Here is a 121,995-nt window from a genome sequence, read left to right as displayed (position 1 = left end):
GATATTTTTGAATAGCAGCATTTTGTACAGGTCCCCTTGAAGGATACTCCTGGTAAGTTCATGTGTCGATTTTATACCCTTCTTACAGTATTCCAAGGAGAAGCAGAGATAATGGCCACATCCAATCTCAAGCCTGTCTAAAACCCTGCTGGAGGTGGTAGCCAAGCCCTTGGCTCAGAGAGCTAACAGTCGGAATAAGGAGAAGCATCTGATTAGATAAATCTGAGATCAAAAGTGAAGTGTCCCTGCAGGAAGGTAAGAGGATTAGCATCTTGGACGCACACAGCTTTTGGAAAGACAAGCCCTTTGAAATCCACAAAATCACCTGTGTTCTTCAGATAGGCACTCAGAGTGACTTCTGAAGGGATTAGACCCTGTCTGCAGTGCTTGCTTCACAGAGATGCATCATCATACTTGATGAATGTTTATCGAATGTCCCCTGGGAGAGTGACATTGTCATTATCTGTTTCTAAGGCTCTGGATAACCTTGTTTTGACTTGTGCTTTCTCCTCCTGTAAAGATGTGGCTATTGCTGAGGATTTCATACTTCTTTTATTTTTTTTTAAATTAAATGCAATTTTATTAAGGATTTCAAATTACATATGTCAAATTTCTAGAATGGAATAGAACCATTTTGAAACTGGAGAGATGGCATAGATGAACACTGATATCCCTTGAAACTCCAACTTTATTTAAAAAAACAATTCCTCTGCAAACCATATTCCCCCTTATATAACAAGACGAAATAGTATCTACCTCTTCACTTTGGCAACAGCTATTTCCTAAAGGAATGAAAAAAAAGAAAGTAGTGATCTTGCACTTCTTTTATTTTTAGTTGGTTTTTAAAGAGTGAGAAGAGGTAGCTGACTCCATGTTCTGTCTACGCAGTCTTGCAAAACCACAGCTGAGGATATTAAATAATATTCTGACTTGGAGAAACTGCCACTCAAAGTGAAGGTGTTTTCTTCGCTAGACTTGCTACAGGTTGGAAGGGAAACGACCCTTCAACAGTGGCAAATGACACAGCCATCATGTCTGCAAGTCCAGAATGATTGATAGATTTCACCTCATCTATTCCCTCATCTCACGCAGGTTGGAGACCAGTTTCATTATTACTACTTTCTCGAAGAAGAAATAAAATTATTTGCCAGCATGCTCAATGTGATGCATTGCTAAAACGAACGAAGTAACCCCTTTAGATTTCTCTTAATGTATCTCTCCATTTTCCTTCCAAAGGCCATTTGTTTATTAAGACCTGCCCAGTGAAGAGACTTGCAATGCATATGTCAAACATCAATTTAAAATGATTCTTCAGGTACGATGCCAGAAACTAATAGCCCCCCTTCACATTGCCTCTGTGATCTCCGGCATGTCCTTCCAAGCACCCTCCTCCTTTCCCCCTCCCTGCCCACGTGCATGCTGAATAGCAAGGGTTTCTGGCTGGACTTATTGTTTGGGTCAAGTTCAGAGAGTGTTCTTGTGTTTCTTTCATCATCTAATAAAGATGGGGGGGGGCGGAGGTCAGGGGAAGTACGTCTTGGAGATGAAGGGCAAATTGAGATCTTTGATTCAAAGACTGTGGCTCCATCACTTTCTCTTACATTGAAATGGTATTCATCCCACACTTCCTACTGCAAATCACTCTGGTACGACGTGACAATGCAGCAGATACACAAGGACTTTTCCCACATCACACTACAAACACAGACACCCTCTCCGGGGAACCTAAGAGAAACTTTTGGGCTTCCACTTCCCCTCATTTGTTTGAAGGATCAAGAGAACACAGTTCCATTTTCAACAAAAATTAAAAAGGAAAATCATGAAAAGAGCCAACCTCCTTTTTTTTCTCTCTTAATATATTGTTGCATCCAGGGAAGAGGAAACAGTGAGCGCCACTGATACTGGGTCCCCAGAGACCCTGTAAGGGTCACTCCCCAGCTCTCAGATGAGCTCCTCTTACTCTGCTTGCAGAGCAAGTTCCTAATGGGACTGAAAGTTACTCTTGGCTCAGGGCTGCTGTGCAAAAATGAAATGCCATGGTGCTTCAGGGAACCAGGCTGCGTTCGCACCTGGGTTTTTACAAGGAGGACAGTGTTTACCTTTAAGGCTTTGGAGATTTGGATAAGGAGATTTGAAAAACCGTGTTCCTGCCACCCTCCATAGGCCTGTAAGAACTGTGTGTTCCTTAAGGGTGGGGACAGACTCCTGCCACACATTTTTGTTTTTTATTTCTTCTTAAGGTACTGTCTCTGGTGCCGTGGACCAATTCACTTTGGGACGCAAAATATGACAACATCTCGTTTATTCTGCAGTGTTGCAAAATAATGTGTGCACTGGATAAAGTTTTCCAGGTAACTGGACTGTCACCCTTTGAGAATTGAATAGTTTAAAATGAAAATGGATTTGGACTACATTTAGCTAGTAAATACAGTAGAGAGGATGAACTGTTCTTTGACTGTGCAAGTCCATTATCATGAACATGTATTATTTTACTGGCTGGATCAGAGATGTCCCCAGGGCCTGGGGAGATGAAAAGGACTCTTTGAGCCTCACCTTACAGTGTTGGAGTTCTAGCCTCCTTCCCTTGGTTCACTGAGTTCTAACTCTGTGTCCCTTTCTCTTCACTGCTGCCATTTCTTCCCAGGATCCGTGTAATAAGGTTCACTGTCTTTTTCAGTCTCAACTATTTTCTTTTTCGCCAATCATAACCCAGAACAAAATTGAGAGAAACCAGGTGGACTTACTTTTACGTATATTACTTGGCAAACATGCTCTTGCAATAGAGTAAAGAGCATGGGTTTTATGACAGCTATAAAAATCTAATTCATCCTTTCTGTCATTTTGTGAGGAGATGGACTTTATATCAAGTGGCATTCTATTTTGTACTTAGAAAAATATGTGTTTATCTTGTTATTAAAATTAAAATTTGCTTTAAGCAGAACAAGTCGATGGGACCTCCAAAACAGATTTGGAACCATCCATTTCTAACTTCCTCTTTGCTACCTTTTAAATCCAGGCCAGTATTATCTTCTCCTCTTACACAGACGTAGAGAATGGACTCGAGGACACGGGGAGGGGGAAGGGTAAGCTGGGACGAAGTGAGAGAGTGGCATGGACATATATACACTACCAAATGTAAAACAGATAGCTAGTGGGAAGCAGCTGCATAGCACAGGGAGATCAGCTAGGTGGTTTGTGACCACCTAGAGGGGTGGGATAGGGAGGTTGGGAGGGAGGGAGACGCAAGAGGGAAGAGATATGGGAACATATGCATATGTATAACTGATTCACTTTGTTATAAAGCAGAAACTAACACACCATTGTAAAGCAATTATACTCCAATAAAGATTTAAAAAAAAAAAGAGGGAGGGGATATGGGGATATATGTATAGCTGATTCACTTTGTTATAAAGCAGAAACGAACACACCATTGTAAAGCAATTATACCCCAATAAAGATGTTAAGAAAAAACAGAATTAAATGTAAGACCTGAAACCATGAAACTTCTAGAAGAAAACATAGGAATAAAGCTCTTTGACATGGGCAAAAAAACCCTGCCTCTTAATGGTCTCCCAGCATCATCCTGGCTTCCTTCCAACCCACCCTTCACACGATAGTCAGAATGAGCTTTGGAAAATGTAAATCTCATTATTTCACCCCCATGCTCAGTGGCTTTCCGTGTCAGCCTCACCTTGCATCACCCTCCCTCACCTGCTGTGTTCTCCACACTGTCCTTCTTTCCTTGGCCCTGTCCCCTTAAATCACAGACCTTTGCAGATGCTGTCTGCTCTGCCTGAAATGCTCTTCCCTTTGTTTTCTCCATGGCTGGGTCTTTCCATCCTTCAGGTCTCAAATTAAACGTCACTCCCTGACCACTCTAATTAAAGTAGATATTCACTATTATTGTCTATCTAGAGTAGAGGTGTGTGGATATGGGAGTGAACACAAAGTATGAAAATCTTTGTATCACATGCTAACACCCATCAGATAGCATCCACCATGGATGAACATTAAATAGTGAGGCAGACAAGTGACCTTGCCAGTTGACTTCAGCCCTCTGTCAACAGCCACTCCAGTGCTGTAACAAAGAGCATATGAATGAAGTGGCCACAGTGGCAGAGATGGAGGCTACACATGAGCACAACAGCATGAATTGCATTTACCAAGGCTGATCTATTGCTGAATATCCAACATACCAGCAATGAAGACTGATGCTGAGCTTGCAATATGGCACCATTGCTCAAGAAGACCAATTAGTCACTTGGTGAGAAGTTGACTATATTGAGTCCCTTTTGACTTGAAGAGCCAGTCATTCTTTGCCTCAGGAATAGATGCATAGTACTTCAGATGTAGGTTTGCCCTTTCTGCTGGTAGGACCTCAGCCAGCACTACTATGCAAAGGGTAGGGTTATGGAGTGTTTGTTCTATTGGCACAGAATCCTATATACTATCACATCAAACCATAGAATTCACATTACAGTAAATGAGGTGAGAGACGGCCCTATGACCACAGGATCTATTGGTCATAACACATACACCACACCCAGAAGTGGTTAGCTCCCTAGAGCTCCTTAGAGCTCTTCTTGGAGGAAATACTCCACAAGGATGGGGTGTCATCCTCCAGTGCATGCACTGAATCAAAGACTTTTATATGGTCCTATGTCCTCAACAGGAAGAATGCCTGGGTCCAGGGATGAAGGGTGGAAGTAGGATTGGCCCTACCTCCCTTCACTCATAGTGACAAGCTGGGAGAGTTGGTATTTCTCGTCCCTGTGACACTGAGCTCTGCAGGGTTAGCAATTCTCCCCCTCAAAGAGGGTACACTTCCACCTGGGGCATAGCAAGAGAACCATTGAATGATAAGCCATGTCTGTTGCCGGGGCACTTTTTATTCCTTGTTTCCAGGGACCAGCAGATGAGGAAAGGAGTCACCATCTTGGCAGAGGTAAACCACCTGATCATCAGGAGAGAGTAAAGCTGTTGTTACACAAGGGGTCAGGGAAGAATGCATGCGGAACCTGCTTAGGGTTCTTTTGGCACCTCCTTCCCCACCTGTGACTGTAAATGAACAGGTACAGCAACTCCATTCTGAGAAGGACATCTGTCTTAGTCTGTTTGGGCACAGACTGAGTGGCTTACACAACAAACGTTGATTACTCACAGTTCTGGAGGTTGGGAAGTCCAAGATCAGGTGCCAGCAGCTCCTGTGTCTGGTGAGGATGCTCCTCCTAGTTTGCAGATAGCCACCTTCTTGCTGTGTCCTTACAATGTAGAGAGAGAAGACTCTGATCTTAGCACTGATCCCATCATGGGGGTCCCATCCTCATGAATTTATCTAAACCTAATTATCTTCCAAGAGTCTTACCTCCAAATACCATCTCACTAGGGGTTAAGGCTTAAGGGGCAGGGGGGTTGGGGAGGACAAAGCCATTCAGTCCAGGGCAACATGATGACCAAGGCTCAGACCCTTTGGAGATGAGGGTCTGGGTCAAGCCACCTGGAAAGCCACTGAGCCTGGCAGAGAGGGATCTAGACAGGTAATGGAGGAAGGAGAAAATGAACATCAGTGTGTCTCCTAGACTAATTGCAGCGATGGGGCTGAAGTTTATCCACTACTCTCCCTTTTCTTAGTTTTCCCCCAGGGAGAGAGGCCCACTGGAATCCTGGAGGAGATATTCTGTGAGTGGATGCGAAGAAGTGGATTGGAGTGATGCAAGAGGTGGGCTGCAGCAGACGCAGAGATGAGTGACCCAGTCTCTCTTCAAAGACGGCCTTGTGCTGAGCTGTGGGGAATGCAGTCAGCAGAGGCCTCCAGCCAGCAGCTCCCTGACCCCCTCAGGGTCTGTCCCTGCTGCAGGGTCACACCTTCCTGAGGTCACGCTCTTCCTGGGCAGCTCATATCTGGTGACTGAGCAAGGCAGGTGCGCAAAGGCCTGGACGTCTCTGCCCAGTGTGGCACAGCTCTGATGGGCAGACCTTGCCCCGGAGCTGCCCACCACGTTCGGTGAGGCTCGGTCAGGCATGCATTACAGTCTGGATTCTCTTTGCTCAATCTTCTTTCCTCCCCCTTCTTTTCACTGGTACTCATCCCTAATAGACATCTTACACCCAAATCTGTCTCAGCATCTACTTCCAGAGAACCCAACCTGCTACAGGCTATATGCTTGGAGGGCAAAGGAGGAACTTGCTAACTAAGTAATTTGGAGCAAGTCATTTCACTCTCCTGACCCTCCATTTCCTCATCAGTAAAATGGAGATAATAACCTTTGCATCTCAGGGTTGCACGAGGCTTAAATGAGATCGAGTGTATAAGTCACCTGGCACAGTGCTTGGCAAATAACAGCATATAATGTTTAAAAGGGAAGCTTCCTGAGAAATGGACAGCTTCCCATGCTGACACAGCTTTGTGAGTGCTGTGTTAGAGAGAGAGAGCTGAGTGTTCAGTTTTCTGGCCAATTCACTGATGGTAATAATAATGGCTAAGTCTTACAAGGCATACACTGTGAGCCAGGCACAGGAGTGTCTTCATATATTAACTCATTTAACCCACAAAACAATCTGGTGAGAACGTGCTGTTCCGGGCCCCATTTTACAGATGAGGAGACTGAGGCGCAGAGAGATGCTCACAAACTCGTCTCAGGTCCCAAAGACTGCAAGTGAGAGAGCTGGGCTTTGAATCCAGGAACCTGGCACCAGAATCTGTGCTCTTGCCCACAAGAACATATATTGTACAAAGAACTTGACGCAGAATAAAGCAATCCTGCCTCTAACCTCCCACTTCTCCATGACACCCTTCCAGAACGAATTTTTCTGAATAGGAGAGAAGAGGATGAGGAAGATGTCACCTGCCTGCTGCTGAGCTGAAGTTTATTAATCCTTTTTGAAGCCTTGAGGGAGGGAGACATCACCCGTGTCTCCCTGGGGCCAAGACACCCACTAGTAGGAACTGCTCTGGCAGATCATCTGAGGGCAGGAGTAAGACATTGACAGTGGCAGCTTCCTTGCAAAATTTCAGGTATTCACAAATAATTAACTCAGTTTTTTCAGCACGTCTTTATTTGCTTAAATTAACAAAATATAGGTTACATGCTATTTTCAGGTAAACTGCTTTTTCACTGAAGCAGAAAGCAATATTCACAACTTGGGTTGCTACACACTTTGAGTTTTATTTTTAAATAGCAAGCCAGAATTCTGTACAAAATCAACATTTGGTGTAATGTTGTCCAAATATGTGAAGGATTTAAAATGTTAGCTCTGTTACATTTTGTTCCAGCAAAGCAGACAAAGATCATAATTCAAAACACGATGTTAATATTTTATTAAATGCCCTCAGGGCTTAATAAATACAGTATGCACATTGGGCTGTCTCATGTAACTACTCATATACAAATATACCAGTTACCCTTCTGGGGTCATGGAAAGTCAGCCTCAGTCTCATGGCCGGTCGGTAGTCAAATTTTTAAAAAGAGAGAATGAGTTGAAAGGCAACAAGAGGGGGTAATCATAGGCCGGAATAAGAAGGATAAAAGAAAAATATGCCAGTTGGCTGGGTCAGTTGGTTGGTTCAAAGACAGTGGTCGAAAGCCTGGAAAGCATTTGGTAGTGACCTATTTTCAGAGTGTCACAATGTGATGGATTTCATGCTATCCTGGTCCTGGGATTGCTGATGACCTTGGATGGTTTCCTCCCTTAATTCTCTTGACGATGGCCTCATGGCTTCTCTTTCAGACTTGCATTCTGGTTAATTAGCTCTAGGCAAGGTTGGCCAACGCTTCCCTTAGCTCTGCACTTAATGCATAGGGTGCCCATATAATTTATCACCCAAACTGGAACACTTTTGAGAGTTAAGGTGACACTCTTAGTAACTACCTGGGGACAACAGGTATAAGTCCGGGATGTCCCAGGCCAACCAGGATGTTGGTCACATACAAAACCAAGGTTTAAGCCTTGGTTCTCAGAAGGTCAGTGCATAGGAACCAGTGGGTTATATCTAATTAAGTCTCTCATATCCAGAGTCAAGAATGAAAAACAGGCTTTAGAATACATTCCATAACAATTTTTTATGACTTTTCCTAGACCCTTTTCTCTTCCTCCAAATGAAATTTTACTTGGAAGGCTAACACATGAAACAGATGGAATCTGAGCCACTCTGAGTGAAGTGGGGATATGGGTTGAGAATTTTCCCTCCCCTGGCAGCTCTAGAAGGGCCTAAGAGGGACCGCTTGCTTCTCAGCACACGATGTGGAGACCAGCATTCGAGACCATACTCGTTCCATCTCAACATTAACTTGTTCCTCAAACACTCTCACATGATTCGTTCTGGGTGGAAAAGTCTACAGCTTGCTCTTCTAGATTTTCTAGTTCCTATTCCAGCTCCACACACCCAGAGCAAACTGGAAATCTGCAGCCTTTGTAGCAGGTCCTCAACACCTTGCTGCTGAAAGAATGAATATGTAACAGGACCCTAGGAGGAGGCCTCACAGAACACTCTGCCAGCCTCTGAGTTATGTCATCAGAGGCACAGATGAGCTGTATTACTAATAATGGATGGAAGGCAAATTGCCCCTGTGAAGATCTGGATGGATTCTTGGCCCAGAGTTGTGCTGGTAACCGCAGAAAACCACACTCTTCTCTTCACCATCCCCTTTGCAGGTGCTCTGACCTTGGGGCATAGATGGCAGTAGCCAACCCAAGCAGCTTTGGCACGTTGTAGTGGTGGTGAGGCTGGACGAAGGAGGCTTAAGCAAGGCAGCGGGAGGAATGCATCAGGGATTGACAAAGCACACGTGTGACTGATGAGAACTAGATGAGGCTGACGGGGAAGCACCTGGGCCAAGAGAAAAAGCCAGCATCCCACAGGCAGAGATGGGCCAGGTCGTCTAAAGAAATGTACTGGTAACTTTGGGGGGAGAAGAAGCAAATAAAAAACAGTACCTAGCTCTACAAATACGAGTTGAAACTACCAAGGGACAGTTTTTACATAAACACAGACACAGTACCAGAGGGTCACTGCTTATGGTCAGTCACACATATGTGACATCCTGCCAGCACTGCTTTATTTGTCAGATGCCGGTGCCTAAGGGAAGCCTACAGGCGGGGCTCAACCCACCCTTTACAGTCACTACCACTCACTGGACTCACGATTCACACATCTAGGAAGAAATAATTAGTCACTATAGGCTGGCTATGTATTTTTAAACATTAAGTGACCATAAGCAACACAGGCATCATTTCTAGTACAAACAGTGTGTGTTTATACAGTGTGTGTGTGTGTGTGTGTGTGTGTGTGTGTTTCCTCTCGTGAGGCTCTTACAGAACAGGTAAGAAGGCCTAAGTTAGCAGTATGATTTCAAGGTCTCCTGCTTTCTATCTTAATGAGTCTAAAGCCAGAAGCTGAAATATTTATGGAGTCCCTGGGAGGGGGTCTTGGGAGCCACTCTTTTAGCCTAGTCAATCTTTCTCAACCCTGGCTGCACGTAAGAGTCATCTGGGGCAACTTGGAAAATAACCAGTGCTAGAGCTCCACTCTAGACCAATTAAATCAGGACCTCAGGGGGTCAGGCCCCAGCACTGGTATTTTTTAAAAGGCTCCCTGAGATGATTCTAATGTTCAGGTAGCATTGAGAATACAGCCCAGAAACTCCTTTACTAGTGATTAGCCTATGGTTATTCTAATACTCTAAATAAGTTAGAGCTTAAATTTCAGGAAGAATTCCTCCCCCCAGCTCCAGCACTGAGGAGAAATCCACTGCTCGTGGGGTGACAACTCTTCCTGCAGCTGCTTTATGGGGCATGAAGCCTCGAGCAAGGTCTCCAGGAGGGAGCTCTGCTCAGGACATGGGGTTAGCCTGCAGACGCTGAGCACTGTCGGGCTATCTGAAAATATGCTCCAGATGCCACATCTGATGAAGGCAGCAGAAGCCAAACGAGGCAGACCCAGGCAGGAATCTAAGTATTGCTGGCTTTTCCTTAGTCAAAACTATTCTTATTCTCTTGAAATGTTATCTTATATCTGCAGCAACTACCTGAGAACGTCCTCTTCAATAACTCACCCTCCTGTGTCATTTCTGGCGTTTTTTGATTATTTAATAAAGCAAATTTTAAAATATATACAACTACTAATATTTTCATCTATCTGGAAAAATATTATACCTTTTACACATTCAACTAAAGAGTCATTAATAAGGTAACATGTCAAGCACCATATTTTTGCAACTAGAAAGAAATTTACCATATTAATCAATGGAAAATATAATTTCTAAAAGCACCTCAGCATCAGCTTACAGTTAGTTGTCTAGAAGAATATGTACAGTTTATTACACTGGAGATCTACGAAATAACACTGAAGAAGACCTTGCATGTGTGTTAAAAATCAAGGGCCCAATGAATGACCTGAGAAGCATTTACACGAGTGAGGACGTCCCTGCTCATTTAGTCTGAGCCATTTGTAAAGATTCGCGCCCTTCTCCGGTCTCCAGCAAATGAGAGCTCATGCGGAAAGCTGTACTTGCACAGCCTAGTGCTCATTTTCCAAGTATAATTTTTAAACCGTCCACTTAGATCCCTAAAAGCACTGCTTGGTTTTCCATTTTCCTCTCCAGTAATTCTTTTAAACTCTCATCTCTGTGCTTGAAGTACAAGTAATCAGAAAAGGAGGGGCCCCGCCGAGCGCTTTGCAGGGCCCGAAGGAGGCCGGGACACTCGTCTCTGCGGGCAAACTCTCTCTCCCGGCCGCCCTCGGGGCCAGGGCTGGCCCGCCTCTTCGGCTGGAGGTCCCCTTGCGGCGCGTCCTCCCCCGCCTGCGCCTCCGCCCTGGGGCCCGGCTCGGCCTTGTTGGACAGGTCCTGGGGCGCGCAGAGCAGCGGGCTGCGGGGACCGAGGCCCGGGCTGTCCCGCTCCGCCTCGCAGCAGTTGTCGTCGTCGTCCTCCTCGTGGCAGGAGCTGCCCCTGGCGCTCTCCGCGTCCGGCTGGAAGGCCGGCTTGGCCCGGCGCCTCTGGGACAGGTCGAAGGGTTCCTCCTGCTCCAGGCTCCTCAGGCCCCCCGCCGTCTGTGCCCCGGCAACTCTCCCCCTTCCAAAACCTGCCGGAGCAAAGGCACGTTCAGGCCCCTGGAAACGTTCAGGTCGCTGGGCGGAACCCAGGGCCGGTTAGTGTAGCTTGCTTTTTGCATTTGAAAAATAGAGAAATCCCCAGGAAGGCTGTAGAGAGATGGGCCTTGTTACAGATGGAGTCTACATCGGTATGACTCCTTTCAGGGGAATTTGGCAACGTGCAAGAAAAGCTTTAAAAATAAGCACACCTTTGACTTAGCAGTTACACTACTGAGAATTGAAACTATGAAAATAGTCTGGCAGATGCACAAAATGTATATGTAAGGATGCTCATCACCATGCTTTTAATAGTGAGACTGTGAAAGTAATTATCAATTTAACGATAGAGGTTTGTTTAAATAAATAATAGTACCTCCATACAATGAAGGTATTATGTGTGTAGAAGGTACTTCTATGTGTAGAAGATGTAGAGACCTATTACTGATCATAAAAGGTATTCTCTATATACTTTAAGTAAAACAAATATATATTTATCATATATATTACTTAGCATATATATTAATAGTGTAGATTCTATTTTATATATCAAAAAATATCTGGAAGGACATATGCCAAAATCTCAAAAATGATTAACTGTGAGGTGATTTTTACATTTTCCTTTTCACTTCGAATATATTTCTTTTTATTTTAACAGTGAGCACATATTTTACCATAAGAAAAAAAATAAAACAATAATAAAGATATTTTCAACTTGAAAAAACCCCCAGATATTCCATTTGGGACCAAGGGGGCCACCCCATAACTGGGCCCCCTAAGCATAGACAGAGTCGGTAGGGAGGGTGCAGGAAGGTCCTCTGAGGAGCTCAAAAGCCCTTGTGTCCCACCACAAGGGTCCTTGCTGTTGGGCACAGTGATGTAAGAGGGTCTCATTTTTAGTTTCAGTTTGAAGGCCCTTGTAGGGATGGACTTTTCAGCAGCCAACAGGCATGTGGTAGGGCTCCACCTGATTTGATCTTGGAGGTACCTGCCCGTGGTAAGCCAGCAGCCAGGCCCTGAGGACCAGGCGGGGAAGACTGAAGAGAGGGATAGGAGGGAGGGGGCTGGGGTGCGGCCAGACCCTGCTGCACGGGGGGAAGCAGGCTTCTGGGGTGGGGACGCACAAAGGAAGCAGAGGTCCAATGCTGCCTGCTTTATGGTGTGGTCAGGCGATGAAGCTGTCTGTAGCTTTAATCTTGTCAGGGGCACAGGGAGGATCTTTTTAATCTGGGTCTTGATTTTTCTTTTTTTTTTTTACATCTTTATTGGAGTATAATTGCTTTACAATGGTGTGTTAGTTTGGGTTTTGATTTTTGAGCCATTTCAAAACCTAGAGTGAAGAAATGCTAACACCTTTTGTAGTTGAAAACATTAAAATTGTTGAAAGTCTGTTAAAAACTTTCAAAGCAACTCTCTGATATATGGTGATGCTCTTGATTTTTCCAGAAGAATGATAGTCTTTAGTTGCCTGTTAGGATATGAGTATCCATATGGGGTTAAGTCCTGGTGACCAAGTCAGGCTTTCAGATGGAGGACTGTCTCCTCATCACCTTCTATGTCTCTAGCCCTGGTGACTGAGCATACTTCACCTATTCTGGAAAAATCCAGGCCTAGCTTGGGAAGTAGCTCAGGCAACTAGAGATGCAAAGAATGATTCAGAAAAAGAACATTCTCAGGGAAATAAAGTGTTTTTGTTTTTTAACCAGAATTTTTTCAGGGCTTTTGTACAAACTCCAGGCCTTGTTTTATGATGATCACAGTTTCCTCTCAACCAGGAGTCACCATAAACTCAGTGGGTGTTTGAGAAATCTGAAAGCTACCATCATTTTGTTTCATGCTGGGTGTGCACGCGTGCATCCTATTCATGAATACGGGTGCCTAGTTGACCACCTCTTTTGTAAAGGGGTGGGAGAAGCAGCAAACATGAACAAACCCCCCCGTGTTTTTACCCAGTGCAGTAAGCACTGGCTTGAGCCAGAAATTCTTGAGTTAGAATCTCAGTTCTGCCTTCAGACTTGCTGTTTGACCTTGAGCAGTTTATGTAACACCTCTTGGCCTTAGTCTCCATTTACATAAAATGAGAATAACACAGTCTACTTTGTGGAATATAGGGGATGAGCAATAAAATCTAAGTGCATCACCCTGTGCTGGGATCATATGTGAATCAGAACATGTCAGCCAGTTAACATGATATTGTAAGTTACATATATGTGTGTCTTCTCTCCCCACACACAGACCTCCCAGAGGGCGAATGAAGATGGTCTCATTCCCCTCGTATCTGCCATGGCATATAGCATACTGCATTGGACAGAGAGCAGTTACTGCCCATTTATTGAAGGACAACCTACTGAACCCAGTACACGTGGAATATAAACTCTTCACTGCTAAGGAAGGGACGGAGAAGATGAAGGAGGCAGGAACTTTCATCAGTTCAGTTAGGGCTCAGCTAGGGAGACTCACTGCTCTGCCTATGGGCCAATCAGCCCTACCAAGCACGAAAACTGAGTTTCTGGTTGTGAACAGATAGACGAGACCTAGCCTGCTACAGACACACTTCTGCTGACAGCAGAACTTGCAGACCTGTCCCTTAACAGCAGTGCGATAAAGAGGATACAATAAGGCTTTAGAGTCAGAAAGGTCTGTGTTCATATTCTCGGTCTGCTACTTTTCAGTTGAGCAAGTTAATATTTCAAAGCCTCATAACAGAAGTTCCTCCAGCCTGGAGTTACTATAAAGATTCACAGAGACCAAGCACCTGCTGCAGGGTCTGGAACAAAGCACGAATAGTGGAACCGACTGGCATCATTATGATATTCTAATCTACCCCCTAAAATTCACTTTTACTTACTACCTTCAGATACCAGCTTTACGTGTGTTATGGCAACACTGCCAACCTGCTCCTGCTACTCTGCTGTGGTCTTGAGAATTATGCTCCCTTTTATGACGGTAAGAATAACCCCCCAAAGCAAAGCTCCCTAAAGACAAGTTCAGCTCCCATTTGTTCCTCACTGGCCTGGAAGGGTGATTACCTTGAGAATGGAGGCCCCGCTCCATGACCCCATGCTTCACTTTCATGTGGCGTGTCAGGTTCCCCTTCAGGGTGAACTTGCTGGGGCAGTAGAGGCACTTGAAGGGTTTGCTGTCAGAGTGCAGGTGCATGTGGCCCATTAGGTTGTGCATCCGGTTGAATTCCTTCCCACACAGCTGTGAAGACAGTGATGAAGAGAACACAGGTTACTCAAAGGCAGGGACCCTGCCCAGGTGACCACACCCAGGGCCTGTGTGAGGATGGATGTGTTGCTACTTTGTTTGGATCTTGGCATTTTTAAGTTGCTTCCAAAGAAACTGTCCCCATGGAAGTCAAGGAGGGGCTGGATTGAGCCCAGGCTCAGAGGTAGAACAGGTAGGGATGGATTCATGAGATTTTGCTCCTGTTGTATTGGGATTTTTAAACTCAAGGTAAAAATTGCAAAGCTATTAAAGCTTCTTTTGAACGCAACCTTTTGGAAAGGAGAAAAGCTGCTCTGAAACAATTGCTCAAAGTGTGCTTCACTTGAATGATAAGGATACGATGACTTGTTTAATATTTATGGAGTGTTTACAATACGGAAGGCGCTGTCCCAAGTCTGCCATGGACTATCTCATTTAACCCACATCAGTCCTATGAGATGGGTGCTGTTCTCATCCCTATTTTACAGATGGACAAACTGAGGGATTAAGAGTAAAGACTGGCCAAGGCTCACAGCTGGAGCTGGGATAATAAACTCAGGTCCTCGGACACCAGAGGCCACACCATCAATCACCACATCATACTGTGTACCCCCAATATAACTCTTCTGTTAGACTATATCAGGCAATGCTTTTCTAATTTTTAAATTTGCTAACTTTGGGGATGGATTTCAGAGTTAAAAGGAAGGAGTGTGTCTTTTCTCTGGGTAGAGATCTGAAGTACTAAAAATATCATCCTAGGTATACAAAAAGCAAACATACTTTATTCACTTTTTTAAAATTTCTATTTCCATCAAATTGCAAATACATCATGGACCACAGCACTTCTCCAGCTCCTTTGGGAAGAAAAGAACTGCCTTTTCAAAGGCAATGTGTGCAGATGCAGATGGTATAAGACAGAAGCAGTTGTTCTGGGGTGCTTTCCTTGCTTTTCTTGTCCCCAAGCTTCAGCAGAGCAGGGTTTGGAAGCTCCAGCCCTTCCTTGACTGTGCTGTGAGGAATGCAAAGAAGGGTTCTGTGTCTGTGCTGGGACCAGAGCATTAAGGGAGGAACATTCTCCTTCCCTTTTCCCTTCCCACCCTCAGAGGCCCATGTCATGAGGGTAGTGAGATGAAGCAAGAGGTGCCCAGAGAGAGGATGCGGGGTACGGCATCCTCCAAAGCTGACACCAGTCTTCCTTTCTCACCCAGAGATGTTTTCGGGGCCATTGTGGAGGTTCTGGGTTGAACTTTTATTAATGAAGACAGTGTTTTCTTCAGGTGGCTATGGAGGTGAGAGCTGAGCTGGCCTTGGAAGAATGGGTACACCTAACAACTGTGACCTTGGGAGATTAGCCTAAAAGAATGCGGGGCAGTAAGAGGAAGCCATCCTGGGATTACAGATTTGTCACAGATAATCCATGCATGGATAATAAACGGCTGGTTCTGTATTTTTAAATGATTCCTATTTGGGGGTTTTACGTACTTTTTCCCTTTTTACTTCCTTACTAGCGAGAATGAACTCAGCATACTGGTACCCCACACTCAGTATTCAGAGCACCCCTCACCACATTCATTTGGAAAAGGTGACCCAAGAGGGGAAAAGCTGAGAGAGTGGGTCTAATTTAGGGGAAAGTATGGATACTTGCTTTCTCTTTATTCTCAACCGAGACAATTTATAAAGATATATCAGCCTGTGGCTCAGTTTTGCCCGTGTGTGAGAGTTCTGGTAGGGTTCTCTTTATTAGCTTAGTTATTCCAGTTCTCCATCCTGGCTAAGAAAAAAAAAATGTGTATCTAGAGCTTCTACATTAGGTATTTCCAGTCATGGGTCATTCTAGGAAAGATATATCTCATTTGGTTCATGGGACAGTTCTGATGATTTGGAGCAATGCTGCTGCTGGACTTGCTGAGCTGAACAGTCCTTCATTAGACTGCAGCGTCTCTGACGGCTCTGCCTGCCTTTTGGTTATAATCCCTGCCTAGCACCAGGCTCGACACATGATAGTTCCTTAGTAAGTCTCTGTTGAGTGAGTGAAGGGGTGAGGCACGTCACAGCAGAAGATCTGAAAACAGCAAGAGCCATGGGTAGTTAAGCACAAGACATGTAGGTGGAGGGGAGATAGAGGTTGGCTGGTCAATTAGGCCACTGCACTAGTCCAAGCCTGGATGGGCCTCATGGTCCTACAGGCCAGACGGAGAGAAGTGAAGGAAGAAATGGGCGCCTTTTTCCTTCAGTGACTTCCATGGAGGGTGATATCCCACTTTTAGTTATCATCTGTGGCTGCTGAGGTATTAGACGCTGGATTGGTCTGACTGGGTTGTATAAAGGAGATGAAATTTTAGCCTAGCCTTGAGGAATGTGTGGAGCGCCTTTTGTTTCGGTTTTGACACGAGAATAAGGTCTCCTCGTTAAATACTTTCAGACGCTTCACTCAACCTTAAACCACAGGCACAGCAACTATGACTGTTGGGATAATGATCCACTGCTTGTGGCTGCTGCGACTGCTGTAACTTTGGGGTTAGAGCAGATCCTGTGATTCACCCGCCTGAGGTCGCAGCTCCCTTCCCCCGTCACCCTACCTCCACCCAAGACACATGTGCACACATAAAGAGGGCTACTGCTGGGTATTTTCCAGATGCTTCCTCAGCCTCAGAAATGCAACCTTTTATGATCATTATAGCTGAGTGTGTGTCTTCTACTCTAATGCTTTTCTGGATCAATTCATTCAGTACTGAACGTCTTGGGACATTTTAGTGGTATATGGGGACATTAGGACGTGTTATCATTTTAGTAAGTGATACTGTCTCCTGAAGTCAAGGCCTACAGCCTCAGGGAAGAAGATCCACTGTGGAACATGGCTGGTCAGCTATATTATCTGATGTGTGATTGGTAAAGAAGACTAATTTTGTTGCTGTTGATAAAATTTAATGTGTATATACCGGAGTTACCCTTCATGGTTTATGATTGCCTGCTGGTAGCCAATGGAGAGCTTTCCCAGGGCTAAGCAATAATGTGTCAACTCTGAAAGATGTTTAGGGCACTAAAAGGTGTCCCAGGTAGTATTCAGAAACATAAGAACTACCTTCCTCTTCCCTGAGGCCAACCCCAGTGGCAAGCACAGGGCTACACGCATAGTTACACTTAATGGATATCTAAGTATATGGTTAGGAAATAAACAACCAAGTCAGAAAAAATACCACTTCCTTACGCAAAACTTCCACAAAGCAGCCGTCACCAACTCTCTCTTGTGCCCCCTTTAAAGCTATACACATTAGTTTGAAAACCAAAATCCTCAGTGGCAGAAGGATAGAAACAATTAACTCAGGACCTGAAGTACTTGGACACCACTCACATCTCAGCGGTTGGTACCCTTAGCTTCTTCCTCTCAGCCTCTGACCCCTCCACAAAGCCCTTCGGCCCTTATCCAGAACACCTGGCCCCTTCATCCTTCTCAGAGGATTGTCCTCACATAACTATACACAAACGTATGGATATATTTTGTGTCTGTGAAATTTGGAGAGGTCTCTCAGTCACCATCAGTGAAGAGAGGCCACAGAAGGAGGACTGAGGCAAATAAAGACGGCACCCTCAGGTGGGGTTAGAGTGTGAGCTCTAAGCAGAATCCTTGTAGTAGAGGAGAGGAGTAGACGGGAAGGAAGAAAAGTTGGGAGGGAGCATCAAAACTCTAGTTTCTTCTCCTGGGAAAAGCAGTCATCTACAAGGCCCCCGTTAATCATGAGACATGAGGCTAAGAGCTTGCCCAAGTCAAGGCTTGCTGAATCACCTGCTGCCAAGGTCTGTGGAGATTAAAGGCAGGGTGGGTATTGGTACAGGAAGCTGCTGGAGTGATAAGGAGTCAGATTTCATCTTGCAGGTGGTCATCTCAACCAGTCCAGCCCTTTTGAACTCTCAGTTGCTCTAATGAGCAGTATTAGTGTGCTTCTGACATTAAATATCAGTTTTTCCACCAATACCCACTTTTCTTTTTTTTTTTTTTTTTCTTTGTGCGGTACGCGGGCCTCTCACAGCTGCGGTCTCTCCCTTTGCGGAGCACAGGCTCCGGACGCACAGGCTCAGCGGCCACGGCTCACGGGCACAGCCGCTCCGCGGCATGTGGGATCTTCCCGGACCGGGGCACGAACCCGTGTCCCATGCATCGGCAGGCGGACTCTCAACCACTGCACCACCAGGGAAGCCCCACCGATACCCACTTTTATACCTACTTTTAAAGAGAGAGGTGGAAGTCTGTTGCTTACTTCCCTGGTGGCACAGTGGTTAAGAATATGCCTGCCAATGCAGGGGACATGGGATTGACCCCTGGTCCGGGAAGATCCCACATGCCGCGGAGCAACTAAGCCCATGTGCCACAACTACTGAGACTGTGCTCTAGAGCCCGTGAGCCACAACTACTGAGCCCACGAGCCACAACTACTGAGCCCGTGCGCCACAACTACTGAAGCCCCTGCGCCTAGAGCCTGCGCTCCGCAACAAGAGAAGCCACCACAATGAGAAGCCCGCGTACCACAACGAAGAGTAGCCCCTGCTCACTGCAACTAAAGAAAGCCCACACACAGCAACAAAGACCCAATGCAGCCAAAAATAAATAAATAAATAGAGAGAGAGAGATTGACCTCAAAATGTAATAGAAAATTGGAACAAATGTTTTGAACTGTCCTTTAAAAATGGGTTGCATGGATCATTAGGCTTTGAGATGGCAAACAGAGAGGCGGTGGTGAAACCCCAGAGGGATACAGAACTTGCTCCATTTTCTCTTCTGTAAAATGTTGATGATAATCTTAGTTAAAGCATGAAGGCTTTTTTTTTTTAGATAAATTTATTTATTTATTTATTTATTTATTTATTTTTGGCTGCATTGGGTCTTTGTTGCTGCACACGGGCTTTCTCTAGTTTCAGTGAGAGGGGGCTACTCTTCGTTGCGGTGCGCGGGCTTCTCACTGCAGTGGCTTCTCTTGTCGTGGAGCATGGGCTCTAGGCACGCAGGCTTCAGTAGTTGTGGCTCGTGGGCTCTAGAGCGCAGGCTCAGTAGTTGTGGCGCATGGGCTTAGTTGCTCCGCGGCATGTGGGATCTTCCTGGACCAGAGATAGAACCCGTGTCCCCTGCATTGGCAGGCGGATTCTTAACCACTGAGCCACCAGGGAAGCCCCTCCTATGAAAGTTTTTGATTCAGGTAAAGGGATTGGCAAATAGTAAGAGCTCAATAAATATTAGCTCTTGTTACTATCATCATGTACATTTTACATTCTAGAAATGGTAAGTTCTTTGTGGATAAGGGTACTGTCTTTTTAAACCAAATTATGTGGAAGGAATATTAAGGAAGGACCTCAATATTAAGGTATTGAGTAAATACCTGCCAGGTTACTTGAGGCATAAAGAGAAACGTAAGCAGGTGTGGCTGAGGCAGCCCTGGGAATGTGGATGGAAAGAGAAGATTCACCCTAGATTGCAGGCTTTGGGGAGTCTATAATCTGGCTCTCTGATCCTCCGTCAGCCCTTTAAACAGCTGGCAGAGGTCCTGTCCCCTTATCTTCATAGAAGCTCCTAATTCTGGCCTCCTGACGCCCCTTCCCTCCCGGGTCCAGGCAACTTCCTGTGAGTCCCAGAGACAGCGCTGACAGCCAGAGTCCCAGAGAAGTCGCTGTGCACAGAGGCAGAGTGATGGCCGTGGGCAACCACTGGGCTGGGGCCAGAGGCCCACAGAGCCAAAAAGAGGCACGCTACTGAGACTGCGATGCACCAGGAAGCCTGTGTTTCCCTATTCTGGGAGGAAAGGTCAAAGAGCTGCAGCCTGCAGCTTCGGAGAATGGCCTCCGCTCAACTGCCCTTCCCTCACATCCTTCTCTCTCTCTCTCTCTCTCTCTTTTAATAAGAAGGGTGTTCCTTTCCTCAAAGGGAGAGAGAGGGAGGGAGGGAGAGAGAGACTGTAAACTGTCCAAAAGGACCGTGAGAAAACAGGAAGCTTTGAAAAGTACAAGAGAAAGCAAGATGAAATCTATTTGCAGGCAGGCCCCTGGGGACATGCGGGGCATTGTTAAGCAGGCAGTTCATACAGCTATATCCTTCCTTCTGCTGAGGAGGGCTTTGCTGCCAAAAGGCTGCTATCTGGTCACTGCCTTAACCCCCTCAATGCCAGCCTGAAAACCCTGATCCCAAGCACTGGGCCCCTACAAGTCCCCACTGGGTTTCTCCCCTGATGGAGCATCCAAGAGCTGGAGGGGGAGATGGAGCCAATTTGGCGGAGGCGGTGGGGACCCTTTTCAGGGAGACCTCATCCTTTTCTATCTGTTCTTGTCTCAGCCTTCAGCCCTCTGCTTTGGGCCAGGCTGCAGATGACCTGGTGATTCATAACATAGGCAGCTCCCGGCTTCACCCATCTCAAAGGAGAATTTGTCCCGGAAATTCTGGATGACTGCTTTTCCTGGACAGGTTTCCCAAAGACAGCAGCTGGTTCTTTGCTATTATGGAGTGTGGCTGCTACGAGGATAGCATCCAAATCAACCCCTGCGTGCTTACGCAGAATCTGGGAAGCATATTTCTGAAACATGGCTTAAGTCTACAGGCACAGGTCTCTGGAGAAACTCCAGCTGGCTCCAAGAAGCAAGGAGTCCAGAAGTCGAGCCAATAGCAAAAGAACCCAGAAGGGCAGTAATTTTTTTATAAGGAAAAAAAACCCCAGAAACCTTTCCTCCTCGAATTTTCCATCCTATTGTTAATGCCTAATCCCGCAGTAAACGAATGTTTCTGTTTGCTGTGGACAGCTGTTTCCACTGAGCCAGGGCCAGAGAGAACCAGTTCATGTGGCCACAGCGGGAGGGATTTATGTTAGGAAGAATTTTTAGTGCTGAGAATCCCAGGAAATTAGAATCTGTTACTTAAAGACTCTCCCTTTTTTTTTTTTGGCAAGTTTTGGGGTAAAGGAGATGGAGTCAACTCTTGGAATATGGCTGGAGCCAGGTCTGCCTCTTTTTTCCAGCCATGTCAGTCACATAAATGGAATAACCCTTCCCTGTTACCGCAATACGGCTCGGGTTTAGTTGTCTGGGCTCGTTCTCCAGCATCACCATGTAGCCAGCCATCCACTCCTCTCTGAGGGCTGTGAATTGCACGGTGATGAGCAAATGGCCTTCTGTTCCTCTCCCAACTCTCAGACCCCAGCAACCCCTACCCAGGGCCAGATTTCCAAGAATACAGCACAACATGAGTAAGAAGCAAAGTCCACAGGACACCATCTGGAGATGGCCTATCCCACAGTGGGATCTGGAGCTAGTTTATAAATACACAGGGCCCCATTACATAATCTGTAAATTCAGACATGCTCTGAAATTCCTTTGAAATGAAGAAGGGCGATGCTATGAAGAGGACACCAAGCAGGTGGCACTTTGCAGGGAGATGGGGACAAAGAGAGGAAGAACCTGGCAGTATGTTCTGGCACTCGCCAGGGGACAGAGGCTCCCGATCGAGGTGACTGACACCTGTTCTTATTTCAGGAATGTCTAAGAATGGAGAAGGGCCACCTAAGTTTGACAAACATATACTTTAACATCCAGTTCTTTTTGTTCAAATGATACGTACTGCCTTCTAGGCAGCCTCCGACCTGCTGCGGTCTCCTGAGAGAACCTGCTCATCAGGAAGAAGTGACCTTTGCAGATGACCAGTCCAATTCCTGTGCCAGGCCCGACTCCCACTGGAGAGTTAAACTGTATTCTATCACAGCTGTCATTTCATGCTACAAGCCCCTCTCTTATGGGGTTTGATGGCGTGACCGGATATCTGGAGCCTTATCCACCCTCAAGGAGACGTCAGATTGAGTTTCTGAACTGTATAGTTGACCAGCAGACACCCTTTGAACCATGTGTGGTGTGCTATCATTGGGGTGCAGGGAGGCCTGGCATCATTGGGCCCATCATGTCCCATCATGTCCCGTCTGTATGCACTGGTACCAGAGAGGACACTCTAAATCCTCAAGGACCACTTGGTCCAAGATCCTCCAGGCCCCTCTGAGGCCCTTGAGGTAGAGAAACAGAACTGCCTCTGTGCCCCCAAATCACACACAGCTGGCAAGCCCTTTTCCTGCATTGGCTCTGCCCTGACGTATCCCTCTGTTTCAGAGATGTTTTCTGCCTGGTTTAACCACTACGGCTGGCCCGGAATTGGTGAGGTGGAGGAGGGAGCTGGCTGGTCTGGATGGACGTGGATTTTGGGGGGACTACGAACTATGCAATGGCTCCTGAGTATTTTAACGATTTTATGTGCCCCACCACCAGCTGATAAAAATACAGTTCATGCTCGAAGCCCAAGAGTAAACTCAACACAAGGAATGAAGAGGGGCGATGAGCCGCTGATAGCACCTCTACTATAGGAAACAGTAAACCCCCGGCAGGCGGGAACAGCTCTGTTAAAAGTGAAGTGTTCAAGGGACTCAGCGAGGCGGAAGGGAAACCAAAGGCGTGTCTAAAGGGAGACAGAAGAGCTGGTCTGTGGAGTCCACAGGGTCCCGCAGCCAGGCCTGGCTGGACGGGTGTGTGGCCTGTGTGGTCACACGAGGCCCTGAACTCAGAAGTGTCCCGGGTTTGGTGTTACGCTCTGCTTTCATCGTCTTAAAATTCTGAATAGCATCTGAACAAGGGGGCCCCGTGTTCATTTTCCACCAGGCCCTGCGAATTACGTACACCATCCTGCATGCAGCTTCCTCCCCCTTCAGCTCAGATCACTCAAGATGGACATAAATTGACTTTCAAACCACTGGGAACTTGAAGGAAAGGAGGGGAAACACAAGTGGGTGGCAGGAAAAGGGCTGGAGGGAGACCCCTCCCTCCCCCACCTCCGGAGAATGCCCACACAGGTCTAGGGAAGCTCTGGCTCCTGACCCCTCTCACCCCGTCCAGGAGTGGCCAGCACAGGAAAGAAGTCAGCTTCACAGGGGGTTCCTTCAAGTGGGGGGACATGCTGCTGAGGGGTTAAGGCAGGAACAGCCCCTGGAAGCGGGGAACCCTACTCCAGAAACAGGGATTGACAAAGAATATCATTGGGACGCCATCAGACACGCAGGACAGAGAGAAGGCAAATCCATTTCAAACAGAAAGGCTCTAACGATACCTGAACGTGGTGATTTCCCTCTGCTTCCCCCTCAGCCCTCTCCCCGGGACTGAGGTGTCACTTGCCAGTACCTTCTTTGAATTAAACTGCCCAATTCTGAGCAAGATTCCTTCTCATCTTAGAAGTGGAGAAGAGAAACAATGGGGGGAGGGGAGCCAGCCTGGGAAGCCTGAGCATTTCTGCGTCATACCGGTCAGTGCCTTGGGCTTTACCAATCTCCAGCTCACACTTTACCTTAGCGCATGAAATAAAAACCCTACCAAGTTAATGGGACGCAGAGATTGTAACGAAGATGCTCCATCATATCCAGGAATAAATGAGAAGCACCTCAGCTGACCTTGCACACAGTTGTTCCTCGGCCCACACAAGCATCTCTGAGGTCACCTGAGGGGCTAGCCTTGGAATCTCTTCCATCCCCTCCGGGAGACCTGCCCTCAAATGACAGTGCTCAGTCCAAGTGTGAGGAGGGCAGGATCGGGGGGGAGTGGGAAGGGAAGGGGACAGGGCTGGAAGCTTCTCTGACTCCTCTCTGTGTCCTACTCACTGGCTTGTATGGGGAAGAGGGCTACACCTGACGGCTGCCTTCTAGAGCACCAGCTCTCACACCGCCTTCAGCCTTTAACGACCTCATTCCCCAGATGGGCCTTCCACCCTCGGCGCTCCCTGCACTGGCTGTCTCCACGCCCTGTGCACCGATTCCACAGCGAGGCACGCAGGGCAGCTCCTAGGGCTCAGCTGAGCACAGCTGCGGTGGAGAGAGGCACAGAGCAGCAGACAGGCCTGGGCTTGGCCGCAGACCTGCTCTGAGCTGCAGAGGTCCCTCTGATGAGACTGAGTAGAAGGTTCCCTGGAGATTCTTCCTGCGCATCTGCACAGCCCTCTGAGCCCTCCCTCTCCGTGCTCCTCCCGGGCAGCCGCCCACCTTGCATTTGAAGGGCTTCACATCCGAGTGGACGATCATGTGCGCCTTGAGGGTCTGTTTCTGCACGAAACTCTTGTAGCACAGGTGACACTGGTAGGCGCGGATGTTGGTGTGGATTAGCACGTGTCTCTTCATGTTGGCCAGCAGAGTGAACTCGCGCCCGCAGATCCCACATTTGTGCTCCTTCACGCCCTGGAAGGGGGCAAGATGCAAAAGAACCGTGGGTAGCAGGTAGCAGACTTTCATCAGGACAGTAGCCTTTGCTTTGCTCTCTGCCACATAAATCCACGAAGGATTTGGTGAAAGATGTTGAGTTCCAAATGGTGTGCCTGTAGCCTTGTTAAACTACTATTTTCTTGAAAAGTGTTGATTACATCATCCTTTTTTTTTCTTCTAAAAACCATAAACTAGCCAGACTGTTAGAGGAAAAGAAAGCTACTGCTTTTGTTGTTCCTGCTGCTGCTGGGGTTAATTCTATGGTAACAGTTCTCAGGGATTAATAAGATTTTGGTAAGAGCACCATGGAATGAATGGTATGTGAAATGAGTCTAATCCGGCTTTCATGATAATGAAAAAACAAAACCCCGTAAACTGATAATATCATTTCCCATATGAAAACCAATGTTCTCTTGAGTTCTCATTAATGGATTTGAAATCCAAGAAGAACTCACATCCACACTTCAAAAAATTACAACTCGATAATCGCCTCTTGAGATGGTCCCCTGGGCTCCCACGGGCCACAGTGGCCTCTGTGTGATTTGGCTATGGAGCCTCCAAGCCGGCTTCTGTCCGATATAGAGCAATTTGGCAGAGGACAGCTTTCTGAATTAGAAAAGGGGAAAGGAGAAGATTTTCTAGTTCCCTTGCTGTTTGTGAAGTGTTTTAATACTTAAGCATCAATGCCGTCAACTGAAAGCATTTCTAGAGACTCACGACGTGAGTAGAGCCTTACCTAATCCTGACTAACCAGTGCTTCTCTGAAACGGCAGTTGCAAGAAATCTTGACCCAGACTGACTTTTTGGAAGGACCCAGAACCATGGTACTAAAACTAGATTATTACAGGTTTAGAACAAGTCATTTAGCTAACGACTGTATCTTATAAAACCCATATGGCCTGATATTCATAGTGACCTGAGGCAGGAGGGGTTCCAAGGTTCCCTCTGCCTATATTTTCATTTCTTTAATTTGGGACATGGTAAGAGAGTACCACGCCTCAGTTGAGGTGAGCCCATGGCACTAAGGGGTGAGTTTGGGTCTCTGCCCAGCTGTTTACTGGCTGCATAACCTTAGATGAGTCCCGCAGCCTTTCCTGGTGAAGGCTTCCTCATCTCAAGTTGAAGTGCTGGGACATGAGAACCCGGGGGCTCTTTCTAACTGCAATACTGTCTAGTCTAGATGATTGCAGATGAGTATGGATTTATGCTAATGAAGAGATCTAAATTTTAATGTCCTCCTAAGAAGATGAATTTTTAAAATGTGTTGCATATTCAAACAGTGAGTTTAAAAGTATTAAATTAATAAAAACTATTTTCTTGATGGGTTTAAAATTTACTTCAGCATCTTTCTTCTCAAGATTGTCCCTATACTTGGTTATGATCTACTTAGTACCTACTTATCACTGTTTTTGGAATTCTCTAAAGAGAATTCTGTGAACAAAGTAAAATTCACATGTGGGCTGGCCTAGACCTCAAGTAAATGAGAGACTGGACACAGCTTTAGGAACAAAGGAAGCTGCTGTGTCTTTAATAAGATCAATGATATCTCAGAGAGGGGACCTGCGGAGCTGCTGGGTGAAGGGAAAGAGGGAGTAGTCTTGATATTGTGTTCAAGAGATCAGGTGCTAGAGACAGAGATGCTGGGTGACTTCCCCATGGCTTGGTGTCTTCACCTGCAAATCTGGAGTAACGATACCCATAGGTAGCTCTTACAGTTGTTGAAGAGGATTAACTGAGAAGTAGAATACCTGGCACTTAGCAAGTGCTCAGTAAATGCTACCTCTCACTGTTTGCTGACTCCTTTAATTAAAAGGCATTTTGCTTCCTAATTCAGACAAGACCTATTTCAGATACCAGGCTGTTTTCTCCATTTTGAGTTCACTGTCTACCATCTTACAGAATTTTTACATGTTCTAAAATGCATTTCTGATTCCTCTTCCACACATGTAGGAGTCCCTGAAATTAGCACATGGCCCCCCTGGTGGCTGACTCTCAATTCAGGCTCCTTGTTGATGGCTCCTGCACTAGGCAGGCACCTCCTCTCTGGATGCATCTAAGGTGCCTTTTGCAGGGCAGCTGTTTGTGCAGAGCCCACAAGGCAGTCATGCATTTTGTCCATATTTGGTCCTAACCTATCAAATGAAACCCACAGTGCCAGAGCAGAAATATTATCTTGGCTGAGCAAAGTCCTCCACTGACCTTTCAGAATGAAAGAATGTTTTAGAAACTCTGGCTTGCTAGAAGTCTCTTCTGCCAAGAAAACCACTTGAGGTCAAGGGTGTGAGAGTAGAGTTTAGTGGGGCAAACTTCCCCTCTTGGAAGCTCAAAGCAGACCCAAGTTAGCTTAGCTGGGTAAGATTTCAGGAACGCACTGGGGCCTTGTTTTAGTTCATCCTGAATGACTCCAGGGCTTTGTCTGCAAACTAGGCTGAACTTAGACATGCGGGCCTGTATTTCTCCTTGAAGACCTGAGGCTGGGGAAGGTAAAACCAAACCCAACAGAGAAGAATGCTCTCTCATGCCTCCTATAATACAAACCACAGAGCACTGCCACCAACTAGGCAGAAGCTCAATGGGGGAAGCACAGACCCGGCTGGACCCAGGCCAGGGTCTGCTCCCCTCAAAGCCACCTGCAAATGAAACAGTTGAGGGAGAAAATAAAGCAAAAGGTAGCCACAGCTTTAGCAGAAAAAGACCGAGAGAATTTTCTAGAGTTTTCTAGAAGGCTCCGATTAGTGTATCCCAGGCACAAAGCTGGTCTTGGGTAGATAGGGACTGATGCACCCTCATGCTAGCACCCCGGATGAAGTTTCCAGAAATAAAATTTTAGGGATTCTGGGAGGCGAACAAGCAACAGCCCAAGCACCAGCTGCTTCCTTCATCCTTCCGCACCCTCCTCTCCAAACTGCATTCTTTCTTTCTAGGACCGCCTGAGACTCCAGAAGTCGAGATGGGAAAGGGCTTGATGGCTAGTCTCCTCATTCTCCCCCATTTCAAGGTGAGGAAGAAGAACGTCTGGGCTCAGGTAAGGGACGCCTCCTGCCCAGGGTTACACGTGTCAGGGGTGGGAAGCAGCGCAGGTCTCCTGGGCCCTCGGCCCGGGACTCGCTCCTCTCCCCTGGGGCCCCGCAGTACCTTGTGTGTGAGGGAGTGCTGCTTGAGGTGGTGGGGCTGCACGAACTCCATGCCGCACTCGGAGCAGATGTAGGGCCGGATGTCCTTGTGCTTCATCATGTGGTTCTGCAGCTGACTCGGGTACTGAAAGGTCTTGTCGCATTCGGAGCAGCTGTACTGGATGGGGCCGCGGTGCGTGGTGAGGTGCCTCTTCAGCTGGGCCAGGGTGGGGAAGTCGAGGCCGCACTCCACGCAGATGTTCTCCCGCCCGCTGGCGTGCTTGGCCTCGTGGGCCTTGAGCTCGCTGGGGTAGGCGAAGCCCCGGCCGCACACGCGGCAGTTGTGCGGCTTCACCTCGCTGTGCTGCATCATGTGGCGCTTCAGGTGGCTGGTCTGGGTGAAGGCCTTGTGGCACACCTGGCATTTGTGGGGCCGCGTGCCCTGGTGGGTCAGCATGTGGGTGTGCAGGTGGCTGAGCTGCTTGAAGAGCTTCCCGCAGCGGCTGCACGCGTGCGGCTTGATGCCGCTGTGGCCCAGGATGTGGGTCACCAGGTTGTACTTGGAGGTGTAGGACTTCTCGCAGGTGGGGCACTGCCAGCGCTTCTGCGCGCCGCCCACGTCCACGTAGTAGCTGTCGTCGATCTGCACGTTCACGTCCACCCTCTCCACCTTCTGCTTGGTCTCCTCGCTCTCCCGCGGCTCGGCTTTGCGGGGCAGCAGCGGCTCCGGGGGCCGCTTGGGCAGGAAGGTGTGCCGGCTGAAGGGGAAGGGCGAGGCCGAGGGCACGAAGAAGGGGAACACGAGGCCCGGGGGCACTTTGGGGTAATAGGGGTAGGGCGTGGGCAGGAACGGAGGGGGCGCGGGCCACGTGGCGCTGGGCTTCACGGGCTCCTGCTTGACGGCCTTGCCCCCCAGGTGCTCCAGGCTGCGGTAGAACTGAAAGCCCACGTTGCACAGGTCGATCATCCGCGAGTCGTACTTGGGCCGTGGCGGCGGCGGCGGCGGCGGCGGCGGGAAAAGCAGGCGGAGTTCCGGGGCCCCGGGGTTCTTGCTCTCCTCCGGGTGCAGGGCAAGAGCGGCTTCTTCCGAGGGGTGGTTATAGGGCATCTTGGTGGGCATGCTCTTCCGTTTGCGAGACCCTCCTCCTTCAAAGACCCCCGGGAATCCGTCTAGGTCTCCTGGAGGAGGCTCATACCGGAACTGGGAAAACGGCCCCCGGAGAGCTTCCGGGAAGGGGTGTCTTGGAGGAGCTCTTCCTCGGGAAACCACTGGCTGCAGGCCGTGGGGGAAGGAGGGGGCCCTCTTCGCACCCAGACTGAAATGCACATCCTCGTCTTTGACCATCTTCATTTCCTTCTGCATCCTTGGCAATTTTCCTTTAAAGAGAAAGAAACTTATCGTTAAAAAAAAAAAAATCCCTTTTTCCATGAAGAGTTGTGGCTAGATGTCAGTACTAATTTATGAAGAGTAATGTTTGTTTAATACCGCTCCCCATTTATCCTAAGGCTGTTTAAAATATCATATTTTCCCCCTTTGCAAACCCGGTTACTAATGTGGAAAGCACTGACCTCCTGGAGTGGGACCCTAGGGCTCCAGTGTAAATCACAGCCACAGAACCATAGCTGGGGGTGGGGGAGGGGAGGTATGAGAGTGGGCTGGATTGGGAGGAAACCTGAGAACTCATCTGGCCATTGTCCCCATCTGAGATGAGGGTACCAAGGCCCAGAGAGATGAAGCAACATGCTTGAGTCCCACAGCCACTCAGGGCAGGAGTCACAACTGGAACACATTCTTCTGCGACTTTTCAGCCTGAGATGGAATTGCATCTGCCAAATGGCGCTTTAAATGTCTTTTAGGGTCAGTTCTTCTCTAAGTGAATTGATTTCCACCGCCTCTCCCTGTCTAGGGGCCTTTGCTTCTGGAGGATGGGGATATTGAAGGCCACACAGGTGAAGGGACTTTACTGCTTGACTCAGATCTCAGACTTGCTGAGTATCCACCCCCAGCAAAGTGTGCTGCTGGGATATACCGAGCAGATGAGATCAATGTGATTAAGAAAAGCATATAATCCAATGTTACAGAGTCATCCTGGCAATTTATGCATTCTAATCCTCCACCTGAAGCAACTTCAGGGAAAAAATTCCAAGATCGTGAGTCTCTAAAACTGCACTTGTGTCTCTTCCTTCACGTTGGTGTCATTCAGGATAAAGCTTGGCCTTTGGTGTTGGAGACTCCTGTGGTGCCTGTCATTTCCCTGCTGAACCAGTTACTGTGTCCTGGTGATAGCATCAGGTATATCTAGGAGAGCCCGTAGGGCCAGAATCTAAACCAGGGGCCATGCTTCCTTTCACACGTCTCCTTGCCAGTTTTCTATCCTCCTCACTTGGATACAAGTGGAAAGAGCCAAATGGCTGACTTCACATTTCCAGTGAAGGCCCTTTCTACCTAGATCCTCTGAGCTTGAATGGGATTGGTCCCCTTTGCTCAGCAGAGGCTCCCACAGAACCAGTCAGCCTGGTCAGGTGTCAGGTCTGGCCTCAAGCCACTGAAGACAGGCCTGGGATAGGTTCTGGACTAACTCAGGTCTCTGGCCCCAGGAATGACTACATGCTGAGCAGTGCAGGGTAAGGGTTCCAGGGGTGAGAGGACCAGTGATTTTCTGTAGTCCCTAGTGAGGCAAATGCAGTTTTTACAAGTACCTGGATATTCCCAAATCACATGTGTGTCTTTATGAGAGGTTTGAGAACCACAGCACAATTAGAACAGAAATGGGTCTTTTTATGTGGGATTACCAATTCATACACAGAAATCCAACTGAGGGAAAAAATATGTGCCCCTATTATATGAATATTTGGACATTCTTTAAAACTCTTATGTGAAAGTGTTAGAGAACTAAAGCATAATGTCAGTTAGTCTTTGCTTTGTGTTTCTGTGAGTGGGAAGATAGCCCTGGCTTGTCTTCTTTCTGTGGGTTTGGGGCTTAGTAATTAAGAGGGGGAGTTTGTCCAGCCTAGGCCCCATCCTTTTTTTGCTTCTTCCTAAAATTCTTACTGAAATGCTAGGTCTTCTCCCACTGCTGCCTCAAGGACCACGTACTTGGAGGAAGTGGTGAGAGCAGTACGAGAAAGCAATGTCTAGCTTTGTGAGTCCAGGAGGGGTGTGGGGACACCATCAAAATGAGGGGAGTAGTGCAGCTGCTGTGAAAGGACCAGGACAAGGATGGAGAGGGCAGAGGCCCTTGGATCATTTCCTAGATCATCTCTTGCCTAATTCATCAGGTCCGGAGCCCTGGATTCACACACAGCTAATGGGGGGGGGCTGGCCCACGAACTTGTTGCATCTATGAAAATAATTGGCTTTCAGACAAAGCTAATATGTCCTATTGAAATAGAGGGGGAAAAGTGGCAGCTCCTTTCTCTGGAATTTCATTTTGGCCACAGTTGGTTATATAGGAGATCCTATTTGCAAAAAGGCTGCTCAGACTGGAGAGAACTGTTCCAGGCTGCAGTGACTAGGGCAATCCACAGCAGAGCCCATCCAAATGCAAACAGGTTCTGTTTTATTCTTATCTGGTTAAAAATGGCAATGGTTCCCATGTCATATTAGAGAGCTTGATTGGAGAATTGGTAAAATAGACATATCAGAACATGGGCCATAACTTATTGAGTTTTTTGTGTATTTTATTGTTAAAAAGCTGTTTGAAAGTGCATGGCTAATGCTGTCTGGTACCTTTATACCATGTGCTGTATCATACCAGAATGTTACTTACTTGGAAAGGAGTGTTATCACTAATTTTGAAACTGAAGTTATTTTGGTTTGTACACGTTATTATGGTCTTTGTTTAACATTTTTGTTTTTAGTTGTGACATAGTCTACTAATTCACTCATTTTAATATATTAGGAGTGACACTTCTAATATAATGTTAAGTTCAAAGGCATATTTATTTTCAGTGTTTACATTTTTATTTTGTCACCATTGACCTAGTAAAGCAAAGAAACATGGTTGAACAGAGCTGATGTGATTTTTAACATAAACAGCAGAATTATGTCTCCCAAATCTAGAGATTTTACATATGTACATTTTAATTTCCTCCCTATTTTAATATGGTAAAAATTTTTACCCAGTTTCTGACTTGTGCATATACATACCCCACCTCTAAAATAGTAGTCTGCCTGCTCTAGAATAATATCAGTAACTCAGGAGGTTTCAGAAAGCATTGAGATCCATCCATGGACATTTTCCCAGACCTGTAAAACAGCAGCCCCTTTCTGCATAAAGATCTGAAGGAGCACTGCCAATCCCTACAGAGGTCAAGGAGAACTAGATCTGCTTCCTCCCGAACTTCTTGAGACATAAGCCAGCTGTAGCTGCTGCTAGTTATTCATATCGCTGTCTTTTGAGTCCAGGGTGCCAAGGAGAGCCCTGGGGGGTGGGTAAAAGAATTACACCCCCAAAACAAATCCATATCAGGGATGGGAAGTGTTGAAAGGATGAGCAGGGAAAGGATGTCTTCCTCTGGAGGTCATTTATCAGTCAACTTAAAAGTCTGAACGGCCTCTGCAAAAATATTAACAGATTCCTAGAAAACCTGAATGTGTGCCACCCCACGCTCCCCTCTGTCTCTAAAAATAGCTCCACAGGCATCCATGACAGATGCGGGGATTCCTATGTAGGAGGCAAGAGAGTCTTGGGGGCAGTGTAGGGGGTGGGGGAACCGCAGCCCCTTCCCTGGCCAGTAATCTGTGGCTGCTCCTAGAAAACCAGCAGGTTAGAAGACCATTCCCCACCAGGATGTGCTGAAATAATGTGCAAAAATAAAGAACTGAAATTGTCAAAGTAGACAGCTATAGGAGAGTGCAAAGAGCATTGGTTTGGAGCCTGAGGAACTGGGTTTGAACGCTGGCTTTGTTAGCAGCTGTGGGAAAATGAGCAAATTAATTTGGAGGTTTGATTTTCTCATCCATGAAGCAGGGGTTGGGATATCCCCATGGGGCTGTTGGAGACTTAAAATAGAATGTGTATGTGAAAGCTTATTAACAGCGGACAATGTGGTAGTACTCTTGAGTGGTGAGAAAGAATAGACACGAGAGGAGGGCTGGGGTGATGATCAGTGGATTGAAGCTGACTGACCTCATCTCTGTTTTCCAAGTTGAAGCTCTTGGTCAACAGTGACTGGCATCTGGGCCTCCTCAAAACCAAGGCTTTACCCATTTGCCCCAAGCTGGTCTTATCCCAGCAGTGAATGTGAACCACACTAAGAAAGGCCAATGGGTAAAGCCAGGATGAGTTTATTTGTTCAGTGTGGAGATCAACCTTCTAGTATAAGAATACTCCCCCATCCCTTCTCTATGGCTCTTTCCTCTTACGGACATATCTTCGAGCCTGCATTAGTAACAGATGACTTTGGTTACAAAAGGGATTGGGGATTGGGTGGGGACAAAGGGGACTGGGTGGTCTCATGAGCTATTTTAGCCAGTCTGTGGGAAGCTGAGGAATTGTTCCTATTTTAATATCAGAGGTCACCTTCCCAGAGACAAGAGGACCTGTTTGTCAAACCCAAAGTCTCAGACACTGGGACAGTGATGGGTCAACACGGGCAAACCAGCTCTTGCAATGCCTGCGGGACTGTGAGGGCAGAGACTGGGTCTGTTTGATTCACTGCTGGGTTTCCAGTCCCCAGCATGATGCCTGATGCAAAGTAGATGCTCAGTAAACTGCTGTGGGATGAGAGAAGGAATGAATGGTTCTTGTTTTTAAAGTCTCCATATGGAACTTTAAATGTCTAATTTTATCTTACACTATCTAGACTGCAGGTAGCTTTTGGGGGACATCCCTAATCAGATCATGAGCACACTCATAAATTCTCGGGTAGTTATTGTGGGAAGAACCTGATTTACACACCTTGTGTGTGCTCTTGCTTGGCTCCGTTCCCAAGGTTACCACTCTCTGAATTGACCCTCAGGTTTAGGGTAAGCCCTAAATCCTGGCTGTACTAATGCTAGGATTCAAGATTCTGCAACTCAGTCAGAAAACAGATGCCTGGAAAGTCCAATAGGCAGCAGATAGAAAGACCCCCGGACTGAAACTGTGAAACATAAACCAGGAGTGGGTGGTCACCCCACACTCTTCCACCCCAAGGAAATGTTTGGGAAGTTGGTAGCATCTACCCCTTGTACTAACGTGGGGTGGAGAGGGAGAGGCCTCTGAATAATCATGCATCTTCATTGCTAGAGTCAGACAATGTTTTAAGGTTCCTGGTTTTCTTCCATGTATACTCAATCGCCAAACCCAATAGGCTGTAAGTCGGGAAGCAAATGGTTTGAGGAGGAAAATATTGGGTTGATCCGTGTTAGGGGAAAATGGGACTCAGGATGTCTTCTGTAACAGGTATTATCCATAAGAGTTAGTTGTGAGGAAATGGGGAATGAATGGATTTTAAAAACAAAAACAAAATCTCTTTGAACCATAAATACCGATTAAAAATGCAAGGCTTAACCAAGATGAAACTACTTTTAGTTTGGGGAAAAAATTCTTCTAATAATGCCCTTTAATTGGGAATTCACCTACTGCACCAAAATATAAATATTCCCCAGATAAAATTACTGGTATTTTGTGGTTCTCATTGGAATCGGAGGTCAGTCCAGTAAATGCTATTAGAAGAGTCACTGTGAGTCAGCATCCCAGGGGCAGACCTATTTGTCCCCACTCTACAACACTGATTTCTATTCATTCTGAAATTCATGAAAGAATATATTGTCTCCCATGCTTTATTCCTTGAAGGTTTCCAGTGTTTCATGGGAAAACATTACATTTTACTACTGGAGACACTGACTTCCCTTTTACTTTGAGAGAATAGCGCTTTACTTACGTGGTCAGCCCTGGAGCTCTGCCCTCAACAAAGACGGAAGCAGTGAGGAGGTGCAAGTGGAGGAGAAGTTTAAGAATAAGAAGCAGTGCTGAGAGCAGCGAAGGGTGGAGAGTTGTGGGAGGATAACAGAAGGGCAGGATGGGAAATGTAGGGACTAACTGACAACCTCTCTCTGTTCATACAAAGGGATCCTGTTACAAGGCTCCTCCAAAGTGGGATTTTATTGGATCACCTGGTTCTTTCTGACTTTGTGACAAAAGAAAGAGACTTTGAGTCATAGAATTAAACATTCTAATGATTCAACACTATTGTTCTAATATATATGTAGTTGTACTGTTGAGTTCTTCATCTGCCGGTGTTTGGCAAGTAATGATTCAGTCTTGCATTCCTGATATTGGCAGGAATAGAAGGATCTCCATATGCATCTGGCAGGTAGAGCAATATGTTCTAAAGAGATAAATGGTCTGCCTTGTCACTCCCTGGGTTAGAGGCAGAGTCAAGAAGAGGGAACCAGAAGCCTGGTAGCCAGATCTCAGAGCCCTTCTGGATGCCCCTGTGGCCCCTGTTTAATTTATAAACCTGAATTCCTTGCGTTTTGTTATAAAATGTAATCTGTCAGCCATGGCATGAGCTAAGTTTTCTAGGTTGGTCAGAAAATATTACTTGGTGATGAGACCTGTTCACATGTGAAATAGTCAACTGAACTCATATATTATTTTTTTTAAGTTCCTAAATACCGCCAAGACATAACATAAAGTCAGGTTTAGTCTTCCATTGTTTAAATTGTCCATAATGAGCATGCATATATACCATTTACATATAGATATAGATATATTTTGTAAAGAGCCCTTATTAAGACAGCAACAAGAAATTCAGCTACTAACTTGTATAGGTTAAATGGATATGGGTTTCATTTAGGAAAGTGCTTAATGCCTAGGTCTAGTTTCTGAAAAGCAGGGATAAATATAATTACTTGAGCCCTGGAACAGTTGCTAGCATGTTGGGGTTATCACTGCCCTCATGACCCATTTAAAGGAAGGAAACGAATTGGAGATATGACTTAGCAGTTCTCTCTCCCATCTCTCAGAGCTAATATACCTCTTGGGGATGGAGCTTCAACTGGAATGTTAGAATTTTTCCCCTAATTTCTTTGGAGTAAGGTCCTTAGAATATATCTCAATTTTGTTGTTGTTTTATGTTCACAGATCAAGTAAACTTGATACACCCACTCCTAGCCAAGCAAATAAACACATGCATGTTCAAAAGCTTCATTTTGTCTGTCTCTGAGGATGACTGCATATATGGTCTGGTGGGCCTTAGAATTGATAGATAATACCAGAAAATATGACGTCTGGCAAGCAAAAGTAGTAAGAATCAACACATAATAGATGAGGTTAGCCATCTGTGGAAGGAACCTATTTTAAAATGTCACTCAAGGCAATATTTTTGTGGGGAGGGGAGTAAAAAACTGCTTTGTATCATGATTGTGGTAGTGGTTACACAACTCAAATAGAACTCAAAAAATGAATTTTACTGTATATAAACTCAAATAAGTTAAAAAAATATAAAAGAAACATACAAATGTTACTCTGTACATTATAAAAGGAGTAATTGAGGATATTTGGGAAATATCCAACAACAGTTAAGGTGACCAGATTCTACTCTCTAATCAATTCAAATCTTTGGAATGCATCCAATAATATGCATATGGTATATAAAGAGGGGTACTGGGTTTTAAGAATTTTTTTTTACTTTATTTATTTATTTTTTTTTAGCGGTACGCGGGCCTCTCACTGCTGTGGCCTCTCCCATTGCGGAGCACAGGCTCCGGACGCACAGGCTCAGCGGCCATGGCTCACGGGCCCAGCCGCTCCAAGGCATGTGGGATCTTCCTGGAGCGGGGCATGAACCCGTGTCCCCTGCATCGGCAGGCGGACTCTCAACCACTGCGCCACCAGGGAAGCCCTGGGTTTTAAGAATTTGATGATCTAAATTCCTGCTCTATCCAAAGGGGAGATTTTATATATGGCAGATACTAGCTTTTTTTTTTTTTTTTTTTTTTTTTTTTGCATGTATTCTATTCAACAAGAACATTGTGAGGCAGGGATTGTGCATTAAGTTATACTTCAAGGTCTTCTAATCTTTGGCCCTTCTTGGATGTTGACCAAATAGTCTTTAATTCCTCCAACACTCTTTGAACATAAAGTAGTCTGCTAATAGTGGATAAGATCATTCTGGTGACTAGAAAATATACTCCTACCCCTTGTCAGTTAATAGGTTGATATTGACATTTAGGTCCATAGATCACTCTTATGAATGAATCATTTACCCTGAGACTGATTAACTGAGTGCCCTTACAAAATGGAACTCATGAATCTCCAAACCCACTGACCAAATCCTGAGTCATGGCAGCCCCACCAGGAGATGCTACCCCATGAAGTCTACCTGAGCAGCCAGCTGCCTTCTTTCTCTGATACCTTTCACTGAATATATTAGCCAGACTGTCCCAAGTTTCTACAGGGCAGGAGGTGGAAAGAACCTCACCGACTGGTGGCTTTATGGAGACTTAGAGGTGAAACTTTCCATTCCACCAGAACTGGAAGAAAATTCCTCACTTCTCTGAAGTCTATCACATTTGTTTGATGATCCACTCATTGACTGGGTCCTGTGCTACTAGTCACCTTTCTGTGTGGGTGGGTAGCTTATATTTCTAACAGAATCTGGTAGAAAGTCAGAAACTTGCCTGTTGCCTTATATATTGTTGGGATCTAATCATTACTTGGGAATTTATTTGACAAATGCCATGTTCTAGCTTGCTCTTGCTCTGTGATCCCAAGCAGAATTTTGTGTTACATGAAAGAAAGAATAACTGCTTTACTTGGCCTGTCCCAATTCATCCTGAGCCAACTTCACATCAATAAACTGCCAAGAACATCTCCAGTGAGGAGAGGGGTTTAGTGAAGGTGTAGCAATGACTAGGGTTGTGCTTTTCAGAAAACATGGCCCCTCTGCTTTATCCTGGCTCAGAATCTTTGGCCAGTATGTGCTGTATTCCTTTGACCTGGAAGATGGAATGTCTTATTACACTGAAGTAAAATGAATGATTGTGGGAGGGCTCTGGAAATGCCCAAGGGCACAGGGATCAAATGCCACTGAGTCTCCCAGGGAATGTGTCACCATAGAGTACAACATGCCCACGTTCTAGCAAACAATATCCCAGGAGGGCAGGCCACCACCATTTCTCTCACTTACTCAACAACTGCAAGTGCCCCATGCTTTCCTGGCAGATGCTCATTAGCTTTGTGGAAACACCCATCCTAATGGGCAAATGGATCTGTGACCTCACCCTTTCTTTTAATTTTTACATGGGTAGGATTCCTGTTCTTTTTCTGCCTTCTGATGAATAATTACTCTTCTTTTTTTCCCTTATACTTTTTAGTTCAAGATCTTCTCACTGATCTGCTTTATGTTGATTTTTCTATTGATTCTGCTCACTAAAATCATTCTTGGAAAATATATATACTTACAAAATATATAGACTTATCTCCTCATGTACTTGTACCCTATCTTATAACCTATCTTTGGCAAGAAACACAGGAATCTTTTAATATTAGTTGCCTCTGGGGAGAAAGACTGTATGGCTCGGGGTGGAAGCCTTGGGAGTCTATCTAGCAGCCAGGTTACCCACTTTAGGAGGGACCAGTCCCATCAGAGTCTGTAGGAAGGTGCCGCTCAGTTGTACAGCTCCCTGGGCAGAGAGGAGACTTTTAAACGTATACCCTTTCAACTTATATTTTTGTACACTGTGACTGCCTTAGCTATTCAAATACTTGCATTTAAAATATAAAAATGCATATTGTCTTTCAAACAGCAAACATTCATACAAAATTAGTCTTGAAATCCCCTCCCTTTTGAATGCTGAACAATTCTCTTGAAGCGTTTCTTTGGACTCTCCATTTTTCTGCCCCTGGCAGAGTTTACCCTGGTTTATACTTTGGGCATGCAGCTTTATGACTCAGGCTTATATCAACAAGGAAATAAGTATAAGCAACCACAAAGACCGCATGAAGAAAGTCAGGTGTGTATAAGTCATAAATAAACTACATTCAACCTTGGAAGTTAAGATAAAGATGAGTCTGACTTGAAGATTCACAGTAATTACAGAATCACACTGCAAATATGACTAATCCGGTTTCTCCATTCTACCCACCCCTGTGTTTTTCCTTGGCTCCTTCCCCAGTGCTGAGAGGGAACACTAAGATGCTGAGGATGAGATTGTTGGACTGGGGGCAATGTCAGGTCCTCCCCCAGGGCCTCAAGGTAGTTAAAGATAAAAGTATGATTGTATTTATGCCACTGCAGAATCATAAAATGTCAAAGTGCAAAGCATGCTCCAGCCCTCAGATGGGATTAGTCCCTCCTTCCTCTCAGCCTCCGAGTCTGTACCCACGCCCCTGATGTAGCCTCTGCCCAGAGTTTTGCAGCCATCTGCCTCCGCAACACACTGTGGTCCCCTTGCGGTCGGGACTAATTCCCAGACTTTTCTGTGTCTTCGCTGATTCGTACAATGACTGGTACTTACTAACATTCTTAAGTGATACATTTTCAAATCGCAATAATTTTCAAGTCTTAAAATGATTTCATTCTGTTTTTATATGTAATAATATATAATGTAAGATACTCTAGGACTTGTTATTGCTTCAGCATGTCTCTGATTCTGGGATTTTTCTTTATCAATTTCTCCTTTCTAATAAGTTCTGTCTCATCCACCCCAAATGTTAACTTTCTACATAGAAAAAAGGACCAAGAAGTCAGTTTGCCAACACCTTCCATCTTGACCATTCATTCTTGGGTGGTCTTTACAAAATCCTGTTCATTGTTCCTTGGACATGACTATTAGCTTCTCACCTTCTTCCCATTCCTATACCTAGTATTCTAGTTCAAGTGCCCACCACATCACTGTAGGGTCACTTTCAACAGTTTCCATCCACTCTTCCAGATCTTCCTTCTCCTTCCTTCCAAATCCCTTGAATACCAATGCCAATTCCATCTTCTGAAAATTCATCACTTTTCACTATTTTCTTGGCTACACTGCACGCTTGCAGGATCTTAGTTCCCTGACCAGGGGTTGAACCAAGGCCCTTGCAGTAGGAGCTCAGAGTCCTAACCACTGGACTTCCAGGGAATTCCCTGAAAATTCATCACTTTTCCTAAGACAACTCTCTGTTCAGGATCCTACAACAATCATGTGTAGAGATTGCTAATTGCTGCTCCAATATCCATTCCCCCTTCCTTGAGAAGTGGAACTCTGATTTTGCTTGTGGTGACAATGTGCCCAGCAAAAACACTAACCTTCCCAGACATTCTTTCAGTTAGGGTACCTTGTGCCACAGTTCTGGCCAATACAGATGTAAGCAGAAGGCTGCTAGGAATTCCTGAGAAAGCCTTTGCATTCCTAATACAGAAACCACCCACTTTATCCTTTCCTGTCTCTTTTTTCTGCCTGAAATGTGGTTATGAGGCTGGAGGTGGAGCAGTCATATTGGAACCGTGAAGCAATAAAGTTAATGACAATGCTTTCCACAAATCATGGCAGAGGGGAAGAGGGAAAGTGTCATTGTGGAACTCTTGAACCCACTTGGTGCTAGTCTTCTTGCTTTCTGAGAAAATGAATTCTTTACTTACTTAAGAAAATGTATTCAGATTTCTGTGGTTTGTAACTAAACACATTCCCCATCTGATACACAGAGCAAATCAAATGTAAAATATCTCTCCCTGACCTTCAAAGTCCTTTATAAGCAGGTCCAGCTCAATTTCCTTTTTCTCTAAAATTCTCTCAACCCCAGTGAGACCAGGCCTTCACTATTCTCTACATGGCAAACTAATTCCTACCTCTTTGCCCTTACTTAGACTGGTTGGTCATCCAGGAATATTCTTTCTATTGACCCACCTCTTCTTCCAGACTGAACTTAGATTCAGCTTCTTTCTGGAAACTTTTTTCCCTACTCTTATGCCCAATTATCTCTCCCAAGAAGATAAATCCTACTGCGTCATCTCATGGAGCCCTGGAGATTCCCTAAGAAATTAAAAGTAGAACTACCATACAATTCAGCAGTTCCACTGCTGGGTACATATCCGAAGAAAACAAAACTATTATCTCGAAGAGTTATCTGTACTCCCATGTTTGTTGCAGCATAATTCACAATAGCCAAGGTATGAAAACAACCTAGGTCAATCTAAAGTTATATAATCTAATGTTACAGATCTCCCCACCTTCCACCTCTCTTTCACAGCCCCAGCTTTACTTTCCTGGCAGAACTATTAGAATATATCTAGGCCATTCATTTATTTATTGTCTGTCCTGCCCCACTGGACCCTAAGCTTTGTGAGACCAGGTACCTTGCCTATGTTCTTCACTGTTTTACCCACCTAGAAGAGTGCCTGGAACAAAGTAGGTCGACACATTAGGATCATTTGGAAAGTCTTAAACATGTAACCCCCCCCACACACACACCTAAAATAAATGCAATGCCTAGACCCCTCCCCAGACCTGTATTACATCGGGATCTCTGGGGGTGGGGCTCCAGGTCAGGCACTGGTGTTTTTTAAGAGCTCTGTAGTTGATTCCCATGGCCATTCAAGGTTAAGAGCTACTTTATGGAGGTGCTCGATACAGAGCCTACACAATTAGGGAAGCATGAGCGGGCATGAGGGTGGCGGTAAAGGAGGGATTCTGATGGAAGAATCCCTGTAACTTGCAGTCATCCCTGCCTTTCCGCCTCCCACCCAGGCTCCTAGTGATGGGGTGTGAGGGTGAGGAGAAGATTCTCCTCTATGCCAAGGCTGAGTTGATGAAGCATAGCCCATGGCAGTGGCCACTTTGAGGTCCAGGTAATCCACAAAGGAAAGCATCCTGGAGAGGTCATGCTGTACCTGGTGAGAGGGAGGGCACCGCAGTGCACTATTTGCACACATACAGTTCCTAGACTGGAGAACACTCCTGACCCCTTTTCCTCCTCCCAGGCCTCCAGCCCACCCCAGGGCCCTGCCTAGCCACCTTGCAAGAAGCTGAGCTGGAGATTTGCACCCATCCTCAACCCCCCACCACAGGGATGGCTCTTCTTGACTCTTTTAATCTGCAAAGGTTGACAATAAGGAAGAGGTACGAGAAGATTTTCTCCCTACATGATTATGATACTTCTGAAAGGTTGAGCTGTGGGATTTTTTTTTTTTTCACTTCTCTCCTGGAAATCACCTCCATATGCTGATTGGACTGTAGGATAAGACTTCTTCTTTACACTGAGAAAGCATTTCCCACTATATTTAGAAGACAAGTAGAACTGCTATTTTTTCAGCTTCCTTAATGGCTTTCAATGCTATTTGTCAAGGTTGATTTTCTTTAACAAATTTTTTTTTTAAATTTTCTAACAATAAACAACTAGATGTAAAATCTTCCCTTGTACTTTGATTTGTGGTTCACACCTTTTGGAATATCTAGCTCATAATTTCAGAAGGAAGCAGCTGGTACTCAACGTTTAATTCCAACAAAATGCCTCATTCAATTCCCCCTCTCCCAGATAGGGTACACAGGCAATTGGAAGATATTCAATGACACTGATCCAAATGTCCGCATTAAGTGTGGAGAAAAGGTCGAGTATGCTTTTAATATCCTGGAAGCTGAGCTAATGGCATTGAAATGTCTGATCTTAAGAAAACATGATTGTGGTAAGAAAGGGTGACTATTTTAGCTGCCGTTGATATCTGCATGGGGAACCTTTGAAACTAGGGTAAACACACAGGTTTTTGTTCCTGAGTCTGGATGAGTGTTTTACCCAAGGAGCTTTGCTGTAAATCAATGGTTTAAGTATTAATAATGATAGGTATTTTTAACTGAGGACTCACTGTATGCAAGGCTTTTACATAGATTATCTTGTTCAATCACTACTATAATTATCCCTATTTTACAGATAAGGAATTTGAGGCATAATGAGTATAAATAATTGTCTAAGGTCACATAGCCTGGAAGTAGTAGCTCGTAGCCAGGGGTTGGCACACTTTTACTGTAAAGGATCAAAGAGCAAACTTTTTTGGCTTTGTGAAGCCTACAGACTCCATTGCAACTACTCAACCCTGCTGTTGTAACGAAAGCAGCTATAGTCACCATGTGAACAAATGGGAGTGGCTGTGTTCCAGTAAAACTTTACTGGAGATAGGTATATAAATGGGAGAGAGAGACAGAGAAAGAGAGAGAGAGAGAGAGAGAGAGAGAGAGAGAGAGAACTATATCTCAATAAAACTGGAAGAAAAGTAAAAAAAAAATAAAATTTAAAATTATGAAATTGAAATTTAAAGGCTACTGTATTGTATATTTGAAAAAAATCCTTTAAAGCAAAAGCAGGTGGTGGCAGCCAACATCATGCTCAGTGGTGAAAAACTGAAATCATTTCCTCTAAGATAAGGAACAAGACAAGGATGTCCACTCTCACCATTAGTATTCAACATAGTTTTGGAAGTTTTAGCCACAGCAATGAGAGAAGAAAAAGAAATAAAAGGAATCCAAATTGGAAAAAAAGAATTAAAGCTGTCACTGTTTACAGATGACATGATACTATACATAGAGAATCCTAAAGATGCTACCTGAAAACCACTAGAGCTAATCAATGAATTTGGTAAAGTAGCAGGATACAAAATTAATGCACAGAAATCTCTTGCATTCCTATACACTAATGATGAAAAATCTGAAAGAGAAACTAAGAAAACACTCCCATTTACCATTGTAACAAAAAGAATAAAATACCTAGGAATAAACCTACTTAAGGAGACAAAAGACCTGTATGCAGAAAACTATAAGACACTGATAAAAGAAATTAAAGATGATACAAACAGATGGAGAGATATACCATGTTCTTGGATTGGAAGAATCAATATTGTGAAAATGACTATACTACCCAAAGCAATCTACAGATTCAATGCAATCCGTATCAAACTACTACTGGCATTTTTCACAGAACTAGAACAAGAAACTTCACAATTTGTATGGAAACACAAAAGGCCCTGGATAGCCAAAGCAAACTTGAGAGAGAAAAATGGAGCTGGAGAAATCAGGGTCCCTGACTTCAGACTATACTACAAAGCTACAGTAATCAAGACAGTATGGTACTGGCACAAAAACAGAAATATAGATCAGTGGAACAGGATAGAAAGCCCAGAGATAAACCCATGCATATATGGTCACCTTATTTTTGATAAAGGAGGCAAAAATATACAATGGAGAAAAGACAGCCTCTTCAATAAGTGGTGCTGGGAAAACTGGACAGCTACATGTAAAAGAATGAAATTAGAACACTCCCTAACACCATATACAAAAATAAACTCAAAATAGATTAAAGACCTAAATGTAAGGCCAGACACTATCAAACTCTTAGAGGAAAACATAGGCAGAACACTCTATGACATAAATCACAGCAAGATCCTTTTTGACCCACCTCCTAGAGGAATGGAAATAAAACAAAAATAAACAAATGGAACCTAGTGAAACTTAAAAGCTTTTGCACAGCAAAGGAAAACATAAACAAGATGAAAAGACAACCCTCAGAATGGGAGAAAATATTTGCAAATGAAGCAACTGATGAAGGATTAATCTCCAAAATTTACAAGCAGTTCATGCAGCTCAACATCAAAAAACAAACAACCCAATCCAAAAATGGGCAGAAGATCTAAATAGACATTTCTCCAAAGAAGATGTACAGACTGCCAACAAACGCATGAAAGGATGCTCAACATCACTAATCATTAGAGAAATGCAAATCGAAACTACAATGAGGTAACATCTCACACCAGTCAGAATGGCCATCATCAAAAAATCTACAAACAATAAATGCTGGAGAGGGTGTGGAGAAAAGGAAACTCTCATACACTGTTGGTGGGAATGTAAATTGATACAGCCACTATGGAGAACAGTATGGAGGTTCCTTAAAAAACTACAAATAGAACTACCATATCACCCAGCAATCCCACTACTGGGCATATACCCTGAGAAAACTGTAATTCAAAAAGAGTTGGACTTCCCTGATGGTGCAGTGGTTAAGAATCCGCCTGCCAACACAGGGGACACGGGTTGGAGCCCTGGTTCAGGAAAATCCCACATGCCGTGGAGCAACTAAGCCCACGTGCCACAACTACTGAGCGTGAGCTCTAGAGCCCGTGAGCCACAACTACTGAAGCCCATGTGCCTTTAGCCCATGCTCCGCAATAAGAGAAGCCACTGTAATGAGAAGACCACGGACTGCAGTGAAGAGTAACCCCCGCTCGCCGCAACTAGAGAAAGCCCACGCACAGCAACAAAAACCCAATGAAGCCAAAAATAAATAAATAAAATTAAAAAAAAAAGAGTCATGTACCACAATGTTCATTGAAGCTCTGTTTATAGTAGCCAGGACATGGAAGCAACCTAAGTGTCCATCGACAGATGAATGGATAAAGAAGATGTGGCACATATATAAAATGGAATATTACTCAGCCATAAACAGAAACGAAATTGAGTTATTTGTCGTGAGGTGGATGGACCTAGAGTCTGTGATACAGAGTGAAGTAAGTCAGAAAGAAAAAAACAAATACCGTATGCTAACACATATATACAGAACCTAAAAAAAAAGGTTCTGAAGAACCTAGGGGCAGGACAGGAATAATGACGCAGACGTAGAGAATGGACTTGAGGACACGGGGAGTGGGAAGGGTAAGCTGGGACAAAGTGGCATGCACATATATACACTACCAAATGTAAAATCGATAGCTAGTGGGACGCAGCCGCATAGCACAGGGAGATCAGCTCAGTGCTTTGTGACCACCTAGAGGGGTGGGATAGCAGGGTGGGAGGGAGATGCAAGAGGGAGGAGATATCCGTATATATATATATATGTATAGCTGATTCACTTTGTTATAAAGCAGAAACTAACACACCATTGTAAAGCAATTATACTCCAGTAAAGATGTTTAAAAAATAAATAAATAAATAAGCAGGTGGTTGGCTGGATTTGGCCCTGGGGCAGTAGTTTGCTAACTCCTGCTTTTAGCCAAGATGCTAAGCTCTGTTTTGAGGCCTGTTACTGGACTCTTTTATTTCAATAATCCTCTTTCAAGATCTTTTACATTTATGTATGAGCCATTGAGCCTACTTACACAATGACCTACTGAGCAAATAATTGTGATTTTTTAATGTCACATTCTTTAATGCCAGCAACACTCTAAATGTTATAGGAAAGAGCTTCTGGATGAGTGGGATTATAAGCCAACCAGGACTCTTCAGAGGAAAGCCTCCGTGTGCATTTTAGCTCTCAGGAGATTGTAAGCTGGCACGGTGGGAGAGGAGCTGGGTTTTGCAGCATCCGCTCTGTGCCAGGCCCTGTGCAGAGGCTCTTCATGCTCTCCATGTCCTCAGAATGTCTGTATACCACTCTTTCCATATAGGCTTCAAGGAGGCCCTCAAAAATACACAACACCAACAAGATAAAAGAACTGAAGAAGATGGAGTACTGGATCATTTAATCCCCACATCAATCCTGCAAGACAGGCACCATTATTCCATTTTATGGGTGAGAAATAGAAGCTCAGAAGGGAAGTTACTTGCCTGAGGTCAGAGAGTGAGTAAGTGGCTGAGCATTTCACCCCAGACGTGCCCAGTTTCTTTGCCAGTACACCTTCCAATTGGCTACAATGCCCCTTTGTAGTGGACTGCATGCCTCACCTTACTTCATAACTCAATCATTGAATAAGTTTGGAAAGTCAGTTCAATTTGAAATTCTGTTTGCTTCTACTCTGTCAAACTGAGGATAGGAAACCTTGGTGTATCCTACTCGCTTGACATAGTTGCTAAGATAGTCAAGCGAGGTAGAGTACGTGGAAGATCCTTGCAAAGTGTGGAACTCTGCCAAGGTGCCATGGTAGCATGTGCCAGAGAACTGGTCAGAGTTGCCGCGGGGCAGCAGCTTTCACCCCCTCACCACACTGCTGGCTACTGAAAGGGTTCCCCTGCCCCCAGGGGACCCTGGGCCACGGAATCATTCAGATTGCCCAAGTCTGGAGAGGAATTGGCCCCCTAAAATCCTCTGAAGTCAACCCAAAGCTCAGGAACTTGGAAAACGTAACAGAATTGTCATCCAATTTCTATTCACATTAGATGACTCTTACGAAGGCACTCATAAGTGTCATCACCATCTCTCCCCACACCGCCTTCCTCCCAAGGGACCTTCCTCCTACTTCTAGTCCTCTAGTTTCAAAAAGGGCTCTTTCTCTTCAGGATACGTATAAATCCAACCCTTTCTCCCAGCTCTAGCCACTGCCCAGTTGTTTCAACGACGTGGTAAGGAACGCGGTGTGAGACGGCTTTCATGGGTCTTTGCCTCAACCCTGTGACATTTCAAAACTCTTGGTTGAAAGTTAGAAACTAGAAAAGTGGAATAGCTTGATTATATAAGGAAAAAAATGTCTGTATGTCAAAAATCACATAACATTCAAAAGGAAATGGCAAAAATATTTGCAACACAGGACACAGAACTAGTATTACTCAGTATCTAAGATCTTCTACAAATCAATCACAAAAGTGACTACTTAAAGTGGAAAACTGGGGAAAAGCCATCAAAAGGCAATGCGCAAGACCAATTCTAAAGACAAATTAAAAAAAAACTTTTTGCCTAGTTTGAAGTAACACCAGATATCCAATTCTTATGGAAGCATCAATAAAGGAAATGTTCAGACAAAACATACAGGATTACACCGGCATATTTAAATTGTGTGTATGTGTGTGTGTGTGTGCGCGCACTCACACGGGTGTGTGTAATCTCTCTGTATAAACCTACACCTGCCTGAGACAATTTGGATGACTGGAGAGAATGATATTGGAGACGATGATTGGACTGAATGTCAGATTTAAAACTTATGAAAACCACATATATAAACATAGCCAGGATTTCAACTCTGAGAATTCTGACAAAGGGAGAAAGAAGCAGATATGTTTAGGGAGGAAGCAGCCTCATAAACTCTTGTTTTGCAACAGTGTCTGGAATGAAGTATATAAGGCCTGAGGCTCCATCTAAGGCAAAATCATACTGGAGAAAAATCCATTCATGAAACTAAGTCATCCTAATGCAAATGACATTTCATGAGTAGAGACTGAAACTAGTGTGAAGGACATTTTCTAAATCAATGTAAAAGTGTGCAGAAATAGCTGGATCTAAATTGAATAAGAATTGTGTGACAAATCGATGAGGTGGTGAGGAAAAGACAATTAAGGTACTGATGGGCCTGTCAAGAGAATCTGAATGCTACAAGACCGAATCTAGAAGATTCTGGGTAAAGATGTTTCCTTGGAAGGGTTAGCAAAAGAAAGAGTTCTTTTAAGTGCTTTCCAAAAGCCTATTTTCTGTCCTTTGGAGCTTTTTGACTTTGAGTGGTTGGGAATGATTGGTTTTGATGATCTCAATCGCTCTCTCTCATTCTCTCTCTCTCTCTCTCTCTCTCTCTCTCTCCATTACCACTAACAGGCTGACTCCCCTTGCCCCCTCCAATAACAGGCTGATTCTGTTAGATTGTTAACCTTCTCTTTCTTATAAAAAGAGTGCATTTGATAACATCATTTAATGGGGCACTTGAGAAATGGCCCCTTTCATGTGTTCATCTTCATTTGTCCTGGTTGAAGAACTGGTGAGGCTAACTTAAGAAAGAAGTAAGCACCTTTCTACTGAGGGCCTCACCTGGTAAGAGGTAGCTCATTTGGATCCATTTAATGATAACAAAAATATGAACAAATCCAATCTAGAGGTTAGGGAATTGCCTATAATTTCAAAAATCTTTGAGTTTCAGCTATTCTGTAGGGATTGAAGGGAAATTCAACATGAGTGGAGAACGTTCCTGCCTTAGAACTTCTTAGGGAGAATCAAGCAAACCACAATGTAAGAGTGACCCTTTGTATATCTTATTCTAGAAGAAACGAGTCCTGGGCCAATTCATGTTTTCTGAACTTCATGTGAAGAGTGTGTGGGATATTCAAAGAAGGAGTGAGCACCATATGTGGACACCTTAAAATTGACAGGTGACTCAGCTCTCGGCGCTATCTAGGCTGCTGGCAAATGACAGGCATAATACAAAGCCCATACAGTGTCGTGGTTGGCAGAAAAACTGGAAGAAAGTCATGAAAGCAGTTGATATAAGCTGGCTATTGATCAAGATGGATTAAAAGACAAAATGAGTTGGCACCAGAATTAGATTAAGATGAGCAACTCTACACACTTTATTTTTAATGACCTTTAAATAATATAAATTCATTACCATTTTTAAATTTAATACTGCAATGTTTAAATTCTTAACCCTGGTGGTGCAGTGGTTAAGAATCTTCCTGCCAATGCAGGGGACACGGATTCGATCCCTGTTCCGGGAAGATCCCACATGCCGCGGAGCAGCTAAGCCCGTGCGCCACAGCTACTGAGCCTGAGAGCCACAACTAAGCCTGTGCACCTAGACCCCGTGGTGCCCCGAAACAAGAGAAGCCACCACAATGAGAAGCCCACTTGCCGCAACTAGAGAAAGCCCGCGCGCAGCAAGACCCAACGCAGCCAAAAGTAAATAAATTTAAAAAAAGAAGAAGAAAATTAAAATAATCAATAATACCACCACCAAGAGTAACTGTGTTAATATTTTGGTTTGTTTCTTTCAAGTCTTTTCCTATGCATGAATACATTTTTTTTACAACCCGATTATTTACTATATACCTCTATGCAATATACAATTAACTCTGTAGTAGACAACTTTGTACGTAAATCTTGGTTGAGTGTCTATCATTTCCTTAGATTAGATTCTCTAGAAATAGAATTACCGAGTCAAAAGATATGAATTTTGGACACATGGACACGGGGGAAAGGGGAGGGTGGGACGAATTGGGAGAGTAGCATTGACATATATACACTACCAGGTATAAAATAGCTAGCTAGTGGGAACCTGCTGTATAGCACAGGGAGCTCAGCTCAGTGCTCTGTGGTGACCTAGATGGGTGGGATGGGGGGCAGGGAGGCCCATGAGTCAGGGGATATATGTATACATATAGCCGATTCACTTCGTTGTACAGCAGAAACTAATACAACATTGTAAAGCAAATATACTCCAATAAAAAAAAGATATGAATTTTCAGGTCTTAACATGTATCACTAAATTGATTTCTGGGAAGGTCAACCTAACTTATTCTTAAATTATCCGTTTCTTTAAATGCATCTTTTTACCTTCTATGGAGCCTTTCATTTTCCCCTTGAAATTAAATAATCTCCTAAACTTGGTTCAATATTGTAATAGGAATAAAAAACAAATCCAGGTTTATTGAGAGAACTATTTTGTGATTTTGTTGTAACTTATACTGAGATAATTCTCAACTTTCTCAAATAGTTTCATACCCGTTATTATATTTAGTCCCCACAAAAAATCCCATGAGGTGAATAGAATTAATTAGAGAATGTTTTAAGCTTTGGGAGAGGGTTTCAGGCATTATCTTGTTCAGATTTTATTAATGTTTCCATCTGACAAAGGCACAGGGAGGATATAAGACTTTTAAAGTTCTAGAGCCTAAGTGTTTGGAATCTCAGTTCATATATCACCTTCCCACTGGATGACCTTGACTTTATACTGGTCCATGTAAGGCTTTGTGGCACTCCCAACTTCCTCCTCCCCCTGCACTGTTTTATCAATGTATTGGGAACTACGCCATTCAATCTCTCCTTATTATAGGGATATGCAAATAAGTGGAAATCTGGACTGAGACTCATAAGCAGAGACAGAGCAAACTTGAAACAAGCACTTTATCTATGATGTGGATGATGACCTAGAAAAGTATCCCCAAGAGTAGGTAGATGAAAATGAGCCAATGGCCTTGAGAGAGGTCTGAACTTGGGGTGAACTTGATAAACCAAAGTGGGCAAGGGAAATGTAGTGAGAACAAGTTTAGAGCTCCAGGCTCAACATATTTTAGTACTGTACTGTTCTGACCATGAGGACTGCTGAGAGCTGGAGTATGCAGAGACTCAGAGGGAATCGTTTCCACTAGTAATTCTCACCTGCTCACATGATTTAAATAGCATAGGTGAGTTCTGTCAACAGACAGGAAGAATCCTCAAGAAGAAACATCAAGCCTCCTTCCACCCCAAATATTTGGACATTCTTTACAGATTATCATCTGCCTAAATCAGTGTGGATTACAATATATTGCATAGAAGTTAGAACAGCACTCTGCTGATGTTTGATGATCAACCAATGGTCTATCATGGTCTCTGGTCAGTTGTTGCTTTGTTTTCCCCCAGGGGTCAAATTTATTTTATTTAAAAACATCTCCATAGCATTTCCACTTATTTTGTGTGTGTGTAATTTTAAATTCGGAGGAACCACTTCTTAAAATGCCTGACATTTAAGAAAATCTGGTGCTGTATTGCCACCACGGAAGCCAAATATCATGTGTATAGAAAGTAGCACAGTTCAGCACTTGAGTGTACCAGATTTTCCTTAAAATTAACATTCATGCCATATGTTGGTGCCCTAAAATCAATACTACTTTGGCTGATGAAAATGCAAAAGGAAAACATTCTCAGACTGAGTGCTGTTCTCTTTCTTTGTAGACAATGTTTTATGTAGACATTAGCAATTATCTTTGGGAGAGAAAATCATGAGTGCCTGCTCTGTCATTCTTGGTGAGAGGTCAAACAAACACCCAAAGGCCTGGAAGCCAGAAGATCCAGCTTGTAAGGCAAGAGAACCTGAAGGTATTGGCCCTGTAAGATAGTCCTGTATTCTCAGTTTACTATTCAGCTCCAGACAATGCCTTGGCAGAAACGTGGAGGTAGACTCCAGACTCATCCACCATCATTATGTTCAAGAGGGCAAGGGGGAGAGGAGGAGGCCAGAAATCTTTCACTGAACTTAGAGAGGGCATTACACCAGAAATTTAGACAATGCTCTGGCAACCCAGGGCAACACGTGACCTATACGCACACATTCCCTTGTGCGTCCCAGCTGGCGGGCCTTGTGACCGTCACACTCCCTCTGAGTTGCTCCTCTGCCCCTACCTGCCTCTGCAGCATATGGCCTCCATGGTGCCAACAAGCAGTAAATCTTTATGCCTATGGTTCAAGCATCTGCACTGTTCTGGGTTTGCAATGTGTTTTGCCTATGTATTTATATCACTATGTTCCCTGGGCCCCTCTATGGCTTGGGCAGAGTCTGGGGCTCTCCCTGACACACAGGGGGCACAGCCTTTTGCTTATAAATATTGATCCAAAACCCATACTAAAGGGAAGGACAAGAGGGCAAGGTCACATTACTACTAAAACCACGAGACATATTTAAACTATGATGGGAATTTTGTGCCTGGGGCTTCGTTCTGCTGCAGTATTAAATAAGAATGGTGTGTTCTCAAAGCTGAAGCAGGCTTTTACATTTGTACTGTAAAGGGTACACAGTATTTAAGGGGAACATTTGAATATCCTACCAGTAGTAGAACCTAAGAAAGTCTGGAAACCAATCTTTTAAAAAAACTTTTTATTGTGGAAAAATTCAAACTATAAAAGTAAAGAGGATAATATAATGAATCCCCATGTCTCATACCAAGTTTCCATTATGACCAAGCTTATTCCACCTATACCCATTCACTCCCTTACCTCCCAACTAGGATGATTTTGAAGTAGATTCATGACATCTTATTATTCCATCTATACCTATTTTAGGATGTATCTCTTAAACATAAGCACTTTTTTCTTAAAACATAGCTACAATACTATATGTAATATCTAAAATAAATCAGTAGTTTCCTTAATCATTAAATATCCAATCAGTATTTAAATTTCACTAGAAAATCCAATTTTTTTGCCTTGGAATGAAAAACATTCTTGGAATTGTGTCAGTTTACTAGTAAACTAGCCAGTTTTCCACCTTTCAGATATCATAGAAGTGTTTGAAAGGTTGAAAAGAAAGCTCCTTTTGGGAGCTCTGATAATGAAGATAAAGAGAAGGAAGAACTACTTGGACTTCCTTAACCCGGTGTCAGTGAGTGTTGAGACTGAAAAGGTTGTTACACATTATCCAGCTCCACCCCTCTTCCTTGTTGTAAGCTGAGGCACAGAGGAGTAAACTGACTTCCTCAAATTCACACAGCTAATTAACGACAAAGTATTCAATTTTAAAATTTAAGAGGCTCTATTTAAGATATTACTTATTTTGTTTTTAAAGTTGTTTTAGAAGGACCTCTACTTCCAGGGCTTTGTGCATGGATTTAAGGTCTGTGTGGCTGCTTTGATAGTTCAGAGCTGTGCTGTCCTATTCAGTGCTCATCAGCCATACGTAGCTCATGAGCACATGAAATATGACTAATCTGATTTGAGACATACTATGCATGTAAAATATATGCTGGATTTCAAAAATTCGGCGAAGGGAAGGTAAAATATCTCATTAATTGTTATTTTATTGGTTAATGTTAAAATAACATTTTTGAGTTATTGGGTTAAATAAAATAGATTTGTTCAAATTAAGTTCACCTGTTTCTTTTTACTTTTTTAATATGGCTACTAGAAAATATAAAATTACATTTGTGTCTTACATTCTATTATGTTTCTATTGGACAATGCTGGTTTAGAGATTGTGTTTTTGATCCAGGCAGGCTTCCATCAACTCATTACACAACCAGGCCTTGGGGCTGGAAAGGGCTGGGGGAGGTCATCTATCCTACCCGTCTCTTACCACTAAGGCTAGAAACTAACTAAACCACCCTACAGTAAATCTTATTTTTAAATATTTGCAGAAAAATAAAACTTCTAACTTCCCATGGCTTTGCCTAAAATAAGTAGGTGAGTTCTACAAGTAGGAGAGTCATACATCTACTTGTGCAAGTATTTTAAACAAAGCACTAGGAATTATTCTTGAACTCTCCCTCCATCAACCCTCATGGCCAATCTAAAAGCAAGTTCTACTTTCAAAATACCTCTCAGATCTCTACATTTATCCTCATCGTGACCTCCCCAACCAACTGCCTGGTCCAAGCAACAACGATCTCACCTTAGCTGTGGCGTTTGTCTCATAATTAGTCTTCCACACCATTCTTACTCCACTCTTGTAATCCATTCTCCACGAAGCAGTGCAGTAGCTTCTCAGAGAGCACATATGACCATGTCATTCCCCTCCTTGAAGGCCTCCAGTAGCTTCCCATTTATTTCAGGATGAAATTCAAAATCTGAACATTGCCTTCAAGCCCAGCATGGTCTGATCCATTTCTTCGGCTGCATCTTGACCATGTTCCCCAAGCTCTCTGCATTTTACTCATATTGGCCTTCTCTCAGTTCCTCATCCATACCATGCTGCCCTTCCTTTCAGAATCTCCACACACGTCATTCCTATTGCCTGAAAACTCTTCCCCTCCCTCCATCTACCTTTGTCTATCAATACATATTTATTCAGATCCAGCTCAAAGCATCCCTTCCTCAGCACTTCCTGACCAGGGCAGGTATGCTAATTTCAACACTCAGCACAGATCAGAGTGGTCATTTTCACTTATTTGTGTGATTATGCACTTAATGTCTAACTCCCTTTGTAAACTGTTTGCTCCATAATTGCAGTGAGCCCATTAGTTCACATTCACTATTGTATCCCAGCACAGTTCCTGGCACATAATAGGCCCTCAATTAACAGGAAGGACAAAGGAAGAAAGGCGAGGTGGTTGTACCGACAAGAATCCTGTCTTGGGCTTCCCTGGTGGCTCAGTGGTTGAGAAGCCGCCTGCCAATGCAGGGGACATGGGTTCGAGCCCCGGTCCAGGAAGATCCCACATGCCGTGGAGCAACTAAGCCCATGCACCATAACTACTGAGCCTGCGCTCAAAAGCCCGTGAGCCACAACTACTGAAGCCCGTGTGCTGCAACTACTGAAGCCTGTGCATCTAGAGCCCGTGCTCCACAACAAGAGAAGCCACTGCAATGAGAAGCCTGTGCACCACAATGAAAGGTAGCCCCTGCTCGCCTCAACTAGAGAAAGCCCACGCACAGCAACAAAGACCCAACGCAGCCGAACATAAATAAATTTTTTAAAAAAAGAATCCTGGCTCTTCTTTCTTTACTACTCTTGAGTGGAGAGGAACACCCCTCATCACCATTCCTTCACAGCTCGTTAACTTCTTCCTGGACAGACTACCTGAGTACCCCAGTTATGGATTAGCAAATTCTATGGGCTCTATTTTCAGTGTCTATCCATAATCCAGCCACTTCTCACCACCTCCACTGCCTCTACCGTGGTCCAAGCCATAAGTTTCTTCTAGGAACTTTGACCTTTACTCTGAAATAATGGAAAATTGTTTTCTAATAGCCTCTTAACTCTTCTCCTTACTTCCACATTTGGCTCCTGTAGCCTACTCAACACAATAGTCAAACTGATTATATTAAAGTATAAGTCAGATCTTCTTACTCTCCTGCCTAAAACTCTCCAACAATCTTCTATTTTAGAGTATAGCCGGAGCCCAGCCTGTGGTCTGCAAGTATCTCCATGATGTCGTTACCCCACTGACCTCATACCCTACCACACTCTCCCTGGCTTACTCCACTCCAATCCCAATGACCTCTGGTTTTTCTCACACATACCAGGCTTTCTCCCACCTCAGGGCCTTTGCACCTGCTGCCCTTTCTGCCTGGACAGCCCTTCCTCTGGATACCTACATGATTCTCTCTTTGCCTCCTTTAAGTTTTTGTTCAATATCACCTTTTCAACGAGGCCACCCTAACCCTGCCCTGCTCCCCACCCCCGCACTCCTATTCTTTCTCCTTCCTTGTTTTATTCATTTTTTTTTAATTTATTTATTTTTTGGCTGTGTTGGGTCTTTGTTGCTGCACGCAGGCTTTCTCTAGTTGCGGAGAGTAGGGGCTACTCTTAGTTGCGGTGCGTGGGCTTCTCATTGCAGTGGCTTCTCTTGTGGAGCATGGGCTCTAGAGCACAGGCTCAGTCGTTGTGGCACAAGGGCTTAGTTGCTCCGTGGCATGTGGGATCTTCCCGGTCCAGGGCTCGAACCCGTGTCCCCCTGCATTGCCAGGCAGATTCTTAACCACTGCACCACCAGGGAAGCCCCCTTGTTTTATTTTTCTCCATATCTTCTAACATATTATATAACTTATTTATTTTATTCATTGTCCACTTCCCTCTACTAGAATGCAGGCTCCATGAGGACAGGGATGTTTGTCTTCTGTTTCCTGTTATATCCCCTAACTCATGGCCAATCTAAAAGCAAGTTCTACCTTCAAAATACCTCTCAGATCTGTACATTTAGAGAGATCTGTCTATCAGATCTCTCTAAAGTGCCTAAAACACTGTCTCTCAAGAGGTTGTTGCCAGATAAATGTCTGCTGAAAAACAGGCAGGCTTGCAACCAGCCATCCAGCGTGACCAGGCAGAACTGGCCTGTGTTGTCAGCAGGGCCAGCTTGGCTCTACCTCAGAGCTAGTTCAGGAGACTTGGAGGCTCTCTAAGCCCAGGTCAGCTGCCCAATGTCCTAGCTCAGTTCTGGTAACTGTCTGTGAGGCCAAGGAAGCAATATGGTTCCAGAGAGCGTCTAAATGGCTCCCCCCAACATCCTCCCCACCTCCCCCTCCTCCATCCCCACCACACACAAATATACCACACAACCATCTCCCTTTCCAAGGACACAACTCAGGCTATTTCTAAAACTGAGATTCTGATCCAAAACAGTAGCCAACACATAGTGCATCTCCATGTGCACAGGAAAAGACAGGAGACCTCTGAGCAATTTCCTGGCCCTATATTTTTCCATTCCAGTAAATGAGGCCTTCTTTAGCTCAGGAATCTATCTCTGAACCAAGCCAATGCCTTAATGGTGCATTCCATTCACTACTGCCTGGGCTTGTTTCTTTGTTCTTTGATTTTCCATTTTAAGTGATGGACACCTGGATCCCTTCTGTCATAAAAATTTTGACAAGGAGCTCTCCTGGGTGTTGACTACTAGTTAAGGTAACGCTAATAGAGAGCTCCTTTCCTAAATAGGCATTTTATTTAATAATATGTAATACTTAAATTGCACTCTCTGCCTTCAAAGAGTTTTGCAAACTTTTAAGCTGAGCAGCATTCGAGTTCATGCCTTATGAACCCAGCAAGGTTAATTTGCCTAGGGCCACAACTAGCTGTGCTTTGGACAAAGTACTTTGTCTTTTTTAATAGATAAGGAAAATATAACTAATAAAAATTGTAGTTATTTAGCAACTGTCATGCTCAGTAAATTAGTTTTGAGTTCTTTCTGTGTGTTTTTTTAAGGCCCTGTTTGGAGTTCTTTCTTGGCTGTACTAGCTCCTCCATGTTTCCAGATACAATTCCATGTTCCTCTTCTTCTTTGTCCCCAACCCCTACCCTCCTCCTCTTCCTCGTCTTTATTCTCTGTTGGGTCTGGGATACTCTAGCTGCCAGGAGGAACCCACCATATCCCCAACCTGACAGTTACCCTTATCCCTGTTTCTCTGGGACCTACTTTCAGGAGATAAGCATATTGTCGTTAATAGATTATGAAGGCTTGAAGTCAAGTTCCAAAGGGTGGAGAAAACCAAAGAATAAGTTGTATAATATCTTCCTGGCTTATCAGTTTTAGTGGTGAGTAATTTAAAACATTTTAAATGCAAACAAATACGGATATGTTATGGAGCAGAATGCAAAAACTAGGACACGTTAAAGGCTGAAATTCTACCTAAGCAGATTACTTAGGATTTCTTTTCTAGATTTTTCTCTCCCATTAGCAGTACTTGGATTAGAAAAGTCTAAGAAGAACTGATATAACACGGCACTTCCTCTGAGCTCCATGGAGATGAAATATCAGGATTGATTTTCTAAGGGCTGGTAGAATCAGTCTTGCTAGTTTATTGTGTCTTTGAGCAAGGAATGCTTTTTCTGGGGACTGTCTTGAAGGTAATGGAGGGAAGCTGGGGCATCCTTTCCTCTGGATCTCTTGAACATCCACCAGGCAGCAGCCTTACCAAACTGAGGGCAGAGTGGCCTTTTTTCTCATTATTCAACAAATAAAAGAAATAAGCAAGGAAACCTATCATACCTGAGACTATGATTAAAAAGAAAACTCTGGCATGTGTTCAAGGATGAAATTTCTATTACAAACTGATTTCACACTGAATGTGTTGAAGACCTTTAAAGAGAATGGACATATGTGAAATAAAAGCTAAGCCACGATTACTTGGATTTGGCTTTAACTTGTCCACAGAGGTGCACATACCCTCAAGCCCCGAGGATACTTAAGCTCATCACAGCATGTGGAGATAAGGTATAGCGCCATGCATGTAACGTGCCTGTAGAATGCACTTGTTATAGAAGAGCAAAGAGCTCAGGACACAGAGTCCGAATCCCAGCTCCCCGACCTACTAACTTTCCTAAGCCTCCCTTTTCTTAACTGTAATAACAGGATAATAACACTTTATCAAATATTTCTAGCTCCTCTTCTGAGCACATAGTCAGATTGCACTTCCCTATTCCCTTTACTTGTAGGCATGGCCATGTGACTTGCTTTGGCCAACAAAATGCGAGCACAAGTGACGTGTCATTTCCTCGTGGAATCTTTGAGAATCAGTCCATGGTTCCCATAATTTTCTTTCCCTGTACCCTAGCAACCTGAAACATTTCCAGTATAGCTGTCCTGTCAGCCTAGGTCCTAAAGCTAAGGTGACCTGGGTCAAAGCCACTGTTGATTTACAAAATGGATATGTAATGGAAGGGAGATATAAATCCTTGTTTTCTTTCATTTTTCTTTATTTTTTTAAGCCGTGGGGATTTAGAGTGTGCTTGTCACTGAAACATTACCTAGTCTATCCTGACTAATACACTACTTCATGGATCTGGGGAAAGATTAAAACGAGATACCTAATAGTTGTTACTATTGCTATGTACCTGCATGGCACATAGCAAGTGCTAAATAAATGCTGGTTCTTTCCTCCCTTACTAAATTTCTCTGCTTTGTGATCCTTCCCAGCCCTTCCTTATCAGCCCTGAGCTATGCTGCTCTTCAGATGGTTGTTTTCAATTTGAGAAGAATGAAAATCTTCGTTTTAAGACTTTTTAAAGTATTCCTTCATCCACTTTAAGAAAATGAGAGAGCCCTTGAGTGGAGCAGAGTTGGGAATTCTCGTGATGGGAAGAGAACATCCTCTCTGAAATTTTAAAAGAGAAAGGAGCTAAGTGTCTTATCAAGGAAATCAGCCAGAGAGTAAAACCAATGAACTCTGAAAATTTCCAACCACAGAGAACGGTCCACCCGACAGCAACATGCCTCTATCACGGAGCTGGGAGCACAGACCTTTCATGGGGATCTGGTTCTAACTCTCCTTTAACAGGCTCTCTGTCCTGGAGGGAGGTGCAGTCCTTGATCTACTTAGTACCTGATTTTATGACATTTCAGTAAGAATGATGAAGATGGTCAGACCTCAAACTTTTAGATTTTTCCTCACTGGCTTCTTAAGAGGCCTCTTCGTTCCTCTACCCAATCCAGGCTGTAGCTTCATGGTTCTGAGAGGGGAAGCCAGTTGGCCACTGCTGCTGCTTTAGCCAAATCACTTAGACTTAATCATTAACAACTCATTGAATTAGGCCATCAACCTAATACTTTTTTAGGGTGTTTAGCTCCACGTTGCAGGGGAAAATTTCCTACCTAAATTTACTCTAGAAAGCCATGTCTTTGAGACCTATTCAAAGGGTAAATGTTTATTGATCAATTTAGAAGGCATTCATTAGGGCTGTCGTTCTCTAAACTGTTGAAAATTTCGAGCATAAGAGAAGGAAAGAGGAAGGGAATATCTAGGAGACAGAGCTGAATAAGTCCTCCACGTTTGCAGTCACTCCCAGAAATTAGAGGCGAGCAAGACAGCTCTATTTCAGAACCTCCAGTGAGAGACGAGACATGCAGAAAAATAGGAAAGGTGACAAAGGAGAACATTCATTCAGAGATTTGTATTAAGCATCTGTGGAAGGATAGGTGCTGTGCTGGGCATGGATGGACAATGGTGAGAAAAGTCATGTTCCTGACTTTCTCAAGGGGAGAGGACACTATTGCTATTTTGTGTGGGTTCGTGGCAGAACTTTACCATCCCTGCCCACCCACAACCACTAGATGCCAATAGTGCCCCCTGGTCATTGTGATAATCTCCCTGTTTCCAAATGCCTCCAGGGTGGCCTCTACTGTCCCCAGTTGAGAACTACTGAACTTGAGTATGATAGCTGTTGACGGTGTTACATTAGAGAGCTCTCAAAGGGGCATAAAGGACCCCAGTGAGAGTAGGAGCCAAAGAGCAGCTCGCCCTGAGATGGCACTTGCTGCCTACATCTTGCCCTGATTTACAGATCCGAAGTTCCAAAGGAGGCAGGACTAGGTTTGAGGTGCTGGTGGCCCTGAAGATACTCTGAATTTACTTGAAGTTTCGGGAATGAATAGAATTATTTGAAGAGGAGGAAGTTATAAGTGGTGTGGATTGGTTAGAAAGAACAGCTAGACATCCCTCAATGGTAAGCTAGTTGCCTAGTAGATTAACAGGGGCCCTTTAGAGCTGGCCCACAGCTCCTTGGAAGGAGCTTAGAGGGCTAAAGGCACATCATGTTGGAACTGATGTTGCACGGCCACCTCAGGAGTCTGGCACATACTTTTGGCAGCTCACAACCTTCTTTCTCATTTTTAGGTTGCATTAGTTGGAGGACGAGAAAGGCTGATAAGAGAAAGGGGAACTAACATTTATTGAGCACCTAGTATGGTCAGAGAAAGCACTAGGAATGTTCCAATGTGCTATATCACAAAGAGGCTGAGTGAGGTAGAAGGAGCATAAACTGAGAAGTTAGGCAGCCCAGGGTTTGAATTGTAGGTCTTTCACCTACCAACTGTGACCAGTTACTTAATCTCCGAGCCTCAGGTTCCTCATCTTGAAGCAAAGAAAAAAAGAAAACCACCTCACGGGGTTAATTATGAGATTTCATAAAATAAGATATACAAAACACTTGATGAAAAAAAGTACTCAATAAATATAACTATACTAGTATTTTTGGCTTCCTAACAATACTAGTAAGAAGAGATTCTCGTGGTTGTAAAGAGGAAGGAGGAAGACCTGAAACAAGATTAGGGCTAGAGATCTAGAAAAATAACAAGACAAATCAATAATGCTCATTGCAAGTTCCTAGTTTGTTACTGCAGGCCTTTTCATCTGGACCTTTTGAGGGAAAATCTCAGCAACTGCTGTAGCTCTGAAAATGGGCCTCAGAGAGCCCCTCTCTCTACTGTGCACTGGCCAGACCACTGGGATGGGTGGGGGGGCATTCTGGGTCAAACCTTACGGACAGGGACACATTGGAGAGCACACAGAGGAGTACAACCTGCTGGTGAGGAGATGCAAAACCACACCTTACTGAGATGGCTGACGGAACCTGGAGTGTTAAGAAGGAGGTGTGTTGGAGGTCTGGGGACTTGACAGCTTCTACTTGAATACTTCAAAGGGCCGATACTTGGAAGGACTGGATTTGTTCTGTGTGGTCCCAGTGAGTAGAAACAGTGTCAATGGATGGAGGTGACAGGGAAGCATATTCACCGCCATTCAGTATAACCATTAATTTACTGGAAACTTCTAGAAAGCTCAAAGTGGGTTTTATTCATGTAGTGCCCACAGCACCAGCACATAGCTTTGCCCACGTGGTACAGCCAACGATGAGTAGCTGCTAAGATTATTACTGCCTGGTCTTGGGAAAAGCAGCCGGTTTGGAGAAGCTGACTATCTCTTCATTGGCCCATCAGCCTGAGACCTTTGTTAGAAACAATTATGTCAGGCAGTAGTGACACTCAGGGCATCCCATTTTTAAAAGTCTAGCAATGGCTTCTTCTTTTCTACCTTAAACACCTCACTTTGCAAACACTGAAAAAAAAAATTTCTATCGGGCTCAAAGTTTGTTCATGGCATAAAGTTAAATAACTATCCATGGGATGATCTGGAAGTGAAATTTTAAGCTACATAAACATTGAGCCTGCTACGAAAGGTCATTCTGACTTCCTTTGACCCTCTCATAACTGTGATCCTCAGCATTTTGGTTTGTGGCAAGAAAGCATTGCTTCTCTCCTCCTGTCTAGATGGTTTACTGGTCTTGTTTCCTCTCATAGTTTCTAAGGAGGAATAAAGCCTGTACTTGACATCTGCTCCAAGCCCAAACTCTTCCTGCCTGACCTATTAAATGCATATTTTGATGAATCTAATGCATAAAGTTGATAGATTTGTAACAGCTACTGGACCAGAAGATATAGAAACATCATCGTCTCTCTAGCTTGAGCTCACTGAAGCAAATACTCCCAAACACAGTATCTGCATAAAAACCACTGTCCTAACTGCCTGCCTGTGACTAAGGAAATATAGATGAGGAATTACATATCTAGAATTGCCCTTTCTTCCTATTCCACATTTTCACTTATTCATAAATTTATCCCCCAAATGTCTATCAAGTTCCAACTATGTGACAAAAAGCAGCAGCAAGTGGTGCCTAACACAAGACCACATTTGCTCTTTCCTATGTGACAAGAATGTGTTAAGGCATCACGTGCATTAACTCACGTGACCATCACAGCACCCTATGAGGTAGGCTCTCCCCTTTTCCCCATTTTGCCAATAAGGAAACTAGTATGCAAATAGGTTAAGCAGATTGCCGAATGTCACACAGGTCAGAAAGGAATCTTTAGGGAGACAGCTGTTAGACGAAGGAAGAAATTAAACAATAATGATGACTACTTCCAGATGCTTTCTATCAAATATAGGTATAGGTAGCAGTTTAAGAGTAGAAAATCTCACTGCCACCAGAAGACCTAGATTATTCAAAATACCGCCCTGTAATTTATCAGTGAACACCAGCTTTGGTCTACAGACAGTGGTTCCCAGGTTTTTCAGCATGATTCCCTTTGTAAATTTCATAAATAAATAAATAAATAAATAAACCCATTTTCCAAATCCCCAGAAAGTTTGAAAAATTACAAAATAACCAAAAGCTATTTTAAATTCAGCAACATTTGAAATTAATTTATATTTTATTAATTACCACTATATAACAAGATTTGAAAGCAGAGGTACGTGTACCTTCAAAACATTATTTAGTCAGTGTGCAAACAGTAGGTACTTGACATCCAAATACAGACCCCTTGACTCCTTGCAATAACCCCACAGACCCTGGAGATTCACAGAACTTATGACTTCTGCCGGATCGCCTATCTTCTCTGAGTCTCGGTTTACTCATCTCTAAAGTGGGGATAATAAGAGCTTTAATGTGAGACCAACAAGGATTTGGAGGGCTCTTGTCTGAGAGAGTATAAAAATAGTTAAAAACAGCCTCTGACAAATATGGTTCCAATGTAGTTAGGGAGAACAGACACACATGAAAGAATTAGTAGGCAGGGCAACCCACTAAGCTAAACTGTGCCTTCTGGAATCTAGTTCTAGAATGTGATCTGATAATATATAAGGCAGTGAGTGTATGCAAAGAGGGTTCACTATCACCTTACACACAGAGGGAAAATTCAATTCACTTAAAAGCCGTCAAATATTTTTTATTGTTTTTGCTGGAGGGCTGCTATCCATGGCTGAGACACTTGAAGTTACAGGGGCGCACAGGTACATCCCTTGCTGGGCTGCACTGAGACTGAAGCTGGGAAACACGGGCATATGCATGTCATGGTGATGGAAGATTTTGGGCCTGGTTTGGTTTGGTTTGAAGCTGCAACTCATATTTATTATATGATGACTACCATGGGGAGGAAGTTATACAATGGCCCTAATATTAATATTTAATGATATTTTGATCCAAATGTAATTTAAGGAACATTTTTCATGCAAATTGAAACTCACTGCTTAACTTAACTGGCTCAACCCCCTGCATAATGTCACAATCTTGCAATTTTCCAGCCTGCATTTATCACATTTTCAGGATATAATTGACTCTAGGGGATAGAATTGTGGAAGTAGTTTCCCTGAATGATACTAGCTTGGGGGCAGCAGAAATTACTCCAGTCTCTCCCTTTGTGCTGTTGGATTGGGGAAAAAAAGGCTTTGAATCACCCCAGGACTCTCAGTTCATGGTGCTAATGAGTACACAGCTTGATGACTTAGATGCCTCTCTTCCCCACTTCCCCAGGAAAGCTCCAGATCCCATGAACAGGGAGAGTTCAGATAAATAACTAATAGGGCTAACATTTGTTGAATATTACTATAAGGCAGGCACTGTGCTAAGCAGTTGCATGAATTATCACTCTTAATCCTCACAACAAACCCTAAGAGGATGGTGCTATTTTATACCTGTCATGCAGATGAAGAAATTAAACTACTCATGATCACACTGCTGGCAAGCAAGTGGGTGGGGACTTGATCTCAAGCAGCTGCCCCCAGAACATGGGTTGTAACCGTTCCTTTATACTGCCTTGCCACTCCCCTCTCAAACTCGGCTTTCTGGCCTGCTTTCTCACCCTGGTTGACACCCATATTTTACATGTTGCCAAGGGAATGGGGACCCTATGATTTGAGAGTCAACTGAAGGAGAAGGAACAAAGCCTTTGGTTGTGGTTTTGTATGTGGCATTTAGTGACATGCGGGCAGGGAAAGGACAAGAGGAATGTAGATGGATGTGAAATGATCATCCTTAAAAAATTATCAGAGCATGGAACTTAAAATCAGAAGCATTTTCATTATATACATGTACTGTACTTAATTGAGCCAATCCCTTATTGGACAATTATGCTATACCTAATCTTTTTTTTTTCTTGTCTTGCATTGTAGGTATGTCTTTTTACATCTTACAAGTATATTTGTAATATAATTTCCAAGAGGAGTCACTTTTACATTTTGATAGACACAAATTGCTCTCTATAGTAAAGTTTTACTAATTCACTATTCTACCATCGATATATGACAGTACTCTCCAGATCCCCAGAAACAAATATGTTAATGTTTTATCTTTTGTTTCATCAAGTAGGTAAAAAATAGTATCTCTTAATTAGTTTTAATTTGCATCCATTTTTATGAAGTAGATTGAGTATCTTTTATTTTTTACATGTTTAAGAACCAAATATATTTCATTTTATGTGAAATGTGTTTCATGTCATTTGTCCATTTTCTGGTCATATTAAGTTCTTTGTGATACATGTTTAAAATGTTTCCCCCAGTTTTTATTTGCCCTTTTGACCTTGCTTATTGAGTTTGGGCCCTATAGAAGCTTTTTAATTTTAATGTATAATAAATGTTAAGGCTTTAGATAAAACTAGATAGACTTTTCCTACCCTGAGATTCAAAAAAAATAAATCTGCCATTTTCCTATTATTTTTATGCTTTTATTTTTAACATTTTAAATCTTTGATCTATCTGGAATTTTAACTTAAGAAATAAAGAAGAGATATGTTTGTTTTTTCCCAAATAGCTACCTAGGTATGCCAACACCATTAACTATATAATCCAACTTTCCTCTCTGATATGCAATGCTATTTTTGTCATATACTAAATTTCCATATGCTTTTGGGTTCACTGACTTGCCTTCTATTCATGTGTCAGCGAGCACACTCAAGCCTCTATCTCTGACTCCAAGTTTAGTCTTCTCTTCTGCATTACTTACATTTTCAAAACAACACACAATAAGTGAATGGAACCCTTTATGAATTTCTTGCAATAACACTTAAGTCCTCTCTCACCTTCTCCCCTACTGCCACTAGCTAACAAAATTCAAGCTCTTTTTTAAATTATATCTAAGAAAAATATAATTACGATAGTAAATCTGTTTGAAAGTATAGGGGACTGAGAATCAGATACTACATTCTTGAGTCAAATAAACAGTTTGGGGCTAATCCACAGTTTCCTTCCATAAGAGCCAATGATTTTGGATAGTCTGTGTGTGTGTGTTTATACACACGTGTGTAAGGCACATGTGCCATGTACAGGAGAGATAACACTTTATTAAGTAAACCAACTCCCCCTCCCCCAAAATCCATATTGGTTGAAAAGCAAATAAATTTAGCACTTTATGTCCTAATCCTTCTGGGATAGGATTTGCTCACAGCAGAACGTCCTTCCTAACTGCAGGTACCGAATATGTGATGCCGAAATCCCTCTCCTAGGAGGCTCAGAAAGAGCCCAAGGAGCCAGTGTAAAGTGCGGAATGTTTGAGCACTTAAAGGCTGTAAAGACAAACCAAAATGACCTAATATTGAGCTGCACCTTCTTTTCCAAACACTAGGCTCTCCACTCCTTCTCCAACATCCTCTTTAAGACTCACCACTCAGGCTACAGCTAGGAGATAAGAACTCTCCATCCCTGGGGATCCAGAGACAGGGGATTGTGCTGATGTGACTGGGATGCAGGAGAGCTCTGGATGATGTTGGAGGAGACGCTGACTTGCTTGTTGCATTACATACTGAATATCTCCTGAGTGTTAAGAAAGATGGTGCTTGCCCAACTCTCTCTCTCTCTTTTTTTTTGGGGGGGGGTGCGCTGTGCTGCACGAGAGCGCAAAGTCCTAACCACTGGACCGCCAGAGAATTCCCCCCAACTCTTAAAAAATCCGGTAGGAGGCAGGATTCTGGATATACCTAGGAGTAACCTTGTAGAACTTTTTGCATGTTCTTCACCCTAAGATTTCAAGTTCTAGTAGTTCAGGAACCCCACCTTGGTGGATTAAGTACGGTGCTCCTTCGCACCTTAAAAGTCTTCAATGTATACGTTTTTCAGGATAATGCTGAAAGTTCCCCTTTCATACATTTTTTTAACTGAAAAAGCTATCAGGGGTGGAGGGGAGGGGAGGGAGCTCCACTTTGCTGTGGGGAAGAAAACTGCCTGAATTAGAAAAATAGTAAGAGACAAGCAGTGGCTTGTCCATAAAACAACGTTGAAAACGCAGAGTTCTTTCTCTCCCTGCACTTCCCTTGAGGAAGGCCAGAGGGCCTCCATTAAGGGGGAGAAGCCACCGTCTCCATCCAGGCAAAGGCGTTGTGTCCAGGCTGAAGCAAACCAGAGGTTATTCCGGTCCTCTCCCTTACTCTCTTCCGGCCCTGCTTCCTTTCCCCCACCCCTCCAACAATAGCCCCTCTTGATTTCTGTTCTAAGTGAGAACGGTGAGTCCCCAGTGCAAAGGAAGCTCTAAGGATTCTTTCGAACTGGGAAGAGTGAGGGGTGTTTGCTGGCATCGCTCCTTGGCGGTGATGCTGGGGACCCGCCCCCCAACCTTCTCCCAGAGGCAGGTAGCAGGGTTTCTTGTCTCCATTCTCCAGCATTCAAAGGGAGAAGTTGGCAGCGTACCTCTTCTTCCCAGAAGGGCTCTGAGATACTCTATCTCATACTGTTGCTTTTAAATATTTTTTCAAACCGCTGAAAAAGCTGGACACCTTTTTGCAATGATGTTCCCAAAACTTGTCACTGCCCCTGCTGGGTCTTCCTTACCTTGAGCCAGTAGCCTGTGGGACAGTCAGAGCCTTAGGCCCCTCCCTAGATTCATTAGAGCTGGGAAAGGCCTAGTAATCGGCCCCAGGTGATTCTGATGTTTGGTTCTCAGAAGACACTTGAAAAACAACCCCCAGACCTTTACTCTCTGAGATTATTAGGGTACCTTGGTATGGCGTTAACTTGCTAGGTGAGACCACAAAAATCATGTCTAATGTTGCTCAGAGCTGAATAGACTTGAGGCTTGTCCAGTAACACCATTATCCAAGAGGGAGTTATGTTGTCTTGGACAAGTTCAAAGTTTACAGAAGGGCTCTGTAGAACAGGGACCTACATTCTGAAATCAATCTGTGTATACAACAGATCAAAACCCTAAGGCAGTGTTGCTCAAACTTGAATGTGCTCCATATGGAGTACATATGGAGATCATGTTAATATGCTGATTCTGATTCAGGGGGTCTGGGGTGCAGTCTGAGATTCCCCTTTTCTAACAGACTCCCAGGTGATGCCATGCCGTTGGTTCTTGGACTACACTTGAGGAACACTGCCTTAAGGGATACTTAATTTTAAAAAAATAATTATTAGCTGCTTCCTCCTTAATGAGAAACCTGAAAACAAGGAACATCAATTCAGTGACCTTGAGTAAATCACTTAACTTTTTCTAGCCTATCTGTTAAACAAGGTAGTAGTTGCCTTTCCTCATCTCTGAAATGGGGAGAATAAAGCACCTACTTCTTAGAATGGGAGGGTTAAGTGAAATGATGTATGTAAAGTTCTTGGCAGTCCCCAAACTTCGTCATGACTCCTCCATAAATGTTGCGAGTGGTGGTTATCTCATTCTCCCATTAATACCAGTGGCCGTCACAGAATGAGGTCAAAGCGGGGCCGTAGCAGATCACAGGAAAATAGGAGAAGGAGTCAGAATTCCTTTGTGTGGCCCTGGTATTCAGCACTAAAGAGACAGGCTTTATCAGTGTGAACAAAGAGAGGTTTTTCCATTCCTACTATGGATAATGGAAACCTAAGACCCCAGCGTTGTTATATTCACACTTATATTTATCACTTTAAATTTGCCAAATAAGTGCAAAACTGCCTCAATCCAGGATTTGTTCATTTTGGCTGTCTCCAGCGCCTAATTATATAAAGGAAAAGGTATTGTGTGCCACAAGGATATCACATTTCCCTCCCTGAATTCACTCCTTCGTGTTTGTGTAAACTCAGTGGCATCCCTTTAACTTGGATTTACAGCCCTGTCTATAAAAAAACCTGAGATCACTGAGCATTTCCTACAAGGCTAAATCCTGGCTCACAACTCTTTTAGTCAAGGAGAAACAAATGACCACTCTCTCTCTGTCTCTCTCTCTCGCCAAAAACAATGTGCTAACCCATCATCTGCCCAGAAAACAAATGGAAAATAAAATGCAACCGAAGTCTTTTCTGTATATCTGATAAATGTTTATCTCCCATAAGCAAGTGGGTGGGTTCCTTGCCAAGATGACACATTAATATACATGTAACAGCCCCATGCATGTAATGGTGGAACAAGCCATAATTCCAGTCAATTCAGGTGGGAATAAACATGTCAAGCTGGCAGTTTGGCACTGTCCAGAACCCCAGAAACTCTGACTAATTTTCAACTTACTAACTGCTGTATTTAGCATTATATTAAGATAGCGTATTTCACTCTACAGCCCACTTATTTATTGTCATCTATTCCACAAATATTTATTGTGCGTCTACTTTATGCCATGCACTATTCTAGGCCCCAGGCTATAGCAGTGAACGAACAAAGGCCCTGTTCCCATGGTGCTTACCGTCTAGTGAATTTATGCATTATACATAACTTCTGATGAAGACATTTTATTATTCTTTTATCTATATGTCATTGTTTTATCTAAATGTATTTGATATTTGAATGGTTAAAAAGAACAGCCATGGGCTTCCCTGGTGGCGCAGTGGTTGGGAGTCCACCTGCCGATGCAGGGGACACGGGTCCTTGCCCCGGTCCGGGAAGATCCCACATGCCGCAGAGCGGCTGGGCCTGTGAGCCATGGCCGCTGAGCCTGTGCGTCCGGAGCCTGTGCTCCACAATGGGAGAGGCCACAGCAGTGAAAGGCCCGTGTACCGCAAAAAAAAAAAAAAAAAAAAAAAAAAAAAAGAACAGCCATCATTAGGCTAGCTGTTTCTGAGAGTGCACATCAAAATATTTGCTGCCTCTCTGCTTCTGTCAGGTGGAGACCTGTGTCCACTGCTGATCTACTTATTAGCCAGATAAACATGTGAGAAAAAAAATCAAGAGATTTGGGTAGAAATGAAATTAGAGAAATCAGAAATTTTTCTCTAAGCTACAGATTTTTCTTATGATTAAAGCAGATTTAACAGGACTTGTGGGTGCCAGTTTTTCAAACACCATTATCAATCTTTTGCCTTTCCATGTCAGTATTAACTTAGGGACAAGGATCTAACTTCTAAAATAGGCTCAGCACAACACACACTGTAAAAAGGTAAAAACAAAACCAAAAAACTTATGAGATTGAATCTACAAATATTTTTTAAGTGGATAGAAAAAAATAGTATCTGTGTTTTCCTTGATTAAAGAAAGAATGCATTTGTATCTTAATGTAAGATGCAAATAATATATAAATGCATAAATCGAAGAGTGCTATTCATACAGAATTATAATATTTATAATTCTAAGTAAGTACTCTTTTATGACACATATGTTGTTAGAGAACATTCATCAATCTCATCCGATTGGTTGCATATTCCTTACTCCATAATGCTAACAGCTTCTAGAATAACAATTGATACGTCCAAACTAATTTCTGGAGAGAACATCAAATGCCAAATAGGAATTATTCTTAAAAGTATGGCTCTTTAGTTTAATGTCAATGCAATCCTGAAGAAGACAGAGCAAGACAGTGACCATCTGTTTTAGAGAATCACAGGATGTCAGCATAAGAATCTCATAGATCATCTAGTGCAGTGGGCGGGGGAGAAGAGTGTAAACAAGCCCCAGGTGAATTCTGAACACAATCACACACACAGACCACTTTGAGGGTCACTGATTTGGTCCAACCTCATCATTTTACAGAGAAAACTGAGGTCCAAGCAAGTGAAGAAACCTATCAGGTCACACGTATAGGGGGCAGCAGAGGTTGGACAAAACAAAGCAGAAGTGTTCTGACTCCCAAACTGGTCTTTGTTCTGCTCTAAGCCACCTTAGAAGACACATTTTGCGCATTAGGGTAGAAAAACCCAGCTTCAATTTGTTCTCTGAGGGTTAAGTTGTCCAAACAAGTCTCTATTGTATCAGAGCCTCTTATTCTAACAAAAGAACCTCAAAGATTTGGGTTATTAGTGGTAGATTTTGGTTGTTGCTGTGGTTGTGTGTTTTGCTTTTGGAAGATGGAGAGGGAAGTTTAACTAAGACCTAAGTTAAAGTATCATTACTACTTAACAGACTAACCAGGATGTAGGTTTTAAAGGTTTGAGTGAGAGAAAAATAGCAGTTGGATCACACACACACACACACACACACACACACACAAAGTGGTGATACCGGTATTCTATTCATCGGTGATAAAGTAAGTGGCTTGCCGCTAAAATATTTGAGGAGAGGGATCTGTTAGCCTTCACTGTGGGGAGAACATGTCACTTCAAGTCCTTTTCTCTTTGGCTGAGTCACTGCCACAATGGTCTCCAAAAAAAAAGTCTCCAGCCCTCCACTGCCAGGGAAAAGGTCACCAAGAGCACAGAGCTCGAGAGCTTGGGGAAGTGGGTGAAAGGGAGAATGAAACATCTACAATATCATGTAGTCTCTTCAAACATTCATCTAAGTTCAAGACTTTTATCCCAAGACAAACTCTTCCCTGCTCTCCCCTCTATTGAACACAGCTGGCATTTTAATGAGGCTAAATCTGGCGTTTCTGCCATTAGTGAAGATGAACATCAAAATATTAAGCTCTGCTTTCCTTTGTTTTAAAAGAATTGAGCTTCACTCAATGTGTGCCCAACTCCAAAGCTATGAGGCATGATTTTTGTTCTGACAGACCCTTGGGATAGTACTGATCAAGGATAATGGCACAAATTATGGGGATATAGTCTACTCTCTACATTCCAAAGAGACAGTACCCTTAAGTATTAACATAAAACTTAAAAAAATTACAATGGACATTGGTTGACTCCTATTACTTGCCATGCTTTGTGTTAATCGTGTTACATAAATAATCTTATTTAATCCTCACAACAACTCTATTATAACGTAGATGCAGTTTTACATTAGGGGAAACTGAGGCTTAGAGAGGTTAATTACCTGGCCGAAGTAAGTGTCACACAGTAAGCAACAAAGCTGGAACTCAAACCCAGATTTGTATAACAACAAAGCCTGTGCTTTTGATGTTCTGCTTGCTCTCATTTGATTCATATCCCAGCACACAGACCTACAGGACACATCCTAACATAATTTAACATTTATATGACAAATTTATAATTTAGTTATATGTACAGTTTGGGCACAAATTAATTAACGCAACCTCTGTGTGTCAAATTATGGCTCATTCCAAGCTGGAGTTCCCCTAATGTTATCACAGAAGAGACTCTGATGACCCCAAAGAAGAATCACACACTGGAAGTTTCCACAAATGCCAACTCACTCCTTGGAGTTGAGTGAAGACAGATTGGTAGCAACTAGCCTAAACGAGTCAATGGCTTTTTTCTTTAGGGAGCTGATTTTTCCCCCCCAGTATCCAACAAATATTCTCATGGCAATGACTTAACGACTCAAATGGAAATACTGAATACATATTTTTTTCTTTTAAAGAAAAGAATCTATCCTGAGCTCCTTAATCTTGGGCCATAGTGGAGACACACGCTCGAGGCTGTTTTCTGCGCCATTGGCATACCCACCTTTTGCCTTACTTGTCTTTGGTCAGTGTGACTCTGCTGTCCTTTTTTTCATACTGTGTTGCATCTGATGCTTTTATTCAATAACCCAAATGAGAGAGTGTTCTCTGATGTTGTTCTAATTGGGCATAAAATCAAATACATTATCAAGGAAAAATGAAACTGAAAGAAGCAAGAAAACTCGCAGCCCTAAGTTTTCTACTGGGGTCACATTTGCTGATAAAAGATGCAAAATTAAAAAAAAAAATGCCCAAGCTGATCCGTCCCGGCTCCCTTTTGACCTGAAGATCTATGAAATGGGGTGGCTGGGTAAGTGGTAGGGGAGCTGGAGAACACTTTCAACTGTTATTAGCATGATTTTGCCTCCTCAGCAGGCAAACGCTAATCACATCTCTTTTCCGTTGCTCATTTTATAGTGCTCCTAAGGAAAGCCTCTTGAAAAAAAGGAGAAGAAAAAAGAAGTCTGACTAATGGAACAAAACCCACATAACAGCCCAGTTCTATCATATTTTCTTATTCTTATTAAGATGATGGCTCAGTTTCGAATAAAGATTAATTACTTGATTGTGGTTAATGCATAGTCTGGCCAAGTTAATTTATAAATGAGAGAACAGCTATTTTTATCACACTCTTCACATCCCAGATGACTTCAATCAGTAAATTTCATAGAAATGAATATATGAAAAAACCTCTGCCTGTCCTTTGTCTTTCACCCATTCAACACCTCTCTGAGTTGAATGATGAATATTAGTAAATATACACAGTCTTTCAGAGTGACCTTGCTGGCCTGTTTTTGACAATGTGATCTTGGCTTCCTTGTGGCTTGCCATGATGAGTTCTTCATAACATTATACTTTCTGCCAAATTTAATTGAAGTAGGTTAGACTTTTAAAAACTAGTGGTGTGTGTGATCTTGACTAGTTTGCTGTATTCTATTTGGTGCTTCGAAAACTAGGCGCAGGGTAAATATTTTTCAACATTTACCTTGGTTTTTCACTCCTACTACACAAGCGATCAATCTCAATCTTCCTTTTAGTGGCATGTTGTTTTCCAAAACTAAAGCTACATGCCCCAAAAATCTTTGCCTTCTTTTGTGTGGCAAATGACATCTTCCACTGACAGTGGATAATAAATTTACATTCAACCCACATGTGGAACCTGAACACATAAGCCCCCCCCCCGCCATGAAGTACAATTCGAAGTGACATTCCCTTCTTTTTTTCCTCCTACCTCAGTGATGCAGAATAACAATCATAAATTAACAGTTCTCTTTGGGGGGGGATGCTGAATGAAAAGAAAGGAACAAGAGAAGGCACCTCAATCTAGACAATGGGTAACAAAATCCCCACAGCAAACCTCAATTCTTAGCAGACACTCTGATAAGGTTCTCAGGACACAGCACTGAGGAAGAGTGAATTCTCCAGTGAGACACATCACATACTCCAGTGGCTCCTGGTTTACCCGGCCATCTTATCTGTGCCAAAATTCAGATTTAACACAATGTCCTCCTTAGCCCAATGCAATTCTATGCCCAGTTCTGCCAGCCTCAGCTCTGCAAAACATCAGTATTCTCTTAAAAAAAAATATAAGCTTAAATTCTGGGCCATCCTTCAGTCGTACACTTTGATTAAGGATTACACCCAGTAAAGCATTTTCTGTTGAAGATGCCCACAGCAATATCCATCCCAGGGACATTGAAATGGAAGTAGAAAGGATTGCATGGGTAACTTACCAGCTCCTGAGTCTCAATGGCTGCAGCAGCCCCCGTGCTTTACCTGATCCCTTGCCTCTCTGTCTCTCTCCCTCTCTCTCTCCCTCCTTGTCTTGTGTACAGATTGCAGGGAACTTAAAGAACTCGCAGGGACAGTGTTCAAATGACTTAAGAAAGAGAACAGGAACAATACTTCGTTCTCTTTTTCTCAGATGAGTACCTTCGGGAAGAAGGAAGGAAGGGAGGGGAGAGGGAGGAAGTCAACAACCCTTTGCTTTCCTGAAAAAAAATAAGGAAACAGAAGATAGACATCTCATTTTCTCTTAAACAAAATGTTGGAAGGGGCAAAAAAAAAAAAAAACTTTGAAAAAAGGAATTCCTCAAATATGCTCTCTGCCCTGGGAGCTTTAAAGAGATGAAAAGCCTTACTGGCTTGGCCTGTCCAAACAAATGGTGTTCCAGAAAGTCAGGCTCTCCTGAGCTTGCAGCCTCTGGTATCTAGTTTGCAGAACTGACACAGCCAAAGGGGAACAAATCATGTCTTGTCCACTCTGAGCAAGGGAAAGTTTGGTCTGTCATGTTAACTGAGGCAAAGCGGCAGCCTGTGAGGCCAGGCAGCGTGCAGGTCAGCCAGAATGCGTGGCTCTTCCTAGGCTCTTTGAAACACCAGCGTTGCTGCAGTTCTTCAGCCTGACTCCAGAGCCTTAAAGTTCTTCCCAGATCAAATAACAGATTTATGCACTGGTCCCTGCCATGGACCAAGACAATGGACTAAAACAAGCTTCCATCTTTGCTGGTGGATGAAGAGGAAAAAAAAAAAAAAAAAAAAACCAACTTGCCACACTGCTGTTGGACACAATTATCTCAGAACTGTTGTTTACATTGTCCTATCCTTTACATTCTTAATGTTTCTTGGATTTGGTCCCCTCTGGAAAAACTGGAAGGTGATTTCTAATTTGTTTTCTAAATATTGCACAGGTCTTAGGTAAGTCAGCCACAGTTTGTGGGTTTTTTCGGCAATATGTAGATTTTTTAAATTTTACTTTTTTATTTTATTTTTTAACATCTTTATTGGAGTATAATTGCTTTACAATGGTGTGTTAGTTTCTGCTTTATAACAAAGTGAATCAGCTATACATACACATATATCCCCGTATCTCCTCCCTCTTGTGTCTCCCTCTCACCCTCCCTATCCCACCCCTCTAGGTGGACACAAAGCACGGAGCTGATCTCCCTGTGCTATGAGCCACAGTTTTTGAAAAGGGATGGGGAGGCTGAATACAAAGAGCTAGAAAATGGATGGAATATCCTTTACCAAGTTAGGGGCCCTAGGAGTTCAGTGGGCAAGCATGAGCTCTGTTTAGGGTTTGTTTCGCTTAGGAATAAACATGGTTTAAAATTCTCCGATTTGTGTTGTTGTGTCTTATGCCCTTCATTCATCTGGTTAAGACCATTTTTCAACTCGAACAGGAACCAGCAGTTATGCAGATCTTTGTGGCAGCAAGAGAAAAAACAGCTTTAAGTACTTCCTTATTTCAACCAATTATGAAAAAATGGGGTGGAGAGTCGCACCTGAGCACAAGGAGCAAGTCAAGGGAATTCCGGAAAATAATGATTCTGATTCAGTCTCTCTGTAAGACTGTTATGGGATTCAATGGACTATAAGATCATTCATTTACCCAGTTTTCTTCCCCAGTAGTTATCTATCAATTTATCTCTCTACCTGAATATGTGTGTGTATGCATATGTATGTGTTTGTGTGTGTATCATAGACAATATAATGTCATTCGGCAAGTTTGTAAGAGCCAGGACAGAGGTTTATTCTTTGCATCCCCGTGGCACCAATACTGACACAACACATGGCATTGGATTTCTGCCACGGGCGATCCAACCCCATCTACAGATGAAAAAACGAACGCCCAGAGAGGACTCTGTACTGTTTGCCCGAAGTCACACACATAGTGACTAAAACCAAAATGCTCATCTCTCTCCTGATTCAGCTCCGGTGCTCTTTGCCCTCTGCTGGCCTTCCTCTATATCCTGCCTTTGTAGAAATGGGAAAGAACACGAAAATGAAAATCTGAGAAAGCAAGAGAACAACATGAAAGAATGGCGTCGGGGAGGGATAGGAATTGATTCTTGTAGAGCAACAGCGATACTGGGGGCAAACCTTTGAGTAACTGTGAGGTTTAAGAAGCGCTCTGCTGAAATGTACAATAAAAAGTGGAAGTAGGTGGGAGGGAGGTGAGGGTGAGTGAGGAGAAGGAGGGAAATGCTGGGCTGGGTTTCTGAGGCACCAGTCAGCAGAGGCAAAGAGGGGATGTGAAGACCAAAGAAGCTCGGGCTGCAAATGTCTCTGATCACCTGGAGAAGCAATGACAGCAACATGCAGCCCTTTCCATGTTCGTATTCCTCTTGCAGCCTCAGGGCAGAGCCAGGGCTGAGCCCCAGGAGCCCAGTCAGAATCCAGAGGATTTCCCTTTCAAGTCTGCAGAATGTGGGGACTGTCACGTTGAGGCGTGTTGTTTTCTCCAAGCCAGCTGACCCGCCCAAAGACAGCCTGGATGGGGACATGTGCCATCCGAGCTGGACGGCTTTGATGTCACGGAGCTGCATCCAGCTGGGAGCTTGTGACTTCACCTCTGGAAAAGCTGGAAGGTGATTTCTAGTGTTTTCAAAATACTGTGAAGCAGCATGGGTCTTAGGTAAGTCAGCCACGGTTTTTCAAAAGGGATTCTCAGCCCTGCCTGTGCCCAGCTGTTCCATTCACATAGCTCCTTGTAACCCTTCTGTGAGATTCATAGAACGGGCTTCTCCCTCTTTCCCTGCTCTGCCAGTCATAAGAAGATGATCCCCTACTACTTGTAAAATCACCCACTGGGTGTCTAGAAGCTGAAATTCCTAAGTCCCTCCCATCAGGTTTCACGGGAGAGATTTCTCATCAGTTCACTCAGGCTGGTGAAGCTTCCTCTCCAGCCATCTCATGATTTATTCAGATTCTGAAGGAAAGTGAAGGGAATGGATGTTTGTACGGCAGACAACTGAGGAAAGGCTTGTGTAGAATTGGACTATGGCAGAGCCTCTGACCCAACAGGTGAGCTCCACATTGCGCTGGATATTATAGAAATCATTTGATTAGAAAGAGAGGGCTACAAGATCAGGGGACAAGGAGAAACACCAAAGTTAAAATTCAGTGAGGCAAAAGCAGTGACCCAAGACTCAGAACCAGCACTGCAGAAACATGAGCTCTACTCAAAACGGCTTCCCACTTCTGAAGCATCCTAAATGGTACTTCTCCAACTTCTGAATATCCAGAGCTCTAGGGCTATGTGTTCACCCCAGGACTTATTTGACCCCTGGCCATGGAGGGTGGGGAAGTGAAGAATGAATTGAAATATAACATATGTTCAGGACAGTGCACAAAAAAGCAAGTGTATACATCAGTGAATTACACACCTGAATAACAGAAACCTAACAGGAGACCCCCTGTGGCCCTCCAGCCTTCTACCTCTCCTCAAGGGTCACATGGTCCTAAATTCTCAAACCTGACGTAGATGCATATTACCTGGTTTACATAACAAATGGCATCAAATTGTACTTTCTGTTTTGTATTGTATTTGTGAGATTCGCCCCTACTGTTGAGTGTACTTATGGCTCAATTACTGTCATCGCTGGAGAATACTTCATTCTGTGACTGTACCACAATTTACATATCCACTCTACTGAAGATGATATTTGGGTTGTTTCTATTTCGGGGTTATTAACAACGGGCTGCCAGGAATATTCCTGTCGCTGCCAGATGTCTTTTTAAAGCCTGGTGCAGGACTCCCCTCTCTCTCTCCAGGATTGTCCACTCCAGTGATTCACAACCTTTTGTTTGGTTTCTTTGCACCTACTTCCTCTCACATGGGACGCATGGCATAGTTTTTTTTTTTTTTTTTGCTATAATTCAAGTGGATTTGGTTTGAGGACATGGTGATGCCTTTGGAGACACTGGCAGAGTTCCTGAGTCGTTTCAGAACGGATTGGGAGCCACGGCTCTCACTTCCTGCTACGACCTGGAGATGCTGGTCCCTGCTGCTCTGAGTCACTCTCCATGGACTCGCCGTCTCCTTTCCAGACTCTGTGCCAGTTGGGTCTCCCCTCCCTCGTGTGTAGGCTTCTCACGCATTAGACTAACGTGCGAGGAGAGGGCCAAGTCCCACGCCTGAAACAGCTTTGAAACTTCCTTTGTTTCTTTGATTTATTCTCCTCATCTTGCCAGGCCCTAATATCCTCCAAGTCCCAACTCCCCAAACGTGAGAACATTCATTTCTTTCTTTCTTTTTAGTTTTTTTTTAGCATGAAAAAATGATATGAAGGATTATAAACAAGTTACTAAAGAAAGCCTGTTTTATGCATCTAGTTTCCTCATCTGACAAGTGGGGATAATATCCTAACGCCTATTTTCCATATTCTTAGGAGTACAGAAGAAGAGGAGGTAAAATCTTTCACACACTTACCATGTGTGAGGCACTGTTCCAAACATACTACACGTCACAACTTATTTAATCGTCACAACAGTCCTCTGAAGTAGGTGCTATTGTTGCCCTTTACCTCCTCCTCGTTTTTAACAGATGAGGAAACTGAAGTATGGAGACGTTACACTACTTCCCAGTATCACACAATTCGTAAGATTCCAAACCCAGGGAATTCTGGCTCAGAGCCCTATTTCAATCAAAAGCTAACAAACACTGCCTGTCACACAGTAAAAACTGGTCCCTAGAATTGGAGAACATGTTCTATAATATAAGAGCTAAAAATGTACGGCACAGAGGCGCATTCTGCAACCATTTAGTGAGCACGTCCTATGGACCAGACGGCTCCACGTTAGGAGGGGGCAATGCACTTATGAATTTTACTTCCTGGCAGAGAGAGACACTTTCAATTAAATAAATCATGCTTGGATATCTGAACAATTACAATTGCAGTCACTGCTCTGAGAAGGAAACCTAAGAGTTAGGAGAGCGTGTAGTCAGGTACCGAATCTGTACAAAAGGTCAGGGAAAATTCTTCTTAAGAAAATGAAACATAAACTGAGACCTGAAGAATGAGCAGGCATGTGCCAGGCAAGGAGGGGAGGCAGCAGCTGCTGCAACGGGTAGCTGGGGAGTCCGAGTTCAGAGTCTGAACTTGATCCTAAGATGGTTGGGCAATCAGTAAAGATTTTACACAGAAGAAGGACGTGATCAGATTTGCATTTCAGAAAGCCTGTGTTGGTCACTGTGCAAAGAATGGCTTGTGGAGGGGCAAGAGTGGAAGCAGATGAAGAGTTGTAAAGTCTAGCCTAAATCTGGTTGTGTCGAGAAGGGCCGTCAGGAGCTGCAGGTGGACGTGTTGGTGCCTAGAGAGGTCATGGGTGGTAAAGTCTGAGCGCCACCCTCATACACTGTGTGACAAGGGTTTCCTGGAGAGTGAATATAGGCATTGCCTGGCACGCAAACAGCTGGCTCATGAAAGATTCACACTTTTGAACAGCAGCACCTTCTACCATGCATTCACCCCCATCCCCAATCTCCAGAGCTTCCAAAGCTGAGTACCTACCCGCCTTTGCTCCACCCTAGCCTCTTGGTCGGCTTGCCTTACTCTCACTGTCCTCATGTGTATCCTGTGCCTGCATTTCTTAATATACATCCAACAGAGATCCCTTTTCTCCAGCACACACCCATGCTGCTACTGAAAAGCTGGTAGCATTCTCAAAGCTGGCCCAGGAGGGATGAGTCTGAGGGATAGAGCAGAACTCAGTGTTTGAACTACTAGGGTTGGGGAAAATGTACTCTAGGTATTCCATGTTAGGACCCGGGCTGAAATTCTCTAAGGAAAGTCTGTTAGATGTGGTAGATGGATAGGGTTATGATTTCGTTACAAGACTAAATCTTAAGAACTGGCCTGTGGACTTAATCACCAAGGAACACATGGTTTCTACAGGAAAATGCATTCTGAGCTCCAAATATCTGATAGAAGCCAATGAGTATTTTTAAGTTGGGGAATGGCAGTAGTTGTATTAAAAAGCACCTGTGGGTTTCTTGTCAGGCCAGAGGTGAGCAAGCATCCTCCTCCAGTACTCACTTCCATCATTCAGTAGGGTTCATTTTTCCACAGTCTTCCTCCACAGTGGTCATAAAGGCCTTTTCTTCTACTTACAGGCTCTCTCCAAGCACCCTAAGATCCTATGTTTCAGTGACACACAAGAGACAAGAAATAACTTTATTTTTATACATTACATTAAGTGTGATTAAAGTTACCCCTCCTTGGTAAAGTTGGCTAACAGTTCTATACCATTATTTTTCATGACTCTCACGCTCTTCCTTAGGTTGTACCAGACCCAGGACTTTCACAGCTCTAAGAAAATAGCACTGAGGCTTGATCCATGTTGGCTGATTCATGGTCCCCTCAGAGGTGGCTGGCTCTGCTCGTGCCTCTGCACTCGGTGCCAAGTGCAGTCACAGGAACGTCCACCCAAACTTCCAAGGCCATATTGACCAGATCTCTATGGTTATCCTCATCATCTTTACAGCCCTACATAGATGAGACCCAAGGTTGCTGCAACCTGTCTTCTTTCCTAATCTTCTGGGATCCAACTCACACCAGGGGTCAAGCTACCCCCTTCTTCAACCCCATTGCCACACGTTTCAGCCTCCTTGGACCTAGACCAGGGGTAAACTCAAATGTTAAATGAACCAAGCAGGTTCATTTAACCAGTGCCCCATGTGTAATGCAATAGGGTGTGGTGGGGATCAAGGCAAATCGAAGAGTTCATAGCCCACCTAAAGTTGTTTGTGACCATGTGAGAACATTGGCCTAGTGTGACCCAGACCATCTTATTTTTTAAAAAATAAGCTGAACATCTGAACTTTTATCGTGGAATTTCTTGATTTTAAAATTTTAGAACTGAAAAGAGACTATTTTTAAAAGAAATTAAGGAATTATTATTCATCATTTGGGGTGTGATAATGGTGTGGTGGTTTGCTTTTTAAATATATAGTGAAGTATTCACAAATGAAATGTGATTTGTTTAAGATTCTACATGAAAAAGTAAAATTTAAATCTGAAGGGAGTCTAAATTTGATGGTTTTAAACTATGCCCACAAATTCTTTACTCTTCTCTTTGAAAGGCAGAGTCTACTTCTAACCACTTAGACTTAGTGATTTGTTCCCAACACTAGAATAAGGCAGAAGTGATGTGGAGTGACTTAGGAGACCAGGGCACAAAAGGCACTAAGGTTTTCTTTTTCCTCACTCTTAGATTACTTGCTCTGGGGGAGGTCAGCTGCCATGCCATGAAGACCCTTAAGCAACCTGTGGAAAGGGCCACATGGACAGGGACTGAGACCTCCTGCTGTGATCTCAGCAATGGATCATCCAGTCCAATCAAGCCTTCAGATGACTGAAGGCCCTGCCACATTCCGACGGCAACCTCACCAGAGATCCTAAGCCAAACCACCCAGCCAAGCTGTCCCTCAACTCCTGACCCATAGAAACTGTGAGATAATAAACATTTGTTTTTTTAAGCCACTAGGCTCTGGAGTAATTTGTTATACCCCAAAAGATAATTAATACATTAGCATCAGGAAGGCTGCTAGTTTACAACTTTTAGCCTTACCTTTTCAAACCAAAACTCCCAGGTAGGAGTATTTGCTGGTGGCAATCACAGTTTGAAACTCAACAAGGCTGTTAACTGTTACATCCACCTACACTCACCACCAAACAAAGGGGGTCAACTTTAAAGGATCACATGCTTATCCTATTCTACATGGAATTCCTGAGAAGAGAATGTACTAGTGACCCCTGGTACCAATATAATGGACTATAAGAGTTCAGCTCATCATCTATACCATCAATTTGTTTCTTTATTTCACTCCCACATTTGTCAGTGAGTGATACTGTCTGGGCAAGTTTTCTTTTTAGGTGTCTTTTCTTGATAGATTTTAAACTGTCAGAGGTTGGAAGATCAGCAGCTGATTTGTTTTATGTACTGGCAAAATCTCTACTTAATGTTGTGAGTGTTTGATAGGTACCAGTTAATGCTTTGAAAGCTAGATATTGGAAAGATTTTATTTGCTTTAAAAGAAAAAAAAATTGACAGAACCCTTTGACCAAAAAGTAATCTTACTTAGAAACTAATATAGAAAACAGAATATAAGTTTCGTGGGAACCCAGGCTTTGCTGGTTCCTTGCTGTATCTCCAGTGTCTGGAAGTCACTGGCACACGGAAGCTGCTCAATAGACATTTGTTAAATGAATGAATGAGTGAATGAATGAATGAGACCAAAGAGAAGAGACTCCATTGGAGGAGGAGGGTGGAGTTCCATCCAGTAAGTATTCTCCTCCCTTCCCCCATACCCTCTCAAATGTCACCATCACTGAGGCACTTTTGAGGCAGGCTGACTGCCTGAGAAACACAGTTCTAAATGTGAGGCCTGGCAAGAACCCCTTGGAACTAAACGCGAGCAGACCTGGCGCCCCCGTTCTTCCACTTACTGGCCACAAGGCCTGGCAGTGGTTTTCAACTGCTCTTCTTTGGTCCTGATTTCTTCTTCTGCAAAATGAGATAGAAGCTTCCAGCCTTAATTCCAGCGGTGTCATGAGTATGTCCAGCCTTCCCCTTCTTTTAACATTCACCCGGAAGGAGGCAAGTCACCACTTGTGAGGCACTTTGAAGCTGACAAACAGGAGGCTTCAGAGCGATGTGACCAGAGGTGCACAGCTTGGCAGATGACCTGATCTGACTGATGTTCAAAGCAGCTGTCGGTGAATAGAAGGCGGCCTGCACAAAGGAGCTAGCCAAAAATAATGAGGGAGGTGAAGAGAAAAAAGAAAGAAAGAAGGAAAGAAAGAAAGAAAGAAAGAAAGAAAGAAAGAAAGAAAGAAAGAAAGAAAGAAAGAAAGAAAGAAAGAAAGGAAGGAAGAAACAAAGAAAAACATGCAGGGCAGGGCTTGGGGTTACTTGGGCTTCCTCTGGTCTCACCACCGCCCCCCCTCACTGCCCCCCCTCACCGCCCCCTGCTCCTCCTCCACCCAGTCCTCAAACAACCCCTTTCTGTCTCCTCCAGAAGAAAAGTTAAAAGCTTTCTTTTGGAAAAAGAGCAGTTTGCTTAGACCGCTGCTGTTTACCTTTGGTAGGACAGCCATTGGTGGTGAGTTCAAACACAGGAAAAGGCCTCTTGGTTACAGGAAGAGCTGCAGACAGGTCTGGAAGACTTGCCACGATGCTGCGGAGATGCACCGTCCCCGCCATGCACAGGCCCAGGACCGACACTGGGTCCTTGCCTCCACATCAGGCAACCCGCCTTCAGCTATTTCTTGAACTTCGCCTATTCCTCCCTTCCCTCAGGGATATTGATCCTAAAGCACAAAGACGTGAGGGATGGCCGGTAGGACCGGGAAAAGGGAACAAAAAGAGAAAAAGAGACTAACATTACAAACAAAAACACCATGACTTTATTTCCAGTCTAGTATGGAAAATACAATTATAACAAGCAGCAAACCTTGGGTTTACATTTGGGGGTCTTATTTGTTTTCGGTCATTAAAATCATCCTTCATGAACTAAAGAGGCCACATTTGTCAAAACAGGGCCAAAATTCTGCCCCAGAAAACTGATTTCTCTACAGCTACCTCCAGAACTGCATGATTTATTTGTGAAAGGGAAGGGAAAGAACCTGCCTTCGTATTTTCAAAGCGCTTGCTCATGAGACCTACCCACCCCAAGAAGGCTTAGACTAAATTGTGAGAGAAAGGAAGAAAATCACGCTAAGGGAACACATGCTGTCAAATAATCAAAATCTTCTGGGTCTTTCCCATTTCCCCCAAATTTCTTTTCTCTAATTCCACTTCAAAAATTCCCCGGGCTCCAAGAAGCTCTAGACTTTCTGTTCAGACCATTCACAAGTTTACCATGAGGATCTCACTTCTCTTTCCCTGATTTTAGAGTCATTTGGGTCAAAATCTTTATGTCTTCCAAAGAGCCTGCAGCATCCTGCTCCCTCCAGAAGACCTTACCCAACCAAAATCGAAATGAAGGGCTGCTACTCTCTTTTCCAGCCACGAACCTCCATCCTACCTGGCACTCATTGTCAATGAGCTTCTCACATAAAGGCTGTGCTGTAGAGAAAAGCAGCAATTTCTCCTCCCCTGAAATATTCCCCCCAGTACTCCAAGTCCACTAAACTTTAGCTGCAGTATTGTACTTGGTGTGGAATGAGTCTGTAACAAAATCCTTTGGGTTCTTCAAGATTTTTCTCCTAAATTTTGGTTTTTAGCAGTTTGACTCTGATATGCCTGGGCTTGTGTGTGTGTGTTTTTAAATCTATCCTGTGAGGAGTTTGCTCTCCTTCCTAAGTCCGTAAATTCATCTCGTTCTCCAAATTTGTACATTTTTTACCTATCCTTTTTTTAAAAAATATTCTTTGCTGCACCATTTTTTTCTCTTCTCCCTCAGTGACTCCAATTGCACATATATTAGACCTTTTGATACTGTCCACAGGTCCCTGTGGATCTGCTCATTTTTTTAAAAATCTCTCTTCTGTTTGTTCTTCATATTGGATCATTTCTATTGAACTATTTTAAAGTGCACTGATTTTTTTTCTTTTCTCTCTATTTTACTGTTAAGCACAACCAGTAAATTTTTTTTTTGGATATTGCAATTTTCAGTTCTAGAATTTTCATTTTTTAAAATAGTTTTTTAAGAATCATTTTCGGATCTATCACCATACTCATCTGTGAAACATCCATATGAAGAATGGTGAGATAATTTTCTTAGTTCAATTTTACATCTAGAAAAATCAAAGAATTGAGAGGTTAAGCAGATTTATCAAGATTGGAGAGGCAGTGATAAATAGAGTCAGGATATATAATATATAGCATGTAATATGGTGGAGGGTGATGGAGAGAAGAACAGGACAGGAAGAGATTAAGAAGTGTGGGGGGGCCTCCCTGGTGGCGCAGTGGTTGAGAGTCCGCCTGCCGATGCAGGGGATACGGGTTCGTGCCCCGGTCTGGGAGGATCCCATATGCCGCGGAGCGGCTGGGCCCGTGAGCCATGGCCGCTGGGCCTGCGCGTCCGGAGCCTGTGCTCCGCAACGGGAGAGGCCACAACAGTGAGAGGCCCGCATACCGCAAAAAGAAAAAAAAAAAAAAAAAAAAAAAAGAAGTGTGGGAATAGGGACTTCCCTGGTGGCACAGTGGTTAAGAATCTGCCTGCTATTGCAGGGGACGCGGGTTCGAGCCCTGGTCTGGAAAGATCCCACAAGCCACAGAGCAACTAAGCCTGCACACCACAACTAATAAGCCTGTGCTCTAGAGCCCACGTGCCACAACTACTGAATCCACGTGCCACAACTACTGAAGCCCACACACCTGGAGCCTGTGCTCCGCAACAAGAGAAACCACCGCAATGAGAAGCTCACCCACTGCAACGAAAGAGTAGCCCCCTTTGCAACAACTAAAGAAAGCCCATGCGCAGCAACAAAGACCCAACACAGCCAAAAATAAATAAATAAATTTATATTAAAAAAAAAGAAGTGTGGGAATTGGGGGGAGTTTGCAATTTCAAATGAGATGTTTAGGGAAGGCTTTATTGAGAAGGTGAGGATAGAGGAAATATCTGAAAGAGGCAAGGTAAGGGGGAAAGGTTTTCATTCAGTGGGAAGATCAAGTGCCCTCAATAAGTATATATTTTGTGCATATGTTATATATGGATCACTGGATCTTCCATTATATTCTTATGAGTTGGTGGGGCACAAGTTTATCATACAGAATTTCAAAGGCCAGAAGTAGTCAAATTGTTTTATGAACTATTTTATTTCATACCAGATTGGGTTCTTTTAAAGGATTTGATGAGTCCTACATAGTAATTTTGGTTCTACAGAATATATTACATCCTTGGCATGTGTAAAGTGCTTTATAGGAACTAACAAATTGGTAAGCATGAAGTAGAGATAGAAGACTATGAAAAATTTTCTTTCCTCTGATGAATATATAAATTGTAACTTTTACTCCCTATAATTGATGACTAGGAAATTTAGACCAACCCTCCCACTAAGGAAACCTAAAAAACTGTATAAAGCATAAAAAATATTTACTTAAAAGCATCAAAATGTTAACCAAGTAGTGAAGAGCTTAAAAGCCAAAATCTGGAAGTTAAGAACTCAGAGAACAGGACTGATATTCAAATCTAATTTCTCCCTAAGAGCATTTGCCAGTTCTAAAGAAACAGCTGCAAAACTGAGCTGTACTTTCGACAAATTTCTGGGGCCAGGGAGCAAAAGGCAAGACATGCAACCTACCAGAGGTAGAAATTCTAATAAATTACCTCCACTTTAAACTGGGGTCCCAAAGAGTTGCAGCTTCAGGTAAGGTGAATCACGAGTAAACCAATCCTTGCACATAATTTCCTTCTGGCTTTATGTTATCTGGGTGGTCCAAGGGACCTCAAGCCTTGAACTTGGTTTGAGATGGATCCAGACTGGTAGGACCTCAGGTGTCTGGCAGAGGCAAATGAAAATCCTCTTTGGAAGAAGATGCTATAATACTAAGCCTCAAATTATTCTTACAAATAATTTTTGAAGTACAAGGTCCAACCACTATCAAAAATCAATAGTCATACAGGGAAACAAAATACATTGAGCAAGAACCAGCAGAAACAACAGAAAATTAAAATAGGCTCATAAGCACTGGAGTTAATATCTGTTGAAATCATTAGCCACAAACTATAAAACCACCTTGCTATGTTTGAAGAAGAGAGCAAGAGGGAGACTCTTGTTTAAAGAAGGTTTTATGTTTGAGGAAGAGAGAGAGCCAAAGGTAATAACTTTTTAAGATATAATAACTGAGAATATTCAGAACTGATGAAAGACATCAATCCATAGATTCAAGAAGCCTAATTGTTTCTACACATTGTATCCACTCAGCACTTCCAGACACATCATAGTAAAACCATAGCAAGCCAAAGAAACGGAACTGTATATATACCATACATTAAAAGTAGCCATAGGGAAAAGGACATAATGCCTTCAAAGACATAAAGTTAAATTGACAGCTGACTTCTGAAAATCAATAATGGAAGTCACAAGACAGTAAAATGGTATCATCAACAGGCAGAAAGAAAACAATAGCCTGCTTAGCATTCTATTTCCTATATATATATATATATATATATATATATATATATATATATAGAGAGAGAGAGAGAGAGAGAGAGAGAGAGAGAGAGAGAGAGTGTGTGCTCAATAATAAAGATGAATGAAGACTTTTTTAAAACAGAGAGTTTAGGAAATTCTAAAAGATGTATGTCAGAATTCTAAACAATGATCCAGATGGAAAGTTTGGGATACAGAAAAATATGAAGAGCAAAAAAAAAAGTATCTATGGAATTTTAAAATTATATAGAATTTAAAATTTTGACAACAATAGCAAATGAGTTGGGATGTGGGTAAATGGGGTTAAAGTGTGCTTATGTTTCTGAATTGTATAGGCCAGTGATAAAGATCAATATTTATACTAGACTTAGAAAAGTTAACAATGCAAGGTTAAAAATAAAATAATAAATATTTAAAAAATAGTTTCTAAGCTTTTAACACTGAAAGAAGAGGTAACTAGTGTAAATCTTCCAAAATAGTAAATAAGAAAAAAAAATAATAAATCTTAGTCAATCCAAAAGAAGTCAGAAAACAAAAGACAAAGAATCATAGAAGAGGTTGGACATAGTGAAATCATGAAATAAGATGATAGATTAAAACTCAAATATATCAGTAATTACATTAAATGAAAATGGTCTGGCATTACTATTGCTTAACAAGTACACATAAGAGGGCTGTGAAGAATATTCGAGAGTGCACTGGGCAGAGGGTGGGAAGCTTGAATTCAGGTGCTGGTTTAGTTATCAGCTAGCCATGGAATTCTGAGCAGTTCTCTGGACTTCGGTTCCCCCAAGAAATGAATAATGAATAGAGAGTGAGCTTCATTCATCCCTTAGAGACATAGAGACTGCTCTCATGACCTCTTTTCATAGGTCCTAGGTCTTAAGACAGCCTCTTGTTGCTAAGGGCTTGATACATTCCTAGAAGGAAGGGACGCCCTCTGCTGAGATAAAATTGAATTCTCTTAAGCCCTTGTCAGCTACTGGGCAAGAAGATATCTGAGATGGCATAAGGAAATGGTATATTTAGAGGTGGAGAGGGCTTAGTTAAAGGTAGCATAAACACCCTTTAAATGACTGTTCATACTCTCTCCAGAATCTCCAACTTGAGTTAGCAAATGAAAGATGCAACTCATTGGTCTCTAAAGAAGGTTGGGCAGAACTCCCAAAGAAGCTTATATTCATCCTCCTCCATAAGAAATTTAGATTTATCAACATGTAGTATACCTAATCACACTGGTGCCCTCACTTGGTTCATATGTAAGATTGTCACAGGTCACAAACAGAGCTGGAGTTATCCTGAGGGAAAACTGGGAATTCCACAATGGAATACCATCATTCCTTCATTGGCTTTCAGTGTATTGTAACGTAATACAGCTTGTATGTTGCCAACTAACAATTTGAACAATTGGCTTAAAAATATTCCTGCCAAAAAATTACAAATTGAATAGAATATTAATAGTACAAGCTTAAGCAAAGAGCAAGAAAATGGCAGAGCTGACCTTTATCCTGCGCCTTCATCCATATTACAAAGTAAAAACAAAATAATTATTCACATCTGCAAAGAGGCCTGCTGAAAATATATCAAGAAAGCTTTTTGAAATACAGATTTATACCTTATGTCAATAAGGAAAACCTCAACTAATATCAGCTGATATCCACTCATGATTGAATAGGGCCAGTGTAGTTAGTGGGAAACCTTAAAGTATGATTCATTACAATTTTCCCCATCCTTTTAAAATTTCTTTTGCATTTGTTTTGTAAGTTAATATGATTGCTTGTGTGTACAATTAGTAAACAGACATTTTGGAGGTAGGGTGGGGGTAGGGAGTGGGGGCACTACACAGAGAAATCTGGAGACCCCAGGCCTAGTTAAAACCCAGATCCCTGGGGCTGACCTTGAGAATGACATGAATCTACCTGGGAACTACCTGGGGCTACCTGGGAACTGAGTAGCCACAGGTCCTTCGACCAGAAGGGTTGAGCACTGTGGTGTAGTGGCTCTGAAGTCACACAGAGACTCCAGTTCCAGTCTGTGTCCTCTAGGCAAGTGGAACATGTCTAGCCATTGCTGGGTGGTCAGGCAGGGTTATTTCAGTCCCAGTTCCCTTGTGGATGTGCTGTCTCAGCACCCAGCTTAACTCAGAAAACCTGGTCCACCATGATGCATACAGTCCACTTAGCCCCATTTCCAACGGAACTTTGACAGAACCTACTTTCCACATGCTCCATGACTTCAACTTTCCAAACATTTGTTATTTTTAATTTTAAAAAGAGATTTTTCCTTTAGTTTCTGAGTATGAGTGATACTGTGATTTTTAATAAGAAATATGTATATTTGGTCTTCCTCTGCTGTTTTTGACACAGAGCTCCTAAAACCCTTGGAATTTCCGAAGTGGTGTGAGCGGAAAGGTGTCTTTTGTTATGTTAAGGATTTGACTTTTGGAGGCACCTAAGGATGGGGGCTGGTTGCCAGTAAAGCCAACCATGTGGTTAGAGGGCTGGAACTTTCAGTCCCACCCCCGGGGAGGGGAGACACTGGAGGTTGAATCAGTCACCAGTGGCCAATGACTTAATCAATCATACCTATGTAATAAAGCCTCCATAAAAACCCAGAAGTCCAGGGTTTGGAGAGCTTCCAAGTTGAGGAACACATTGAGATTCAGGGAAGCTCCTCAAACTTTTCCCATACCTTTGTCCTATGTGTCTCTTCCATCTGGCTGTTCCTGATTTAGGCCCTTTTATAATAAACCGGTAATCTAGTAAGTAAACTGGTTTCCTGAGTCCTGTGAGTCACTCTAGCAAATCAGTGGAACCTGAATAGGGGGTGGTGGGAACCTCTGAGCCTTAGCAGTTTGGTCAGAAGCACAGGTGACAACTCGGACTTTCAGGTGGTGTCTGACACGAGTGGGGTGTGGACAGTCTTGTGGGACTGAGCCCTTAACTGGTGGGATCTGACACTGTCTTCAGGTACACAGTGTCAGAATTGAGTGTAGGACACTAAGCTGGTGTCCCCAAAATTGCCTGGTGCTGTGTGGAAACCATCCCCTGTGTCCCCCTCCACATTAAAATTGGGTCCTGAACATTTTGGTGTGACATATTTTTCAATGTTTTGTATTCCATTTATATCACCATTCCTATGTATTAAAGTAGGGAGAAATATTCATGTGATTATTTTGCTATCTTGACTCAAAATCTTTGAACACTGATTTGGAAGGTTAACAAGCTGAAGCCCAGATAGGGTCGTTGAGCTTCACAGGTGCCACAGCGAGGTGTTATTAAAGTCAGGTCTCTTGATTAGGATACAGTGCTCTCTCCTTTTCACCACATTGAGCTATGGGATTTTATTTGCTTTGTTGGTCTATTTATGTAAACGTATTTATTAAGCTTCAGTAGCCTGGGGATCAAATAAAATAGCAGCTCTATTGTATTTCAAGCTAAATCAGCTCAGCTGGGATAGCAGAATGTGTAATGACCCTTGCGAGACATGTGCCCTCTCCCTGAATTGTCCAAGAATGTCAGGGGTTGTTTAGTCCAAAATAGCCATTCTTCCTGTCATGGTCCTGGTTCTCTTTCCAACAGATGTCTCACTCCAGATTACTTGAAGCCATGCAGTATCCGATTACTGAGCTGGTGAGCGGCTTAGCATGAACTATGTGACCCAATTCTGGCCCATTAGATAAGAGAGCAAGGGGGGAGGTGGGAAGGGAGGGCACATCTGGAGAAGACTTCCTCACTCCTAAGAAGAGAGATAAGACAGGTAACCACCCCCCTCCCCTTTTGTTTCCTCTGGACATTAAAAATGTCTGGATGTGACTTTTGGGACTTCCACGGATATATTCCCCTTGAGCTGAGCCAAATCAGAGTAAAGTGGAAAAGTGAGAAGCACCAGGTCCTAATGATGCCACTGAGCTCCTGTGTTAACAATCCCAGCGCTGGGGCTTCCCTGGCGGTGCAGTGGTTAAGAATCCACCTGCCAATGCAGGGGACACGGGTTCAAGCCCTGGTCCAGAAAGATCCCACATGCCGCGGAGCAACTAAGCCTGTGCGCCACAACTACTGAGCCTGCGCTCTAGAGCCTGTGAGCCACAACTGCTGAGCTCATGTGCTGCAACTACTGAAGCCTGCATGCCTAGAGCCCGTGCTCTGCAACAAGAGGAGCCACCACGATGAGAAGCCCGCACACTGCAACGAAGAGTAGCCCCCACTCGCTGCAACTAGAGAAAGCCCGCACACAGCAATGAAGACCCAACGCAGCCAAAAATAAAAATAAATAAATTTAGGAAAAAGAAAAACAACAATCAACCCCAGTGCTTCCCAGCCCCGGACTGTTTTCTCATTATTATTACATCACTTTGAGTTGAGGTTGCTACTACTTGAACACTAAAGCATCCTAACTGATAATCCCTGCTTCCAAATGGCTCCAGCTTTGAGAACAGGATCATCTAGACCAGCACTGCCCAATAGAAATATTGAATATAATGCAAGCTGCAAGTATGGGCCACGTATGTCATTGAACATTTTTTAGTGGCCACATTAGGATGAAATTAACTTCAATAATGTATTTTTAACATAATGTATGTAAAAATTTATCATTTCTACATGTATTCAACATAAAATTATTGAGATATCTTACAATCTTTTTTTTGTATTGTCTTCAAAATCCAGTTTGCATTTTACACTTATAGCACGTATCTTTATTCAGACTACCCGCATTTTAAGAGTTCAAAAGCCATCATAATGGAAAAGAATATGAAAAAGAATGTATATAGGCATAACTGAATCACTTTGCTGTGCAGTAGAACTACAACATTGTAAATCAACTATACTTCAATAGAAAAAAAAAAAAAAGCCATGTGTGACTAGTGACTGCTGATCTAGGTTCTCCAGCAGGCTGCGCTGGGGACTGGGTTGCCTCTCTCACTGGGGCATTCAGGATTGGAAATGGACTGAGTGGGGACCCCTGCTGGGGATCCCGAGATAAGCATTTTGGTTGAGTCCATTATACCTGGGAAGTTGGGGATGTGTTCTAGCTTCAAACACGTGCTGACCTGGACCAGGTCTCTTCACAATGACATCCAGGCCTGATACTCAGCCCAGGTCACCAACCAGACCCTCCTCCTTCCCTGTGGGTTTTCCTGAGAGAGCCCTCGATGTCTTTTCCTGCTGGTGTGTACTTCAGTCAGGACCACACTGGACTTCTAAACAGAAAAGATCTTACATCTCTCTTCCCAGCAAGTTTCTTCATCTCCCTCCTTACAATTTTTTTAAAACTCTTTATGGGCCACCTCTTCATAACAAGGGCCACTGGGATGGTTAGAAACTTGTTTTTTAGGCCATAAATGTCATTTTACCTTCCAGGGCATTAAGTCCCAATTCATCCTCTGTTTAGATAATTGAGAGGGGACACTTAAGTCCCAGGCAGGCAAAGAAATCAGTAGCTACTTTTAAAAGGAAGCATTTCTGCTCAAGTTCCATCTAAGCAGCTAACAAAACAAAACTGAAAAAACAAACAAAAAAAACCTTTCATGTTTTCTTTCAGTTAGACATTTGGAAGTGTAGATAAATAGACACAGTAGGTGCCTGATGAAGTGTAACTTTATTATTTTTCTAATAGCTGAAGAGCTATTGCTGGTTGCTTCCAGCAAAGGTAGCCAAAGATAGTGCATCAACCCATCTTAAATAAGGGGTGTCATGTGGCAGTAACAGAAGTAACGGCAGGAAAAGATAGCGGACCTGCTGGAGGAGGGAACAAATTCTACATCTCTTTCTCTGTGAGATGCTTAGAATCAGAATGGCCCTTTGGACTGAGTAAGCTGCAGGGGTTTTCTTGGACAATTCCAAGGTCAGAATGAGGGGGAGGTCTAGAGAGGGATGTAGGGTTTCCTATGAATTAGTGCTGGTTGGGGGGGTGGTGTGGGGAGGCTCACATGATTATTCTGAACACTAAAATTGAGTTTTAACCTTGTTTATACCATGGCAGTCCATACAATTACAGCAGATAAGAAACACCAGATATTGACCATCTGTAGTTATTGACATTAGCTTTTAACTGCAACTACATATCTAGTTCTGTTTTCTATGTAGAATGTGTAAAATAATGATGTACCATGATGATGTTTCTCAGATTTTCCTGTTTTTAGAATCACCTGGAGATCTTTTAAAAATCCCCATGCCCAGGCTGTGCCCCAGACCGATTAACCCAGAATCTCTAGAGGAAGGACCCTGGCATCGCATTTTCTAACGCTCCCTTACGTGATCGCTTTGTGCGGTGAGGTTTAAGAACAAGTAAATTATGAAATTCATGGTGTCCTTTTTAACAATGACTTTAAAACATTAAATAGGTTTAATACAAAATATCCAGGTGAAGTTGGTGCTCTTGACTGTCTGCTCAACAATTCTTCCCACTTCTTATTTTCCAATAGAGCCCTCATTGTGGCCCTGTGCTTCAAAGAGTAAATCATGATTGGTCTTTCCTTTGTGGAAGGGGTGGAAGGATGGGGGATTACATGCTGGGAATGGGGATAACATCCCTCAGTGTACTACTTGCTGAGCCCTGACCTTTGGAAAAACCAAGTAATACTCCTGCAGCAGAACAGAGGAGAAGGTGGGGAGAAGAAAGTGTTACACTGTTCAGTGTGGGTGGAAAGACGCCAGTAGGGTTCTTTCCAGTCTAATGATATTGTTCATAAGAACCAGTCACCAAGTTGTGTACAGGGTTCTGAGAAAAACATGTGCTCCCTGGGAGTGGCACTATTGGCTCTATTCACTTTGTCCTTCCTGTCCCAATCTGGTGTCTGTGATGTCTGGTAACATTCCTTGAGCAGGAGAGCTGTTCTGAACTCCTGCCACTCGGAGTGACGTTGGATGCTGGGTGAACCAATTATCAGTCACTCAAAATGTGCCCAGAGAGGCAGGATTCCCGGGGAGTGGGGCAGCCACTGGAGAGTCCAGTCCAGCACATAGAGGAGGTAGGTCCCTGGTCTGTGTTTGCCTCCGGGGACACATTTCTAAAGGACTGCTGTTCTGGAGGCTGACTCTCCATACCCAGTCCTAGCCTGTGGGAGGATTCTGTGAGCACTCTCCTGCAAGTAGGCAAGAAGTCCTGGCAAATGGCCTCTGAGAGGAAATTAACTTTAACTTGTTTAAATGTAAGGCAGTCTTAAAAAAAAAACAAAAAAACCCCCAGGGAAAGCCATTCTAGAGACTCACATATACATGAGTTATCACAAGTTATCATATGATCTATAAGAAAGCCTATATTTATCTCTCTTCTCCTCTTTGATCTTCTTTGAATTGTTATAGGAACTGGACACCTCCCACAAGGACAGGGCCCACTTCCAGCAATATATGAGGCACTCTTATTGAATCAACCCCCCTGAAAATAATAACTATAAACCTGTTACAGGGTATTAAGAACTCACTACCTAAAAGCATTGAAGAGTAAGAAAAAGCAGGCAGATGTTGGAGAGGGTATAAAATCTGGAAAAAGGGAAGGACACTGGGTGAGCATCCTATTTTTTGTTTGTTTTGTTTTTTAATTTATTTTATTTATTTATTTTTATTTTTGGCTGTGTTGGATCTTCATTGCTGCACGCAGGCTTTCTCTAGTTGCGGCGAGCAGGGGCTACTCTTCGTTGCGGTGTGCGTGCTTCTCGTTACAGTGGCTTCTCTTGTGGCAGAGCACCGGCTCTAGGCATGCGGCATCAGTAGTTGTGGTTCGCGGGCTCTAGAGCGCAGGCTCAGTAGTTGTGGTGCACAGGCTTAGTTGCTCTGTGGCATGTGGGATCTTCCTGGACCAGAGCTCGAACCCATATCCCCTGCACTGGCAGGCGGATTCTTAACCCCTGAGCCACGAGAGAAGTCCCTTTTGTTTTGTTTTGTTTTACAAATTTTAGCCTGAGGGCAGACCCAGTCCCCAGTCTGCAGGTCATAGAAACCTGTAATCTTATGCTTGAAGAACCAGGGGGCCGAGTTCAGGGCAACTGTAGCATCTGGAAAGGGAGAGGAGAAGTTCCAGAGGCAGAGTCAGAGAAGAGAAGCCCTTATAAACTGCTTATAAACTCTGCTCAAGTTTCTGGCTGACCTCTGAATTGTTCATGTGCAGGGCCAACTCCAAGCAACCCAGCTGCTAAGACTAAAGCACTGAACTGATGTTTTAGACTCTGGTTCTTCCTGCTTAAAAAAAAAAAAATCAATGTTCTTTGGAGAAACATAACAGAATCAAGATTCTCTATAACATTTGCTCATAATGTCAAGGATAGGATAAAAAATTATTTCACATGAGATTGGTTCAAGATGGCAAAGTAGAAGGATGTGTGCTCACTCCCTCTTGAAAGAGCACGAGAATCACAACTAACTGCTGAACAATCATTGATAGGAAGACACTGGAACTCACCAAAAAAGATACCCCACATCCAAAGACAAAGGAGAAGCCACAGTGAGATGGTAGGAGGGGCACAATCACAATAAAATTAATTCCCATAACTGCTGGGTGGGTGACTCACAAACTGGAGAACACTTATACCACACAAGTCCACCCACTGGCATGAAAGTTCTGAGCCCCACGTCAGGCTTCCCAACCTGGGGGTCTGGCAACAGGAGGAGGAATTACTAGAGAATCAGACTTTGAAGGCTAGTGGGATTTGATTGCAGGACTTTGACAGGACTGGGGGAAACAGAGACACCACTCTTGGAGGGCACACACAAAGTAGTGTGTGCATGGGGACCCAGGGGAAGGAGCAGTGACCCCATGGGAGACAGATCCAGACCTACCTGCTAGTATTGGAGGGTCTCCTGAAGAGGCAGGGGGTGGTTGTGTCTCAGTGTGAAGACAAGGATGCTGGCAGCAGAAGTTCTGGGAAGTACTCCTTGGAGTGAGCCCTCCCAGCGTCCGCCATTAGCCCCACCAAAGAGCCCAGGTAGGCTCAAGTGTTGAGTCGCCCCAGGCCAAACAACCAACAGGGAGGGAGCCCAGCCCCACAGATCAGCAGACAAGCAGATTAAAGTTTTACTGAGCTCTGTCCACCAGAGCAACACCCAGTTCTACCCACCACCAGTCCCTCCCATCAGGAAACTTGCACAAGCTTCCTAGATGGCCTCAACCACCAGAAGGCAGACAGCAGAAGCAAGAAGAAATACAATCCTGCAGCCCATGGAACAAAAACCACATTCAAAGAAAGACAGACAAGATGAAAAGGCAGAGGGCTATGTACCAGATGAAGGAACAAGCTAAAACCCAAGAAAAACAACTAAATGAAGTGGAGATAGGAAACCGTGCAGAAAAAGAATTCAGAATAATGATAGTGAAGATGATCCAGGACTTTGGATAAAGAATGGAAGCAAAGATTGAGAAGATGCAAGAAATGTTTAACAAAGACCTAGAAGAATTAAAGAACAAACAAACAGAGATGAACAATACAATAACTGAAATGAAAAATACACTAGAAGGTATCAATAGCAGAATAACTGAAGCAGAGAAATGGATAAGTGACCTGGAAGACAGAATAGTGGAATTCACTGCCACGGAACAGAATAAAGAAAACAGAATGAAAAGAAATGAAGACAGCTTAAGAGACCTGTGGGACAACATTAAACGCAACAACATTCACATTATAGGTGTCCCAGAAGGAGAAGAGAGAGAGAAATGACCTGAGAAAGTATTTGAAGAAATTATAGTCCAAAACTTTCCTAACATGGGAAAGGAAATACCCACCCAAGTCCAGGAAGTGCAGAGAGTCCCAGGCAGGATAAATCCAAGGAGAAATATGCCGAGACACATAGTAATCAAATTGACAAAAATTAAAGACAAAGAAAAATTATTGAAACAAACAAGGGAGAAATGACAAATAACATACAAGGGAACTCCCATAAGGCTAACAGTTGATTTCTCAGCAGAAGCTCTACAAGCCAGAAGGGAGTGGCAGGATATATTTAAAGTGATGAAAGGGAAGAACCTACAACCTAGATTACTCTACCCAGCAAGGATCTCATTCAGATTCAATGGAGAAATCAAAAGCTTTACAGACAAGCAAAAGGTAAGAGAATTCAGCACCACCAAACCAGCTCTACAACAAATGCTAAAGGAAATTCTCTAAGTGGGAAACACAAGAGAAGAAAAGGACCTACAAAAACAAATCCCCCCAAATTAAGGAAATGGTCATAGGAATATACATATCAGTAATTACCTTAAATGTGAATGGATTAAATGCTCCAACCAAAAGACACAGGCTCACTGAATGAATACAAAAACAAGATCCATATATATGTTGTCTACAAGAGACCCATTTCAGACCTAGGGACACATACAGACTGAAAGTGAGGGGATGGAAAAAGATATTCCATGCAAATGGAAATCAAAAGAAAGCTGGAGTAGCAATACTCATATCAGACAAAATAGACTTTAAAATAAAGTATGTTACAAGAGACAAGAAAGGACACTACATAATGATCAAGGGATCAATCCAAGAAGAAGATATAACAATTATAAGTATATATGCACACAACACAGGAGCACCTCAATACATAAGGCAACTGCTAACAGCTATAAAAGAGGAAATCGACAGTAACACAGTAATAGTGGGGGACTTTAACACCTCACTTACATCAATGGACAGATCATCCAGACAGAAAATTAATAAGAAAACACAAGCTTTAAATGACACAATAGACCAGATAGATTTAATTGATATTTATAGGACATTCCATCCAAAAACAGCAGATTACACTTTCGTCTCAAGTGCACATGGAACATTCTCCAGGATAGAGCACATCTTGGCTCACAAATCAAGCCTTGGTAAATTTAAGAAAATTGAAATCATATCAAGTATCTTTTCTGACAACAACACTATGAGATTAGAATCAATTACTGGGAAAAAAAAGTAAAAAACACAAACACATGAAGGCTAAACAATATCTTACTAAATAACCAAGAGATCACTGAAGAAATCAAAGAGGAAATAAAAAAATACCTAGAGACAAATTACAGTGAAAACACGATGATCCAAAACCTATGGGATGCAGCAAAAACCGTTCTAAGAGGGAAGTTTATAGCAATACAAGCCTACCTCAAGAAACAAGAAAAATCTCAAGTAAACAATCTAACCTTACACCTAAAGGAACTAGAGAAAGAAGAACAAACTAAACCCAAAGTTAGTAGAAGGAAAGAAATCATAAAGATCAGAGCAGAAATAAATGAAATAGAAACAAAGAAAACAATAGCAAAGATCAATAAAACTAAAAGATAGTTCTTTGAGAAGATAAACAAAATTGATAAACCATTAGCCAGACTCATCAAGAAAAAGAGAGAGAGGACTCAAATCAATAAAATTAGAAACGAAAAAGGAGCAGTTACAACAGACACTGCAGAAATACAAAGCATCCTAAGAGACTACTACAAGGAACTCTATGCCAATAAAATGGACAACCTGGAAGAAATGGACAGACTCTTAGAAAGGTATAACCTTCCAAGACTGAACCAGGAAGAAATAGAAAATATGATCAGGCCAATCACAAGTAATGAAATTGAGACTGTGATTAAAAATCTTCCAACAAGCAAAAGTCAAGGACCAGATGGCTTCACAGGTGAATTCTATCAAATATTTAAAGAAGACCTAACACCCATCCTTCTCAAACTCTTCCAAAAATTTGTAGAGGAAGGAATACTCCCAAACTCATTCTATGAGGCCACCATCACCCTGATATCAAAACCAGACAAAGATACTACAAAAAAAGTAAATTACAGACCAATATCATGCATGAATACAGATGCAAAATTCCTCAACAAAATACTAGCAAACAGAATCCAACAACACATTAAAAGGTTCATACACCATGATCAAGTGGGGTTTATCCCAGGGATGCAAAGATTCTTCAATATACGCAAATCAATCAATGTGGTACACCATATTAACAAACTGAAGAAGAAAAACCATATGATCATCTCAATAGATGCAGAAAAACTTCTGACAAAATTCAACACACATTAATGATAAAAACTCTCCAAAAACTGGGCATAGAGGGAACCTACCTCAATATAATAAAGGCCATATACAACAAACCCACAGCAAACATCATTCTCAATGGTGAGAAACTGAAAGCATTTCCTCTAAGATCAGGAATGAGACAAGGATGTCCACTTCCACCACTATTATTCAACATAGTTTTGGAAGTCCTAGCCACGGCAATCAGAGAAGAAAAAGGAATACAAATTGGAAAAGAAGAAGTAAAGTTGTCACTGTTTGCAGGTGACATGATACTATACATAGAGAATCCTAAAGATACTACCAGAAGACTACTAGAGCTAATCAATGAATTTGGTAAAGTAGCAGGATACAAAATTAATGCACAGAAATCTCTTGCATTCCTATACACTAATTATGAAAAATCTGAAAGAGATATTAAGGAAACACTCCCATTTACCACTGCAACAAAAAGAATAAAATACCTAGGAATAAACCTACCTAGGGAGACAAAAGATCTGTATGCAGAAAACTATAATACACTGATGAAAGAAATTAAAGATGACACAAACAGATGGAGAGATATACCATGTTCTTGGATTAGAAGAATCAATACTGTGAAAATGACTATACTACCTAAAGCAATCTACAGATGCAATGCAATCCCTATCAAATTACCAATGGCATTTTTTTACAGAACTAAAACAAAAAATCTTAAAATTTGTATGGAGACACAAAAGACCCTGAATAGCAAAAGTAATCTTGGGGGGGAAAAACAGAGTTGGAGGAATCAGACTCCCTGACTTCAGAGTATACTACAAAGCTACAGTAATCAAAACAGTATGGTACTGGCACAAAAACAGAAATATAGATCAATGGAACAGGATAGAAAGCCCAGAGATAAACCCAGACACCTATGGTCAGCTAATCTATGACAAAGAGGCAAGGATATACAATGGAGAAAAGAAAATGTCTTCAGTAAGTGGTGCTGGGAAAATTGGACAGCTACATGTAAAAGAATGAAATTAGAACACTCCCTAACACCATATACAAAAATAAACTCAAAATGGATTAGAGACCTAAATATAAGACTGGACACTATAAAACTCTTAGAGGAATACATAGGAAGAACACTCTTTGACATAAATTGCAGCACTGGGATGGTGGGAGAGATAAATTAGGAGTTTGGGATTAACATATACACACTACTATATATAAAATAGATAAAAAACAAGGACCTACTGTATAGCACAGGGAACTATATTCAATATTTTGTAATAACCTATAATGGCAAAGAACTTGAAAAAGAACATTCATATATGTATAACTGAACATATATATATATACACATATATATGTATAATTGAATCAGTTTGCTGTACACTTGAAACTAATACAACATTGTAATATATTAACTATACCTCAATAATTTTTTTTTTAAAAAGAGCTATCTTTTCCAGAGAAGGGTGGAAAATTAAGGGAATATGGGGCACTGACAAAAGTTGAGGATTTTTTTAGCATCTCCATAATCTCCACTGTCACCTCCCTAAGATCCCCCTAAATCAGTCAACTCTCTGGCAAGTGCAGCTTTATGACATGCCCCTCTGGCATCAATCTTCTAACTGGATTGCCTTTCCTAAACTCTCTAAGCTTCTTTCTTTTTTTGTTTTTTTTGCCGTACACGGGCCTCTCACTGTTGTGGCCTCTCCCACTGCGGAGCACAGGCTCTGGACATGCAGGCTCAGCGGCCATGCTCACGGGCCCAGCCGCTCCGCGGCATGTGGGATCTTCCCGGACCGGGACACGAACCCGTGTCCCCTGCATCAGCAGGCAGACTCTCAACCACTGCACCATCAGGGAAGCCCTAGGCTTCTTTTTTATAGAAATATAAGAACCTTCCTTGTTTAATCCTGTTCACAAAATTAAACTGTGTTTTCAAACAACTGTCTTCCAGCAATCATTAATAGGAGATATATATATATATATATATATATATACACACATATATCTGAATCACTTTGCTGTATACCTGAAACTACACAACACTGTAAATTAACTAGACTTAATTTTTAAAAATGGTTTAAAAAGCATAGAAAGCTTAATTATTAATTCAGGAATAAAACTGGAGACAAATGATCAAATTACCTGAATTATTTTTAAAGCTGAAAGTTTTATCTTTTTCTCTAGGCCATATGAAAACGTCATGTATGCATTCCAGTATTAACCATTACTGAGTCTTATTTGTGATGTGTGCAGTTTCAATCCTTTTTAATAAAACCATATGCCACTAATTATTATAAAGGAAAACAAGTACTTGGAGTAGAAATAGTGGAAGAGTTCCATCTTCTTTAAACCATCTCCCCAATTAAAACTAGAAAGCCTCAGAGATATGGCAGATTTAATGGCATTTTCCTAGAGCTAACTTTTGAGGGTAACTTTTTAAGTCAGTTGTGATGACCATTATTCCATATACTCAATTCTGCTTAACTGAGTTGGGTCTTAACTATGAATTTAACTAGCATTTCCCAAATAAAGATTCTAGAGTACACTTTGTATAGGAGGTCAAAACATAAGTCACAAAGAAAGGGTTTAATGATTAAATACTTTTGAGAAATACTGAGTTAAACATATCTGTTTTTTCTGCCAAGGCCTTTCAGAGCCTTCAACATGGGAGTGTGCATTGTGAGTCACCAAGGGTGGCAGGTGGCACAAAGCCTGTCAATCAAGTGTAGAACAGAGGCCATGGATATGGCAAGGACTCTGAGGTTCTCCCAGGGGAGAAGCTCATTTATTCACTTGACAAACATTAATTGAGCAAGGCACTTGCAAATATATGATAGATAAGACTGCTCTCACTGAACTTATTATTTAGTGAGAGAAGCAGACACAACCAGGTAAATAAACAAATAATAATATAATTTCAAGTAGTGCTACAAAAAAAAAGAAGCAATAGAGATGAATGGTGTGGGATGGGAGGCTAACTAGATAGAGCAGTTAGGAAAGGTCTCTCAGAGGCAGTGATAGACAACATGAGACCTCAACAACAAGAAATTGACCACGCATGAAGAGCCAAAGGACGAGTGTTCGAAGGAGAGGAAGCAACTTGTACAGAGGTTATAAGGCAGGAAGTAGTTCTATGTGTTTAAGCCCTTTAGAGGGGACCATGTGGCTGGAGCATAGAGAGGCATTTAAAGACGGAATGTATTAAAAGGAAGAAAATGTCTGTTACAGAAAGTGACAAAATGAGAGCTGACTCTTAACTTGCCAGACAGGAAACACATACCAATGAAGCAATTCATAGAATTTTCTGCTAGTGAAAATGTAAAATAGTACAATTACTTTGGAAAGTAGTTTGGCATTTTCTCACAAAGGTAAGTGTATACCTATAGCATGAGCCAGCCATTCTACTCCTTGGTATTTACCAAAGAGAAATTAAAGCCCATGTCACACTGAGAATTGTAAACAAATGATCATAGTAGCTTTATTTGTAATATCTCAAAACTGAAAATAACCCAAATATCAATTACTAGGTAATTGGATGAAAAAATTGGGGTATTTCCATACAATAGAATAATACTCAGCAACAAAAGGAACAAACTACACAATACATAATACACAAACAAATACACACAATAAAAATAAATGAATGGAAAGGGAAAAGTAAATTTGGCTTCATTTGCAGAAAACATAGCTGTAAACAGAAAATCCTAAGAAACCTACAAATTAATAAGTGAATTTAGCAAGGCCATATAAGGTAAAAAAATCATCTGTACTCATATATATTACAATTAAGAATTAGTTAATTAAATTTTAAAAATTCAATTTATAAGTTCATCTAAAAACAGGAAATGGGGTAAATTTAGCAAAGTTTTTGCAATACTCCTACACTGAAATCTAGAAAATATTGCTGAGAAAAATTAAAGACCTAAATAAATGTAGCAATATGCTCTACTCAATATTGAGAAACTAGATATTAAGATGTGAATTCTCCCCAAATTGATATATAGATTCAATGCAATTCCTTTCAAACTTTCAGCAGGCTTTTTTTTTTTTGATAGAAATTGACAAGCTGGTTCTATAACTTATATGAGAATACAAAGAACCTAGATGAACCAAAACAATTTTGAAAAACAACACAGTTGGAGGATTTACACTGCCTTATTTCAAGATTTACTATAACACTACAGTCATCAAGACTGTCTTGTATCAGTGGAACAATAAGCATATAGATCAATGGAGAGTCCAGACATAGACGCACACACAGACAGTAGATTCTTTTAAAAATGTGCCACAGCTGGATGGGAGGGGAGTTTGAGGGAGAGCGGATACATGTATATGTATGGCCGAGTCCCTTTGCTGTGCACCTGAAACTATCACAACGTTGTTAATCGGCTATACTCCAATATAAAGTAAAAAGTTTAAAAAATAAAAATAAAAAATAAAAAAAATAAATGGTGCCACAGCAATTTGATGAGGAAAGGATAATCTTTTCAATAAATGTCAATGAAACAATTGGATATCCCTAGGCAAAAGCCTTTGCAACCTTGGAGTAAGTAAAGATTTCTTAGGACAAAAAAACCCAAAAACCATAAAGGAAAAATTTATCAAATTGGACTTCATCAAAATTAAAACTTTAAGTTCCTTGGAAAATACCATTAAGAAAATGAAAAGACACAGACTGGGAAAAAATATTCATGATACGTATATCTGGTGAAGTAACAGAATATATAGAGAACTCTTACAACTCAATAATAAGACAAGTAATCAATTAAAAATAGACAGATTTGGGCATTCACTTCACAAAAGACATACAAATGGCAAAAAAGCACATGAAAAGATGCTCAACATCATTGATCATCAGGGAAATGCCACAATGAGATATAATTACAAAACCTCTAGAACAGCTAAAATGAAGAGGAGGAGGATTGGTAAGGATATGGAGCAACTAAAACTCTGACATCTTGCTGGTGCGTACATTTTATTATATGTAAATTATATCTCAAAATTTTTTTAAAAAGAGTTAATCCAATAAAGTTTCAAAACTGGCAAATGATTTACAAGAAAGGCAAAAAGAAAAAATTACAAAGGAATAGTGAAGTACTACTGCTAATATTTAAAGAGGCACTATGCTCATTCTTTGCTATATGTTTCCTCATTCGACCTTGGGAAAGAGCTTATGAGGTAGGTATAATTATTATCTCAATCTTAGAGTTGGGCAAACTGAAACTTATAGAGCTTCAGGGTTAAGGTCTGGGCAGGCTGACAACAGTATCTAAAGCATTAAGCAAAAGAAGCTAAAATTGCCACTTTGCCGGGCTTATTTAAGGCTGGTCATAAAAGTGGAAGATCATAATGCTCAAGAATATATGTTAAATTTACTTTAAACCAAACTCTAGTTTTATACACAGCACTGGATGTAGTAAGATCTTTATGGAAGAAAATTGATTTGAAAGGCTTACGCTCTAGTTCTGGCTCCACAACATGCTACCCTATAACCATGTGGAAATTCCTTACCTTTGGTTTCCTTGGCTGTGAAATGGAGATCTAATCCCTGCCTTCTATACTCAAAAGTCTACTGTGAGGGTGAAATAAGCATCACATTTGAAGATGCTTTATAAACTATACAGCCTGACACAGTTGCAAAATCATCTGAGTAAGCGAGAAGGTCATGGTGGAGATGACCTATGACTTACGTTTCCTTCTTCGAGTTCTTATTTAAGTTTAAAGGACCTGCAGGTGTACATATACTTTCATACATTGCATGAGTGAACCAACTAACTAGTATTCAATTATTCTTACTGTGTGACCAGTGCTGGACTATGGTAATTACCAGAAGATGCCTCAATTCTTGCCTTCAATCTCTGACAGTCTAGCCAAAGGAAAAAAGAACTACACAGCACTGCAGAGGATTGAATTTCTTAACCCAAACCAGTAAGCCCACACCTCCTTGCTCATCTTGTCAACTTTATCTTTCAGTGCCTAGTGCCACCTCTCCCATGACACCTTTTATATCTGTTCTAGGATGGATTCCCTAATAGGACCTCATTTAACATCCATCTACTTTCACTCGGTTGAATTTCATTTACTCATTAATGCAGCATCTTCCTACAAGTTGATTATATACATAATATGCTCTAATCACTTCATTTCTATGGCTCTAATTTCTCTCAAATTAGTAACCTCTCCAAAAAAAGGGTTCATCTTGTTCTTTTGTATTTGCCACACCACTAGCAAAGTACCGGGAACAAAATGAATTAAAAGTAAATTGAATGTGGTGAAAGAAGATGGCAGAGATGTGATTTGACAAGACCACATGGAACAGTGGCTTTGGACTGTGGGTTACAATTCTGGCTTTGGCTCTATAGCTGCTGTGTATGCTCTTCACGTTTATTCATTTGTAAAAGAGAATAAAATATCTCCTTGGAGATTTATGGTCAGGATCAAATAAATTAACATATATCAATATAAAGTGCCTAGCACACAGCAGGCACTGAAATATATTTATCTTCTTCTCCTTCCTAATGGAAAGCAACATGTTTCATATTCTGATAGAAATTTAATCCTTAGGTCATATAGCAGTATTGAGTCCAGAATAAACTTGACAGTCTCTTTGGCTTAGGTTTTGAGTATTCTTAGAGAAATCCCCGTGTACATTCATTCCCTAGTCCCAAACAAAACCCCATCTCCATGTAAATTGTTTAGAAAGTGAGAAATATTTATTCTAATTAATCCTTGATATTCGAAGGTAATCAAAATATGCTCACATCATTATCAGAGTCTGGGTGCAAATACAGGAAGAATCTGGGTTTGGTTAATCAAAAGAAGATTGTCCCTTTGAGGACGAGGGTTAGTGGAAGCTATAAGGAATCAAGTAGGAAGTGGGTTAAGTGGATTCTGCAAAAATTCAAATATAACCCAGTGCTCTTCCCTAGTATAATTCTATTTCTGGTTCTGCCAGACTCTACTCTATAAATCTCTGATTTGCTTTGTCTACTCCATCTCTCTGGATTTGGCTGTCATGTCCTTGTCTGCCTTGAGTAAGGACAAAGACCATTTCCTCCACTAAGAGGATTCAGCAATTATGTGGACATCTGTGGCAGCAAAAGAAAACCAGCCTTGAATTGTCTCCATTTCACCAAAGTTTGAAAAATAAAATGTGGTGCTAAGTTACACCTGAGAGCAAGGAGCTACTATGATTCAGTCTCTAGCTGTGTGTGTGTGTGTGTGTATCAGAAAAAATGTAATGTTATTCAGTAAGTTTGTAAGAGCCAGGACAGAGGTTTATTCTTTGCATCCCCGTGGCACCAATACTGACACAACACATGGCATTGGATTTCTGCCACGGGCGATCCAACCCCATCTACAGATGAAAAAACGAACGCCCAGAGAGGACTCTGTACTGTTTGCCCGAAGTCACACACATAGTGACTAAAACCAAAATGCTCATCTCTCTCCTGATTCAGCTCCGGTGCTCTTTGCCCTCTGCTGGCCTTCCTCTATATCCTGCCTTTGTAGAAATGGGAAAGAACACGAAAATGAAAATCTGAGAAAGCAAGAGAACAACATGAAAGAATGGCGTCGGGGAGGGATAGGAATTGATTCTTGTAGAGCAACAGCGATACTGGGGGGCAAACCTTCGAGTAACTGTGAGGTTTAAGAAGCGCTCTGCTGAAATGTACAATAAAAAGTGGAAGTAGGTGGGAGGGAGGTGAGGGTGAGTGAGGAGAAGGAGGGAAATGCTGGGCTGGGTTTCTGAGGCACCAGTCAGCAGAGGCAAAGAGGGGATGTGAAGACCAAAGAAGCTCGGGCTGCAAATGTCTCTGATCACCTGGAGAAGCAATGACAGCAACATGCAGCCCTTTCCATGTTCGTATTCCTCTTGCAGCCTCAGGGCAGAGCCAGGGCTGAGCCCCAGGAGCCCAGTCAGAATCCAGAGGATTTCCCTTTCAAGTCTGCAGAATGTGGGGACTGTCACGTTGAGGCGTGTTGTTTTCTCCAAGCCAGCTGACCCGCCCAAAGACAGCCTGGATGGGGACATGTGCCATCCGAGCTGGACGGCTTTGATGTCACGGAGCTGCATCCAGCTGGGAGCTTGTGACTTCACTTCTGGAAAAGCTAGAAGGTGATTTCTAGTGTTTTCAAAATACTGTGAAGCAGCATGGGTCTTAGGTAAGTCAGCCACGGTTTTTCAAAAGGGATTCTCAGCCCTGCCTGTGCCCAGCTGTTCCATTCATATAGCTCGTTGTAACCCTCCTGTGAGATTCATAGAACGGGCTTCTCCCTCTTTCCCTGCTCTGCCAGTCATAAGAAGATGATCCCCTACTACTTGTAAAATCACCCACTGGGTGTCTAGAAGCTGAAATTCCTAAGTCCCTCCCATCAGGTTTCACGGGAGAGATTTCTCATCAGTTCACTCAGGCTGGTGAAGCTTCCTCTCCAGCCATCTCATGATTTATTCAGATTCTGAAGGAAAGTGAAGGGAATGGATGTTTGTACTGCAGACAACTGAGGAAAGGCTTGTGTAGAATTGGACTATGGCAGAGCCTCTGACCCAACAGGTGAGCTCCACATTGTGTGCGATTTACAGTTTAAAAAAGAGCCAGAGGTCTGAGAGCCTTGAGCTGGGATGTGATAAGGAGGAGAAGGACTATGGTTCACAACTGATGGGGTGGAAGCAGTACCCGCAGAACTCTGAATGTGCACCCCCAAATCCTAAACTCATTCAAATGGCTTCCCACCATCTGGGGTAACTTTATTCCTATTTCCTATTTCAGGTCCAATTTTTCAGACTAGCAAGGCTGCCCATTCAATCCAAGACTGATTTAACATGAGACTACTATTGTTTCTTGTTTGTTTATCTAATTTTTTAAGCCTAACATTTATACACAAAAACACCCAGATCATAAGTAGTCAGCTTTATACCCAGCCAGGTCCAGAGATAGAACATGGTCAGCACCCAGAAGCCTCCTCAAGTCCCTTTCAGCAACTGCCTCCTCAGGGATAACTATGACCCTGACTAACTTCTGACCATGAGGATTCGTTTTGCCTGTTTCTGGACTTAGAGTCATACACTGCATCCTCTTCATTGTCATTTTTGTTACTCAACCTTGTGTTTGTGAGATTCAATCTTGCTGTGTGTAGTTGTAGTTTGTTGACTCTTTCGATGGTTGTTGTAAAAGTATGTGGTTGCTTAAATGCACAGGATGCGTATATCCAGTCTACGGGAGAGGACATTTGACTTAGTCTGGTTTGTCGTGGCATGCAGAGTGTTGCCATGAACATCCTGCACGTGCCAGATGATATTTTAAAAGTTTGATGCAGTGCAGCCTATTGTTGCTCTGACCCTTTCTACAGGAAGATGGTTCACTCTCAAGATTCACAACATTTTTGGAGTTATGATACCCTATTTTTATTTCATTAGGGCATCTACTTCCTCCCCAAATGGTGTACTGTATAGACTTTTTTTTTTTTTCTTTTTTTTTTTTTTTTTTTTTGCTGTATGCGGGCCTCTCACTGTTGTGGCCTCTCCCGTTGCGGAGCACAGGCTCCGGATGCGCAGGCCCAGCGGCCACGGCTCACGGGCCCAGCCGCTCCGCGGCATATGGGATCCTCCCAGACCGGGGCACGAACCCGTATCCCCTGCATCGGCAGGCGGACTCTCAACCACTGCGCCACCAGGGAGGCCCTGTATAGACTTTTTAAAATAAGAATTAACCTAGGAGCTTCCCTGGTGGCGCAGTGGTTGAGAGTCCGCCTGCCGATGCAGGGGACACGGGTTTGTGCCCCGGTCCGGGAGGATCCCACATGCCGCGGAGCGCTTAGGCCCGTGAGCCATGGCCGCTGGGACTGCGTGTCCGGAGCCTGTGCTCCGCAACGGGAGAGGCCACAGCAGTGAGAGGCCCGCGTACCGCAAAAAAAAAAAAAAAAAAAAAAAAGAATTAACCTAGTTTAAGGACATAGCAATGTCATCAGCATTTACTCACTTCTGTGTGTGCCCATTGCACCTTGTCCTGCGCAGAGCAAGTCATTACAACATTTGTTCAACTGCATTGAATTCTTTGAGAACAATCCCCCCCCACCCCACACACACACCAGCAGCAATTCTCGCCTCTCTTCATCTTCTCTTACTAAAATATCATTGCTCCCTTAGCAATTCTCTACAGCAATTGTACTCTCTTCTTTGGCTTTGATATCTCCAGGGTAAAATATTTTTGGAAAACTCTATACCCATTCACATGTTTTTAAGCTGGCATCTAAAAAATGTATCATCAGTTTAAATAAATGTAAAGAGTAGAATTTCCACCATGTTTTAAATCAATATTTTAACTTTTTAAAATTTTAAAACTACAAGCTTAAAATAAATAAAATGCAGGGAACAAAAAGTATCTAGTGGATTTATACCAACTGTAGCAGGATGATAGAAGATTGCATTTCCATTATAACACCTTCAGAAATGGAGACAATTGTCATCAGGTCACAAAAGATCCCTCAGTTTTACACTCTGTGACATTTGGGGAAGAATGTGAATGATTAGCGGTTTTCAAAAGTTTTTTGTAATTCAACGTCCTGTGTAGATATTACTTGAAAAATATTTATAGGTTCTGAGTCAGTGAGATGCAATTTATTCCTCCATGGAATTCATTCTAAAATGTGTGGAATATTGCCTTGAACCTTAGTTATTCCAATATATTCTCTGGAAGTATCATTATTGTCAATAAACAGGTTGTTCTGCCAAAAAAAAACCCACCAAAACTACAAGCTTAGCTCATACAATGTATAGAAAATGGTCCACCATGTTACATAATTGGCAAAGCTGTCTTCATTGAAAATTAATTAGCAAAGTCAGATTTACTTTCATTCAGATATGGCTTTCTGTATTTTAAAATTTTTATCATTTCAAATAAATATGTTAATACACATCCCTTGGCAAAAATTACATCTAAACTTTAATCCTAAACTACATGTATGGATGGATGGAGGGAGGGGTGGAGGGAGGGATGAAGGCATGGGTGGAGTCTTGGAAACTCACCATGACCTTTTCCCCTGAATGAAACAAAGTGCCCCACCTTCAGTATTTCCTCCCAAAGCTCCCTTTGCTTTGCTGTCATGTGACTCTCTCAGAAGGGATGCATTCCTGGATGTTTATTTGTTTGGTGCTCAGAAGTCTTTTACACTCCAGGGTAATAATGCTCCACAGTAAGGTCCAGGGTGGATGAGAAATCTGTTTTTTTACCCTTTAAAGTGGGACAAGGGAAAGGGGGAAAGCTGTGCTCTGAACCAATTTGTTTCATATTTTCTTTCTATAATCATGCAGAGGAGAAAGTGTTTTAAAGATGCTGGATCATTTTACTTTCTCTTGGTATTAGGCCAAGCTGTGATCCCTATTTCCAGCTTTATCGGAGGTGTAAAAGACCCATGGGACTTCACAAACTAGTCAAAGGATAGGTTTTCCAATCTCTTAAGAAAATGGACTCAGAGATTTCCTGATAGGATACTTGCTTACTATGTTCAGGTGTTTTCTAGGTAGTATTAGAATCAGCACTATCATCAGTTCTTAATTATATAACAATATTTATTCTGTTCATTACCTGAGGTCAGTTTTTAATTCAGGTTGATTTTTTCCTGAAATTTAGCACAACAAACACCTTGGCTCATTTGCCCTCCGGTGCTTAACTAGTTTGAGCCAGTGGAGTGCAAACTAACTTTAAAATAAGCAAAGGACTCCAAAGGCAAGACTTTGCTGATAATAATAATAAATAATAATAATGCATTGAGCCAACCGATATTTCTCTGACATCTGGCACCCCCTATTCTCCACTACAGCTGCAAACCTGAAAATATTTCCAAAAGCCTCTGGGAGTGAGCACTCTGGGAAGATTCAAACCTTGAAGGTTACAGAAGACATAAGACAATCAGTTCTTCCCCAGACAATAGAGCACACCCAGGAGAGAAGGACCTCTGAAGGTTACAAAAGTCAGCCACGGAAATGTCAAAACTCAAAAGCCCAGGAGAGTCAAGTGGGAGAAAAACAGAAGTGGGAGAAAAACAGAATTAGCAGAAAAACGTGATGAAAAATGAGAAGCAAGTGGCAAAAAAGAGAAGCCAGAGCAAAGCTAGAAATGTTGATGATTCAGGAAGAAAGAGAGTCCCCAAGGGTGAGGAGAAGGGACTTAGGGAAACCCAGAAGACAACACAGGAAAAACAGTAGCAGCCCAAAGAGCCGAGCAGACTGGAAACCTTCAGTGTTGGCCCCCCTGCCACCAGGGCCTGTACATAGTATTCAGTAAGTGTCCTTGTTCCATTTCTGTCCTTTGAGCTTCAAGGAACAGAGATCCACTGATGAGCCCAGAAAAAAAGGAAGGTACTGAAATAATCCATGTGTATCACAACACAATTTAGAACCGGAATGCCATCAGGAAGTAAGATGGCTCAAGCAGTTGGCTATTCCCCCCTCTTCCTGGATCATGGTATCCCCAGAGACCCTGCTTCTCTCTGCATATAGGCTCCTTAACCCTCCCTCGGTTAACTTTTTATATGCTTCTTCATGGTTACTGCTTCCTTATAGCTGAGCTTACTTACAGACCTTCATGGAGTCTTCAGCCCCAACGTTTATGTCACTCAGTTTGCCAAAGATCAGCCTGCCAAGTATATGTCTGTTCCCATATCCGTCTATACCAGGAGCGTCATTATTATAATTACATAATTTAATTAATTGATAGGTAAACTCAAAGCATGTAAAGAGAAAAAAAAGAACTGTTTCTACAAAAACTAATTTGAACGCTTTGAAAAGACTCATAAAGTTGAATCTCACACACACAGAAACCTCGCTATCAAATTAGATTGTGATAAAGACAACTCTAAAAGATTAGGGAGGGGCTTCCCTGGTGGCACAGTGGTTGAGAGTCCACCTGCCGATGCAGGGGACACGGGTTCGCGCCCCGGTCCAGGAAGATCCCACATGCCGTGGAGCGCCCGGGCCTGTGAGCCATGGCCGCTGAGCCTGCGCGTCCGGAGCCTGTGCTCTGCAACGGGAGAGGCCGCAACAGTGAGAGGCCCGCGTACCGCAAAAAAAAAAGATTAGGGGGAAATATCCCCAAAATCTAGAAGTGTTCTGTACTCAGCTTACTTGAAAATTGTCTTTAGGTTGTTTATTCACTTGAAAGAAACCCAAACTGGAAATGGTAGATGACTCACCATGGGTGTCATTTATTCCAGAAAGACAATACAGAACTCCAATCAGCCAATCCATAATCAAAGCAAAGGTCTTAGCCTTACATGAAAAGACGGCAAGTGAATTTACATTTATAGGTATTTATATGAATTCATGTGTGCATCTACTAATTTACATGTATACATACAATTAAAATAAAAAATTTTCAGTAGTATCATTTTTTAATTATTTTCCACAGTAACTGTCAAGCATCACTACAGTCAGATTGGGTAGGAGGATTTCTGCTGCAATGTTCATCCTTCCCCCTGCTCCCCACTCAGTGACTTGCTTAGCACCAAGTACATAACAGGCATTAATGGACCCTTGTTCCTTGACAACCTCAGAGGAGGTAAACAGGCCAAACGGTGATAACATAAACCCTGCTCCTAAATTATCTCCAGGAGGCCGAATACTCCTCAAGCACTGAGCCAATCATAAGTAATAGTGAACTCAACCCAGTTCACTGCTGGTTCCAAGAAATAAAATAACATAGTCTCTTGCTTTGAATTAATTGTTAAAGGATTTGGCATGCTTTTAAAGAGTCCCTTAAAGAGCAAGGAAACTGCCCTAAATACTGCTCTACCCCTGGAGGTGGGGTAAGCAGGACAGTGGAGACAATCCAAATAATGACATGTGTTCTCTGTCCTCCCAGCTACTGTGACAGGTAAGGGCACAGCTCTGGAGTCCGAGGCTCCTTGGCATTAACTTGCCATAAGGCCTTGGCAACTACTGTACTTGTCTCAGTTCCTCTTCTGTAAAATGGGTGTTGTAAGAACTAAATGAGGTAATGGATAAATGGCAAGATAAGGTTTTCTTTCCCCTCCATCCTCTCCCTTTGTTACCAAACCTGGTCTGTTTGCCAGATGAGCAGCTGCCAAATGCTGAGAAGCTGAGGTTTACAGCCAAAAATGAGTTTACCCACAGGCAGCCAAGCAAGAAGATGGGAAAATAGGTCTCAGGTCCACCTCCGTGAAGGTGAGAGGGCTGGGGTATTTATGGGATAAGCAGGGCGGTCTTAGGCATGGGGAAAGGCGATCGGAGGTACGGAAAAAGTGCGGTCATTGGTGTTCTGTGCAGGCACCTCTGGGTTACATGCTCTGTTTATTCAAAATGGAGACGCTTAGCACGATCTGAGGGTGGAGTTTTCCAGCCCTCTGACGTCAAAAGGTCATTCACCTGGACACCTGGACAGGCCCAGTTTGAGGGTGGGTGGCCCCAAGCAGCCTTAGCCAGCTCACACTGGGCAGGAGCTGATTCTGTATTCCTGTAAAACTACTGGTCTATGTGAAGCTGGGAGGTAATGCAGTTAAAGAGAGAAGAAGAGAAAGAAAAACAAAATAACTTAAGTGAGTTTAATCAGGTTACAAGCAGAGGGGTTTTAACAAACTGTTCCCCTATCTGTTGCTCTGCAAGACAAGCTCAAGGATTCCTCTTCGCCATCAGTTTCTGTTTCTCTAGGGGGCACAGTTTCCGTTTCACCTTTTCTTCCCTTACCCGTGGTAAGCATGGTAAAGAGAAGAAGAAGCACTCTAAGAAGGCCTAGAGTCATTTGCAGAACAGTTAACTATAAGAATAAAAAGGTATATCATTATGTTTGCCACACTCTGAAGAATATAAAGGGCCTAAAACCTCCTCGGCATCTCACTGTAAGGCCTGCAGCAGAGTGCCTTGCAATCATTCACTCATTCAGTGAGCACCATCCATGTGCCAGGCACCGTTCCAGGCACAGTGGTGAACAGTACAAGTCCTCTCTCTCATGGAGCGTACGTGACATCCCAGTTGAAGAAAGGACAGAGACTAAGAGGCTACCTGTGAAACCTGTGCACAATGCCATAGTAAGCTCTCAATACACACCAGCTATTTTAATTATTGTTGTTAGTATCAAAATATGGCCTTTGACTTCACGCCATGTATAGCTGTTTCCTACCCTAAAGCTGGAACCACCTTGCACTAGCTTTCTCAGAAGCCAACCACAGGACTCCTGGGCCAGGACTCAGAGCACAAAACTCCTTGGATTTTATCATCTTTCCCCTCCCCCAGCTTCCTACCTGTTTTCAAGAATCACAACCCTTTTCCCAGTTCTCCAGAGGTTAGGAATGGAAGCTGGGGAAGTCAGAGCTATAATGTTCTATTAAAATATGAATTATTGATGCTTCACCTCCCATCCTATCCTAGAAGTGAAAGACAGCCACCCACTTCAAGGGTCTCACTCAATCAAATCTGTGGACACAAAGAAGCACTCCTAAGGGACTGCCCTGGAGCAGGGGTAACTAATCTGCAGATGGTCTCGTTCCTGCCTGGCACCTTTCCATTGTGTGGTCCTACCCGGGCTTACCTAGGCCACTTGATTTTATATAGGAACCTATCACGCTCTGATTCCCCCCTGTGATTTACGTTTTTAAAATATCTTCTAACATGTAATTCACTTATTTATTAGGTATGTTCTTTATTTTCTTTTTCCTCCATGAGAATGTAAATTCTTATTAGGGCAAGGATGTTAGGTTTGTTCATTGGGTCCGTGCCTGGCACGTATTAGGCACTCAGTAAATATTTGTGGAATGAGTGAATGAAAACTTCAGAGGAAAAAGCTTTCTATCGACCCTGGAAGGACCTTGTGGCCCTTAGCGAGGGCTCCAAAAAGCAAAATCAACCAAAACTTGGACAACTGACTGCGACTCTTTCTTGCAAACAGGAAAGCAAAGATGGGGGGGAGGGGGGTGTCCGCCAGCCCCTCTCCCTTTCTCCCTTGCAGAGGAGGCCAAGGCAGCCAAGGGAGGGCAAGGTCCTTCCCGGTTTCTGGAATAGTGGCTGTGTTACCTGCTTGTCTTGCTCCCATTCTCTTGACAGCCCTACTCCTGGATTTTATACTGCGTGTCTGTTCTTTCCACATCGTGGCTACTGTGAATAAATACATTGACGAAGGATGAAGGCACCTTTTTTTTTTTTTTTTTTTTTTCCGGCATCATGACCAGCAGTTAGTGGGATTCGGTAGACAGGAAACACAAATATATTGAAACCGGGATTTGAAAGCTGCACCTTCAGTTGCAGGATCTCGTTCTTAAGAGGACGGATTGCAGAGCGGAGGCGGGTAGGGCTGCGCGCAGGGATGCGGTCCCAGGCCTCGGAGTGCAGGGCGAGGGCAGGGGCAGGGGCAGGGGGCGGAGGGGGGAGAAGAGGGGGGCGCCGGCTCCGCACGTGTCCCCACCCCAGTTAGCTGGAAAAGGCCGGGTGTGCTGTGCCTCCCGTGGTGGGTCGTCGCGGCTTAAAGCGGCAGCAGGCGACCAAGGGAGCGGATGGAGAGGCTGCGGGGAGCCGGGGATGGCAAAGCCGCTTCCTACCCTAGGGCTCACTCTGCAGAGGCGTCTCCGCGGCTTTTCCCAGTTTTGCTCCGGGACCCAGGGCGGTAGAGCGGGCTGGATGGGGGCGCGGGTTCCCCTGGCTGGGCCCGGCCGCAGAGGCGCCGCCGCGCTCTCCGCCCTTCTCCGTGCCTCGGCCGGCTGCCCGGCTCCCCGGCGGCCCCTCCGCATACGCCGGTCTGCCCACCCCGCCCTTCGTGGCTCCCCCGTCCCTGAATTCCTGCAGCGCTTTCACAGTTCACACGGTCATTCATCTCTCAGTATATTATATGTCTCCCCAGTTAAATTATAAAACACATAAACAGCCATATGCTCTTTTTTTCTTAAGCTTTCTTTTTCCCCGACTATAAAGTGCTTCTCTAGTTCCTGTTGTGCTCAACCCAAAGCAATGGCCCTCACAGGCCTCTAATTGCGTGACTTCAGGAAAATCCTTCTGGAATGGTTTTCTCATGTGCAAAATGAGATTTTAAAGGTCCCTTCCAGCTTTTAAATTCATGGACTTCCCAAGGACAACTAGAGTGGGTTTACTGGATAGAGCTGCTCTGGCTACAGTGGTTTGGGGTCCAAATGTTTTGTTTCTGGAGGTTACGGGTGGGTGGCATCTGTGAGTGGCCACCAGGAAGAGGAACCCACAGTGACTCCTGGCTTCTTCTCTCCTGGCCACTCACTATCTACCCAGCTCTTCTAAAACGTGGTCCCCAGGCCATACGCATGAGACCACTCTGATACTGACTGAGGAGTAGGAAAAATCCCTTCTGTAAGTTCTATGCTGAAAAGGAAGAAGTTTTTCAGAAAGGCTTTTTGCTAGGAAATTATGAGGTACAAAAACACAAAACCATGGGAGCATCCAGTCAGAGCCCACATTCTTTGAATAACTTTGATAGAAGCCAAACATTTGTTAGCAAACTTTAGGCAACCTTGAGCCCCATGTCATTGCCCTCAGCTGAACTATGAAGGAGAAGGATGCCAAGCCAAAGATACTCAAACTTCCCCCCAACAGCCTATGTGGCCCCTTTCCAGGCTCTGCACAGAGCACAAGGCATGGCTCTGCGATAATTCACATGGGAGCTTGACTTCAGTTTTGCTCTTTTTTTGGCTGTCTGGCCTTGGAGAAGCTTCTTAACTTCTCTGATTCCCACTTTTCTTTCCATTCAGTAGGAATAATATCTTCTGTCTTGTTGAGTTGAGCGAATCTTAAATAAGCGCGTTTGTGTATCATTCAGAGTTCTTCATTGAAACACGGGCTTACCCCAGTTGCCTTAATCACAGCAGCAGTTTATTAAGACATGCAGAGGGACCACAATCTCTAGGAAGGCCTGGAGGCAATGAAACCGGGAAGGCTTCCCAAATAACACTACCAGTGGTCCCGGGAGATGCCCAAGCCCCATCGCTTGACTAGTCCGAAGCCTGCAGTGCCTCCTTAGGGCTTCTGACATCGCTGCTTCTGAGAGCTACACTTCTCAGGATACTGCCTTCGCTGCAGCCATGCCTTCCAAACCAAAGTCTCTTGTTCCTCTGTTATCATTCCTGAAGATCCCTCTCAGGTCCTGGCAAGGCCCACCCTCTCCGGCCCATTTTCCTCCATCTTGTTGTTAAGGCTGATTCTACCCTTGGATGAAATTCAAATTCTTCAAGAATAGAACAGTGTGACCTTGGCAGGAAGCACCAGTTTTTCCTGCAATCTCACCACTTTACCCCCTCACAGCCCTAAGGTAGAACCTTATCCCTCCCTGTTATAAAGCCTACACTATCTTTAGACTACAAGTTGTGTTACCAGCTGAGCCACCACCTGGATGTTCTTTGATTCAAATTCAAATGCTTCCAAGGCCTAGACCAGTGGTTTTCAGCCGCTGGCTGCAGAATGAAGGAGGGGGGGAGGCTGATTTAATTAGTCGCGAGTGAGCCCGATATAGGCATTTTTAACAGCTCCCCAGTTTATTTCAGCAGGGAAACTGTCTTCTAAAATCCCATCAAGGTTTTACTTAATAACACTGAAAGTTTTAAGCAAGGAGTAAAAATTGAAAGCCTAAGATCAAACAAGAGTGGGAGAGGGTAATATACTCCCAGTCTCTAACAACTACGTGCAAATATTAACACTTGAGTTAACAATTTTGCAAGTAGGGACAATGAATTAGGCTTTTAGGGCCATTTCAGCTTCTGGGTTTGAAATGTGAATTCTTCTTGGTCGTTGTGTACCTATTAATATTGAATTTAAATAGAAAATGGGCGGGGGGAGAGAAGGAGTCTTTTTACAGGATGTGACACAATGCCTGGTTGTCTAGTCTAAGGTAAGTGAGGATTGGCAGACTGTAAATTCTGTTTATTTCAAATGTTTGGTTCATTCACTAACAAGCCACCTTTTTTTTTTTTTTTTTTTTTTTTGCGGTACACGGGCCTCTCACGGTTGTGGCCTCTCCCATTGCGGAGCACAGGCTCCGAACACGCAGGCTCAGTGGCCATGGCTCACGGGCCCAGCCACTCAGCGGCATGTGGGGTCCTCCCAGACCGGGGCACGAACCCGTGTCCCCTGCATCGGCAGGTGGACTCTCCACCACTGCGCCATCAGGGAAGCCCACAAGCCACCTTTTGACAAAGTGATTGAGATAAATATCTTGACAGCTGTGAGGATACCAGGGTGTTCATTACTCATCCCTGACTTCACATATCTCTCTTCAATAGATTTCCCTGTGTATTCACCAGGCTGAACTGTCAATTACAGTGGTATGAAGGGAGCAGGAGGAGGGGATCAACATGCCTTCAATGAGGGAAGAGGTAAAATGCTATAGAACAATCGAAGTAACATCTCAGCATGACTCACATCGTGTACCTGAATCACCAACATTGTGAAGGTGAGGTGTGGATAGCTGTGTGGATAACTACGAGGACAATTGTATTCTACTGCTGCTGCCGCTGTGGAAAAACCATGAGAAGACTTACCCCAAACTGCCGTTTGGTACACAACCAGGCGGAAGTGCAAGGGCTAAGGAACAGAAGGAACCCACCAGTTGTGGATACTTGTCATTCCTTTATGGTCAATTAACATTTTAAACCCGTGTCCCTATGGTTGGGAATCACCCATCTCCCACTATAGAAGTTGAGAGTGTCAGACCCTTATTTTGCTTCCTGCCCTTGTAGATAGAGCATGGGCATAACTACCTGACCCAGGCCCCACCAATCACAGGTAACCTCCAGACCTAGAATTAGAAGCCCAGTGATCAGAAGTGACATATGATGACATTAGGCAGTGGTTTTTAGCAGACGGGTCCAGCCTCTATGGCATTTGGAGCACAGGCTACAACACTGAGGGTGCAGTGCTGGCAGGGGAGAGACATCACAGGGCCAGTTCTACACTATGACAGAGCTGGCTTTTAGACCTCTCAGATATTTGATAAGCTACCCAATATTCTTTTAATAAAATTTTTCTCTTTTTGTTAAATGACCTTGCATTATTGCAGTCATGTAATTGCCACTCTACCTCAATCTTTGCCCCTCTGTAACCTATTCTCAGTGGAGGAGCTAGAGTGTTCCCATGAAAACGTCAATCATATTTCTCAGCTCAGAACCCTCCAATGGCATCCCCTGTCACTCAGAGTAAAAGCCAAAGACTTAAAGTGGCCTAAAATGTTCTACGTGGCCCCTCTGACTATACTGTCATTATGGTCTCTCCCACTCAAATATGCTTGCCTCTAGGACTGTTCACTTGCTGAAATTCTCCCTGGAAAGTTCTTCCCCCAGAAATCCACATGACTCACTCCCTCATCTCCTTTAAGCCTTTGCTGAAATATGACTTCTTGGTGAAGACTTCCTTGAAAACACTCTTCAAAAATGCAACTGCACCCCCTGGCATTCCTTATACCCTTTCCCTGCTTTAGTTTCCTCCATAGAACTTATCAGCTTCTATCATATTTTATACTTGCCTTATTTGTTTATGTTAATCTCTCAGCCCCCACTAGAGTGTAAGCTCCAAGATGGCAGGGATCTTTGTTTTGGTCACTGCTGCATCTACAGTGCCTGGAAGAGTGAGTGCATGGTGTAGATTAGGTCCTCAACAATTATTTGCTAGATGGATGGATGGATGGGTTGGCGGATGGATGGATGGATAGATGGATGGATGGAGAGGATGTTAATGATTAGTGAAAAGTATAAGTTTACCTGACAAAGGGAAAGCAGCAGGAACGAGAAGATGAACTTGCAGATGCACAACGAGAGCTCCAGTTCCATCGGAGGGTACTGAGCTGAGAAATGTTATGCCATGACTGATATCTTGTGAGGGATGGTCAAAGACATCTGAGGACTCTTTGCTTTTGCTTTTTAAGGAGTAGGCTGATTTTTGCTGGTTCACGAGGGCCAAGAGGAAACCAGCAACCAATCTTCGTTGTCAGAAATTCTGATCATGGAACAACTGTACAAATTCATTTGAGGAAGATCTGGTCAGTATAATGGCAGTAATAGTAAGAGTAGCTTACATTCATCGAGTGTTTACTGAATGCTGCGTACTTCTTTAAATGCTTTACGTAGACTATCTCATTTAATCCTTACAACAAATATATGAGGCAGGCACTACTTTTTTCTTTCCCATTTTGCAAATAAGGTAATCAGAGGCTAAACAATTTGCCAAAGGCCAGGTATCTAGAAAGATTTCATTTAATTATTTGGCTATGTTTTGAGATGAGCCAAGAAAAACATGAGATTGATCTGGCTACCCAGGATTCTAAAAATGACCCTACAGAATGACAGACACCAAGTGTGATGTTGTGGAACATGAACAGGCAGATGGGGCTTGAACATCAGTTTTGCACCTCACTGTCTGCATGGCTTTAGACAAGTTACTGGTCTCTGAGTTGACTTCCTCATTTGTGAAATGTAAATCACATGCTCTTTGCAGAGTTGTCGAGATTGAACACAATCACACGTGGAAACACATGTAACGTCTGGCCCAGAAGGCACTCAAGAAATGACATCACTACTACTGCTATTATTATTACTGTTATTGTTGCTATGGAAGGAATTCAGAGTCCATCCAGCCCCTTGGCTCCATACTTGTGAATGTCCCTAATTCAAACATTAGCCAATAGCATTTAGAATCAACTAGACAACAATCTAAAAGTACAAGCTCCTGAGTTCCACAAATCTCACTCTTGGACGGAAAATTGATATTCTTTTTTTTTTTTTTTTTCTTTGTGTGGTATGCGGGCCTCTCACTGTTGTGGCCTCTCCCGTTACGGAGCACAGGCTCCGGACGCGCAGGCTCAGCGGCCATGGCTCACGGGCCCAGCCGCTCCACGGCATGTGGGATCTTCCCGGACCGGGGCACGAACCAGCGTCCCCTGCATCGGCAGGCGGACCCCCAACCACTGCACCACCAGGGAAGCCCAAAAAATTGACATTCTTTTAAAGAACTCTAGAAACAGAAACTCCACGCCTCCTTTCTAATGTTGTGTAAGCCAAATTCCTTATGGGAAACTGATGCCTCGAGCAGTGTGGCCTAATGGTTAAGGGAGTAGGGTCTGGAGTCCTACTGCCTTGGGGTCTTAGGTCAGATGGACCTCTTTGTACTTGCCTTTATGTGTAAAACTGGGATAGTGATAACTCTTACCTAATAAAGATGAAGCTTAAAATAAACATGTAAAACAATTACTAAGAGCTTGGCAAAGATTAGGTTCAATAAAGGTTAACTATTATCATTTGAATTCATTTTCCTTTCTTTGGGCTTCCACTGATGGAACAATTTTTTTTTTTTTAAGTGGAGATTTTTCCACTCCCAAACTTTGCAAACAAGTATCCCTGTTTGGTCTTCACATGGAAAGAGACAACATGCTGAGCCCACTTCTGACAGGTCCTGTGCTGAAGAAGTTCAGGCCTGCTGAGCAGTTCCAGACTCATCTCAAAGAGCCTTTGCCAGTGTTTCATATATGTAAACTTAGGAAGGTATTCTTGATAGCTAAACTAAATCTTACAAATTAAAATTCCATATATGATAGTGTGTAGAAAAGAGCAGTTGCATTCATCTTCCCAGTGCTCTGGGGATCCATCAATTCCTTTCACTAGTCACTCTTATGTGCCAGAGGCCACTACAGTTTTGCTCTGCCCAGAATCAGGTCTGCATTCTTGGCATAACTGCTTTCCCTTATCAACTTTTAGAGGAAATGTGACCTCTGAAAAGACACCTCTGCCCATACAGAAGAGTTCCTCTTACCCCTGCCCCACACCCAGATGGCTTCACCTTCACCCGACCATTTCTCCTCCCTCAGCCCTTTGTGTACTTCATAGCTCTCATCACAGTACTTAATCACATAACTTATTTTCTGCTTTCTTGTTTCCAGGTTGTGCCCCTCCACATGCATACCTGTCTGTAGCTACCAAGAAGCCAGGGATCACATCTGCCTTGTTTCCTCCTTTGTCACCAGCATCTATCTCAGGGCTAGGTCTCAACACCTAGCAGCTCTCAATAAATATTGGATAAATAGTGAATGAATCTAAAGACACATTTCCTCTGGACTCTTCTATCTGGAAGAAAAGGTGAGGGATGGACCTGAATAAACAGTAAAGGAACAAAAACATTAGACACAACCTCCATAACTTCCCAGAGTGTGGCCATGAGTGAGCTTCATATCCAACCTTTTAAGATCCTTAAATGAAGATCTCCCACCTTAAACGTG

The 121,995-nt window shown here is 43.1% G+C and overlaps 1 protein-coding gene across 3 annotated transcripts; it reads right to left on the bottom strand.

The window, feature by feature from the left end:
* Positions 1 to 10,463: 10,463 nt before the first annotated feature.
* Positions 10,464 to 74,165, bottom strand: ZNF366 (zinc finger protein 366). 3 transcript variants are annotated; one of them, XM_082623348.1, is made up of 5 exons: positions 73,657 to 74,165; positions 27,686 to 29,040; positions 24,335 to 24,526; positions 14,117 to 14,291; positions 10,464 to 11,080 (listed from the first exon to the last, which is right to left on the bottom strand). In XM_082623348.1, exons 2-5 carry the CDS (start codon positions 29,024 to 29,026, stop codon positions 10,557 to 10,559), a joined length of 2,232 nt encoding a protein of 743 aa, XP_082479474.1. In that variant the 5' UTR covers positions 29,027 to 29,040; positions 73,657 to 74,165; the 3' UTR covers positions 10,464 to 10,556. The 3 variants fall into 3 exon arrangements, with proteins under 3 accessions (XP_082479474.1, XP_082479475.1, XP_082479473.1); XM_082623349.1 differs by lacking the exon at positions 73,657 to 74,165 and adding an exon at positions 67,752 to 67,767; XM_082623347.1 differs by lacking the exon at positions 73,657 to 74,165 and having other exon boundaries at positions 27,686 to 29,164.
* Positions 74,166 to 121,995: the final 47,830 nt, after the last annotated feature.

Source organism: Mesoplodon mirus, assembly GCF_964341445.2.
Source record: "Mesoplodon mirus genome assembly, chromosome: 5".
In the NCBI taxonomy this organism is placed as follows: Eukaryota; Metazoa; Chordata; class Mammalia; order Artiodactyla; family Ziphiidae; genus Mesoplodon; species Mesoplodon mirus.
Note: the sequence above shows the minus strand (reverse complement) of the source record. Positions and strands in the feature narration are given on the sequence as shown.

Excerpts from the sequence above, each read along its gene's own strand:
- ZNF366 (XM_082623347.1), bottom strand. The coding sequence starts at position 29,092 with ATGGAAAAAGGGATTTTTTTTTTTTTAACGATAAGTTTCTTTCTCTTT. Across the intron at positions 24,527-27,685 it reads AGCACTCCCTCACACACAAG|GGCGTGAAGGAGCACAAATG; the intron begins GTACTGCGGGGC and ends GCCCCCTTCCAG. Across the intron at positions 11,081-14,116 it reads GCGGGGCCTCCATTCTCAAG|GTTTTGGAAGGGGGAGAGTT; the intron begins GTAATCACCCTT and ends TTGCTCCGGCAG.